General features: G+C 46.3%; 1 protein-coding gene, 1 long non-coding RNA gene, 19 other non-coding genes and 1 pseudogene across 21 annotated transcripts; 11 read left to right on the top strand and 11 right to left on the bottom strand.

The window, feature by feature from the left end:
- Positions 1–30499: 30499 nt before the first annotated feature.
- Positions 30500–36750, top strand: LOC117968784 (zinc finger protein 501-like). The gene is made up of 2 exons (XM_058998366.1): positions 30500–30723; positions 34334–36750. The coding sequence occupies exon 2, from the start codon at positions 34369–34371 to the stop codon at positions 35665–35667; it is 1299 nt and encodes a 432-aa protein (XP_058854349.1). The 5' UTR covers positions 30500–30723; positions 34334–34368; the 3' UTR covers positions 35668–36750.
- Positions 36751–39438: 2688 nt separating this feature from the next.
- On the top strand, positions 39439–41877 carry LOC131700534 (uncharacterized). The gene is made up of 6 exons (XR_009308398.1): positions 39439–39517; positions 39643–39711; positions 39803–39895; positions 40585–40744; positions 40856–40941; positions 41040–41877. It is a non-coding gene; the product is annotated as an uncharacterized LOC131700534 (long non-coding RNA).
- A 5234-nt stretch (positions 41878–47111) lies between these two features.
- trnav-cac (transfer RNA valine (anticodon CAC)) lies at positions 47112–47184 on the bottom strand. Its single transcript has one exon. It is a non-coding gene; the product is annotated as a tRNA-Val (tRNA).
- A 120-nt stretch (positions 47185–47304) lies between these two features.
- Positions 47305–47377, top strand: trnav-aac (transfer RNA valine (anticodon AAC)). Its single transcript has one exon. It is a non-coding gene; the product is annotated as a tRNA-Val (tRNA).
- An 838-nt stretch (positions 47378–48215) lies between these two features.
- Positions 48216–48355, bottom strand: LOC117968785 (U4 spliceosomal RNA). Its single transcript, XR_004662383.1, has one exon. It is a non-coding gene; the product is annotated as a U4 spliceosomal RNA (small nuclear RNA).
- Positions 48356–49485: 1130 nt separating this feature from the next.
- LOC131700631 (uncharacterized) lies at positions 49486–64402 on the bottom strand (annotated as a pseudogene).
- trnav-cac (transfer RNA valine (anticodon CAC)) lies at positions 59268–59340 on the bottom strand. Its single transcript has one exon. It is a non-coding gene; the product is annotated as a tRNA-Val (tRNA).
- Positions 59468–59540, top strand: trnav-aac (transfer RNA valine (anticodon AAC)). Its single transcript has one exon. It is a non-coding gene; the product is annotated as a tRNA-Val (tRNA).
- A 2003-nt stretch (positions 64403–66405) lies between the features above and the next one.
- On the bottom strand, positions 66406–66545 carry LOC117968775 (U4 spliceosomal RNA). Its single transcript, XR_004662380.1, has one exon. It is a non-coding gene; the product is annotated as a U4 spliceosomal RNA (small nuclear RNA).
- A 5993-nt stretch (positions 66546–72538) lies between these two features.
- Positions 72539–72611, top strand: trnav-aac (transfer RNA valine (anticodon AAC)). The gene has a single exon. It is a non-coding gene; the product is annotated as a tRNA-Val (tRNA).
- A 550-nt stretch (positions 72612–73161) lies between these two features.
- LOC117430032 (U7 small nuclear RNA) lies at positions 73162–73218 on the top strand. The gene has a single exon (XR_004548521.2). It is a non-coding gene; the product is annotated as a U7 small nuclear RNA (small nuclear RNA).
- A 4496-nt stretch (positions 73219–77714) lies between these two features.
- On the bottom strand, positions 77715–77854 carry LOC117968778 (U4 spliceosomal RNA). The gene has a single exon (XR_004548514.3). It is a non-coding gene; the product is annotated as a U4 spliceosomal RNA (small nuclear RNA).
- Positions 77855–83656: 5802 nt separating this feature from the next.
- On the bottom strand, positions 83657–83729 carry trnav-cac (transfer RNA valine (anticodon CAC)). The gene has a single exon. It is a non-coding gene; the product is annotated as a tRNA-Val (tRNA).
- A 127-nt stretch (positions 83730–83856) lies between these two features.
- trnav-aac (transfer RNA valine (anticodon AAC)) lies at positions 83857–83929 on the top strand. The gene has a single exon. It is a non-coding gene; the product is annotated as a tRNA-Val (tRNA).
- A 16361-nt stretch (positions 83930–100290) lies between these two features.
- Positions 100291–100347, top strand: LOC117968779 (U7 small nuclear RNA). The gene has a single exon (XR_004548520.3). It is a non-coding gene; the product is annotated as a U7 small nuclear RNA (small nuclear RNA).
- Positions 100348–111731: 11384 nt separating this feature from the next.
- On the bottom strand, positions 111732–111871 carry LOC131700774 (U4 spliceosomal RNA). Its single transcript, XR_009308583.1, has one exon. It is a non-coding gene; the product is annotated as a U4 spliceosomal RNA (small nuclear RNA).
- A 1190-nt stretch (positions 111872–113061) lies between these two features.
- trnav-cac (transfer RNA valine (anticodon CAC)) lies at positions 113062–113134 on the bottom strand. Its single transcript has one exon. It is a non-coding gene; the product is annotated as a tRNA-Val (tRNA).
- Positions 113135–113261: 127 nt separating this feature from the next.
- Positions 113262–113334, top strand: trnav-aac (transfer RNA valine (anticodon AAC)). The gene has a single exon. It is a non-coding gene; the product is annotated as a tRNA-Val (tRNA).
- Positions 113335–113889: 555 nt separating this feature from the next.
- On the top strand, positions 113890–113946 carry LOC131700969 (U7 small nuclear RNA). The gene has a single exon (XR_009308778.1). It is a non-coding gene; the product is annotated as a U7 small nuclear RNA (small nuclear RNA).
- Positions 113947–114185: 239 nt separating this feature from the next.
- LOC117969250 (U4 spliceosomal RNA) lies at positions 114186–114323 on the bottom strand. The gene has a single exon (XR_004662506.2). It is a non-coding gene; the product is annotated as a U4 spliceosomal RNA (small nuclear RNA).
- A 1170-nt stretch (positions 114324–115493) lies between these two features.
- trnav-cac (transfer RNA valine (anticodon CAC)) lies at positions 115494–115566 on the bottom strand. The gene has a single exon. It is a non-coding gene; the product is annotated as a tRNA-Val (tRNA).
- A 127-nt stretch (positions 115567–115693) lies between these two features.
- On the top strand, positions 115694–115766 carry trnav-aac (transfer RNA valine (anticodon AAC)). The gene has a single exon. It is a non-coding gene; the product is annotated as a tRNA-Val (tRNA).
- Positions 115767–143210: the final 27444 nt, after the last annotated feature.

Raw genomic sequence — 143210 nt, 5'->3', positions numbered from 1 at the left:
AACTGCCCTCCACGGCGTCCCTCCCCGCCAGGTGGATGGTCACCTGGCGTCGGAAGGACAGCACGTGGCGGAGGGGTTGGTCCTTGCACCCTAGGGGGATGGGGTGGATGCCCGTTTTTAACTCCCCTAGGGCCTGAAGATGGGGCTTCAGGAGGTCGTCCTTCAAAAAAGGTGGGACGTTAGAGAGGACGACCCTGCTGCCCAACCCCTCCAAGGGTTCAATGGGGACGTATATCCCCCCGACCGCGAGACCCCTCTCGATAGCTGTGTGTGTGACGATGGTCGATGGCCCGACCACCTTGGCCATGGCTTTCACCATGGCCTCTATCGAGAGGGTATCTCGGAGGAGGCACCTGACCCTGTGCCTCCTCGTCATATTTTTAAAGGGGGCTGCAGCCTCCCCTGCAGCCACCTGTGCCCATTTTTTTGGGGCCTGTGGAGCTTGCCCACTCATTGTTTAAAATTTTTTAAAAAATAAACAAACAATAAATCAAAATAAAACAAACAGAATTGCACACCCCTGCACTCCAATAGTGCAGGGGCACACAGAACACAAAGGTTTTTTTTTTTTTTTTAATAATAATTAAATAAACAAAAAATAAAACAAACAAACAAAAATTATTTATTTATTTTTAAAACAACAAAAAATAAAAATTCACACACCCACCCTGCACTCCAATAGTGCAGGGGCACACACACACACAAAAGAAAAATAAAACAAAAAACACAAAAGTTTTTTTTTTTTTTTTTTTTTTTTAAACAAACAAACGTATTTGTTTATTTTTTAAAACAAATAAACAAATACAAATCACACACCCCTGCACTCCAATAGTGCAGGGGTAAAAGGAAAATTCAAAAATAAATCGAAGTCTAAAACTAAAAAAATAGTTTTAAACTTAAAAGAAAATCAACAAATAAACAAATACAAATCACACACCCCTGCACTCCAATAGTGCAGGGGTAAAAGGAAAATTCAAAAATAAATCGAAGTCTAAAACTAAAAAAATAGTTTTAAACTTAAAAGAAAATCAAAAAACCAAACTAAGGGCAAACAAAGGAGCACATGGCCTGTGCTCCCTGCCTGCCCTTCCCCCACTCTGCACAAGGCAGGAGCAGGGGATTAAAACAAAAGGATTTTTAAAACAAAAACTAAAACAGTGTAATTATTAAAAATGATTTTAAAATAAACTAAATAAAGTGCTCTTTAATATAAAATTAAAAAGCAAAGAAAAGAAACAAGTTTAAATGAAGTAAAAATTAAAAGAACAAACCAAACAAAAGAAAAAACAAGCCAAAATGGCTGCCCTCCTACACTTGCAAACAAAGCAAGTGTAGGAGAACCAAAGAAAAAAGAAATAAAATGTGTTGTTAAAACACTAAATAAAAGTTTTTTATAAACAAAAAAGGTGCCCTGCTGCTTTAGAAAGACGATTAAATAAAAAGATTTGGAAAATAAAAAGTTGAACACACTGTTTTTTAAATTTAGAGCAGGAGCTCTCCTCACACGCGACTGCTCTCGCTCAAGGGTACAGCCTATTTAAAGCCGATAAAAAACTGCGCCGGCTGCCTATTGGCAGCTGACGCACCAGCTGCCCGAAGGCAGCCGGTGAAAAGATACAGTTTGGCACCCCCTAATCAAAAAAAAAGGGGGGTGCCAACAAAAACCGTCCGTTGATGAAGCCAGTTTTAAATTAAATATTCATAACAAAGGGGGGGGTGGTGCAGAGCACGCCACCCAGAGCCCACTGGTCGACAAAAGCCGTCATGTCGCCAGTGGACTCCGCGTCGGCGTGCTCCAACGCCACCCGGGAACGGAGGAGGGCCCTGAACATGGCCCCACAGTCAAAGAGACCCTCCCCGGTGATCTTACGCTTCCTGGTCTTGTAGATGGTGAGTTTGCCAAGAGCCAGGAGCAGATTCACCAGGAGGTCTCTCTTCCTGGTGGAGCCACGAACAGGGTGCCCGAAAATAAAAAGGGTGGGGGAAAAATGCAGCCAGAACTGCAGCAGGAGGTTTTTCAAAAACAAAAAGAAAGGCTGCAGCCTGGCGCAAAGTAAATAAATATGAAACACCCGCTGGTCCCCAGAGGCGCTGGGGACCTGGGCTGGAGGGTGCTACACGGAGCGCTCGCGTCAGGAGAGGTCCTGCGTCACTTCACCGACTCGGACCCCGCATGCCCTTTCTGCGGCGAGTCCGAGTCGGTGAAGTGACGCAGGACCTCTCCTGACGCGAGCGCTCCGTGTAGCACCCTCCAGCCCAGGTCCCCAGCGCCTCTGGGGACCAGCGGGGAGTACAAAGCCTCCCACTGGGGCCTCTCGCCCTCCGGGGGTTGGAGGGGCTCCCGCCAAGCGGTGTCTCGGCGGGAGACGAGGGCGAGGAAGTGGAGGGTGTGGAGCGCCATCGCGTACAGGGTCCTCCTCGACACGGAACGAAGGGGGGTCGAGGAGAACTGCGAGGTCCTGCTCAGGTGATTCTCGAGGGGAGGCTGAGGGGGAGCCCGATCCTTTGGTTTGATCAGCAGGACCGGAGAGCCGGGGGTAGGGAGGGACGGTGGCTCCCCGGTCCTGAGGACCCCCTCGAGATACCCGACAGAGTCTGGGTGCAAAGCTGCCTTGCACTCCCGGATCGCTCGGCGGGCCGTTCTGAGGGTCCCCCGAGTCGCCCTGGCGACCAGCGACTCGGGAGTCAGCCACGCCGAGCGTTGGTGATCCAGGAGATCCCAGACTCTGGTCACCTTGGCCGAGATCAACAGGCTCCGCACCGCGGGGGATTCCAACGCCTGCGCACCTAGATGGGGGTTGTGCAGCAGGGGCTCCAGAAGGAATTCCTCCCCCTCGGTCGGAACCGCGTCTCGGCCGATGTCGAACATGCTCCGGGTCCTGAGCAGGTCCTGGTAAAAGACCGGCAGCTCGGGGAGACGGATTCCCCGGAGATCGATCCAAAAGAGCTGCCGGTCGTAGCCCAGGTCGTGCAGCTGGCGCAACAGGAGGGACGCCAGCGTGCACCACTGCGGGGCCGGGTCAGCGTACAGGAATCTCTGCAGCGTCTGGAGGCGGAAGGTGTGCACCTGGCTCTTGATGCACACCAACCCCTGTCCTCCCTCGGCAAGAGGGAGGCTCAGAACCGCCGCAGAGACCCAGTGCTTTCCGGCCCAGAAGAAGTCCGTCAGCTTCCTCTGGACCCTGGACACAAACTCAGGGGGCGGGCTCAGGACGGTGAGTCGATGCCAAAGCATCGACGCCACCAGTTGGTTTATCACTAAAGCCCGTCCCCTGAAGGAAAGCAGTTTCAGCAAACCCGACCACGACCTCAGCCTCGCAGCCACCTTGTCCTCCAACTCCACCCAGTTGGCTGCGACCGAGGTCTCCGCGGGGCTCAGGTGGACTCCCAGGTATTTGAAGCTGTCCGCGCTCCACTGGAACTGCTGGAGCGTGGCAGGGAGGGAGTCCACCCGCCAGGGACCTACTAGTAACCCGGAGCACTTGTCCCAGTTGATCCTGGCAGAGGAAGCGGCAGAGTATACACTCTGGCAGCTCCGCATCCTCTCCAGGTCAACCGGGTCGGAGGCCACCAGAAGCACGTCGTCGGCGTATGCCGACAGGACCACCCTCGTGTCCGACGCGCCGAGCGCCAACCCCGTGAGCCTCCTGCGAAGGAGGCAGAGGAAGGGCTCGATGCACAGCGCGTACAGTTGTCCGGACAGAGGGCAGCCCTGACGCACTCCTCTCCCAAACGCGAGGGGCGCGGTCAGGGACCAGTTGACCTTCACGAGGCACTCGGCAGAGGCGTACAGCATCCGGAACAGGCCGACGAAACGCGGCCCGAATCCGAATGCCCGCACCCGGTCGAACACCTTCTCTTGGTCGAGAGACAAGAAGGCGACCGACCGACCGGTCCTCCTGCAGTAGTGCAGCAGGTCCCGAACCAGGAAGATGTTATCAAAGATCGTCCGGTTCGGGACCGTGTAGGACTGGTCGGGGTGGATCACGTCTGCCAGCACGGACTTGAGCCTCAAGGAGGCGGCCTTGGCCACGATTTTATAGTCCGTGCACAGCAGCGAGACCGGGCGCCAGTTCTTCAGGCAGCGGAGATCCCCTTTCTTGGGCAGGAGCGTGATCACCGCCCGCCTCATCGAAAGGGGCATCTCCCCGGTCTCGTAGGCTTCCGCCAGGACCCGCGCAAAGGCGGGCCCCAGCAAGTCCCAGAACTTCTTGAAGAACTCCACGGTCAGCCCGTCGATGCCCGGCGATTTGTTATAGGGCATCCGACTGAGGGCGTCGGAGAGCTCGGCCAGGGTCAGCTGGCCCTCGAACTCGTCCCTGACGCCCTGGCCGACCGTGGGAAGCCCATCCCACAGAACCCTGCACGCGTCGGAGTCGACGGGATCCGGAGAGAAGAGGTCAGAGTAAAAGGCTCTGGCCCTCTCGTTCACGCTCTCCGGATCCGTCAGAAGGGAGCCGTCGTCTGCCAGAAGGCAGGTGATGTTCCTGCGGTCTCCCTTCTTTTTCTCCAACGCGTAGAAGAAGCGTGAGCCGCGGTCCATCTCCCGGAGGAACTGGATCCACGAGCGCACAAACGCCCCCCGGGACCGCTGGAGCTGCAGGTCCCGCAGGGTGCTCTTCTTCTCTTCGTACGCGCTCTGCTCGAGTGGGTCCCCGCGAGCCAGGCGGCTCTCCAGATCGAGCAGCTCCCTTTCCAGTCGCTCGATCCGTGAGTCCCTCCGCCTGCTCGCGCCCCTCGTGTACTCCTGACAGAAGATCTTGATCTGCGCTTTCCCCACGTCCCACCACTGACGCCACGTGGGGAAGCGAGATCGTCTGCCGTGCCAGACCGTCCAAAAGTCCCGGAAAGACCGCTCAAAGCGCTCGTCCTCCAACAAGGCGTTGTTAAAGTGCCAGTAGGCGGAGGCGTGCCCGACTGGCACCAGGGCCACCGCCACGGCCACCAGGTTGTGGTCCGTGAACGGCGCCGGCCTGATGTCGGAGGAGCGAACGCAGTGAGCGTGGTTCCTGGTTACGTAAAACCTGTCGATCCGGGACTGAGACACCCGCCCCTCCCTCACCCTGGTGAAGGTGAAGGCGGGGACGTCCGGATGCTGCCAACGCCAGATGTCGACCAGAGAGAGCTGAGCGGTCAGCTCTCTCAGGGCTGCCGACGAGAGAGGGTAGTGTTCTTGGCCCCCCACCCTGTCCGCGGCCTCGAGGGTGCAGTTGAAATCACCCCCGAGGACCACGCACTCGTCGGCGCCGATGTTGTTCATGTAGGTCGACATCCGGCGAAAGAACTGGACCCTCGCCGGACCCGTGGACGGCGCGTACACGTTCACCAGGTGAACGATACTGTCGCCGTCCCGGATCCGGTGGTGTAACAGACGGCCTGGCTCGACGTCTACCACATCGAGTACCGTGGGAAGAAAGGACCCGGAGAAGAGCGTCGCCACCCCACAAGAGGTGCCGGTGAGATGGCTGAACGACACTCTCCCCCCCCACTCCAGAAGCCAGCTGGCTTCCGTCTCTGGAGTCGTGTGGGTTTCCTGCAGGAAGCACACAGAGTAACCCCCTTTTTTCAGGAAGGAGATTACCTGGGCCCTGCGGAAAGGGTCCCTACACCCGTTGACGTTCACGGTACCGATGTGATACATGATCCTCTGTCAGGAGTGGTCGGTGACGCTCACGGGAGATCCTGAGTTCTCCCGAAGCTCACCAACTGGTCGTGTAACTTTCGGGCCCGAATGTGCACGTTCGAGCCCGAAGTTTTGTTGGCGTGGCTGGCCCTGAGGAAGGACCTCACAGAGGTTAGGACCCTCTGGAAGTCCCCCCATTTGTCCAGGGCCAGCTGTACCTTGTCCCTGCGGTGGATGGTGGCCTCCAAGAACTCCAGGAGATCCGCCGCAGGGATGTCAGGGAGAGAGACGGACGGAACCTCCGAGCCCACGCTGCCCGTGGACTCGGTATCCTCCTCCCTCTCCCTCAGCTCTCCATCGCCCCCCTCGCGATGGTAAAGCACAACGCACTCACGTTGGTGGGTGAGCGCGTTGCGCCTTATCTTGAGCTTCACCGGTCCTCCCAGCGCCCCACCCCCAGGGGACGCGACGGGAGAGACTGGCAGAGGGACCCTCGCGGGGACCGTCTGCACCCTCGATTTCGGGGGCGCAGACGGTCGCTCGACATATACCGCCGAGCCGGATGGTCTGGTCCCCGCTCTGGGTCCCTCCTTTGAGGTCCGAGGCACGGTCTCAGGCCCGTCCTCTTCCCTCGAAGGAAGGGGATCCACCCTCTCGGGTCCTTCCCCTCCCTCCCCTAGAGAAAGGGGATACACCCTTTCGGGTCCTTCCCCTTCCCCCGCATCAGCCACCGGGACCGCCTCGGGCAATGTTTCCCCACCGACGGCCGCACGAGGGCCGGAGCCCTCGTCGCCGCCGGAAAGGGAAACCCGAGGCGGTTGGTCTTTCAGGGGCTCCTCCCGCGCCCCCTCGGTGACTGGAACCGGTCCCTCGGTGCTGGTTCGGGGACCGGTTTCTTGGCCTCGTTGCACTTCGGGGAGGGGATCTACCTCGAGGGCACCACCTTCTGCCCTCTCTGGTTCTTCCCCTCCCTTCCGCTCTCCGGAGACCAATGTAAACGCGGGCTCCGCAGAGCCCGCCTCTGCCTCAGGGGGTGTTTCCTCCTCCCCCTCTGCGGCAGCACGAGGGCCGAAACCCCCGTCGCCGCAAGAGAGGGAAGCCTGAGGCAGCTCTTCTTCTTGGGGGGGCTGTTCTTCCCCCCCATCCGACCCCTCGGCGGGGGTCGTTTGCATGGGCTCCGCGTTGTTTGCGGAGCCCACGCTTGCCTCGGGGGCCGGATCCGCCTCCTCCCCGGAGACGGGAGCCAGAGGCAGTTCTTTTAGTGGGAGGGGTGGTTCTTCCCCCCCCTCCGGCCCCTCGGCGGAGGTCGCCTGCATGGGCTCCGCTTTAACCACGGAGCCCACGCCTGCCTCGGAAGTTGTTTCCGCCGCCCCCTCCTCGGCAACACAGGTTTCAGGACCCGTGTCGCCTTTGGAGGAAGGCGGTGCCCGAGGCAGGTGTTCTGATGGGGGCCCCTCCTGCGCCCCCTCGGCGACCTCAGCTGCGGCCGGCCCCTCGGTGGTAGAGTCGGGGCCGGCTTCCGAGGTCTCTTTAGTGACGGGGAGGGGATCTACCCGAAGGGCTCCATCTGCCCTCGCGGGTTCCTCCCTCCCCTTTGGCCTCTCGGCGGGGGCCTCTTCCATGGGCTCCGCTGTTTCTTCCGCGGAGCCCGGGACCGCCTCGGGGGATGGATCCTTCTCCCCCTCTGTGGCATTACGAGGGCCGGGGCCCTCGTTGCCGGCAGAGGGGGGACGCCGAGGCGGTCGCTTTGGTTTTGGGGGGCCCTCTATCGCCCCCCCGGGGACCCCCACCATGAGGCCGAGACGTGTGCAGGAAGACGCGCTTGCGCCTGCCTCTTCCCCCTGAGGCTGCCGGAGGCGGTCCCCTGCCCTGCCACGGCAACGGGGAGCTCGCCTCCGGCAGCGTTTCTCTCCTCGTCCTCTGTGGGGAGGAGGTGTTTGGTTTTGCGGGCGGCTTTGCCGCCCTGCCTCGCGGGGGGTGCCGTCGAGGGAGTCCCTTTCTCTGGGACTCCCCCTGACCCACCGCCAGATGGTGCGGCGGTGGGCTTCGTCTCCCCCCGCTTGGCCTCCCCGGTGGACCTGGCCGCCACCTTCTTCTTGCGGCGGGCGACCGCGGTCCATTCGGCGGCCTTCTCCCCCCGCGCGCTTTCATGAGGCGCGGAGGGTCCGGCCACCTCGGGGGCTTTCTCTCCCTTTCCCCCCTCAGCTGTTCCTGGGAGGGGGGTGGGTGCCTTTTTGCCCCCCTCTGTGGGCCTTTTCGAGGGCCCCGGGGGCGAGGTGGACTCGGAGGGGCGCGGTGCTGGCGCGGGTGTCTTTGCGCCCTGCTGGAGCTTGGGGCACCTCTTTTTCTGGTGCCCCAGCTCCTTGCAGTGGTAGCACCGCACCTCCTCCGAGGAATAAAAGATGACATAATTGGTCCCCTCAAAGGGGACCACAAAACTGCCCTCCACTGTGTCCCTCCCCGCCAGGTGGATGGTCACCTGACGGCGGAAGGACAGGATGTGGCGGAGGGCTTGGTCTTTGCAGCCCAGGGGGAGGGGGTGGATCGTTGTTTTGATCTCCCCCAGGGCTTGCAAGTGGGGCCTGAGCAGGTCGTCCCTCAAAAAAGGTGGCACGTTTGATAGGACGACCCTTGTGCCCAGACCCGCGAGCGGTTCGACGGGGATAAAAATCCCTGCCACCGCGAGACCCCTCTCGATCGCTGTATTCGCGGCGGCCTCCGATTTTAAAAAGAAGACGGCTTTGCCGTACATCTTGGAGGCCGCCACGATGGCCGATGGCCCCACCACCTTGGCCATGGCCTTGACAAATCCCTCGATCGAGAGGGAGTCCTTCAGGAGGCACCTGACCCCGTGCCTCCTGGTAATGTTCCTGAAAGGGGCTGCAGCCTCCCCTGCAGCCACCCCCGCCCACCGATTGGTGGGCTTTGCTGTCTGCCCACTCATTATTAAATTTTTATTAGTTGTTTTTATTTATTTATTCATTACAAAACAAACAATAAATAAAAAATAAAACAAACACAAATTGCACACCCCTGCACTCCAATAGTGCAGGGGTACACAGAACACAAAGTTTTTTTTTTTTGTTTTTTTTTTAATAATTAAAGAAACAACAAAAAAAATAAAACAAACAAACAAAAATTATTTATTTATTTTTAAAACAACAAAAATAAAAATTCAGGGGCACACACACACACACAAAGAAAAATAAAACAAAAAACAAAGGTTTTTTTTTTTTTTTTTTTTTTTTTTTTTTTTTTTTTTTTTAACAAACAAACATAAGAACATAAGAACATAAGAAAGTTTACAAACGAGAGGAGGCCATTCAGCCCATCTTGCTCGTTTGGTTGTTAGTAGCTTATTGATCCCAGAATCTCATCAAGCAGCTTCTTGAAGGATCCCAGGGTGTCAGCTTCAACAACATTACTGGGGAGTTGGTTCCAGACCCTCACAATTCTCTGTGTAAAAAAGTGCCTCCTATTTTCTGTTCTGAATGCCCCTTTATCTAATCTCCATTTATGACCCCTGGTCCTTTTTTCTTTTTTCAAGTCAAAGAAGTCCCCCGGGTTGACATTGTCTATACCTTTTAGGATTTTGTATGTTTGAATCAGATCGCTGCGTAGTCTTCTTTGTTCAAGACTGAATAGATTCAATTCTTTTAGCCTGTCTGCATACGACATGCCTTTTAAACCCGGGATAATTCTGGTTGCTCTTCTTTGCACTCTTTCTAGAGCAGCAATATCCTTTTTGTAACGAGGTGACCAGAACTGAACACAATATTCTAGGTGAGGTCTTACTAATGCATTGTAGAGTTTTAACATTACTTCCCTTGATTTAAATTCAACACTTCTCACAATATATCCGAGCATCTTGTTAGCCTTTTTTATAGCTTCCCCACATTGTCTAGATGAAGACATTTCTGAGTCAACATAAACTCCTAGGTCTTTTTCATAGTTCCCTTCTTCAATTTCACTATCTCCCATATGATATTTATAATGCACATTTTTATTGCCCGCATGCAATACTTTACACTTTTCTCTATTAAATTTCATTTGCCATGTGTCTGCCCAATTTTGAATGCTGTCTAGATCATTTTGAATGACCTTTGCTGCTTCAACAGTGTCTGCCACTCCTCCTATTTTTGTGTCGTCTGCAAATTTAACGAGTTTGCTTACTATATCAGAGTCTAAATCATTAATGTAGATTAGGAATAGCAGAGGACCTAATACTGATCCCTGTGGTACACCACTGGTTACCTCACTCCATTTCGAGGTTTCTCCTCTAATCAGTACTTTCTGTTTTCTACCTGTTAACCACTCCCTAATCCATGTGCATGCATTTCCTTGAATCCCTACTGCGTTCAGTTTGAGAATTAATCTTTTATGCGGGACTTTGTCAAAAGCTTTCTGGAAATCTAAATAAACCATGTCGTATGCTTTGCAGTTATCCATTTTCAATGTTGCATCCTCAAAAAAGTCAAGTAGGTTAGTTAGACATGATCTCCCTTTCCTAAAACCATGCTGGCTGTCTCCCAGGATATTGTTACCATATAAGTAATTTTCCATTTTGGATCTTATTATAGTTTCCATAAGTTTACATATAATAGAAGTCAGGCTTATTGGTCTGTAGTTACCTGGTTCGGTTTTGTCTCCCTTTTTGTGGATTGGTATTACATTTGCTATTTTCCAGTCTGTTGGTACAACCCCTGTGTCAAGAGACTGTTGCATGATCTTGGTTAGCGGTTTGTAAATAACTTCTTTCATTTCTTTGAGTACTATTGGGAGGATCTCATCCGGCCCAGGGGATTTGTTTATTTTAAGAGCTCCTAGTCCCTTTAACACTTCTGCCTCTGTTATGCTAAAGTTATTTAAAACTGGATAGGAACAGGTCGACATGTGGGGCATGTTGTCCGTGTCCTCCTTTGTAAAAACCTGTGAAAAGTAATCATTTAATATATTTGCTATTTTTTTTTCTTCATCTATGATTTTGCCATTTGTGTCTCTTAGACATTTAACCTCCTCTTTGAATGTTCTCTTGCTGTTATAATATTGGAAAAACATTTTGGAATTGGTTTTAGCCCCCTTAGCAATATTGATTTCTATCTCTCTCTTGGCCTTTCTAACTTCCTTTTTGACTTGTGTTTGCAGTTCCAAGTACTCTTTCTGTGTGCTTTGTTTTTGGTCCCTTTTAAACGCTCTGTAAAGTGCCTTTTTTCGCTGAATATTTTTTTTAATTGATCTATTAAACCATTTTGGCCATTTTGTTTTAGATTTAGATTTGTCTACTTTTGGGATGTAATTGTTTTGTGCCTCTAGTACTACATTTTTAAAAAACAGCCACCCTTTTTCTGTGGATGTTTTCTCTATTTTACTCCAATCTACTTCTGTTAGTCTCTAAATAAACAAATACAAATCACACACCCCTGCACTCCAATAGTGCAGGGGTAAAAGAAAAATTCAAAAATAAATCAAAGTTTAAAACTAAAAAATAGCTTTAAACTTAAAAGAAAATCAAAAAACCAAACTAAGGGCAAACAAAGGAGCACATGGCCTGTGCTCCCTGCCTGCCCTTCCCCCACTCTGCACAAGGCAGGAGCAGGGGATTAAAACAAAAGGATTTTTAAAACAAAAACTAAAACAGTGTAGTGATTTAAAATAATTTTAAAATAAACTAAAGAAGGTGCTCTTTAATACAAAATTAAAAAGCAAAGAAAAGAAACAAGTTTAAATGAAATAAAAATTAAAAGAACACAACAAACAAAAGAAAAAACAAGCCAAAATGGCTGCCCTCCTACACTTGCAAACAAAGCAAGTGTAGGAGAACCAAAGAAAAAAGAAATGAAATGTGTTTTTAAAACACTAAATAAAAGTTTTAATCAACAAAAATGGTGCCCTGCTGCTTTAGACAAAAGAAAAAATAAAAAGATTTTGAAAATAAAAAGTTGAACACACTGTTTTTTAGATTTAGAGGAGGAGCTCTCCTCACACACGTCTGCTCTCGCTCAAGGGGACAGCCTATTTATTGGCCGGTAAAAACTGCGCCGGCCGCCTATTGGCAGCCGGCGCACCAGCTGCCTAATGGCAGCCGGTGAAAAAATACAGTATGGCGCCCCCTAATCAAAAGGGGGTGCCAACAAAAAACGGTAAATTAAATTTTCAAAGCAAAGGGGGGGGTGGTACAGAGCACGCCACCCAGAGCCCACTGGTCAACAAAAGACGTCATGTCGCCAGTGGACTCCGCGTAGGCGTGCTCCAGCGCCACCCGGGAACGAAGGAGGGCCCTGAACATGGCCCCACAGTCAAAGAGACCCTCCCCGGTGATCTTACGCTTCCTGGTCTTGTAGATGGTAAGTTTGCCAAGAGCCAGGAGCAGATTCACCAGGAGGTCCCTCTTCCTGGTGGAGCCACGAACAGGGTGCCCAAAAATAAAAAGGGTAGGGGAAAAATGCAGCCAGAACTGCAGCAAGAGGTTCTTTAAGAACAAAAAGAACGGCTGCAGCCTGGCGCAAAGGAAATAAATGTGGAAAACCGACTCGGACTCGCCGCAGAAAGGGCATGCGGGGTCCGAGTCGGTGAAGTGACGCAGGACCTCTCCTGACGCGAGCGCTCCGTGTAGCACCCTCCAGCCCAGGTCCCCAGCGCCTCTGGGGACCAGCGGGGAGTACAAAGCCTCCCACTGGGGCCTCTCGCCCTCCGGGGGTTGGAGGGGCTCCCGCCAAGCGGTGTCTCGGCGGGAGACGAGGGCGAGGAAGTGGAGGGTGTGGAGCGCCATCGCGTACAGGGTCCTCCTCGACACGGAACGAAGGGGGGTCAAGGAGAACTGCGAGGTCCTGCTCAGGTGATTCTCGAGGGGAGGCTGAGGGGGAGCCCGATCCTTTGGTCTGATCAGCAGGGCCGGAGAGCCGGGGGTAGGGAGGGACGATGGCTCTCCGGTCCTGAGGACCCCCTCGAGATACCCGACAGAGTCTGGGTGCAAAGCTGCTTTGCACTCCCGGATCGCTCGGCGGGCCGTTCTGAGGGTCCCCCGAGTCGCCCTGGTGACCAGCGACTCGGGAGTCAGCCACGCCGAGTGTTGGTGATCCAGGAGATCCCAGACTCTGGTCACCTTGGCCGAGATCAACAGGCTCCGCACCGCGGGGGATTCCAACGCCTGCGCACCTAGATGGGGGTTGTGCAGCAGGGGCTCCAGAAGGAATTCCTCCCCCTCGGTCGGAACCGCATCTCGGCCGATGTCAAACATGCTCCGGGTCCTGAGCAGGTCCTGGTAAAAGACCGGCAGCTCGGGGAGACGGATTCCCCGGAGATCGATCCAAAAGAGCTGCCGGTCGTAGCCCAGGTCGTGCAGCTGGCGCAACAGGAGGGACGCCAGCGTGCACCACTGCGGGGCCGGGTCTGCGTACAGGAATCTCTGCAGCGTCTGGAGGCGGAAGGTGTGCACCTGGCTCTTGATGCACACCAACCCTTGCCCTCCCTCGGCAAGAGGGAGGCTCAGAACCGCCGCAGAGACCCAGTGCTTTCCGGCCCAGAAGAAGTCCGTCAGCTTCCTCTGGACCCTGGACACAAACTCAGGGGGCGGGCTCAGGACGGTGAGTCGATGCCAAAGCATCGACGCCACCAGTTGGTTTATCACTAAAGCCCGTCCCCTGAAGGAAAGCAGTTTCAGCAAACCCGACCACGACCTCAGCCTCGCAGCCACCTTGTCCTCCAACTCCACCCAGTTGGCTGCGACCGAGGTCTCCGCGGGGCTCAGGTGGACTCCCAGGTATTTGAAGCTGTCCGCGCTCCACTGGAACTGCACTTGTCCCAGTTGATCCTGGCAGAGGAAGCGGCAGAGTATACACTCTGGCAGCTCCGCATCCTCTCCAGGTCAACCGGGTCGGAGGCCACCAGGAGCACGTCGTCGGCGTATGCCGACAGGACCACCCTCGTGTCCGGCGCGCCGAGCGCCAACCCCGTGAGCCTCCTGCGAAGGAGGCAGAGGAAGGGCTCGATGCACAGCGCGTACAGTTGTCCGGACAGAGGGCAGCCCTGACGTACTCCTCTCCTGAACGCGAGGGGCGCGGTCAGGGACCAGTTGACCTTCAACAGGCACTCGGCAGAGGCGTAGAGCATCCGGAACAGGCCGACAAAACGCGGCCCGAATCCGAACGCTCGCAGGGTTCCGAAGAGATACTCGTGATCCACCCGGTCGAACGCCTTCTCCTGATCCAGCGACAGGAAGGCGACCGACCGACCGGTCCTCCTGCAGTAGTGCAGCAGGTCCCGAACCAGGAAGATGTTATCAAAAATCGTCCGGTTCGGGACCGTGTAGGACTGGTCGGGGTGGATCACGTCTGCCAGCACGGACTTGAGCCTCAAGGAGGCGGCCTTGGCCACGATTTTATAGTCCGTGCATAGCAGCGAGACAGCGAGGCAGCGGAGATCCCCCTTCTTGGGCAGGAGCGTGATCACCGCCCGCCTCATCGAAAGGGGCATCTCCCCGGTCTCGTAGGCTTCCGCCAGGACCCGCGCAAAGGCGGGCCCCAGCAAGTCCCAAAACTTCTTGAAGAACTCCACGGTCAGCCCGTCGATGCCCGGCGATTTGTTATAGGGCATCCGACTGAGGGCGTCGGAGAGCTCGGCCAGGGTCAGCTGGCCCTCGAACTCGTCCCTGACGCCCTCGCCGACCGTGGGAAGCCCATCCCACAGAACCCTGCATGCGTCGGAGTCGACGGGATCCGGAGAGAAGAGGTCAGAGTAAAAGGCTCTGGCCCTCTCGTTCACGCTCTCCGGATCCGTCAGAAGGGAGCCGTCGTCTGCCAGAAGGCAGGTGATGTTCCTGCGGTCTCCCTTCTTTTTCTCCAATGCGTAGAAGAAGCGTGAGCCGCGGTCCATCTCCCGGAGGAACTGGATCCACGAGCGCACAAACGCCCCCCGGGACCGCTGGAGCTGCAGGTCCCGCAGGGTGCTCTTCTTCTCTTCGTACGCGCTCTGCTCGAGTGGGTCCCCGCGAGCCAGGCGGCTCTCCAGATCGAGCAGCTCCCTTTCCAGTCGCTCGATCCGTGAGTCCCTCCGCCTGCTCGCGCCCCTCGTGTACTCCTGACAGAAGATCTTGATCTGCGCTTTCCCCACGTCCCACCACTGACGCCACGTGGGGAAGCGAGATCGTCTGCCGTGCCAGACCGTCCAAAAGTCCCGGAAAGACCGCTCAAAGCGCTCGTCCTCCAACAAGGCGTTGTTAAAGTGCCAGTAGGCGGAGGCGTGCCCGACTGGCACCAGGGCCACCGCCACGGCCACCAGGTTGTGGTCCGTGAACGGCACCGGCCTGATGTCGGAGGAGCGAACGCAGTGAGCGTGGTTCCTGGTTACGTAAAACCTGTCGATCCGGGACTGAGACACCCGCCCCTCCCTCACCCTGGTGAAGGTGAAGGCGGGGACGTCCGGATGCTGCCAACGCCAGATGTCGACCAGAGAGAGCTGAGCGGTCAGCTCTCTCAGGGCTGCCGACGAGAGAGGGTAGTGTTCTTGGCCCCCCACCCTGTCCGCGGCCTCGAGGGTGCAGTTGAAATCACCCCCGAGGACCACGCACTCGTCGGCGCCGATGTTGTTCATGTAGGTCGACATCCGGCGAAAGAACTGGACCCTCGCCGGACCCGTGGACGGCGCGTACACGTTCACCAGGTGAACGATACTGTCGCCGTCCCGGATCCGGTGGTGTAACAGACGGCCTGGCTCGACGTCTACCACATCGAGTACCGTGGGAAGAAAGGACCCGGAGAAGAGCGTCGCCACCCCACAAGAGGTGCCGGTGAGATGGCTGAACGACACTCTCCCCCCCCACTCCAGAAGCCAGCTGGCTTCCGTCTCTGGAGTCGTGTGGGTTTCCTGCAGGAAGCACACAGAGTAACCCCCTTTTTTCAGGAAGGAGATTACCTGGGCCCTGCGGAAAGGGTCCCTACACCCGTTGACGTTCACGGTACCGATGTGATACATGATCCTCTGTCAGGAGTGGTCGGTGACGCTCACGGGAGATCCTGAGTTCTCCCGAAGCTCACCAACTGGTCGTGTAACTTTCGGGCCCGAATGTGCACGTTCGAGCCCGAAGTTTTGTTGGCGTGGCTGGCCCTGAGGAAGGACCTCACAGAGGTTAGGACCCTCTGGAAGTCCCCCCATTTGTCCAGGGCCAGCTGTACCTTGTCAGGGAGAGAGACGGACGGAACCTCCGAGCCCACGCTGCCCGTGGACTCGGTATCCTCCTCCCTCTCCCTCAGCTCTCCATCGCCCCCCTCGCGATGGTAAAGCACAACGCACTCACGTTGGTGGGTGAGCGCGTTGCGCCTTATCTTGAGCTTCACCGGTCCTCCCAGCGCCCCACCCCCAGGGGACGCGACGGGAGAGACTGGCGGAGGGACCCTCGCGGGGACCGTCTGCACCCTCGATTTCGGGGGCGCAGACGGTCGCTCGACATATACCGCCGAGCCGGATGGTCTGGTCCCCGCTCTGGGTCCCTCCTTTGAGGTCCGAGGCACGGTCTCAGGCCCGTCCTCTTCCCTCGAAGGAAGGGGATCCACCCTCTCGGGTCCTTCCCCTCCCTCCCCTAGAGAAAGGGGATACACCCTTTCGGGTCCTTCCCCTTCCCCCGCATCAGCCACCGGGACCGCCTCGGGCAATGTTTCCCCACCGACGGCCGCACGAGGGCCGGAGCCCTCGTCGCCGCCGGAAAGGGAAACCCGAGGCGGTTGGTCTTTCAGGGGCTCCTCCCGCGCCCCCTCGGTGACTGGAACCGGTCCCTCGGTGCTGGTTCGGGGACCGGTTTCTTGGCCTCGTTGCACTTCGGGGAGGGGATCTACCTCGAGGGCACCACCTTCTGCCCTCTCTGGTTCTTCCCCTCCCTTCCGCTCTCCGGAGACCAATGTAAACGCGGGCTCCGCAGAGCCCGCCTCTGCCTCAGGGGGTGTTTCCTCCTCCCCCTCTGCGGCAGCACGAGGGCCGAAACCCCCGTCGCCGCAAGAGAGGGAAGCCTGAGGCAGCTCTTCTTCTTGGGGGGGCTGTTCTTCCCCCCCATCCGACCCCTCGGCGGGGGTCGTTTGCATGGGCTCCGCGTTGTTTGCGGAGCCCACGCTTGCCTCGGGGGCCGGATCCGCCTCCTCCCCGGAGACGGGAGCCAGAGGCAGTTCTTTTAGTGGGAGGGGTGGTTCTTCCCCCCCCTCCGGCCCCTCGGCGGAGGTCGCCTGCATGGGCTCCGCTTTAACCACGGAGCCCACGCCTGCCTCGGAAGTTGTTTCCGCCGCCCCCTCCTCGGCAACACAGGTTTCAGGACCCGTGTCGCCTTTGGAGGAAGGCGGTGCCCGAGGCAGGTGTTCTGATGGGGGCCCCTCCTGCGCCCCCTCGGCGACCTCAGCTGCGGCCGGCCCCTCGGTGGTAGAGTCGGGGCCGGCTTCCGAGGTCTCTTTAGTGACGGGGAGGGGATCTACCCGAAGGGCTCCATCTGCCCTCGCGGGTTCCTCCCTCCCCTTTGGCCTCTCGGCGGGGGCCTCTTCCATGGGCTCCGCTGTTTCTTCCGCGGAGCCCGGGACCGCCTCGGGGGATGGATCCTTCTCCCCCTCTGTGGCATTACGAGGGCCGGGGCCCTCGTTGCCGGCAGAGGGGGGACGCCGAGGCGGTCGCTTTGGTTTTGGGGGGCCCTCTATCGCCCCCCCGGGGACCCCCACCATGAGGCCGAGACGTGTGCAGGAAGACGCGCTTGCGCCTGCCTCTTCCCCCTGAGGCTGCCGGAGGCGGTCCCCTGCCCTGCCACGGCAACGGGGAGCTCGCCTCCGGCAGCGTTTCTCTCCTCGTCCTCTGTGGGGAGGAGGTGTTTGGTTTTGCGGGCGGCTTTGCCGCCCTGCCTCGCGGGGGGTGCCGTCGAGGGAGTCCCTTTCTCTGGGACTCCCCCTGACCCACCGCCAGATGGTGCGGCGGTGGGCTTCGTCTCCCCCCGCTTGGCCTCCCCGGTGGACCTGGCCGCCACCTTCTTCTTGCGGCGGGCGACCGCGGTCCATTCGGCGGCCTTCTCCCCCCGCGCGCTTTCATGAGGCGCGGAGGGTCCGGCCACCTCGGGGGCTTTCTCTCCCTTTCCCCCCTCAGCTGTTCCTGGGAGGGGGGTGGGTGCCTTTTTGCCCCCCTCTGTGGGCCTTTTCGAGGGCCCCGGGGGCGAGGTGGACTCGGAGGGGCGCGGTGCTGGCGCGGGTGTCTTTGCGCCCTGCTGGAGCTTGGGGCACCTCTTTTTCTGGTGCCCCAGCTCCTTGCAGTGGTAGCACCGCACCTCCTCCGAGGAATAAAAGATGACATAATTGGTCCCCTCAAAGGGGACCACAAAACTGCCCTCCACTGTGTCCCTCCCCGCCAGGTGGATGGTCACCTGACGGCGGAAGGACAGGATGTGGCGGAGGGCTTGGTCTTTGCAGCCCAGGGGGAGGGGGTGGATCGTTGTTTTGATCTCCCCCAGGGCTTGCAAGTGGGGCCTGAGCAGGTCGTCCCTCAAAAAAGGTGGCACGTTTGATAGGACGACCCTTGTGCCCAGACCCGCGAGCGGTTCGACGGGGATAAAAATCCCTGCCACCGCGAGACCCCTCTCGATCGCTGTATTCGCGGCGGCCTCCGATTTTAAAAAGAAGACGGCTTTGCCGTACATCTTGGAGGCCGCCACGATGGCCGATGGCCCCACCACCTTGGCCATGGCCTTGACAAATCCCTCGATCGAGAGGGAGTCCTTCAGGAGGCACCTGACCCCGTGCCTCCTGGTAATGTTCCTGAAAGGGGCTGCAGCCTCCCCTGCAGCCACCCCCGCCCACCGATTGGTGGGCTTTGCTGTCTGCCCACTCATTATTAAATTTTTATTAGTTGTTTTTATTTATTTATTCATTACAAAACAAACAATAAATAAAAAATAAAACAAACACAAATTGCACACCCCTGCACTCCAATAGTGCAGGGGTACACAGAACACAAAGTTTTTTTTTTTTGTTTTTTTTTTAATAATTAAAGAAACAACAAAAAAAATAAAACAAACAAACAAAAATTATTTATTTATTTTTAAAACAACAAAAATAAAAATTCAGGGGCACACACACACACACAAAGAAAAATAAAACAAAAAACAAAGGTTTTTTTTTTTTTTTTTTTTTTTTTTTTTTTTTTTTTTTTTTTAACAAACAAACATAAGAACATAAGAACATAAGAAAGTTTACAAACGAGAGGAGGCCATTCAGCCCATCTTGCTCGTTTGGTTGTTAGTAGCTTATTGATCCCAGAATCTCATCAAGCAGCTTCTTGAAGGATCCCAGGGTGTCAGCTTCAACAACATTACTGGGGAGTTGGTTCCAGACCCTCACAATTCTCTGTGTAAAAAAGTGCCTCCTATTTTCTGTTCTGAATGCCCCTTTATCTAATCTCCATTTATGACCCCTGGTCCTTTTTTCTTTTTTCAAGTCAAAGAAGTCCCCCGGGTTGACATTGTCTATACCTTTTAGGATTTTGTATGTTTGAATCAGATCGCTGCGTAGTCTTCTTTGTTCAAGACTGAATAGATTCAATTCTTTTAGCCTGTCTGCATACGACATGCCTTTTAAACCCGGGATAATTCTGGTTGCTCTTCTTTGCACTCTTTCTAGAGCAGCAATATCCTTTTTGTAACGAGGTGACCAGAACTGAACACAATATTCTAGGTGAGGTCTTACTAATGCATTGTAGAGTTTTAACATTACTTCCCTTGATTTAAATTCAACACTTCTCACAATATATCCGAGCATCTTGTTAGCCTTTTTTATAGCTTCCCCACATTGTCTAGATGAAGACATTTCTGAGTCAACATAAACTCCTAGGTCTTTTTCATAGTTCCCTTCTTCAATTTCACTATCTCCCATATGATATTTATAATGCACATTTTTATTGCCCGCATGCAATACTTTACACTTTTCTCTATTAAATTTAATTTGCCATGTGTCTGCCCAATTTTGAATGCTGTCTAGATCATTTTGAATGACCTTTGCTGCTTCAACAGTGTCTGCCACTCCTCCTATTTTTGTGTCGTCTGCAAATTTAACGAGTTTGCTTACTATATCAGAGTCTAAATCATTAATGTAGATTAGGAATAGCAGAGGACCTAATACTGATCCCTGTGGTACACCACTGGTTACCTCACTCCATTTCGAGGTTTCTCCTCTAATCAGTACTTTCTGTTTTCTACCTGTTAACCACTCCCTAATCCATGTGCATGCATTTCCTTGAATCCCTACTGCGTTCAGTTTGAGAATTAATCTTTTATGCGGGACTTTGTCAAAAGCTTTCTGGAAATCTAAATAAACCATGTCGTATGCTTTGCAGTTATCCATTTTCAATGTTGCATCCTCAAAAAAGTCAAGTAGGTTAGTTAGACATGATCTCCCTTTCCTAAAACCATGCTGGCTGTCTCCCAGGATATTGTTACCATATAAGTAATTTTCCATTTTGGATCTTATTATAGTTTCCATAAGTTTACATATAATAGAAGTCAGGCTTATTGGTCTGTAGTTACCTGGTTCGGTTTTGTCTCCCTTTTTGTGGATTGGTATTACATTTGCTATTTTCCAGTCTGTTGGTACAACCCCTGTGTCAAGAGACTGTTGCATGATCTTGGTTAGCGGTTTGTAAATAACTTCTTTCATTTCTTTGAGTACTATTGGGAGGATCTCATCCGGCCCAGGGGATTTGTTTATTTTAAGAGCTCCTAGTCCCTTTAACACTTCTGCCTCTGTTATGCTAAAGTTATTTAAAACTGGATAGGAACAGGTCGACATGTGGGGCATGTTGTCCGTGTCCTCCTTTGTAAAAACCTGTGAAAAGTAATCATTTAATATATTTGCTATTTTTTTTTCTTCATCTATGATTTTGCCATTTGTGTCTCTTAGACATTTAACCTCCTCTTTGAATGTTCTCTTGCTGTTATAATATTGGAAAAACATTTTGGAATTGGTTTTAGCCCCCTTAGCAATATTGATTTCTATCTCTCTCTTGGCCTTTCTAACTTCCTTTTTGACTTGTGTTTGCAGTTCCAAGTACTCTTTCTGTGTGCTTTGTTTTTGGTCCCTTTTAAACGCTCTGTAAAGTGCCTTTTTTCGCTGAATATTTTTTTTAATTGATCTATTAAACCATTTTGGCCATTTTGTTTTAGATTTAGATTTGTCTACTTTTGGGATGTAATTGTTTTGTGCCTCTAGTACTACATTTTTAAAAAACAGCCACCCTTTTTCTGTGGATGTTTTCTCTATTTTACTCCAATCTACTTCTGTTAGTCTCTAAATAAACAAATACAAATCACACACCCCTGCACTCCAATAGTGCAGGGGTAAAAGAAAAATTCAAAAATAAATCAAAGTTTAAAACTAAAAAATAGCTTTAAACTTAAAAGAAAATCAAAAAACCAAACTAAGGGCAAACAAAGGAGCACATGGCCTGTGCTCCCTGCCTGCCCTTCCCCCACTCTGCACAAGGCAGGAGCAGGGGATTAAAACAAAAGGATTTTTAAAACAAAAACTAAAACAGTGTAGTGATTTAAAATAATTTTAAAATAAACTAAAGAAGGTGCTCTTTAATACAAAATTAAAAAGCAAAGAAAAGAAACAAGTTTAAATGAAATAAAAATTAAAAGAACACAACAAACAAAAGAAAAAACAAGCCAAAATGGCTGCCCTCCTACACTTGCAAACAAAGCAAGTGTAGGAGAACCAAAGAAAAAAGAAATGAAATGTGTTTTTAAAACACTAAATAAAAGTTTTAATCAACAAAAATGGTGCCCTGCTGCTTTAGACAAAAGAAAAAATAAAAAGATTTTGAAAATAAAAAGTTGAACACACTGTTTTTTAGATTTAGAGGAGGAGCTCTCCTCACACACGTCTGCTCTCGCTCAAGGGGACAGCCTATTTAATGGCCGGTGAAAATGACTGTGCCAGCTGCCTATTGGCAGCCGGCATACCAGCTGCCTAATGGCAGCCGGTGAAAAAATACAGTTTGGCGCCCCCTAATCAAAAGTGGGTACCAACAAAAAACTGTAAATTAAATGTTCAAAACAAAGGGGGGGGTGGTGCAGAGCACGCCACCCAGAGCCCACTGGTCGACAAAAGCCGCCATGTCGCCAGTGGACTCCGCGTCGGCGTGCTCCAACGCCACCCGGGAACGGAGGAGGGCCCTGAACATGGCCCCACAGTCAAAGAGACCCTCCCCGGTGATCTTACGCTTCCTGGTCTTGTAGATGGAGAGTTTGCCAAGAGCCAGGAGCAGATTCACCAGGAGGTCCCTCTTCCTGGTGGAGCCACGAACAGGGTGCCCGAAAATAAAAATGGTGGGGGAAAAATGCAGCCAGAACTGCAGCAGTAGGTTCCTTAGGAACAAAAAGAACGGCTGCAGCCTGGCGCAGAGGAGGTAAATGTGGAACACCGACTCGGACTCGCCGCAGAAAGGGCATGCGGGGTCCGAGTCGGTGAAGTGACGCAGGACCTCTCCTGACGCGAGCGCTCCGTGTAGCACCCTCCAGCCCAGGTCCCCAGCGCCTCTGGGGACCAGCGGGGAGTACAAAGCCTCCCACTGGGGCCTCTCGCCCTCCGGGGGTTGGAGGGGCTCCCGCCAAGCGGTGTCTCGGCGGGAGACGAGGGCGAGGAAGTGGAGGGTGTGGAGCGCCATCGCGTACAGGGTCCTCCTCGACACGGAACGAAGGGGGGTCGAGGAGAACTGCGAGATCCTGCTCAGGTGATTCTCGAGGGGAGGCTGAGGGGGAGCCCGATCCTTTGGTTTGATCAGCAGGACCGGAGAGCCGGGGGTAGGGAGGGACGATGGCTCCCCGGTCCTGAGGACCCCCTCGAGATACCCGACAGAGTCTGGGTGCAAAGCTGCCTTGCACTCCCGGATCGCTCGGCGGGCCGTTCTGAGGGTCCCCCGAGTCGCCCTGGCGACCAGCGACTCGGGAGTCAGCCACGCCGAGCGTTGGTGATCCAGGAGATCCCAGACTCTGGTCACCTTGGCCGAGATCAACAGGCTCCGCACCGCGGGGGATTCCAACGCCTGCGCACCTAGATGGGGGTTGTGCAGCAGGGGCTCCAGAAGGAATTCCTCCCCCTCGGTCGGAACCGCGTCTCGGCCGATGTCGAACATGCTCCGGGTCTTGAGCAGGTCCCTGTAAAAGACCGGCAGCTCGGGGAGACGGATCCCCGGGAGGTCGAGCCAGAACAGCTGCCGGTCGTAGCCCAAGCGGTGCAGCTGGCGCAGGAAGAGGGAGGCCAGCACGCACCACTGCGGGGCCGGGTCCGCGTACAGGAATCTCTGCAGGGTCTGGAGGCGGAAGGTGTGCACCTGAGTCCTGATGCACACCAACCCCTGTCCTCCCTCAGCCAGAGGGAGGCTCAGCACCCCCGCAGAGACCCAGTGCTTTCCGGCCCAGAAGAAGTCCGTCAGCTTCCTCTGGACCCTGGACACAAACTCAGGGGGCGGGCTCAGGACGGTGAGTCGATGCCAAAGCATCGACGCCACCAGTTGGTTTATCACTAAAGCCCGTCCCCTGAAGGAAAGCAGTTTCAGCAAACCCGACCACGACCTCAGCCTCGCAGCCACCTTGTCCTCCAACTCCACCCAGTTGGCTGCGACCGAGGTCTCCGCGGGGCTCAGGTGGACTCCCAGGTATTTGAAGCTGTCCGCGCTCCACTGGAACTGCTGGAGCGCGGCAGGGAGGGAGTCCACCCGCCAGGGACCTACTAGTAACCCGGAGCACTTGTCCCAGTTGATCCTGGCAGAGGAAGCGGCAGAGTATACACTCTGGCAGCTCCGCATCCTCTCCAGGTCAACCGGGTCGGAGGCCACCAGGAGCACGTCGTCGGCGTATGCCGACAGGACCACCCTCGTGTCCGGCGCGCCGAGCGCCAACCCCGTGAGCCTCCTGCGAAGGAGGCAGAGGAAGGGCTCGATGCACAGCGCGTACAGTTGTCCGGACAGAGGGCAGCCCTGACGTACTCCTCTCCTGAAGGCGAGGGGCGCGGTCAGGGACCAGTTCACCTTCAAAAGGCACTCGGCAGAGGCGTACAGCATTCGGAACAGGCCGACGAATCTCGGCCCGAATCCGAATGCCCGCAGGGTTCCAAAGAGATACTCGTGATCCACCCGGTCGAACGCCTTCTCTTGGTCGAGAGACAAGAAGGCGACCGACCGACCGGTCCCCCTGCAGTAGTGCAGGAGGTCCCGAACCAGGAAGATGTTGTCGAAAATCGTCCGGTTCGGGACCGTGTAGGACTGGTCGGGGTGGATCACGTCTGCCAGCACGGACTTGAGCCTCAAGGAGGCGGCCTTGGCCACGATTTTATAGTCCGTGCATAGCAGCGAGACCGGGCGCCAGTTCTTAAGGCAACGGAGATCCCTCTTCTTGGGCAGGAGCGTGATCACCGCCCGCCTCATCGAAAGGGGCATCTCCCCGGTCTCGTAGGCTTCCGCCAGGACCCGCGCAAAGGCGGGCCCCAGCAAGTCCCAAAACTTTTTGAAGAACTCCACGGTCAGCCCGTCGATGCCCGGCGATTTGTTATAGGGCATCCGACTGAGGGCATCGGAGAGCTCGGCCAGGGTCAGCTGGCCCTCGAACTCATCCCTGACGCCCTCGCCGACCGTGGGAAGCCCATCCCACAGAACCCTGCACGCGTCGGAGTCGACGGGATCCGGAGAGAAGAGGTCAGAGTAAAAGGCTCTGGCCCTCTCGTTCACGCTCTCCGGATCCGTCAGAAGGGAGCCGTCGTCTGCCAGAAGGCAGGTGATGCTCCTGCGGTCTCCCTTCTTTTTCTCCAACGCGTAGAAGAAGTGTGAGCCGCGGTCCATCTCCCGGAGGAACTGGATCCGCGAGCGCACAAACGCCCCCCGGGACCGCTGGAGCTGCAGGTCCCGCAGGGTGCTCTTCTTCTCTACGTACGCGCTCTGCTCGAGTGGGTCCCCGCGAGCCAGGCGGCTCTCCAGACCGAGCAGCTCCCTTTCCAGCCGCTCGATCCGTGAGTCCCTCCGCCTGCTCGCGCCCCTCGTGTACTCCTGACAGAAGATCTTGATCTGCGCTTTCCCCACGTCCCACCACTGACGCCACGTGGGGAAGCGAGATCGTCTGCCGTGCCAGACCGTCCAAAAGTCCCGGAAAGACCGCTCAAAGCGCTCGTCCTCCAACAAGGCGTTGTTAAAGTGCCAGTAGGCGGAGGCGTGCCCGACTGGCACCAGGGCCACCGCCACGGCCACCAGGTTGTGGTCCGTGAACGGCGCCGGCCTGATGTCGGAGGAGCGAACGCAGTGAGCGTGGTTCCTGGTGACATAGAACCTGTCGATCCGGGACTGAGACACCCGCCCCTCCCTCACCCTGGTGAAGGTGAAGGCGGGGACGTCCGGATGCTGCCAACGCCAGATGTCGACCAGAGAGAGCTGAGCGGTCAGCTCTCTCAGGGCTGCCGACGAGAGAGGGTAGTGTTCTTGACCCCCCACCCTGTCCGCGGCCTCGAGGGTGCAGTTGAAATCACCCCCGAGGACCACGCACTCGTCGGCGCCGATGTTGCTCATGTAGGTCGACATCCGGCGAAAGAACTGGACCCTCGCCGGACCCGTGGACGGCGCGTACACGTTCACCAGGTGAACGATACTGTCGCCGTCCCGGATCCGGTGGTGTAACAGACGGCCCGGCTCGACGTCTACCACATCGAGTACCGTGGGAAGAAAGGACCCGGAGAAGAGCGTCGCCACCCCACAAGAGGTGCCGGTGAGATGGCTGAACGACACTCTCCCCCCCCACTCCAGAAGCCAGTTGGTTTCCGTCTCTGGAGTCGTGTGGGTTTCCTGCAGGAAGCACACAGAGTAACCCCCTTTTTTCAAGAAGGAGATTACCTGGGCCCTGCGGAAAGGGTCCCTACACCCGTTGACGTTCACGGTACCGATGTGATACATGATCTTCTGTCAGGAGTTGTCGGTGACGCTCACGGGAGATCCTGAGTTCTCCCGAAGCTCACCAACTGGTCGTGTAACTTTCGGGCCCGAATGTGCACGTTCGAGCCCGAAGTTTTGTTGGCGTGGCTGGCCCTGAGGAAGGACCTCACAGAGGTTAGGACCCTCTGGAAGTCCCCCCATTTGTCCAGGGCCAGCTGTACCTTGTCCCTGCGGTGGATGGTGGCCTCCAAGAACTCCAGGAGATCCGCCGCAGGGATGTCAGGGAGAGAGACGGACGGAACCTCCGAGCCCACGCTGCCCGTGGACTCGGTATCCTCCTCCCTCTCCCTCAGCTCTCCATCGCCCCCCTCGCGATGGTAAAGCACAACGCACTCCCGTTGGTGGGTGAGCGCGTTGCGCCTTATTTTGAGCTTCACCGGTCCTCCCTGCGCCCCACCCCCAGGGGACGCGACGGGAGAGACCGGCGGAGGGACCCTCGCAGGGACCGTCTGCACCCTCGATTTCGGGGGCGCAGACGGACGCTCGGCGTACGCCGCCGAGCCAGATGGTTTCATCCCCGTTCTGGGTCCCTCCTTTGAGGTCCGAGGCACGGTCTCAGGCCCGTCCTCTTTCCTCGAAGGAAGGGGATCCACCCTCTCGGGTCCTTCCCCTCCCTCCCCTAGAGAAAGGGGATACACCCTTTCGGGTCCTTCCCCTTCCTCCGCATCAGTCACCGGGACCGCCTCGGACGATGTTTCCCCCCCGACGGCCGCACGAGGGCCAGAGCCCTCGTCGCCGCCGGAAAGGGAAGCCCGAGGCGGTTGTTGTTGTTTCAGGGGCTCCTCCCGCGCCCCCTCGGTGACTGGAACCGGTCCCTCGATGCTGGGTTGGGGACCGGTTTCTTGGCCCCGTTGCACTTCGGGGAGGGGATCTACCGTGAGGGCACCACCTTCTGCCCTCTCTGGTTCTTCCCCTCCCTTCCGCGCTCCGGAGACCAATGTAAGCGCGGGCTCCGCAGAGCCCGCCGCTGCCTCAGGGGGTGTTTCCTTCTCCCCCTCCGCGGCAGCACGAGGGCCGAAACCCCCGTCGCCGCAAGAGAGGGAAGCCTGAGGCAGCTCTTCTTCTTGGGGGGGCTGTTCTTCCCCCCCATCCGACCCCTCGACGGGGGTCGTTTGCATGGGCTCCGCGTTGTTTGCGGAGCCCACGCTTGCCTCGGGGGCCGGATCCGCCTCCTCCCCGGAGACGGGAGCCAGAGGCAGTTCTTTTAGTGGGAGGGGTGGTTCTTCCCCCCCCTCCGGCCCCTCGGCAGAGGTCGCCTGCATTGGCTCCGCGTTATCCGCGGAGCCCATGGCTGCCTCGGGAGCTGGTTCCGCCGCCCCCTCCTCGGTAACACAGGGTTCAGGACCCGTGTCGCCGTCGGAGGAAGGCGGTGCCCGAGGCTGCTGTTCTTTTGGGGGCCCCTCCTGCGCCCCCTCGGCGACCTCTTCTGCGGCCGGCCCCTCGATGGTAGAGTCGGGGCCGGCTTCCGAGGTCTGTTTTGTGACGGGGAGGGGATCTACCCGAAGGGCTTCATTTGCCCGCACGGGTTCCTCCCTCCCCTTTGGCCTCTCGGCGGGGGCCTCTTCCATGGGCTCCGCAGATTCTGCGGAGCCCCGGACCGCCTCAGGGGATGGATCCTTCTCCCCCTCTGTGGCATTACGAGGGCCGGGGCCGGCAGAGGGGGGACGCCGAGGCGGTCGCTTTGGTTTTGGGGGGCCCTCTTTCGCCCCCCCGGGGACCCCCACCATGAGGCCGAGACGTGTGCACTTGCGTGCACACGTAGGAAGACGCGCTTGCGCCTGCCTCTTCCCCCTGAGGCTGCCGGAGGCGGTCCCCTGCCCTGCCACGGCAACGGGGAGCTCGCCTCCGGCAGCGTTTCTCTCCTCGTCCTCTGTGGGGAGGAGGTGTTTTGTTTTGCGGGTGGCTTTGCCGCCCTGCCTTGCGGGGGGTGCCGTGGGGGGAGTCTCCTTATCAGGAACTCCCCCAGACCCACCGCCAGATGGTGCGGCGGTGGGCTTCGTCTCCCCCCGCTTGGCCTCCACGGTGGACCTGGCCGCCACCTTCATTTTGCGGCGGGCGACCAAGGTCCATTCGGCGGCCTTCTCCCCCCGCGCGCTTTCAGGAGGCGCGGAGGGTCCGGCCACCTCGGGGGCCTTCTCTCCCTTACCCCCCTCGGATGTTACTGGGAGGGGGGCGGGTGCCTTTTTGCCCCCTTCTGCGGGCCTCTTTGAGGGCCCCGGGGGCGAGGTGGACCCGGAGGGGTGCGGTGCTTGCGCGGGTGGTTTTGCGCTTTTCAGGAGCTTGGGGCACCTCTTTTTTTGGTGCCCCAGCTCCTTGCAGTGAAAACACCGCACCTCCTCCGAGGAGAAAAAGATGACATAATTGGTCCCCTCGAAGGGGACCACAAAGCTGCCCTCCACCGTCTCCCGCCCCGCCAGGTGGATGGTCACCTGGCGGCGGAAGGACAGGATGTGGCGGAGGGCCTGATCCTTGCAGCCCAGGGGGATGGGGTGGATGGCCGTTTTCAGTTCCCCCAGGGCTTGCAAGTGGGGCATAAGCAGGGCATCCTGTATGAAAGGTGGCACATTCGACAGGATGACCCTGCTGCCCAGCCCCGCGAGGGGCTCAATGGGGACGAACATGCCCCCCACGCTGAGACCCCTCTCGATCGCGGTGTTCGCGGCGGCCTCCGATTTTAGAAAAAATACGGCTTTCCCGTACATTTTGGAGGCCGCCACGATAGCAGATGGTCCCACCGCCTTCGCCATGGCCTTGACGAAGCCCTCGATCGAGAGGGAGTCTCGCAGGAGGCACCTGACCCCGTGCCTCCTGGTGATGTTCTTGAATGGGGGGGCCGCTTTGCTCGCAGCCGCCTTTGCCCATTCTTTGGGGGGCTGTGGTGTCTGCCCACTCATTTTAAATTTCTTTTTTATTTATTTATTTATTTATTTATTTATTTATTTGTTATACAAACAAACAACCCCCCCTGTACTTCAATAGCACAGGGGTACCAAACAAAAATTATATATATATATATATATATATATATATATATATATATATATATATTTTTTTTTTTTTTTTTTTTTTTTTTTTTTTTTAAATTTTAAATTTTTATTTTACTATTTTAAATAAAATAAAGAAAAACAAAATAATACTAATGCACCCACCTCTGCACTTGAATAGTGCAGAGGCAGATAGAAAAATAAAAAGAAAATAAACAAAAAATTATGTATTTATTTTTTAAAACAAAAGAAATTAAATAAAATAAACACAAACCCCTGCACTCCAAAAGCGCAGGGGCAAAGTAAAAATGAAACAAAAAGAAAAAGTGTTTTTTTTTTTTTTTTTTTTTTGTTTTTTTTTTTTTTTTGTTTTGTTTTTTTTTTGTTTTTTTTTAAATACAAACAAACGTATTTATTTATTTATTTTTTAAAATAAACAAATAAATACAAAGTCACACACCCCTGCACTACAATAGTGCAGGGGTAAAAGAAAAATTCAAAAATCAATCAAAGTTTAAAACTAAAAAATAGTTCTAAACTTAAAAGAAAACCAAAAACTAAACTAAGGGCAAACAAAGGAGCACATGGCCTGTGCTCCCTGCCTGCCCTTCCCCCACTCTGCACAAGGCAGAAGCAGGGGATTAAAACAAAAGTATTTTTAAAACAAAAACTAAAACAGTGTAGTGATTAAAAATGATTTTAAAATAAACTAAAGAAGGTGCTCTTTAATACAAAATTAAAAAGCAAAGAAAAGAAACAAGTTTAAATGAAATAAAAATTAAAAGAACACAACAAACAAAAGAAAAAACAAGCCAAAATGGCTGCCCTCCTACACTTGCAAACAAAGCAAGTGTAGGAGAACCAAAGAAAAAAGAAATGAAATGTGTTTTTAAAACACTAAATAAAAGTTTTAATCAACAAAAATGGTGCCCTGCTGCTTTAGACAAAAGAAAAAATAAAAAGATTTTGAAAATAAAAAGTTGAACACACTGTTTTTTAGATTTAGAGGAGGAGCTCTCCTCACACACGTCTGCTCTCGCTCAAGGGGACAGCAGCAGTGTCCCCCATCTAGAGTCCAGAGCCCTAACCACACTGCTGCCCATTTAATTTTTTAACCTGCTCTGTTACTGCACTGGGTAGTTATTCATATAATAAAAAGCATTGCATTCAAAGAGCTTTAGTTTTCTAATGCCTCTGTTTTTTCTAGTGGAATGGCCCACTTTGTAATTGCAATAAGACACCTCAGGACATCTTCTCAAAGCTTTTACGCCAGTCTTAAATTAACTCCTGTTTTTTGAAAGAGGTAAACCACCTGTTCATTTTACAAAACTGCCAAACAACTGATGACTTCTGCTGCTGTGGAGGGGTGTCTGTTGCCTGGTTTAGTTCTCAGCACAGTCTGAGGAAGATTCTAAATCTGTGCCACTGAACAGCAGGGAGGAACACTGTCCCGTACAAAGAATAGGATAAACTAATACAGTTTTAAGAGAAACTAAATAAAAGCATGTGGTAGAAATAGCAGAGGTTACTGCCTGAAAGTTTACTCGTAAAAAATGCCCTTTTTGCCACCCTGTGCTGTATTTACCAAAAACAAATTCACCCACACGGAACCTTCCAAGACTAGCGAAAAGAAAGCTATGAAACTGTGCCCATGTGTACGCCATTTTGGATCTGTTTGTGACAACGGCGCTCAACTTGAGTTAACCTAATATACTTCTAAAAAAAACATTATCATGGGTATACCGTTAGTGTTTGAACATCTCCTTCTGAAGATGAGGAGGGGAAATAGCGATACCAGTACACAAAACACAGACATCTGCGAAAAACTCAATCCATCGGCCCTCCTGCTGTTACAGCGTCCCGTTTGATAAAGGGATATACCAACTCCGGCATGGGGGAGGAGGCTACCTGAATTCAAATTGTATTAATTGGAAAACGAAAAACATCTCGTTTACGATGTTACAATTGAAAGTCTTATTTATTTTTAATTAAAAAGGTCTTCGATATCATATGCGATCCATATTAAATGAATTGCCAAACCGCACTGAACAGTTTGTGTTTTGCGATTGGTATATTCCTCGTTGCACAGTGTCTGTGGAAGGCAGACACGTTCAGACGCTGAGGGAGAGGAGATAGCAGGTAAGTGAGTCTTTAGCTGTGAAATATGTTTTAAACCTATAGAAAGCTATTGTATTGTATTACTTTGAAAGGGCTGGGTTGTTGTGGAGTAGGAGCGCATTGTTTTATGTGTGTGTGTGTTTGTATTTGTGAAGCAGCGTGGCTGTGCCAACGCGCTTGTTTTTATTCACCCAGTTGCAGTCTCGTGCCACGGTCCCAGTGCTGGCAGATTGGCAGTTTTCCTGCCAAATTGCATTGTTTTTAAATCCTGAGACAGGTTGGAAGTTAGAGTCTAGCAATCGGAATTCTGGAGCAGAGATCGAGAATTTTTAAAAATATATTTTTATATATTTTCAGTGTCAAATAATTATTATTTCAGTGACTGCAGAGTACGTTCAAGTGTACGGTAATGATTGTAGGAGCGCTTTCCAAAACGTGAATACTGTGCAGATCTCATTACCTGGAACTGGCTTTCTATCCTTTTTTAATGTGTTTTGAAATCATTTTTAAATATGCTTTAAATAAAGTGTATCTTTGTTGCCTTTAGTAGTTTTATTGTGCTGGTGTAATTTGAAAACACTGAGGGAGACCTCAATTTCAGCTCGTGCTGTGGAACTTCAGTGTTTTGTTTTTTTAATATTGCTTTGCGAAAGAAACCGGTTTAATAATAATAATAATAATAATAATAATAATAATAATAATCATCATCTTTATTTTTATGTAGCGCATTTCATAGTGGACCACCATCACAAAGCGCTTTACAGAGATAGGCTGTGAATTGTGCATTATGCAGAGTCACTTATAATAGGACATTGATTTAACATCTCATCCACAGAATGGAGCACAAGGAGGTTAAGTGACTTGTTCAGGGTCACACAGTGAGTCAGTGGCTGAGGTGGGATTTGAGCCGGTGACCTTCTGGTTCCAAGCCCTGGACTTTAACCACTGGACCACACTGCCTCATTCAACTTTTTTAGCACAAGAATGCGTGTTACAATACAATTAATCTCCGTTATTTTCATAGATTAAAAAGGGCTATTCACTTGCTTTTAAATTCATTTTTCAGTAGATCTCTTTTCCATGACTCATTTGCGACTGTTTCTTAAATCAACAATACTATACTAGTTATTGCTCTGCACACAGAGGTGCATCAAATCAATACTATGCAAGTTATTGCTCTGCACACAGAGGTACCTCAAATCAATACTATGCAAGTTATTACTCTGCACACAGAGGTACCTCAAATCAATACTATGCAAGTTATTGCTCTGCACACAGAGGTACCTCAAATCAATACTATGCAAGTTATTGCTCTGCACACAGAGGTACCTCAAATCAATACTATGCAAGTTATTGCTCTGCACACAGAGGTACCTCAAATCAATACTATGCAAGTTATTGCTCTGCACACAGAGGTACCTCAAATCAATACTATGCAAGTTATTGCTCTACACACAGAGGTGCATCAAATCAATACTATGCAAGTTATTGCTCTGCACTCAGAGGTGCATCAAATCAATACTATGCAAGTTATTGCTCTACACACAGAGATGCATCAAATCAATACTATGCAAGTTATTGCTGTACACACAGAGGTGCATCAAATCAATACTATGCAAGTTATTGCTCTACACACAGAGGTGCCTCAAATCAATACTATGCAAGTTATTGCTCTGCACACAGAGGTGCCTCAAATCAATACTATGCAAGTTATTGCTCTGCACACAGAGGTACCTCAAATCAGTACTATGCAAGTTATTTATTTATTTATTTATTTATTCGCAGACACCCTTATCCAGGATGACATTACAATTGTTACAAAGTATCACATTGCACAGCATCATATTACAGAATATCACATTACAGATAAGAGCAGTTATTGTGAGTTTTTTTTTTTTTTTTTTGTTCTCGGGAGATTCGGCAATCTCAAGTAAGTAATCTCAAGTTTTTAAACCCAAAAACAAATTAACAAAATATTAACTGTAGTGAAATATTCATAGGATAAACATCATGGATGACTCCCCAGTAAAAATGCATTTCACTAAAGGCCAATAAAAATAATTTATTTTGAGGTGCAACATTTCAGTATCATAGGTTTCGGTTTTTAAAACTGTATATACCAAGATTTTAAAGTGCAGCATTACCGGAGAGCAGACTAAATTGCTTTACATAACCAAGCTTACTGTGCCAAAATTATTTTTTTTTGTTTACTGAGTGTTGATGAGTTGACAGATCTATCTGATGGCGAACTTCTTCACATTACGCACCCGTCAAACAAGGTGGTGTAAAATGATCACGTTATGTCTGTCAAACCTCAAACAAGTACAATGCTCACTGGAGCGAAAGGGTTAAAAGCAGCAAGAGATGGTGCCTCCCTCCAAACCGCGTCAGATCATTCCACAACTGTGGGGCTCTGAACTGAACGCTCTGCCACCTGTCTTCATTCTCTGTGTGCATGGAATACTTGTCATGTGTAAGGAAATAAATGGGAGTTACTGTTTACATTTCCATATGAGAAGAGTTGTCAGCCTGATGTGTAAATGTAGACAATAACTCCTGTTTCTTTAACCCTTTGCGGTCCATTGTCGGACTGGGTCCGACATTGCAATTATTCCTCACAGGTCCTTTGTCGGACTGGGTCCGACATCATTATAGCAACGCAATAAACGGGTGTTTAGTCGTTTTTTCTCCGGAAAAAGCCGAGAAAACCATTCAATTGCCGAGTGGTAGCGCCAGGAGCCGAGACAAGTCGGGGGGAAAAAAAAAAAAAAAAAAAAAAAAAGGCGTATTTCATGAATAGTCATACATGGTATCAGGTATCAGATAATGGGCGTCCATAGTAAACAAGCTGGCTAAGTGCGTCAGCGCACTGAGACTATCATGGACATTTGCAGAGCTTTTTTCAGATGTTATAGTAATAAAATAATGACTTGGATTGCATTATTGAGGAGTTTGGTGATAAAACGAGTGATCTGGAGATGATCGATCGGTATGTACGACTATTATTATTATTATTATTTATTTCTTACACAGCTGAACGCTATAGCAAACAAAAGGCTGGGGCGGGGCTGGAGATGCCTAGTGTGTGCTTTGTTGATATGCAGGGCCATTTAAACCCGTTTGACTGTGAAAAAAAATACTTTTAAACAGCGCGTATAAAATTAACTGCGCGTGTGAAAATTAATTAAACCTGGCGTGCCTGACGCGCGATTAATAAATGGACCGCAAAGGGTTAAATGTCCGATATGCACATTTTCAATGCTCCGCTCCATTTCTGATGGCAAAATGAAATCTTAATTGGCATGGAACGACCACCTTGAAGTAGAAGCACACAAGTGACACAAATGACAGGCTTGCTGTTGATTGAAACACTTTCGCCTCTGTGTTTTGGGAGGGGAAATGTCTTCACACAAGGGGTGGTTGATATGATGTCATTGAACACGCACTGCAGTTCATGGGCTATGCACGTGCATACAGGGCCAAAACCAGCCTAGGTCTGTGTAAATGAGGGGCTCAAATTATAAGAATCTTTGAATCTGATTGAACCTAAGCCAGTTCAGGTCTGAGTTGTAAGTGTAAACACACCAATAGAGAACAGATGATAATACTTAATTTCATTTTCTGTTTTCAGGACTGCCTTATCTTGGTGAAATCCAAGGATCAAAGATGGAGTCTGTTTATATTAAACAGGAGGAGGTTCTGGAATTGGTACCTATCTGCATTAAACAGGAGATGCCTGAACTGGAGCCTGTCCACATCAAAGAGGAAGAGACTGAACTGGAGCTTGTCCACATCAAAGAGGAAGAGACTGAACTGGAGCCTGTCCACATTAAAGAGGAAGAGACTGAACTGGAGCTTGTCCACATCAAAGAGGAAGAGACTGAACTGGAGCTTGTCCACATCAAAGAGGAAGAGACTGAACTGGAGCTTGTCCACATCAAAGAGGAAGAGACTGAACTGGAGCTTGTCCACATCAAAGAGGAAGAGACTGAACTGGAGCTTGTCCACATCAAAGAGGAAGAGACTGAACTGGAGCTTGTCCACATCAAAGAGGAAGAGACTGAACTGGAGCTTGTCCACATCAAAGAGGAAGAGACTGAACTGGAGCTTGTCCACATCAAAGAGGAAGAGACTGAACTGGAGCCTGTCCACATGAAAGAAGAAGAGACTGAACTGGAGCCTGTCCACATTAAAGAGGAGTCTATTGACTTGTTTAAGGATTCAGAAAACATATCCCGGCCAAGGATATCGCATCAATGTAATGAATGTGGGAAGAGCTTCAGTCAGTCAGGACACCTAAAAAAACACCAGCGAATTCACACTGGAGAAAAGCCATATCACTGTTCTGAATGTGGGAGAAGCTTCATTGAGTCAGGAAACCTAAAAAGACACCAGCAAATTCACACTGGGGAGAAGCCTTATCACTGTACTGAATGTGAGGAGAGCTTCAGTCAGTTAGGAATTCTAAAAAGACACCAACGAGTTCACACTGGAGAGAAACCGTATCACTGTTCTGAATGTGGGGAGAGCTTCAGTCGGTTAGGTAACGTAAAAACACACCAGCGAATTCACACTGGAGAGAAGCCGTATCATTGTACAGAATGTGGGGCGAGCTTCAGTCGGTTAGGAAGTCTAAAAAGACACCAGCAAACTCACGCTGGAGAGAAGCTGTATCATTGTACAAAATGTGGGGAGCGCTTCAGTCGGTTAGGAATTCTAAAAACACACCAGCGAATTCACACTAGAGAGAAGCTGTATAATTGTACAGAATGTGGGAAGGGCTTCAGTCGGTTAGGAATTCTAAAAACACACCAGCGAATTCACACTGGAGAGAAGCAGTATCACTGTTCTGAATGTGGGGAGCGCTTCATTTGGTTTGGAAGCCTAAAAATACACCAGCAAATTCATACTGGAGTCAGCATCCCTCCCTCCCAGTCCCTTACCTCTCCATCCTACTTGTTTTAGTGATTGGAGAGCTGACTGATTCCTTCTCTCTCTCTCTCTGAGTTCCTGTATGTTTTCCAGTAGCTCTGTGTGTATATATATATATATATATATATATATATATATATATATATATATATATAAAAGGCACATTATTATGTTTCCATTACCTCTGTATGTAAAAGGTTTGTCATTGTTTAAACTGTCAATGATTCCTGAGAGAAATATCAGCAGTGGAACTGAACAAACCCAAGAGGGACATTGAAAAACACAAGCTTGTCAAAGGGGGAGAGGCTGCTGCAGGTTTGATAATATTGGCTTCATGAAATGAGAAATGGAATTCCCTCTGTAAGCCCTGGAGTGTGGGGTCACTCTTCTCTTCTGCCTGCTTGTTCTCAGTGTGTGAGTTCAGCTGCATTTCTAGTGTCCTGAGCTGGGCTTTGAACCCACTGGGGACACAGCTGAGAACAAACCAGACCCATGACTCAGGAATTTTGTTTTAGATAAAATAACAAGATGAGAAATCTTATACACATAACTCTATTTTATTTTTTTTCTATGAGTTTATTAATACTTAGAATCTCTTTGCATTCATTGTGTTGCAATTTAGGTATTTTCAGTTTGCGTATTAAAATGCACAGCTAAGTCTGTTAGAAATAGACTACAGCTATGACCAAAAGTTCTGCATCCCCCTATAGAATGAACTAATTTGCTTCATAAAGTCGAATGAAACCTGGTCAATAATGCTTCCTTAACATATTGAATTCCACTTGTGACATTTTGAAATCCAACATGAAACAATGTACTAATAACATGTCTTCTGGTAGACTTCTGCAGTATAATTTTGTACTTTCTTTGATTACATGGTGTTAAGTAAAATGTATAAATTATGTTCGTATAGTTTTGTTTTTTAAATTGTCTCAATCTGAAAATTCTCAGTGATGCTAAACTTTTGGCCGAGCTGTACATATAAATCACCACTGCCATTAAAATAGAATGTTATAAGAAAGTGTGAAGTGTAGTTCATGCTATTAAAAGAGAACACCTTTACACATTTCACTATTCAGAAGCCACTAATAAACTTTGCATTGATTTTACACTGAACTGTTATGAAGTGTTTTATCTTTATTGCTAGAAGAAGAGAAGTCTATTAATCCAAACAGCATGCAGATTTATTTAGATTGGTTCAGGAGCAATGGATCCTCAAACAGGTTTGGACTGTACAGGTATGTCATGCAAGTGGAAATGACAAAAACAACAAACAAAACTCATCATTATTTTAAAACATTAATGTCAAAGAAAATGAATGTCAGAACATTTTTAGAAAAAAAAAAAAAAACATTTAAAAATGTATTACAAAACATAGAACATATTGAAATTACATTTTAATAGCATACGGTTCAAAATAGAAACATTAAGGATTTCATAATTCGGTGCAGACATTGTTATACAGAAGTACAATGTCCTTCCCATTAAACATTACTGAGTAAACATGTTTTATGCAGATAGAGACACAGCTGCTTTGATAATTCTGTTAAGCAAGGTGTTGCATTAACTGAAGTGCATCGTATTGTTACATCTTTAATATGCAGTACCATTGGGAATGTTTCTTTAGTTGTGCGCCTGTCCTTCTGGTCCTGTTTCTGTTCATAAAACTGAACTGGTTGTGTTCAGGTCCTAAGGAGAGAAATCCAGCATTGGTTAGGCTGTTAAAGGCAGATTTGCTTCAGTGCAGCACATACAGTTGTGATGATAAACATCAAGGATCTCACAAAATGAGATTATTGCACTTAAGGGACTGCAAAGTTTGCTATCATTTCTCTTTTCATTATGTGTGTATATATATATATATATATATATATATATATATATATATATATATATATATATATATACACAGTTAATTTTGTTCCATATTTTAAATACACTGCACAGCTCTGGCCAAAGGTTTTGCATCACCCTATAGAATTATTTAATTTTACTTCATAATGTTAACATATTTAATTACATACCGCTTTGTTGTTTTTTATATACTTAACAAAAAACTGACAAAAATTGAAAAATGACATTTTGAAATCTAACATGAAACACTGCTACTGTTATTGCTTCCGGTAGACTTTTGCGATCTCATTTTGTAGTTTCTTTGATTTGATGTTAAATAAAAGATCTGAATTATGTTTACATAGTTTTTTTAAAAAACAATTATGTCTCAGACTTTTAGCCATATCTGTATACAAGTCACTATAACCATGTCCTTCCCTAAAGGGAACTAGCAGTAGAATTGAGGTTGTTCAGCACAAAGAATATCAAGGTGACGGAACAAGCCTGATTGCTGCTACAGAAGCTGCATTATGTGCATCATTATTAGGGCAGCAGTGGTTAGGGCTCAGGGCTCTGGACTCTTGACCGGAGGCTCGTGGGTTCAATTCCAGGTGGAGGACACTGCTGTTGTACCCTTGAGCAATAAATATTAGTAATAATTATACTAAACTTTACCAAATGCGTTAGGAATATCCACCATACATTTGTTCATTCTTTTTACATATCAGCTAATTGCATTCCGCATTTACAGAAAATGACATGATTATCGTGAACATTTCATAAAATAAAAAATAAAAAATACTACTGACTCACACTGCTTTCACTTTTTACTATTGACTTCTCGTCCATAACTTGTGTCACAATGTGTGGTGACGTTTGTTTTGTTGACTCAGTTGCCATGGGAACCTTTAAAGCTCCACGACAAACTTTACTCAAATGTACATCTGTACAGTCCACACCCCCTCAGGCATGTGCTGTCTATTCATGACAACAGACTACTGAACCAATTAGTTGGCATTTTCCCAAATAAACCCATTTGTGTTCAAACCTATGAGAGGTGGAATGTAACAAAAATGTTAACTGCAAAAGCCAGAGCATCAAACATCAACGACAAAGTTCAACATTTGAATTGAAATAACAGCTTCTCAAACAGACAAAGCTCAACACTCGAAGTCAATATGCCGGATTGAAAATGCTCCACACGCTAACTCAATTAATTATACAGAAAATAATTCATGTAATTAAGCTCAATAATTGAAATGGGAAATGAAAATCTTAAATAAATTAATTACAATTCAAATTTCCAACACACCATCTGATTTGTGTTTAGTCTGTTCTAAATCAATACTGTGCGTTGTATTTCAGGTTAAGCACTGTACTTTCCATTTGCCACTTGGTGATTTCCTTCCCCGGGGACTGCCCCTGTCATGGCAAATCTGACATGCTAAAGAGATGCTTTGCACTGTTTCTAAAATCAAGTGGCCTCAAATAAACGGTACATTTTAATGTCTGCTTAGCCTACCTATAAGTCTGGGAAAATTGTAAAAATGGGCAATTGACTTGTGGATGTTAACATCAGAACTCGAGTTGCCATTATCGTCCCCTCCAACTGGCGCAGGCAACGAATCTGAATGGATTCCCTGCATGATATAAATGTGTTTCTTTATTTAGATTGCGCTGCTTCTTTTTATTATTCACTGGTGTCTGTTTACTACATGCCTCCATAGTTGAGCCTTTAATCAGACAGTCCTGTAGTTAAATTCAAAAGTATTATTATTATTATTATTATTATTATTATTATTATTATTATTATTATTATTATTATTATTATTTAATGTACTGATTGAAAATTAGGGGACTAACATGAAACAGGTGCGTGCATCAATTGCAGCTAATTAGCTCACATTAGCACCTGAACCTCTTTATAAACCCATTCCGCACTAAGGAACACCAAACTCAACTACTGGCTGGTTTTATTTTTCTTTAGCACAAAGAAGTTCACGGTTGGGGTTGGCTTGGAGTTAATGATGCCGTGTTGTCTTAGATTTGGGTAATTGTTGATCTTTTCTCTACTTTAGAAAGGTTCATTTTATTGTGTTTTCTCACTTTTGTCAATGCAGAATAACATTGCTGTTGGCAGTGTTATTATTATTATTATTATTATTTATTTCTTAGCAGACGCCCTTATCCAGGGCGACTTACAATCGCAAGCCACCGAAGTCTGGACGCAGAACCCCCCTCTAGGTACGATAACGGTAGCTTCAGCAGAGCTGTCCTGTCTGCTTCCTGTTTATTTGCCGGTTGTGTGTTTTTCAAGTATCGCTGCCTTCTGCAGGCTCGGTGACGACAGAATGTCAAGGGAGTGTGATGATGATGATGATGCTGGAGAAGTCTCTTGTTGGAAAGTATTTTCGTATCAATGTGATTGGTGAGTGATCATTTTTCTTGAATGGAAAGCTTTTGATGTACAGCCTGTTGATTCGTAATTTAATAACCTAAATTAAGTACATAGCACTTGCGCTGTATGGCATCAACCAGGCTTCGTTTTTGCGAAATGCAGGGTAGGAAAGGCTCTTGCGTTAGCTTTAAAAGCATATTGCTGATCACACTAAATACTAAACCTATGCTGCTACAACCTTCACAAGATTTGTTGACCGCAAGTGCCCAGAAATATAAATCATTTACCCTAAATGTACCCAGAAATAGAAATTATTTACCCTAAACGTACTGTTCCGAATGGCCGTCCTACTTCTACTAATCAAAGTCGTTCTTACAAAATTGCAAGACGTAGATGGGGGTGTTCACTTTGTTCTCTCTCTACCTTGCTTGATGACGTGTACAGTTGGCCTTTTAAGAAACTGAATTTTTCTTTCCTTAGACAATAAGGGGGCATTTGTGTCCCTCTCTAAGACATTGAGTGTGGATATAGATTAACTGTTGACTTCTTGGGAAATGCCAAGTTCCTTGCTTCTGTGCTGAGCTGCTTTGCTCAGAACACAGTAAGTCTTAATTTTATTTCTTGTAAACTTGATCCCTGACATCTGCTATGACAAATCCTTTAGACTGGGGATGCTTTGTGTTCAAACTCCCTATTCTAATGAGATTTTCTCCTGCTAGGCAACTGCTGCTGACAATAGCATCTGGAAAATTGTTTTACATATCCCAGAAAATAAAGAAGGCTATGATTGTTCCGGCCATGACAAATGACTATGGCATAAACACTACACCAACTCTGGTTAGAGCTGCATACAATTCCACAAAAAGTCAACCTCAGGTGGTAAGTAGTCTAGGCTTCATTGTTGTTGTTTAGTACAGTATATCCAAACTATAAGAAGGTAGACTACAGTCTTGCTTTCGTTTTAGTAAAAGTCCCCCTCCCCTCCAACAGATCCAAACTGTACCAATGGTTGTGCTAAGGTCAACCACCTAGATGGATGGTCATGATGGTGGACACTGCAGTTACATGTCCTACTGGTGAGGAAGCTTATGGAGGGTAACGGTGCTCAAGAACTGTTTTAGGTTAAAGTCTGATTTTTTTTAACCAAGTCTATGGTGTCCCTTTCCTTTGTCAGATGGAACAGCCTTCACAGAAGAGATTACATGGAATGTTCCCCGTGTTCTACTTCCTTGTTTCTACACCACAAATTACTACCCTTGATGTTCAAATGGGAGTTGGTGGTCGTAGATAGATAAAGTAGATAGATATATTGTCAAACAGATGTAAATATTAGCATTAAAACACTTTCAGATAACTGTTTTGAATTAGAGTTTACAAAGAGTATTAACTTTGGTTTTGTTAAATAAAATTATTGTAGACATTGCATATAGATAAATAAAGCCTTGTAGCTTATTTAATATTAGAGTTTGAAAGAAAATAATACTTAGTACAGATGAACTCTTTATCTTAGCTTTATGATTCAAGTCTTTCCAGTAACAAATGCACACCCACACACATGTGTTTTAAGCAAAAGAATCAAAAATAATTACTTTGAAATACCTCTTAAAACTGTAGTACTGTATCACTACTGAAAATGTAATTTTATACAGCAATACAAATTTGAAATAAAATATATGTGAATAATGTAGAATTATAATACTCACCATCAGTGGGAAAAATGACAGGTCCTCTAGTGGACAGGGCCTTGCAGTTTGGAGTGAGTTCAGTCAAGGCAAGACGGAGGCAGCTGCACAGATGATGTCAAAACGGAGCAATTACGATATTTAATGTTGTTCAATGTTGAGAACGCAGACTCACACACGTATGTCGAGCCAAACATAGTCAAGATGTTAAATGCCACCTTCCTCAAGTGTGGATACTTGGAGTCCAGCACAAGGGTTGTCCAGAAAGTTTCACATGTAGTTTCAGTGTGCCGCATCTTAAGCACTTCACCAGATTGTAAATCAATAAGCTCCAGCTGTAGTTTTGCTTTTTCAACATCCTGAAAGGATGCTTTTGCTTGATTGCACCAAGTGCCATTTGCTTGTACCACAAATGCGTTATTTACAAACAGGAAGACGTCTTTAACACTTTCAAATTCTTGGACCCTGTGCTGGAAGTTTTGAAGAAGCCTGTCCAGAGATGACGTCATCTGATTCACGTCTGCAGTGTCCCGGCAGCTTATCAGCGTTGGGAAATGCAGCATCCCCCCAGTTTTTCCAAATCACTTTTGAAGAGACTCTGTTTGTTTTTAAATGAAGCGACACTGCTATGAAGATCTACTACTTTGCGATTTCGCCCCTGCAGCTTTAAGTTGAAATCATTTAAGTGGCAAGTCAAATCAACAAGGAATGCCAGGATGCGCATGCTTGCGGCATCTCTCAAAAATACATATAGAACATAAGAACATAAGAAAGTTTACAAATGAGAGGAGGCCATTCAGCCCATCTTGCTCGTTTGGTTGTTAGTAGCTTATTGATCCCAGAATCTCATCAAGCAGCTTCTAGAAGACGAATTTTAATGAGTTCCTGTGTGTTTATTTTGTATATTTTAAATTTGTGTAGAATCTGCTCCTCTTAAACCCCTGCCGTCATTTTTGCTGTGTGATGACTCGTGGACAGGGTGCTGTTCTGCTTAGCAACAGGAAGCCCCGTCTGGTTAGCGCCACGGCCAATGGCGTTCTAGGTGGGACTATATAGGCAGGGATTTGAGACGGGAAGGAGACACATGGAGGCAGGAAACAGAAGACTGGACAGGACAACAGGAGTGCATGCAGGCAGAAGCGCGTAGCCTTGGAGGAATCATCTTGGGAAATCGACGGTTTGATGGATTATTTTTCTTCTGGCTGGAACACTGCTGAGGGAACTGGACAGAATTTCAATCACTGGATCCAACGGGTTTGGAAAAACTATTTTTTATTCTTAAATTTTTGTGCGGGACAGTATAGGACGGAAGGCTGTATTTGTGGCTGTTATTATATGTGATAACCAACATAACTATTTAAAAAAGGGGATTCACATTCATGTTTTTTGTTTTATTGTTGATTTAATTTGGACACTTTAATTTTTGTTGGTTACTTTTCTTTTTTTGGTTCACTGGCGTTTGTTACTGGACTGTTTTCTGGAACCAGATACGGGTATTTGGTTGGTGTCCCAGCTTCGAGACACCCAGCTTTCTTCCCCACAGATCTAGGAAAGGGGTTATATTTTGAGTTATATCCGCACTGAAAGAAATAAGAAGAGAGGATTATTTTGTGCTACTATTTATACAGACGGACAAAGACCTAGTTTATTTTTATATTGCAAAAAAAGGAGACTACTTACCTACGCTGGCTGGCCCCGTACCAACCTTTGGGTGTATTCGAGGCCTACGGTGTGCTACTTACTTCACCCCCAGGTCTTCCAGCCCAGCTTCTAGGGTGGGCGTGGTGGCAGTGCACAGAGGATCGGGCAAGGTCAGAGGGCGTGGCAGGAACATGGGAGAGAAACTCGAAGTGAAAGACTGGCCGTAGGGAAGTGACCAGAGCTTCTGGGTGGAAGTTGTGATTTACTTACCTGTGTTTAGTTCTTGACGCTTCACCCTGCTTCACTCCTCTTTCCCAGGTCCGACGGGGACAGTGGTGGACGGTGGACGGAAGGACGGGATGAGCGCCAGGGAGTGTGGAAAGTGGGAAACGCGAAGTGAAAGGCTGGCCGAAGGGAAGTGACCAGAACTTCGGAGGATGGGGGGCAGTTTACTTACCTGTGGTACAGTCCCTGACGGCCCCTTTTTCTTTACCCTGCTTTCTGGTCGCAGGTTCTTCGGGTTGGTGGTTGATCGGCCGGGAGAGGTCTAGCGGAGAGTGGCTGTCCTATCAGCAACGAGGAGTCCGATCATGGACCAAGCGAGTCGGAGGGGGAGACCCCGGGAGCGTGGGATTTACCCCCGGACTATTTCTTTCTGTTTTGTCTCATTTTGTTGTTATGTCCGTGACTATTGTGTTTTATGTGGACCTTGTTTTTATTTTTCTCGGAGACAGTGACCGACAGGAGGGGATTGCCTCAGTGTGATGTGGATTTTTGCTTTTTCTGTTTTTTTTGGCATTCCCTGGTGTGGTCTTTTTTTGGTACCCTGTCGAGAACAATAAAAATTGTTTTACCTGATACTGTTCCATTGTGTGTGTGTGGGGGAACCTGGGGATCAAAGAACATGAAAGGGAGAGTATAAATACCATTCGGTTACTAAGGTCCTTGCCTTATCAAAAACAAGTGGCGTAGTCGTCGGCTACATAGGTATTATCATCAGGGTAATCTCAGGTCACCCCACCCGTGACACCAGCTTCAACAACATGTTAATAAACATGTTAATAGTACACAAAGAAACACAAAACGCATGGAGAGTGCTGAAGAGGACTTGAAATACATATTACTTAGTCGTTTGGTTCTAGTTTTGTAAAATGAACAGGTGGTTTTAAAAACAGGCATTAATTAAGGACTGGGTAAAAGCTTTGAAAAGATAGCACTCATAAGAACATAAGAAAGTTTACAAACGAAAGGAGGCCATTCAGCCCATCTTGCTCGTTTGGTTGTTAGTAGTTTATTGATCCCAGAATCTCATCAAGCAGCTTCTTGAAGGATCCCAGGGTTTCAGCTTCAACAACATTACTGGGGAGTTGGTTCCATACCCTCACAATTCTCTGTGTAAAAAAAGTGCCTCCTATTTTCTGTTCTGAATGCCCCTTTATCTAATCTCCATTTGTGACCCCTGGTCCTTGTGTCTTTTTTCAGGTCAAAAAATTCCCCTGGGTCGACATTGTTTATACCTTTTTGGATTTTAAATGTTTGAATCCAATCACTGCATAGTCTTCTTTGTTCAAGACTGAATAGATTCAACTCTTTTAACCTGTCTGCATACGACATGCCTTTTAAACCCGGGATAATTCTGGTTGCTCTTCTTTGCACTCTTTCTAGAGCAGCAATATCCTTTTTGTAATGAGGTGACCAGAACTGAACACAATATTCTAGGTTAGGTCTTACTAATGCATTGTAAAGTTTTAACATTACTTCCCTTGATTTAAATTCAACACTTCTCACAAGCGTCTTGTTGGCCCTTTTTATAGCTTCCCCACATTGTCTAGATGAAGTCATTTCTGAGTCAACATAAACTCCTAGGTCTTTTTCATAGATCCCTTCTTCAATTTCAGTATCTCTCATATGATATTTATAATGCACATTTTTATTGCCTGCATGCAATACTTTACACTTTTCTCTATTAAATTTCATTTGCCATGTGTCTGCCCAGTTCTGAATGCTGTCTAGATCATTTTGAATGACCTTTGCTGCTTCAACAGTGTTTGCAAATTTAACAAGTTTGCTAACTATACCAGAATCTAAATCATTAATGTAGATTAGGAATAGCAGAGGACCTAATACTGATCCCTGTGGTACAACACTGGTTACCTCGCACCATTTTGAGGTTTCTCTTCTAATCAGTACTTTCTGTTTTCTACATGTTAACCACTCCCTAATCCATGTGCATGCATTTCATTGAATTCCTACTGTGTTCAGTTTGAGAATTCATCTTTTATGTGGTACTTTGTCAAAAGTTTTCTGGATATCTAAATAAACCATGTCGTATGCTTTGCAATTATCCATTGTCGATGTTGCAGCCTCAAAAAAATAAAGCAGGTTAGTTAGACAAAATCTCCCTTTCCTAAAACCATGCTGACTGTCTCCCAGGATATTGTTACCATATAGGTAATTTTCCATTTTGGATCTTATTATAATTTCCATAAATTTACATATAATAGAAGTCAGGCTTATTGGTTTGTAGTTACCTGGATCAGTTTTCTCTCCCTTTTTGTGGATCGGTATTACGTTTGCAATTTTCCAGTCTGTCGGTACAACCCCTGTGTCAAGAGACTGTTGCATGATCTTGGTTAGCGGTTTGTAAATAACTTCTTTCATTTCTTTGAGTACTATTGGGCGGATCTCATCCGTCCCATGGGATTCGTTTATTTTAAGAGCTCCTAGTGCCTTTAACACTTCTGTCTCTGTTATGCTAAAGTTATTTAAAACTGGACAGGAACAGGGCGACATGTGGGGCATGTTGTCCGTGTCCTCCTTTGTAAAAAACTGTGAAAACGTCATTGCTTTGGTGCACATAGGAGTGCTGGGATAGCAAGATGCAAATCTCTCTGTCTCGCTCTCTTGCATCTAACATAAGCAAAGATTATTTTTTTATAATGGTCACTAGTTACAAGTTTCCCCATCCGTCAATGTGGGGTTTCATTTTTCAATCCTTTTATTTGACAAATACCTCCACAAGTAAATAAACAAATGATCATACAGGGAGTTGAACCCGGGTCATCTGGGTGGATAAACAGGAATCCTAACCACTAGATCATAAGGGAAAACACTGCTTCTTGTTTGCTACCCGAAGCCAGCAGAGAGATGTGCAGGTAATTTTTTTTACAATGCTGCCATCGAAAGGGCAAAACAATGAATTGAACCTGGATTGCTCATTTTAGACCGCTCCAAATGATTTGTTTAATGCAGCGTATTTTTCTTTTGCGATGTTTTGATTACTCCCCCCGTGACTTTCATTCTGATTTGGGCACCCCCTTTCGTGCACGGATTTGAAAAGCATAAAATTTAACTGCAATACTTGTACCACTGATTCTGTAGGTATAAAAATAAACCTGACATATGTCGAAACTCGGGATATAACCCGGGATATTTAGATATTCAACTCACTTAGATGATCGCCCACCTGAGCTTTTTTGGCATGAAGGACATATTTGATCAAACTCTTCTTTGTTCTACGAGAACCAGCAATACAATAACAGAAGATGAAATGCTTGACATGGTAGAGGGGCACTTCTTTTATCTCTGCGATCTACACAGCACATACTCTGTAAGAGTTTTAATGAACATTTTGTGAGACCAGATAGTCGTCTTGTTCTGTACAGACCTGCGAATTCATGGAATTTGAAAACATTCCGCATTTTAACATGCATTTTAAGAAGAGTCAGAGTATCAAAATGTCGTCTCTGTGAGTCAAGCAGCAGTCGAAGCCAAAACGTTGCAGAGTGCATTCTCACTCCGTTTAATATACAGTCAGACTTGAATTGACAACGCACCATGAACAATATTTACATCGTTCTGGTCTGGGTGGCTGTTTACCTCGGGAGATTAAATACAAACAGTGAAAAAAACATGCCGTGCTGTGTTTCCACCCTGTTTCGAACCAGTGACCTTTCGCGTGTGAGGCAAACGTGATAACCACTACACTATGGAAACATGTTGCTTAATAAACGATCCGTGTGTTGCGCATACAGTGCCGATTACCCATTTTGGATCCTGCAGTGCAAGGCAGTCTTCACTTAAAGCCCAGCTGAATGTAACAATGCACAAGTGAAAGTTTCCATAGTGTAGTGGTTATCACGTTCGGCTAACAACCGAAAAGTCCCAGGTTCGAAAACGGGTGGAAACATGTGCTTGTTCATTTTTTTTGCTGCGGTCTCCGCTCTCTGTGAGTCCAGCAGCAGACTGTGTCAAAAAGTTGCACTGAGAATTGATTTTTTTATTTTATTTTATTAATGGGTATTTAATTTGAGAAACAGCTGTATCAGAGTGGCGCAGCGGAAGCGTGCTGAGCCTTATAACCCAGAGGTCGACGGAGCGAAACCGTCTTCTGTTAGCCTTTTTTTCTTCTGTTGGCAAAGTAGTTGTTTTTAAAAGATGAACTCTAGTCAAAAGACATTGTATTATTTTTGCAACTACAGTCTGAATACTAAAATTGCCTTTGAAGAGAAGTTACATAATGTGCATGATATATTTGGGAGAAAGGAAAGCAATAGAACGGAGAGTTCCCATGACCTCCATGCATGGCTGTTTTCATTATATATTCATGTGCGTAAATTGTTTAGTAGGTTAACTCCCCAACCCCAAAACATTTCTTTTTCGTGTGTCACCACAACTTTAATGCTACTGCAAAAAAGCCAGATATCTATTAACATGGCTGGGGAGGCAAATTGATGTTTAGCTCTTTTAGTACTTGTCTAGAAGTTTTTCTCCGCTTCGAAAGCTCCGTGTTTTGTAAAATGAAAGATGATGCGTTGTTAGCTTGCACGTTCCGAATGCCTGCCAACTGCATAGTAATATAATTGACACAACAGGAGAAACGGACCCTAACCTTGTAAATACACTTGTATGTTATAAAGAGAAAAAAGATCAACTCAAATGTTGTGCCCAATCAGTAGAATACAAAACCAAACCCAGAATGTCAAAGCGTCAACATTTGTTCTGTTCTTTCAACTACATGATAGCAGACTCTGTGAGACTGTCAAAAATTGCCAGCGGCGACTATATTTCAAGTCACCACGGCGGGGTATTGGTTAAAGTTTTCAACTAGCAATAATCACGCCTCGGACAAACCTCATGGGCTATGATACTGCCACTGCGCAAAGCTACAGAACGATAGGTTGCGGATGCAACCCCGGTTCCCTGAAAGAGAAAATAACCATCAAGGTATGGGATATTGCCGTCAGGCAGTAGCGATTGGCTGAGCTTTTATAGCAAAGCTGCCGATAGGCCTCTGCGCGAGCTGCCACGTAAGCCCGCCCCCTTGGGAGCTTACTATACGCAGCGCGCAGAGACTCACTTCCTCTTTTGCTCTTCAGGCCGTGAAGGCTTCTGAAGCGACCACGCGGCTTGATGGTTATTTTCTCTTTCAGGGAACCGGGGTTGCATCCGCAACCTATCGTTCCCTTTCAAGTCGAAAATAACCATCAAGGTATGGGAACAGTGTACCCAAGCCGTCGCGAGGGAGGATTCTCGGCAGTAGGACAGACTTACGTCATAACGCAACTGCGTAGGCAGTACATCTAGGCATATGCGGAGCTGCGCCTCAGCGTCTATGCTCGTAATGACACCTGTCTTAAAGGTGGAACAGTCAACACCATGCTAACAACCACTCTATACGTCCGCATCCTGAGGCGTCATAGAGTGCAAAACAGATGCTCCAAAAAGTGGAGCAGAGGAATCCAGTACATTTAACCTGTAAAACCTCATGAAAGTATGCGGCGTAGCCCAACTGGCTGCCGCGCAAATATCAGACACCGGCACCCCTTGAAAGAGGGCCCAGGATGTCGCCATACCCCTGGTAGAATGCGCCTTCAACTGCCCTGGTGGTGGAAGGCCTGCAGATTCATACGCTAATCTAATAGCATCCACTATCCAGTGGGAAAGGCGCTGTTTAGACAGCGGCTGACCCAAAGATCTAGAACCATGGCATATGAACAACTGTTCTGTCTGCCTCACAGTCCTTGTACGGTCCATATAACGCCTCAATGCCCTCACGGGGCAGAGCCTGTGTAACCGCTCTTCCTCTGGGGAAGAAAAAGGAGGAGGATGGAACGCCATCAACTCGACTGACTGGTTCATGTGGAACGGGGATATAACCTTTGGTAAAAAGGCCGGATTAGGGCGCATGGAGATCTTAGAACCGTCTCCTGCAAAACGAGTACAAGAAGGATGCACTGAAAGTGCATGTAACTCGCTCACGCGTTTTGCTGATACCACAGCCAGCAAAAAAGCAGTCTTAATAGATATGAGCTTCATATCCACGCTGTGGAGAGGCTCAAACGGTGCCTTGGTAAGGGCTTCTAGCACCACATCAAGGCTCCACGACGGTAAACTGGTCGTTCTTGGAGGCCGCAAGCGTCTTGCGCCTTTCAGAAACTGAGATGCCAAAAAATGGCAACCAGGTGATAAACCGTCAATGCGTACATGACAAGCCGAAATGGCGGCTAAATACACTTTAAGTGTAGAAGGAGATTTCCCTTCATCCAGCAGTTTCTGCAGAAACTGCAATATTACTGCCATAGGACAGGAGACTGGGTCATGGCTCTCAGCCAGACACCAACTCTGAAACAACTGCCACTTATACGCATACTGCGACCTAGTAGAGGGCGCTCTCGCACTCTGGATGGTCGATATAACTGCAGTCGAAAGCCCTAAGGCTGACAGGCGCTCCCGCTCAGGGGCCAAGCCCACAACTGCATGAGTTTGGGGTTCGGATGCCAAAGCTCTCCTTGAGCTTGGGACAACAAGTCCGCTCGCAGAGGGAGCTCCCTCGGGCGACCGTGCAGTAATTGCACTAGACTCGGGATCCATATTCTCCGAGGCCACCGATCAGAATCACTGTCGCTCGCTCTACCCTGACCTTCTCCAAGAAGGCGGGGAGCATCGGAATCGGTGGAAAGGCATACAGGAGCCCTGGCGGCCATTTGTGAGCCAGTGCATCCACCCCCAGGGGGCTGTCGAGGTCCTTCACCGAGAACCATAGGGGACAGTGCGTGGTCTCTCGCGAAGCGAAGAGATCGACCTGCGCTGTGCCGAACCATTCCCAGATGCGCTCCACCACTTGAGGGTGGAGACGCCATTCGCCCACAAGAGGACCTCCTCTGGACAGGAGATCCGCTGCGTAATTGACTCTGCCCGGCAGATGAACTGCACGCAGAGAGGCTAAACGCGGTTGAGCCCAGAGCAACAGCCGCGTTACCATCTGGTGAAGACTGGGGGACCGCAATCCGCCCTGGCGATTGATATACGCCACTACTGTGGTGTTGTCTGACCGCACTAACACGTGCTTGTCTAGAAGCACTGGCAAGAAGTGCCGGAGGGCGAGGTCCACCGCTCTGAGCTCCAGAGCGTTGATGTTGGCTGACCTCCAGGGTCCTGACCACACTCCACGGGTCCCTGTCCCGTTCCAGACTGCTCCCCAACCGTGGTTGGAAGCGTCGGTCGTGATGACCTGCCTTCTGAAAATGGGACCCAAGCGTACGCCTTGGCGGAGGTTTGACGGAACTCTCCACCAGCGTAGCGCTTCCCAGCAGGCTTGGGATACCCTTAGCCTGCGGTGTTTGTCTCTCCGCGGATGCAACGCGAAGGCATTGAACCAGGCCTGCAGAGGTCTCTGGTGTAGTAAGCCCAAAGGAAGGGCTTGTGAGGCGGCAGCCATCAACCCCAGCATGCGCTGACACAGCTCCATGCTGACTGTTTGTCTCAACCTGAATAGGGCAAGACACCGCTCTATTGAGGCAACTCTTTGTGTCGACAGGGTCGCTTCCATGGACACTGAGTCCAGATGTAGACCCAAGAATTCGGTCTGTTGGCTCGGCACTAGGCGGCTCTTTTCTGAATTGATCTTCAGACCTAGCCGCCGAAGATGGTCTGTAACCATCACTGTGTGCTGTGCCACCTGCTCCTTCGACTGCGCACAGACGAGCCAGTCGTCCAGATAATTCAGCAGTCGGACACCTTGAGCCCGCAAGGGAGCTAGAATGGCATCCATACATTTCGAAAAGGTTCGAGGAGCTAGTGACAGGCCGAATGGAAGGACACAAAACTCGTATACCCTGCTCTGGAATGCGAAACGCAGATACTTCCTGTGACCCGGGCAGATGGGAACGTGAAAGTACGCATCTGTCAGGTCCACGGTGGTGAACCAGTCGCCGTGTCGGACTGACTGGATGATGTGCCTGTGCGTAAGCATCCTGAACGATAACACCCGCAGGTATTTGTTCAGTACTCGCAGATCTAAAATAGGACGGAGCCCGCCGTCCTTCTTGGGCACCAGGAAGTATTTGGAATAGAACCCCTGGTCGATCAGAGCAGGGTCTACTTGTTGAATGGCACGCTTGCTGAGCAATGCTTGTATTTCCACATTCAGAGCTGAGGACTGAACCGAGTCCTTCACTGCAGTTACGACCACTCCCCGAAAGGGGGGAGGTTTTAACTGGAACTGAAGGGTGTACCCGGTGGATATAGTTTTGTGCACCCAGATGTCGTTGGTGCATTGTTGCCAGAACTGGAGCTGGGAGACAGTGTAGGGGAGGGTTAACAGCTGCCTGGTGTTCTCAGGGCTGTTTGGGCTGGGCTCGTTCGCGAGGGGCCTGGCCAGAGCCCCGAGGGCGTGGCTTGGCACCACCTCTAGGGCGCCACCCTCCGCGCTGCGGTCTTGAAAAAGGAGGTTGACCGCGCGCTGCTGTGCTTGAGGGAGAGGTCTTAGTACCCCCTGGCCGTGGCTGGTGCTGCGGTGGTGCCCTGCGCCACTGATGTTCCTGAGGCCGCTTCGGCTGGAACGACGGTTTTGGCCACATTTTCGCCATTTGCTGTGACGCCTCCCGCGCCTTGGCGGAGCGTTGCAGCATCTCCTCCACCGCTGGACCAAATGTGTGTCCCGGTGTGATTGGGGCATCCAGCAACGGGGCCTTATCAGGTTCCTGCACTCTCGCCTGCGAGAGCCAGAGCTGCCTTCTGGCCACCACCAGAGACGCGATGCTCCTGCCGTGAGCCCGCGCGTTGAGCTGGGCCAGCTTCACCAGCAGTTGACTGACGGTCCCCAACTCGCTTCTGAGGGCCGCCGAAGGGCACTCAGGCAGGTCTTTGATTAATGCCGCTTGGTAGACCGTCAGCAAGCTGGCCACATTAGAGAGCTTGACCGCCTCTGTGGCCGCAGCGTACCCCTTCTTGAGGTGTACCTCAGTGGTCCTGCACTGCTTATTGGGGCATGCAGGATCTTTCGTCAGCCCCGATAATGTTGGCGTCTTCACCAACGCGGCGAACGCAGCGTCCACAGGTGGGAAGGACGCCAACCCAGCCTCACTTGCCCCTTGCATGTTAAAGGCCGAGGCCTTGCGAGAAGTCGCCGGGGCAGAGGCCGGAGCCCCCCAAGTGGACTGTACCTCCTTAATAAAGTCTGGGAATGCCGGAAGCATCCTGGACTGACTGGACTGGGCTGAAGGCGACTCAAACAAGGAGCGCCGAGGTGGTTCCGCCATCGGCCACTCGACGCCCAAGTGGCGGGTTGCTCTGTCCACCACAGACCACGTAGGGTCATTGGTGTCCAGCACGTGGAGCTCGTCCTCAGAGTGCTGGGAGGCTACCTCAGCCTCTGTACTGTCCCCCTCTAGGATGTCAGATGCGTCTCTAGACAGCGCATCGATATCCCACTCCCCTTGAGACTGCACTGGAGGAGCGACGACCGGTGCAGGTTGTGGAGGGGCCACTGGCTGACTAGCAATGGGCCCAGTCGGTTGTCCTGGGACTGGAGGCACCACATTTGCTAAGGACATGAGGATGGACTGCTGCCCCATCATAACCTCCATGAATTGAGACATTTTGGAGGTTAGCTCTGCCACCCCCGACCTGTCTCTGTATCGCCTGTCCCGACGAGGGGAACGAGAGCGTGCTCTCCGTCGAGGCGATCTGGAGTGCGACCTAGACTCCCGACGGGGGCGTACCCTACGAGGGGAGGGGCTGCGCTCCCGAGCGCGTCTGGTGGGGGACCTCTGACCAGCCGTTAGCTGGGAGGACGGGCTCCTGGAGAGCTGCAGCCGCCCTGGCGGCGTCGCCGTAGATGACGGCGGGGCAGAAATGGTGTGGGATGATCCAGTGGAAGGAGAGCGCCCACCCACTGCTTTCTTCGCCCTTTGGCGGAGGGTGCGTGTCTGGAAACCAGCACAAAGATGGCAAAAAGCCCTATCCGCCAACGCGGATGCGGCGTGCTCTGGCCCCAGACACGCCACACAGTCCTCATGGGGATCGCTCGCTGGCAATTTTGCCTGGCAGGTGACGCAACGGTGGAACCCGGACATGGTTGCCGAAGCGTGGACGTGCACTGATGGTAAAGGCGTCGATGCGCCAAGCGTCGAGCGCCGAAGCGTCGAGCGTTGAGGTGTGTGCACCGAGCGTCAAGGCGTCGAAGCGCCGAGCGTCAAGGTGCGTGCACCGAGCGAGCGCCGAAGTGCGTGCACCGAGCGTCGAGGTGCGTGCACCGACAAGGCGTCGAAGCGCCGAGCGTCGAGGTGCGTGCACCGAGCGTCGAGCGTCGAGGTGCGTGCACCGAGCGTCGAGCTTCGAGCGTCGAGCGTCGAGGTGCGTGCATCGACGCGTCGAAGCGTCGAAGCGCCGAAGCGCCGAGCGTCGAGGTGCGTGCACCGAGCGTCAAGGCGTCGATGCGCCGAGCGTCGAGCGCCGAAGCGTCGAGCGTCGAGGTGCGTGCACCGAGCGTCGAGCGTCGAGGTGCGTGCACCGAGCGTCGAGGCGCCGACGCGCCGAGCGTCGAGCGCCGAAGCGTCGAGCGTCGAGGTGCGTGCACCGAGCGTCGAGCGCCGAAGCGTCGAGCGTCGAGGTGCGTGCACCGAGCGTCGAGCGCCGAAGCGTCGAGCGTCGAGGTGCGTGCACCGAGCGTCGATGCGCCGAAGTCCCCAAGCGCAGACGCGCTAGCACCAAGCGCTGATGCGCTGCACAAAGCGCCGAAGCGCTGCACCAAGTGGCAAAGTGCCGACACCAAGCGCCTAAGCGCAGCACGCCGGAGCGTGAGTACCGAGCGTAGAACGCTAGCACAGACGCCTAAGCGTCAGCTGACCCGCAGAGCGGAGACGCTATGTGCTGGTACAGTGTCTGATGCTGTGCACTACTTACCTGCTGGTGCTGGGGATTGAGGCTTAGTGGTCGTCTTCCTCCGTGTAGTGAATGGGATTTTTTTTTTTTTTTTTTTTTTTTGCTGCAGCAGTACTGCTGGTGGTGATTAAGTGACTGGGACACAGTATATGTGGGCACAGTACAACTACCACGCGTTTTTTTTTTTTTTTTTTTCACCGCAGGCAGTACGTGGGAGACAGCAGAGCAGGCTCCACACACACGCGGTCTAGCCAAGGCAAGACCGGGGCTGCAGACACGCGCGCGGCCAAGGCCAACGCAACGTGCATCACAAATATATAAAAATACACACAGAAAAATATATATTTTAATACAACCCAAAACACAACACAATAATCAAAATTAATTAATAAAGGAAAGACGGGAGACCACGAGACAACGCGATGCAAGCAAAGCGTGAAGGAAATATATAAAATATATAAAAATATACACAATATATAAAATCCTTAAATAATAATAACGACTCCGAAGAGTGTAACTGAAATAAACTCTGAGAAGGGGCAAAAACCAGCTTCTCAAGCTTTAAGCTTATTGAGTACAATCAGCTACGGGCTCTAATACCTACCGCTACCAATGCTGAAGACAAAAGAGGAAGTGAGTCTCTGCGCGCTGCGTATATCGGCAGCTTTGCTATAAAAGCTCAGCCAATCGCTACTGCCTGACGGCAATATCCCATACCTTGATGGTTATTTTCGACTTGAAAGGGAACTTGGGATAACTAAATGCTACCCCCTACAGCAAAGACATTTGACTTGCCGGTGGGCAAGTTTCTGCTATATAATACAGTACAGTTAAATGATCCCTCAAACGTAGAGGTTTATATTATCGACACTGCAGCCTCACAATGCAACAGAGTCCATTTTTTTATTCCGATTATATATGAACTGAAGTATAGACCGTCATTGCTTTGGTGCACATAATAGTTGTCACGAATTCTGAGGGTTCAGATTTCTTTACGTACTCTTTTTATTTTGCTCAGCATACACTCTTATCTCATGGGAGACGTGAGGAGGACAGAGATGGTACTACTCCTTTTGGGGTATTTTTATTATGCTCTTGACCCGCAATATATCCAGATGACTAACTTAGTACCCTAGAAATTGACAGACTCATGTATTTAAAGATTTTTACGAATCAGAGTTTGATTAGTAGTCGTTCGGTTTATTAACGGTTAAATATTGGATAGAATAGCTACAGGCTACTTCGTATCCCCAGCTGACAGACGCACCAGTCAGTCCATATATATATGTGTATTCAAGGCCGACAAGCAGGCCAAGAACACGTCACCTAATGTACCCAATGGTCTATTTCAGCACATTCAACAAAACTCTCTCTTATTTCTAAAACATAGAGCGAGTCCCTTATAGCAATACATGCAATACCTGTGAGATAAAATAATAATTGATTAATGCTTACCCTTTAATATAAATCGTAAAGGAATATGACTGTCTTCACCAGGCAAATGAAACTGAGTTCAATCAGCTCAATTGTGTAGGTCTGCAGAAGATGGACCACATTACCCTGTCTGGGATGAGTGTGGTACTCCATTGTAATTACTTAGGAGTTATATAGGTTTTTCGTCTCATTGGAATACATGGGATGCCTCAATTAAATCCAGTCATTAATCTGTTGAGACAGCTCCTATTCCTTATACAAATAATAGTTTTGTGTTTCTTTTAACCTCATACTGTGTTTCATCATGTTTTTAATGAGTCAGTTTTGATTCCATATACCATTGTCTAACAGGGTATTTGACTAAAGATTGTCTCATACAATATTCAAGTCAATTATTTTCACTAAGTTTAAGTGGTAATAGTTTTCATTACATTTTTTTATCCCTTAAAAGATGCACTAACCAGGCTCTGACCTGTACCTGACTCTGAGAATGTGTTTTTACAAGCAATTCCCACAGTCTCTTGTTTTTTCCAAGGCCAGAGTCTGTGCAAACACTTTTTTTTAGATATATGACCTATCAATGTCTGTTAAGCCATAATTTTTGCATATTATTTCAAGATATATTCTTATCTGTGCTAAACCACTAATTCCATAAACCTTAACACTCCAAATCTATAAGACTTGCAGCTTTGTTAGAGTGTAATGTAATAAGACCCCTCCTTTCTCTACAGCCCGTACTTCTTGATAAGGAGAGAGGCCCCTTTTTCAATGCAGCAGTTTCAAAGAACCACATTATAATGACTCCATCTACCATCATTAGACAATAGTATAGTGGATTAACAACAAGGCACATTATAGTATATCATTACAAACTAACACAAGAACATAACACAACACCTTTTATATTCTATAATTCAATGGATGTCATAATGTCTAGAGGTCTTGTTGTTCAATAGAAGGAGAAAGAAACTGTACCACTTTCCCATTTAATGAAATCGAATACTGCTCAGTTTCAAATATCACGCTGTCTAAAAAAGGGGTTGATCATTTATTTTATTAATTTATAATACCTTTGTGTCTAATTTCTATTCTTTGACCATTATAAACTATAAACAGTGTCAATTAGCACTGAACCTTTTTTTACTATGAATTAATTGACTTCAGTTTAACAGTTGCTCCTAGAATTTATAATATCACTTTATTTCTTTGGTGAATCCCTCTAAGGTTTAAATCCAAATACAGGCCAGTATAAATGCATTCAACTCTTATATATTTTATAATGACTGAACTAGTTTTGACCCTGTTCTTTGTTCATGCAAAAGTCAGACAAAACAGGTTTTTTTCTTAAGACCTTGGCTGCTAAGTTTTAATGTTAATTTATGTGTTGCAAAGAATTCCTTTCTTATCTTGTTTTTGGAAACATAAATTTGTAGGTGTGATTAACGTCCACTTTCTAGCCGAAATTGTGCATTCTTATCAAGTGTCATGCTTTCTGAAGATACACAAGCAGTAAATCGTTAGAAATTCCCAGATCTCTAAGTATTTATAGGATGCTGTGTGTTACATAGGAGGCTGTGTGGTACAGTGGTTAAAGAAAAGGGCTTGTAACCAGAAGGTCTCCAGTTCAAATCGCATCTCAGCCACTGACTCATTGTGTGATCTTGAGCAAGTCACTTAACCTCCTTGTGCTCCGTCTTTCGGGTGAGACATAGTTGTAAGTGACTCTGCAGCTGATGCATAGTTCACACACCCTAGTCTCTGTAAGTAACCTTGGATAAAGGCGTCTGCTAAATAAAATAAATAAACTAAATGTCTTATCTAAACAAGAGTGGACTGACCTATTTCATGGAGCAAGAGAGCCATCTACTAGCGGTACAAGAATACTCTCTCTTTATCCCTCCTTCAAAAAACCTCTAACACTTCATTTTTATATCAAAGTACATTCCATATTTGAAATCGCCTAGTCCATGTCCAGCATATCCACACGTTCCCAGCAGGAATCAGCTTCTGTACTAGGTTTCGCTCTAGTTGTTTCCACAAGAAGTCCCTTGATCCAATGTTTCTCCAGCACAGGTGTGGATTTCCATGGTCTGACTTTATTCCTATAAGATACTTGGACACGTTTAGCTGTACATATTATTTCTATATATTTCCTTTTGTTCACACCGGGTCATTTTGCAAGGTATGCGCTACATCCAGAATACTAAAGGAGGTCAAAACTCACTGTGATTCATATATTTGGGCACTCAGTTGTTGCCTTGCCCTACATCATCAGTTGACAGACTTAACATAACTGAAACTGAATCAGTTGATGAACCGTGCACTGTAGCTTACTGAGATCCTCAATGCAAAGGAGTCCAATGTAATACTACACGGAATAACTAGTTCAGCGTCACCTGTGACAGAGTGATGGGATAGCAAGATGCAAATCTATCTGTCTCGCTCTCTTGCATCTAACATAAGCAAAGATTATTATTTTTATTTTTTTTATAATGGTCACTAGTTATAAGTTTCCCCATCCTTCAATGTGGGATTTCATTTTTCAATCCTTTTATCTGACAATTACCTCCACAAGTAAATAAATGAATTCTCATACAGGGAGTTGAACCCGGGTCACCTGGGTGAAAAAACAGGAATCCTAACCACTAGATCATATGAGAAAACACAGCTTCTTGTTTGCTACCCGAAACCAGCAGAGAAATGTGCAGGTCATTTTTTACAATGCTGCCATCGAAAGGGCAAAACAATGAATTGAACCTGGATTGCTCATTTTAGACAGGTCCAAATGATTTGTTTAATGCAGTGTATTTTTCTTTTGCAATGTTTTGATTACTCCCGCCGCCCTGTGACTTTCATTCTGATTTGGGCACTCCCTTTCGTGCACAGATTTGAAAAGCATAAAATTTAACTGCAATACTTGTACCACTGATTCTGTAGGTATAAAAATAAACCTGACATGTGTCGAAACTCGGGATATAACCCGGGAAATTTAGATATTCAACCTAACGATCGCCCACCTGAGCTTTTTTGGAATGAAGGACATATTTGATCAAACTCTTCTTTGTTCTACGAGAACCAAAAATACAATAACAGAAGATGAAATGCTTGACATGGTAGAGGGGCACTTCTTTTAACTCTGCGATCTATGCAGCACATACTCTGTAAGAGTTTTAATTAACATTTTGTGGACCAGATAGTCGTCTTGTTCTGTACAGACCTGCGAAGTCATGGAATTTGAAAACATTTCGCATTTTAACATGCATTTTAAGAAGAAGAGTCAGAGTATCAACATTGTCGTTTCTGTGAGTCAAGCAGCAGTCGAAGCCAAAACGTTGCAGAGTGCATTCTCACTCCGTTTAATATACAGTCAGACTTGCATTGACAATGCACCATGCACACTACAAATACATCGTTCTGGTCTGGGTGGCTGTTTACCTGGGGAGATTAATTACATACAGTGAAAAAAATATGCCATGCTGTGTTTCCACCCGGTTTCGAACCGGGGACCTTTCGCATGTGAGGCGAACGTGATAACCACTACACTATGGAAACATGTTGCTTAATAAACGATTCGTGTGTTGCGCTCTAAGCATACAGTGCCGATTACCCATTTTGGATCCTGCAGTGCAAGGCAGGCTTCACTTAAAGCCCAGCTGAATGTAACAATGTACATGTGAAAGTTTCCATAGTGTAGTGGTTATCACGTTCGCCTAACACGCGAAAGGTCCCCGGTTCAAAACCGGGTGGAAACATGTGCGTGTTCATTTTTTTGTTGCGGTCTCCGCTCTCTGTGAGTCCAGCAGGAGACTGCGTCAAAAAGTTGCACTGAGAATTGATTTATTTATTTTATTTTATTAATGGGTATTTCATTTGAGAAACAGCTGTATCAGAGTGGCGCAGCGGAAGCGTGCTGAGCCTTATAACCCAGAGGTCGACGGAGCGAAACCGTCTTCTATGAGCCTTTTTTTTCTTCTGTTGGCGAAGTAGTTGTTTTTAAAAGATGAACTCTGGTCAAAAGACATTGTATTATTTTTGCAACTACAGTCTGAATACTACAATTGCCTTTGAAGAGAAGTTACATAATGTGCATGATATATTTGGGAGAAAAGAACACAATAGAACGGAGAGTGCCCATGACCTCCATGCATGGCTGTTTTCATTATATATTCATGTGCGTAAATTGTTTAGTAGGTTAACTCCCCAACCCCAAAAACAGATTTCCATGTTTCTTTCTCGTGTGTCACCACAACTTTAATGCTACTGCAAAAAAGCCAGATATCTATTAACATGGCTGGGGAGGCAAAGTGATGTTTAGCTCATTTAGTATTTGTCTAGAAAGTTTTCTCCGCGTCAAAAGCCCCATGTTTTGTAAAATGAAAGATGATGCGTTGTTCTCTTTGAAGTACGAAATATTAACCATCGCTAATGGGTTATTCCCCTTTAAGAACCCAAGAACTGAAAAGCATTATACCAACAAAATCTCGCCAGAGTGCATGACGCAATATGAGTTGCCCCGACAAAAGCACATTGCAGCCTTTTGCAAATTCTCTTTTTCCTTTTTCACTAAGAGTGAAAGCATGTGAGCTAAGTATTTCTTATTACTTAGTAGTATTGCCTTGTTTAACCTGTTTTTGCAGTATTCTGTCTCTAACAGTGTTTTTACTCACGGTCGCTACCGTTGTTTAAAATATTATATTATTGCCGAGTTTTTGATCTAGTCAGCCCGACCTGGCAGTGCGCCAGCGGGAGCCTGCGACTTGCGTTCGCCCTCCCTCCGGGTCTATTTCACTATTACGGCAGATAACTCTCATCTGGACAGGGCTCTGTTCCAGAAAAAAAAAAAAAAAAAAAGTTCTATCCCCGTGATAGTTTTGTTGTTGTATTATTATTTTGTGTATTCAGTGTTGTTTACATTACTGTATACTGCTTCCCTTGTTTTTTTCTTACAGAAAACGGGATTCAGTTCTGTGGGCTCACAGGACACTGTATTACGGCTGTAGTACAGAGGTTATTTTCAGGCTTGAGAATAACCTGTAACTACTGTTACCCAGTCTTCTTGACTGTACAGTTAGCTAGCGGGAATCTCTTCGTGAGATCTCCTGCTTTTTTTAAGATTGCTGGCTGTTGTTGTGCATTAGCACAAGTTTAGCGTTTTCTCTTCTTGTACCTTGGTACCAGAGCTGACGCAACCTTTGAAGTATAGTACTGTTACACGGTCTTCTTCACTGTACGGTTAGCTGGCGTGCATCTCTTTGTGAGATCTCCTGCTTTTGTAGGATTGCTGGCTGCTGCTGTTGTGCATTAGCATAGGTTTGCGTTTTTTCTTCTTTGTACCTCAGTACCAGAGTTGACACAGCCTTTCACTTATTAATTCTCTATTGAGACACAGTACCGCGTCTCAGTACCGCGTTTTTCATTCGCTCGGTATTGACGCTACCGCGTTTGCATATGCTTCGGTACGGACGTTACCGCATTAGCATATGCTTCGGTACTGACGGTAGGTATTTGTATTTGGTACCCAGACTGGTTCATACCAGGTCTGTTGATACCAACGGTACCCAGAACTGACGTTCGGTACCAGGCTTTTATTGGTACCCAGACTAGTTTTACTAAGTCTGTTGGTACCAACTCCCTCAGTACCTAGAACAAACGCTCAGTACCAGGTTCGGTACCAAGCTAACTGTTGGGTGTACTTTACATTGGGTACCCACACTAGTTTACTAAGCCTGTTGGTACCTACACTATGTTTCACAGTTGTATTGACTGTGGCGCCAAGCTGCCAGTGGCTGATGGCCACGAAAGATGTGTGCGCTGCTTAGGTCATTAGCACGCAGAGCGAGCTCTGGCAGACCCTGCCTTTTGTGTGCAGTGCGCTGTTTTCAGCAAGCGATCACTACGGTCCAGGCTTATGCGCCAGTCCAGTGATGTCTCCATTACCCCGGCGCAGTTACCTCCTGCAGAGGCAGCTGGTAGTAGTAGGGGGCGCTTTAGGGAGCGCAGTTCTGGAGAGCACTGCTCCATGGAGCGCCATTCCAGCCATTCCAGGGAGTTTAGCCAGAGGCCTCTCTCCGCTGAGCACGGTGCCAGGGCACGGGGTTCCAAGGAGTCCCTCTTCCTCTCCTGCTTCTCCTTCCCCAAGGGGTAAGAAAAGGAGGCACAGGTCCCGATCATCGGACCGCTGGCGGTATATGTGTGAGATGTTCCAGCAACAGCAGTCAACTCTGACCCAGTTGTTGCAGGTGTGGTCTCTGCCAGTGCAGGCACCTGCTGTGGTGCAAGCGCCTGTTGCTCCACCTTCACAAGCGGCTTCTCTCTCCCCCCGTCCGCCACCGGAACTGGCAGAGGTTGAGTTGGGGGGGGGGGGGGGGGGGGAATGGAGGACACTCTCTCTGTCCTCGCTTCAGAAGGAGCTGAGGAGCGTGAGGTGTTCTTTTCAGAGGATCCAGTGTTGGACTCACTGCCTCTGATTCCCTTGCCTAGGGAGCTCATACCCCTGATGCGTCGAGCCAATGACGCACTTAGGGTGCCATGGCCGAGTGCGACAGTTGAGAGGTGCTCTGTTTATGATGAGCGTAAGGAGCTACCCTCTGAGGCCCCGCCCATCCACCCGGATTTTTGGTGGGAACTGACCTCATCGTGGCAGCACCCGGCCACAGCCCCTGCGGTCCCTAGGTCAGGTACGACCTATAGGGTTCACAAGGGGGATAAAATGGGTCTGGTCTAGTTTCCCCCTGGCGGGTCCACTATTCCAGCTTTGGCGCAACCAGCGAACCTTGCGCTGCTGTCCAAAGATGCGGCTTGCCCAAACAAGCAATGTCGGGTCACAGAGGTCCTTCTAAAGAAGGCTTACTCCGCTAATGCCTTTGTTGCCCGGTTGGGCAACTACAATACCTGTTTGGTGGCTTACCAGAGCCACATCTGAGGCTCCGCTGCTGAGGGGGGACTGACCCTCGATCAGACAGAGGAGCTGCGGCTGATCTCCCAAATGTTGCTACGACTAGCACAGCTTCTGAGTCAAGCAACAGGGTGCAGTATGGCAGCATTGGTGGCTGAGCGCCGTCAGCTGTGGCTCTCTCAAGCCAGGCTGACAGAGAATAACAAGGCTGCTTTGCTGGACGCGCCCATCACGCCAGGGCATACATTCGGCCCTGCAGTGGACGATTTGTTGCTTCGATCCAAAGCGGCAAGGGAAGCGACAAAGGCATTTAGTGACCTTGCCCCTAAGCCGGCACCACCACTTAAGAAGCAGTGGTATCAGAGGCCACCGCCTCCTGCAAAAGCAGGCTATTCGCATCTTACCACCCTCCAACATGGTCGGGGGTTCTACTCCAAATACTTTCTGGTGTCCAAACGGGACGGCGGCCTCAGACCGATCCTCGATCTCAGACAGGTCAACCTGTATCTGAGCCGCAGGCGGTTCAAGATGTTGACCTTGCGACAGCTGTCGCAGTCCATCAGGCCGGGCGACTGGTTCACGACAGTGGACTTGCAGGACGCCTACTTCCACATTCCCATAAAACCAGGGCACCAGAAGTATTTTCGGTTTGCCTTTTAAGGGAAAGGCTACGAGTTCCGTGTACTGCCGTTCGGCCTATCCCTAGCGCCACGGGTTCTCACGAAATGCATGGATGCTATCCTGGCCACTTTGAGACTCAACGGTATCAGAGTTCTAAACTACCTGGACGACTGGCTCATTTGTGCGGAGTCGCCAGGTCAAGCGCTGCAACACACGGAACTTGTCACCGATCACCTATCCAGACTAGGTCTGAAGGTGAATCATGCGAAAAGTCAACTGACGCCAGCTCAAGTAGGGTTTGAGTCTGGACGCCCGATCCATGTCAGCAGTGCTGTTGGACGACAGGGTGTCAAGCATATCAGCCTGCCTAGACCTATTCCAGTTAGGCAGAGCTTTACCAGTGGTGACATTCCAGAAACTTCTGGGCCTGATGGCAGCAGCTTCTCAATCCCTTCCCCTGGGTCTCCTGCATATGCGGCCCCTTCAGGCCTGGTTCACAGGATGGTCCCTCACCCAATGCTGAACCGCAACAGTTTGGTGACAGTGTCCAGATATTGTCTCCGAACTCTCTCTTGGTGGAAACAACCGGCCCACCTACGCCTAGGCATCAGGCTGGGAGCGGTCACAAGAAGAGAAGTCGTTACCACCGACGCCTCCAACCATGGTTGGGGTGGGGTGTGGAACGGTCGGGGTGCACAAGGGGTTTGGCGGCCTCCGTGGCTGGGCCGACACATAAATCTTCTAGAACTGCAAGCAGTGTTTCTCACTCTTCAGTTCTTTCTAGAGGAAATCAGGGGGAGACACGTGCTTGTCCGGACGGACAACACGACAGTGGTGGCTTACATCAACCACCAGGGTGGTACAAGATCACCAAGTCTCAACAAGGTGGTCAACAGGCTTCTGGTCTGGGCACACACCCATCTCCTCTCACTCCGAGCGGTACACCTACCTGGAGTGGTGAACATTGCCGCAGACCTCCTCTCGAGGCAGGTTCAGGGCGGCGCAGATTGGAGACTCCATCCCGAGGTTGTCAGCCTCATATGGAAACGGTTTGGGAGAGCGGAGATCGACCTTTTTGCCTCCTAGGAGTCGACGCATTGCACCCTGTGGTTCTCCATAATGAGAGACGAAGGGTGTCTAGGGGTCGACGCATTGGTTCACCAATGGCCAGCGCGCCCACTGTATGCGTTTCCGCCGATAGCTTTGCTACCTCTGTGTCTGGAGAAGATCAGACAGGACAGGGCCACGGTCCTACTAGTAGCACCTCACTGGCCCAAGAGAGCCTGGTTTGCCTCACTGATACAGCTCCTGTGCAGACAGCCTTGGCAGTTGCCCAGTCGCCGCGACCTGCTCAGCCAGGCACAGGGTGCTCTGTGGCAACGACCCATTGAGCCTACAGCTCTGGGTTTGGCCCCTGAGCGGCTCCATTTGAGCCATCTGGGTTTTTCTAATAGGGTGATTGACACCCTACAAAATGCTAAGGCTGCCTCCACTTGTTCCCAGTATGGATACAAGTGGGGCGTTTTTCAGACATGGTGTCTGTCGAAGGGAGAGGATCCCACAATGTGTCCAATGGCAGTGATCTTGCAGTTTTTGCAAGACCTGCTGGACGATGGGAAGAGCCCTTCTACCCTAAAAGTCTACCTGGAAGCTATTTCAGCTTGCCATGTAAAGATAGACTCAGTCTCCCCAGGAGCACATTTCCTGGTGGGACAGTTTTTGAAGGGGGCTAGGAGACTCCGTCCTCCATGGAAGGACATTGTTCCTCACTGGCGGTTGAATGTCGTGCTGAATGCACTAACGAAACCTCCTTTTGAGCCCATGCATTCCGCAGAGCTAAAGCTTTTGTCTTTTAAGACAGCTTTTTTGGTGGCAGTCACTTCTGCTAAGCGAGTAAGTGAGCTGCAGGCACTGTTTATATTTTGCGAAGCCTGTTTATATTTTGCGAAAGGCCGGTCACGGGTGACACTCCGGACCAACCCTGCGTTTTTGCCGAAGACTATTTCGGCTTTCCATGTCAATCAGTCGGTGGAGTTGGAGGCTTTTCACCCTCCTCCTTTTCAGTCCGACAGAGACAGAATGCTCCACACGCTATGCCCTGTCAGAGCGCTGGCGTATTATGTGGAGAGGACAAGAATTTGGCGCCAGTTGGAGCAACTCTTTGTTTGCTACAGTTCTCAGTCCCAAGGTTAGGCTCTGTCTAAACAGCGCCTGTCTAGGTGGCTAACGGAGACCGTGAAGATTGCGTATCAACTTGCAAAGTTGCCCCCACCTGAGAAGATCAGTGGCCATTCCACTAGAGGGCAGGCCACTTCTTGGGCAATGTTCCAGGGTGCATCTGTCATGGACATATGCAATGCAGCGGTGTGGGCGACCCCCCACACGTTCACGAGGTTCTACAGGATGAACATCGTGGATCCGCTGTGTCCTGGTTTTGGATCAAGAGTGTTGGGGGCTGCCTCGTGGTCGTCCCCTCAACTACAGATTGATCGGTGAGTAACTTGTCACCTTGGACTGCTAGCGCGGTTAGCTCATAAGAATCTTGCGCCTGTCCTCACGACAGATTGGGTATACTTACCCATTAGTGATGGTTAATATTTCGTACTTGAAAGAGAACGTTAGGTTATTATCATAACCCTGGTTCTCTGAAATAGAAATATTAACAATCAGTCTTCGCGGTCGCTGCATAGCCGCGAGATTCAAAAGTAAAAAGAGAATTTGCAAATGGCTGCAATGTGCTTTTGTCGGGGCAACTCACATTGCGTCATGCACTCTCGCGAGAGTTTGCTGGCATAATGCTTTTCAGTTCTTGGGTTCTTAAAGGGGAATAACCCATTAGTGATGGGTGATTTTTCTATTTCAGAGAATCAGGGTTATGACAGGGTTATGATAATAGCTTGCACATTCCGAATGAGTGCCAACTGCATAGTAATATAATTGACACAACAGGAGAAACAGCCCCTAACCTTGTAAATACACTTGTATGTTATAAAGAGAAAAAAGATCAACTCAACTGTTGTGCCCAATCAGTAGTATACAAACCAAACCCAGAATGTCAAAGTGTCAACATTTGTTCTTTTCTTTCAACTACATGATAGCAGACTCTGTGAGACTGTCAAAAATTGCCAGCGACGACTATATTTCAAGTCATCACGACAGGGTATTGGTTAAAGTTTTCAACTAGCAATAATCACGCCTCGGACAAACCTCATGGGCTATGATACTGCCACTGCGCAAAGCTATAGAACTTGGGATAACTAAATGCTACCTCCTACAGCAAAGACATTTGACTTGCCGGTGGGCAAGTTTCTGCTCTATAATACAGTACAGTTAAATGAACTCTCAAACGTAGAAGTTTATATTATCGACACTGCAGCCTCACAATGCAACAGAGTCCATTTTTTTATTCCGATTATATATGAACTGAAGTATAGACCGTCATTGCTTTGGTGCACATAGGAGTGATGGGATACCAAGATGCAAATCTATCTGTCTCGCTCTCTTGCATCTAACATAAGCAAACGTTATTTTTTTTAGAATGGTCACTAGTTATATGTTTCCCCATCCTACAATGTGGGGTTTCATTTTTCAATCCTTTTATCTGACAATTCACTGGGCGTGAGCTGGGGTGAAGGATAAGGCAGAAGAAGCAGCAAGGAGCAGTTAGTAGGACAGAATGTGGTCACTGACTGAGGGCGACGATGCCGCACATCCCAGGGGCAGAGGACCCAGCAACCGAAACGGGATAGAAAAGATGGTCACTGACTGAGGGCGACGATGCCGACACATCTCAGGGGCGAAAGGACCCAGCGACCGAAGACAGGATAGAAAAGAGGTCACTGACTGAGGGCGACGATGCCGCACATCCCAGGGGCAGAAGACACAACAACTGAAAACACATATGAGGGTTATGACTTGGAAAGCCGCCCCTCGAGAGGAGATGAGAGAGGTACCTAGCATCTGAGGCTTCTGTAAGGGGCGCTCGTAAAACCCCTGATTGGCTGAGACGTCACGCTGCCTGGGACCTGAAAATAAGGACAAAGCATAGAGGTTAGTATAGGACTCAGCACGAATGACCACGTCCTGAAGAGAGGCTGAATAGAACAGAGCCTCGAGTGAGATAAGATGAGCGCAGGAGCTGCGACAGGACAGAGTTTGGTCGGGGGTCCGCTCTGACTCACATGGTGAGAACCCCCCTGAAGGTAAGGGAGGCGGATGCCTAGCCCTGAGGTCGGGGAAGTGAGACTCACTTGCCCCCCAAAGGATGGACCCCCGGCACCTCACGAAAACTCCCACACCGTGAGACAAACAAAAGATAGCAAATGCCAACGCATAACATAAACAAAAGACCAGAAGGACGAACAGGACAAACAGAGGGAGATTAGTAATTGTTGGTAGGATGTGACTATGTGTATACCTGCCGCTCGGTGGAGAGGAAAATAACCCTTGAGGCTGATTAGGGGAAAACCTCTGGTGGCTCTGGTGGACAGGTAGCCCCCACTCCGGGCATGCTAGTGATTTTAAAATGGGCTGCAACTATATGAGAGGAGAATGAATGAATGAAAGAATCCACTGCAGAAGAGGGCCAGCTCCCCACATTCATGTTCTGACTAATATTGATGTTGGCCCTTGCAGCAGAGGGGGCTGTGCCTACAGAATGATTTGGGGGGTGGGGTGGGAGGCGTGCTCTGGAGGCAAAGTAGGTTGAGATCCAGTGACAAGTGATCAGAGGAGTGGGCTAGAGTAGAGGAGGGAGGCTTGCTCTGGAGCGTGGAGAGGTGGGTTGAGAACCAGCGATGAGAGATGATAGGAGCGAGAGGAATCAATGAACTGAGGGTCTAGGGGACGGGGGGGGTTAAGGTTTCTTGCTGGGGAGATACCTTGATGTTGAAAAGAAGGGAAGATAGGGGATTCTACTTGACAGCTGAATGAACTAACCATGCTGAAATTGATCCATCTTGGAGGTACGGCCGAATGATGAAGTAAATTAGAAGCAGAAGAAACTTCGAGTTCTGAGGAGACTGAAGAAGGCTGAGATGCAGAGAGATACCTTGACGTTGAAAAGAATGGGCAGATAGGGGACTCTGCTTGACCGCTGAATGAAGTGACCACGCTGAAATGGATCCGTCTTGGAGGTACACAACTGAATGATGGAGTAAAATTAGAAGTAGAAGAAACTATGGATTCTGAGCTCCTGAGAAGACAGAAGAGGGCTCAGATGCAGATGCTCTCTATAGGTAGATCCTTGTATGGGGCGAAGTGGCATTTCCGAAGAGTAGAACGAGCAAACAGAGAATGTTCATTGATGTAGACAGGCGGGAAGGTGAGGCAGAAGGGAAGGCTCTTAAGAATCTCACGGAGGGTCAGGCTAACTGCTGGTATGGAGAAAATGGGGTGGGGGGGGGGAGAATCCCTACCATGGATGATGAAAGCCAGGATCTGGTTTTGTTTGAAGGAATAGGATGAATCCGATTCTGGGCACAGAAGGCTGAACACACTGATCAAGCTGTAGAATATGAAGCTTCCGAAGAAGGGCGAGGGCTGCAGACATGAAATGCGGAGCAGATTGAAGCAGGTTACTGAGAGTAGGATTCAGTCAAATAGCAGCTGATGAAGCTGGGGAGTCTAGAGGGGGGGGGCAGCAGACCAGCTGACGGAACTTGGATACCGAAAGTAGAGGCCGAAGGGGAGCTGGAACTGAGGGTTGAGGTAGCGGCTGGAACTGAACGAACATTGTAAATTGACTGCTGGGGAAGCTCAGCACCCTTTGTGCTCCATTTTCTGGAAACAAGGGAAGAGAGGAGATGTCGACCATCCTATGTGTTAGTTAATACAGGATCGATCAGCGGTCTGCTACTGTCCTGTCTGCTTGAAATGGAAAAGGTGAACTCACGTTCAGAGATTGGGTTTCACAACTCCAGTCATTCTCCTAGTAGTGGAACTCCTTAACTCATAATCAAGACAGATTTCCAGTCTCATACCACGTCTCTCACCATGCATTAATGCTGTAATATTTGAGAGGATGTGAGGACATCTGAATAGATTGCTGAGAAGGTCAAGCACCTCGTATTTTGATTAGATGGGGATTAGCATTAGCCTTGATTGTGGAGTGCTGCCGTGATCTGCATATTGGAGGAAAGCGGAAGCGTTGGAAGCTCTGGAGTAGTGCAGGTACAGATTTAAACTGTAAACTAAAGCAACTTTGCAAGCTATAATAGTGAGTAGATCTGAAGAGGAAGCAGAGATCTGCTGCAGTGAGGAGTAATTAACAGAGAGGACGGGATCTGCTGAACAGTGCAGAGATCTAAAGAAGTAATGATGAAGCGCTGTCAATGATGAGCAGTGGTCTGCTGTAGAAAGAGAGATCTGCTGAAGCAGTGATCTGTAATGGTGAACGGTGGACTGCCATCGGTAGTGTGGTGGTCTGCTGTAGAGCACAGAGATCTGCTGAATGCGGTGGATATTGGTCTTTGAGTGAAAAGTGATTTAGATAAAGCCAGAGATGAAGAATGCATAGAGCTGAGGCCGCTGTAGAACCTGAGAGGATGAAGAATGCGTTGCTCTGAGGCTATTGCAAAATTTATTGATTTGGTCGGGAGCAGTCTGAGTGTATTGTCTAATCGCAGGGTAGGAGGACACTTGACTGAAATGATGATAGTTGTAGGACGTGGTTTCCGTTTCTGACTGGCAGCTCACGTTGCTGAAATGGTAACTTGAAGGTTGAATAAAGTGCCTTGGTGAAATTTGTCGGTTTGAAGGAGAGAAGCCAGATGAGGAAGAACGAATCCGGGAACAGGAAGAGGTCACTGGGATGGAAGCCTGGTGCAGGGAAGCTGGAAGTTAATGTGACGGGAGATTCGGAGCATCTCAGAACGCCGACAAGTGCGTGGCTTCATGACCATGTCCTCAAAGGGCGGTGGGGGGGGGGGGGGGGGGGGGGGCAGGTAGAGTTGAAATTGAAGAATGTCAGTTGATATAGATAGACAAAGGATGAGGCAGGAGGGGAATTCCCGAGAATCCCTCACAGTGATAACTGCGAGAATAGATAGAAAAGCTGTAGTGTCCGAGCTTCGCAGCGATACCAAACTGGTTTAATACATATAGAGAGAGAACTTATGGTATTATACTGCCATCCAGAGGTTATGATTGGAATTAAACCATTGACTTGAGTGAAGTAGGGTAGAATCTATTAAGTTATTACGATTAAATCCTTGTCTATGTAGAACAACATTTGCTTTAGATTTGAATAATAAATATTCTAGACATGTTTTAGGACAGTTAGTCATGAATATAGATAAGTTAATGAAGTATTTAGATGTCATGGTTCGGCGCGTTGAATTCGTCTCCGCCAGTTGTGAAAGAGCAGCAACAGGAAGCCGGAAGATTGCAGTACCGAGGCACAGAGCACGCAGAGCCTGATGAAGCTGCCTGGTCACCATAGCAACTTAGCACTCCCCGCAGTCACTCAATGAGGGCGTTGCCGTGGTAACCATGGTCTGTGAGGCGCCGGTGGAAAAGTTACAGTACAAAGCATGTTGTGACCAGTCAAGTCACGAGCCGCCACTGGTTGAAATGGAGCTTATAATGGGTTGGATATGTCTTTAAAAGGTTGAACGTAGCTGATGGAGGTCCAGGACAGGATCTTCTGATGGAACGGTAATTGTGCTGGCTCTGTGGGAGCGGGGGAGGGGCGTCTGATTGCATTGGAAATTAAATAGAGCTAAAGGAAGGCAATCGCAGACAACGGAAATGTCGATGTCTTGTCGAAGGAGCTTGAAAGTTTAACGGAGGACCAGACTTTCTGAAAAAGTTGCAGACAAGTTGAGTAATGAAGCTGCGCCCCGGACGGCTCTGATGCTGAGGTGGAGACCGGGTGGAACAGGAAAGAGTAACGTTGGAGCTCTTGAAGTCGAAAAGAGAAGCTGAATGAAAAGAAAGATCACCTGAGCAGGTAGGACAATTACTGATAATATCTTGGCAGCGATGTGCAGAGAAATGACCTGCAGTGAGCGAGACAACGAAGTTTAGATATTAGCGGTGAAGCACGAAACAACGGCGTCTGAGCGTTTGCTACTAAAACGAAACACTAGACAGAAAAGGTGCAGGTGATCAGGTCTTAAATAGTAAATACATGCTAATTAACGGGAGATTAGAAAATTAAAAGATTAGAAGATTAGAGGCCCCCAGCTCCACGTCCCCTGAACCTGGCAAGCTAACATTTACCTCCACAAGTAAATAAATGAATTCTCATACAGGGAGTTGAACCCTGGTTACCTGGGTGAAAAAACGGGAATCGTAACCACTAGATCATATGGGAAATCACTGCTTCTTGTTTGCTACCCGAAGCCAGCAGAGAAATGTGCAGGTCATTTTTTTACACTGCTGCCATCGAAAGGGCAAAACAATGAATTGAACCTGGATTGCTCATTTTAGAGCGCTCCAAATGATTTGTTTAATGCAGTGTATTTTACTTTTGCGATGTTTTGATTACTCCCCCCGTGACTTTCATTCTGATTTGGGCACCCCCTTTCGTGCACGGATTTGAAAAGTAGAAACTTTATCTGCAATATTTGTACCTGTGATTCTGTAAGTATAAAAATAAACCTGACATCTGTCGAAACTCGGGATATAACCCGGGAAATTTAGATATTCAACCTAACGATCGCCCTCCTGAGCTTTTTCGGCATGAATGACATAGTTGATCAAACTCTTATTTGTTCTACGAGAACCAGCAACATTTTGGAGACCAGATAGTCGTCTTGTTCTGTACAGACCTGCGAATTCATGGAATTTGAAAACATTCCGCATTTTAACATGCATTTTAAGAAGAAGAGTCAGAGTATCAACATTGTCGTTTCTGTGAGTCAAGCAGCAGTCAAAGCCAAAACGTTGCAGAGTGCATTCTCACTCCGTTTAATATACAGTCAGACTTGCATTGACAATGCACCATGCACACTACAAATACATCGTTCTGGTCTGGGTGGCTGTTTACCTGGGGAGATTAAATACATACAGTGAAAAAAATATGCCGTGCTGTGTTTCCACCCGGTTTCGAACCGGGGACCAGCGTGTGAGACAAACGTGATCACCACTACACTATGGAAAACATGTTGCTTAATAAACGATTCGTGTGTTGCGCTCTAAGCATACAGTGCCGATTACCCATTTTGGATCCTGCAGTGCAAGGCAGTCTTCACTTAAAGCCCAGCTGAATGTAACAATGTACATGTGAAAGTTTCCATAGTGTAGTGGTTATCACGTTTGCCTAACACGCGAAAGGTCCCCGGTTCGAAACCGGGTGGAAACATGTGCTTGTTCATTTTTTTGTTGCGGTCTCCGCTCTCTGTGAGTCCAGCAGCAGACTGCGTCAAAAAGTTGCACTGAGAATTGATTTATTTATTTTATTTTATTAATGGGTATTTCATTTGAGAAACAGCTGTATCAGAGTGGCGCAGCGGAAGCGTGCTGAGCCTTATAACCCAGAGGTCGACGGAGCGAAACCGTCTTCTGTTAGCCTTTTTTTCTTCTGTTGGCAAAGTAGTTGTTTTTAAAAGATGAACTCTAGTCAAAAGACATTGTATTATTTTTGCAACTACAGTCTGAATACTAGAATTGCCTTTGAAGATAAGTTACATTATGTGCATGATATATTTGGGAGAAAGGAAAGCAATAGAACAGAGAGTTCCCATGACCTCCATGCATGGCTGTTTTCATTATATATTCATGTGCGTAAATTGTTTGGTAGGTTAACTCCCCAACCCCAAAACAGATTTCCATGTTTCTTTTTCGTGTGTCACCACAACTTTAATGCTACTGCAAAAAAGCCAGATATCTATTAACATGGCTGGGGAGCAAATTGATGTTTAGCTCTTTTAGTATTTGTATAGAAGGTTTTCTCTGCGTCGAAAGCCCCGTGTGTTATGTTCACTAATGTTTCAATAATGAAATCTAATGGTTATTAATGAACAGCTAGCTGGTGCTAGTCCTTTATTGACATGCTTTTTTAAGTTCCTATCAAAAATTTCCTGTATCCTGGAAAACTACCTCATAACTTACTCTCAAATCTAGTACTGACACCTTGTGGTCATGATATGCAACTGCATATCATTACATCCATTTTTCTTTGAGGTATAAACAACTTATTAAATTCTTAACAATGAGACTAATAGTAACACAACTTAATGCATTCATCTTAAATCAGTTACATTTGTGTTCAATGCTTTTAACTCAAAGTAACATTTTACTTGCATGACATTTGTGCCAAATACTTTTAAATTAAAGATTCAGTCTTTCAGGTTTTTTAATTGTACGTGAGGATCTCCTCAAAACAGGTAAGTCAGTCTGTTTGTTTGATGAAGAAGTATCTTCTGTGAGCACAGGTGAAGATTCACCTGTAGGGTGGTTGTCATCTGGTTGTTCATGTTCTTCTTCTTGAAATGTTTCTTGAGTTCTCAGAAGGCTGCGGCGATTTCTTCTGAGGATTTGTCCATCTTCAGTCCTTACAGTGTATGACCTTGGGCTTATTTCCTGCAGGACTGTTGCTTTTCTGTTCCATGCATTTGGATCTTCAATTCTCACAACATCATATCTTGACAGTGGTTTCAAGCTTTTTGTTGCTTTATCATAATTTTGTTTCTGTTTCCACTTCAACAACTCTTGCTTTTGCTTCAGCTCTTTATTCTGCTTCTCCTTCGAACAGTAGCGTAGTGTGGTACATAGTTTACGACCCATTAAGAGTTCAGCTGGAGATGAACCACACTCCAGGGGTGAAGCTCGGTAGCTCAGCAGAGCCAAGTAGGGATCCGATTTGCTGTCTGTTGCCTTTCTTAGCAGTTGTTTGAGAATGTGGACTCCTTTCTCTGCTTTGCCATTTGACTGAGCATACAGTGGGCTTGATGTGATATGCTGAAAGTCATAATGTTCAGCAAATTGTTTGAATTCCTTGCAGTTGTATGATGGACTATTGTCACTTACCACAACTTGAGGTATTCTATGCAAAGATGGACTTGATGTGTGTAATCACACAGTTTGCTGATGTGCTGGAGAGTAATGCCATCTCAGGATAGTTGGAAAATTAATCTATCACTAGAAGGTAATCTTTGCCATTCAAATGAAATAAATCAGTTCCAACTTTTTGCCATGGTACTGTTGGAAGGTCAGCAACCATCATAGGCTCTCTCGCTTGCTTGTTGTGATATTTTAGACAAGTCTCACATTTCCCTATCATCCTTTCAATGTCCAGACTCATTCCAGGCCAGTAGATTGCATCTCTAGCTCTTCTCTTGGATTTTTCAATTCCAGGATGTCCTTCGTGAATTCTCTTGAGCATGTCTTGACGCATATTCTGTGGTATCACTATTCTGTCTTTTCTGAGCAGTAGTCCATTTACAACACTCAGCTCTGACTTGATCTGGTAGTACTGTGCACACGAGCCTTTGGACCAGCCTTGATGAAGATTTGCAATTACTGTCTGCAGCATTGTGTCTTTTGCTGTCTCTTCTGCAATCTGCTTTGATTTCAGGTCTGACACTGGTAGTCCAGCAGCCACCATATTCACATGAACATCCACATCTTTTTCAGTCGAACTCACATCACCTACTGTGTTTGCTATGGGTGCTCGGGACAGGGCATCTGCTAGCACTATGTACTTGCCAGGTGTGTAGATTAGATCAAAGTCATAGCGTTGCAGTTTCATCATCAAGCGCTGAATTCGAGGAGACATTTCGTTCAAGTTTTTCTTTATTATTGCAATTAGCGGTTTGTGATCTGTCTCCGCTGTGAAAGCTGGTAAGCCATACACATAGCAGTGGAACTTTTCACATCCAAACACTAGGCCTAGACATTCTTTTTCTATCTGGGCGTAGCGACAGTCTGACTCTGTCATGGACCTTGAGGCGTATGCTACTGGCCTCCAGTCATCATCTTCAGTAGCTTGAAGCAATACTGCACCTAAACCATCTTTGGATGTATCTGTGGATATTTTTACTTTTCTGCCTGCATCGAAAAAAGTAAGTACTGGTTCTGTTGTCAATGTTATTTTTAACTGCTGCCATTCTTTCTCATGTTTAGCAGTCCATTGAAACTAATTTTTTAGATGTAACAATTCTCTGAGGCATGCTGTCTTTGAAGATAGATTCGGAATGGATTTTCCAATGAAGTTTATCATACCCATTATGCGTAGTACGCCTTTCTTGTCGGTGGGTCTGGGCATGTTGAGAATGGCTTGTACTTTGGTTTCATCTGGTTTTATTCCTTTTCCAGACAACTGATCTCCCAGGAATGTGATTTCCTTTACGCCAAACTGACACTTGGCTTTGTTCAGTTTCAGTCCATTCCTCTGGATGCTCTGCAGTACTTTTGTTAGCCTTTCATTATGCTCTTGTAGCGTGGACCCCCACACTATGACATCATCGACATACACCCTCACTCCTTCCAAGCCTTCAATGATGTGTTCCATCGCACGATGAAAGATTTCAGAGGCTGACACAATACCAAAAGGTAACCTCAGGAAAGTGTATCTGCCGAAAGGTGTGTTGAAAGTACAGTATTTTGTGCTGTCCCCATCCAATTTCAATTGCCAAAAACCCTGTGAGGCATCTAACTTTGTAAAGACTTTTGCACCTGACATCTCACTTGTGATTTCTTCATGTTTAGGGATCTGATAGTGTTCTCTTTTTATGTTTGCATTTAAATCCTTAGGATCCATGCATACTCTCAGTTCACCATTTTTGTGAACTAGATTCAAGTCCTCACAAGCTTTGTCACCTAATAGTGAATCATGTCCATCAGGAACCACAACAAACATGAGGTGGTGTACTTTGCCTTTAACCTTCACTTTTAGTCTGCATGTACATTTGGTGTCAATGTTCTGTCCATTGTATGCTTTCAGTAAGACTGCCTTTTTGTGAATGACTGGCTTTTCTTTCATTGCACTGATGTCACTCACACTAATTAAGTTTGTTTTTGCGCCAGTGTCCATTTTGAGTGGAATTAACACTCCATTGATCTGCAGCGGTACAATCCATTTGTCCTCCATAACTGTATTAACATGTGTCTGTTCAGTGCTTTGCATTACTGAAGGCTGTGCATTGTCTGGTAGAGTGTCACATGTTACCATACCCACAAAAAACGTGTCACTCAAATCTGTATCATCGACTACATGCACAGTCTGCCCTTTCTTATGTTTGCCTTTTGAAAAGCATTGTTTGGCAAAGTGATTTTTTCCTTTGCACCTTGTGCATTGCTTACCAAAAGCTGGGCATTGCCTTGGCTGATGCTGTGATCCACATCGTTTGCAGTTAAACGTGCTTTTCTCAGTCTGTTTGGTGTTGCTTAATTGCCGACGTGTTCTGTCTGGGCCTGACACAGCGCCGACCACTGCACTGTCACTCATTACTGTGGCACTCGTGTTTCCACTGAAAGTCTTAGCGTGCTGCTGAGCTAGCTCACTGGCATGGCATATTTTGACAGCACCTTCTAAGGTAAGTTCAGTTTCTCTGAGAAGCCGTTCTCTGACTTTCTTTTCATAAACACCAAAAACAATCTGATCACGAATCATTGATGATTGCAAATCTGAAAAATTACAACTTCGAGCCTTTAGCTTAAGATCATTTAAGAAGCTATCAAATGTTTCTCCTTGTTGCTGCATTTGAGAGCGGAACACATACCTCTTGTAGGTTTCGTTTTTTGGGGGCGAGCAGTACTCATCGAATTTCTTGATAACCTCATTGAGTGTGTTTCTGTTGTCCTCATTTGCAAATACAAACGTATTATACACTTCGATGGCTTGTGAACCTGCTATAGTTAGCAGCAACGCTATTTTTCTCGCGTCAGGTTTCGACTCCAATCCAATAGCCGAAATGTACAGCATAAAATGCTGCTTGAAAGCTCTTCAATTACTGTTGACATTTCCCGTAAGTTTCAATCCTTCAGGCGGCTTCAAAGTATCCATGACCAATGTATAAAAACTACTTCTGGTACCATGTTATGTTCACTAATGTTTCAATAATGAAATCTAATGGTTATTAATGAACAGCTAGCTTGTGCTAGTCCTTTATTGACATGCTTTTTTTAAGTTCCTATCAAAAACTTCCTGTATCCTGGAAAACTACCTCATAACTTACTCTCAAATCTAGTACTGACACCTTGTGGTCATGATATGCAACTGCATATCATTACACCGTGTTTTGTAAAATGAAAGATGATGCGTTGTTAGGTTGCACATTCCGAATGCGTGCTAACTGCATAGTAATATAATTGACACAACAGGAGAAACGGCCCCTAACCTTGCAAATACACTATGAGAAAAAAGATCAACTCAAATATTGTGCCCAATCAGTAGAATACAAAACCAAACCCAGAATGTCAAAGCGTCAACATTTGTTCTGTTCTTTCAACTACATGATAGCAGACTCTGTGAGACTGTCAAAAATTGCCAGCGGCGACTATATTTCAAGTCACCACGGCGGGGTATTGGTTAAAGTTTTCAACTAGCAATAATCACGTCTCGGACAAACCTCATGGGCTATGATACTGCCACTGCGCAAAGCTACAGAACTTGGGATAACTAAATGCTACCCCCTACAGCAAAGACATTTGACTTACCGGTGGGCAAGTTTCTGCTCTATAATACAGTACAGTTAAATGAACCCTCAAACGTAGAGGTTTATATTAGCGACACTGCAGCCTCACAATGCAACAGAGTCCATTTTTTAATTCCGTATAGACCGTCATTGCTTTGGTGCACATAGGAGTGATGGGATAGCAAGATGCAAATCTATCTGTCTCGCTCTCTTGCATCTAACATAAGCAAACATTATTTTTTTTATAATGGTCACTAGTTATAAGTTTCCCCATCCTACAATGTGGGGTTTCATTTTTCAATCCTTTTATCTGACAATTCACTGGGAGTGAGCTGGGGTGAAGGATAAGGCAGAAGAAGCAGCAAGGAGCAGTTAGTAGGACAGAATGTGGTCACTGACTGAGGGCGACGATGCCGCACATCCCAGGGGCAGAGGACCCAGCAACCGAAACGGGATAGAAAAGATGGTCACTGACTGAGGGCGACGATGCCGACACATCTCAGGGGCGAAAGGACCCAGCGACCGAAGACCGGATAGAAAAGAGGTCACTGACTGAGGGCGACGATGCCGCACATCCCAGGGGCAGAAGACACAAAAACTGAAAACACATATGAGGGTTATGACTTGGAAAGCCACCCCTCGAGAGGAGATGAGAGAGGTACCAGCATCTGAGGCTTCTGTAAGGGGCGCTCGTAAAACCCCTGATTGGCTGAGACGTCACGCTGCCTGGGATCTGAAAATAAGGACAAAGCATAGAGGTTAGTATAGGACTCAGCACGAATGACCACGTCCTGAAGAGAGGCTGAATAGAACAGAGCCTCGAGTGAGATAAGATGAGCGCAGGAGCTGCGACAGGACAGAGTTTGGTCGGGGGTCCGCTCTGACTCACATGGTGAGAACCCCCCTGAAGGTAAGGGAGGCGGATGCCTAGCCCTGAGGTCGGGGAAGTGAGACTCACTTGCCCCCCAAAGGATGGACCCCCGGCACCTCACGAAAACTCCCACACCATGAGACAAACAAAAGATAGCACATGCCAACGCATAACATAAACAAAAGACCAGAAGGACGAACAGGACAAACAGAGGGAGATTAGTAATTGTTAGTAGGATGTGACTATGTGTATACCTGCCGCTCGGTGGAGAGGAAAAAAACCCTTGAGGCCGATTAGGGGAAAACCTCTGGTGGCTCTGGTGGACAGGTAGCCCCCACTCCGGGCATGCTAGCGATTTTAAAATGGGCTGCAACTTTATGAGAGGAGAATGAATGAATGAAAGAATCCACTGCAGGGCCAACTCCCCACATTCATGATCTGACTGTGATTGATGTTGGCCCTTGCAGCAGAGGGGGCTGTGCCTATAGAAATAGATCCAAGGAGTGGGGTAGAGTAGAGGAGGGAGGCTTGCTCTGGAGTGTGGAGAGGTGGGTTGAGAACCAGTGATGAGTGATGATAGGAGCGAGAGGAATCAATTAACTGAGGGTCCTTTGGGGGGTAGAGGAAGGAGGCTTGCTCTGGAGCGTGGAGAGGTGGGTTGAGAACCAGCGATGAGAGATGATAGGAGCGAGAGGAATCAATGAACTGAGGGTCTAGGGGACAGGGGGGGTTAAGGTTTCTTGCTGGGGAGATACCTTGATGTTGAAAAGAAGGGAAGATAGGGGATTCTACTTGACAGCTGAATGAACTAACCATGCTGAAATTGATCCATCTTGGAGGTACGGCCGAATGATGAAGTAAATTAGAAGCAGAAGAAACTTCGAGTTCTGAGGAGACTGAAGAAGGCTGAGATGCAGAGAGATACCTTGACGTTGAAAAGAATGGGCAGATAGAGTACTCTGCTTGACCGCTGAATGAAGTGACCACGCTGAAATGGATCTGTCTTGGAGGTACACAACTGAATGATGGAGTAAAATTAGAAGTAGAAGAAACTATGGATTCCGAGCTCCTGAGAAGACAGAAGAGGGCTCAGATGCAGATGCTCTCTATAGGTAGATCCTTGTATGGGGCGAAGTGGCGTTTCCGAAGAGTAGAATGAGCAAACAGAGAATGTTCATTGATGTAGACAGGCGGGAAGGTGAGGCAGAAGGGAAGGCTCTTAAGAATCTCACGGAGGGTCAGGCTAACTGCTGGTATGGAGAAAATGGGGTGGGGGGGGGGAGAGAATCCCTACCATAGATGATGAAAGCCAGGATCTGGTTTTGTTTGAAGGAATAGGATGAATCCGATTCTGGGCACAGAAGGCTGAACACACTGATCAAGCTGTAGAATATGAAGCTTCCGAAGAAGGGCGAGGGCTGCAGACATGAAATGCGGAGCAGATTGAAGCAGGTTACTGAGAGTAGGATTCAGTCAAATAGCAGCTGATGAAGCTGGGGAGTCTAGAGGGGGGGGGGGGCAGCAGACCAGCTGACGGAACTTGGATACCGAAAGTAGAGGCCGAAGGGGAGCTGGAACTGAGGGTTGAGGTAGCGGCTGGAACTGAACGAACATTGTAAATTGACTGCTGGGGAAGCTCAGCACCCTTTGTGCTCCATTTTCTGGAAACAAGGGAAGAGAGGAGATGTCGACCATCCTATGTGTTAGTTAATACAGGATCGATCAGCGGTCTGCTACTGTCCTGTCTGCTTGAAATGGAAAAGGTGAACTCACGTTCAGAGATTGGGTTTCACAACTCCAGTCATTCTCCTAGTAGTGGAACTCCTTAACTCATAATCAAGACAGATTTCCAGTCTCATACCACGTCTCTCACCATGCATTAATGCTGTAATATTTGAGAGGATGTGAGGACATCTGAATAGATTGCTGAGAAGGTCGAGCACCACGTATTTTGATTAGATGGGGATTAGCATTAGCCTTGATTGTGGAGTGCTGCCGTGATCTGCATATTGGAGGAAAGCGGAAGCGTTGGAAGCTCTGGAGTAGTGCAGGTACAGATTTAAACTGTAAACTAAAGCAACTTTGCAAGCTATAATAGTGAGTAGATCTGAAGAGGAAGCAGAGATCTGCTGCAGTGAGGAGTAATTAACAGAGAGGACGGGATCTGCTGAACAGTGCAGAGATCTAAAGAAGTAATGATGAAGCGCTGTCAATGATGAGCAGTGGTCTGCTGTAGAAAGAGAGATCTGCTGAAGCAGTGATCTGTAATGGTGAACGGTGGACTGCCATCGGTAGTGTGGTGGTCTGCTGTAGAGCACAGAGATCTGCTGAATGCGGTGGATATTGGTCTTTGAGTGAAAAGTGATTTAGATAAAGCCAGAGATGAAGAATGCATAGAGCTGAGGCCACTGTAGAACCTGAGAGGATGAAGAATGCGTTGCTCTGAGGCTATTGCAAAATTTATTGATTTGGTCGGGAGCAGTCTGAGTGTATTGTCTAATCGCAGGCTAGGAGGACACTTGACTGAAATGATGATAGTTGTAGGACGTGGTTTCCGTTTCTGACTGGCAGCTCACGTTGCTGAAATGGTAACTTGAAGGTTGAATAAAGTGCCTTGGTGAAATTTGTCGGTTTGAAGGAGAGAAGCCAGATGAGGAAGCACGAATCCGGGAACAGGAAGAGGTCACTGGGATGGAAGCCTGGTGCAGGGAAGCTGGAAGTTAATGTGACGGGAGATTCGGAGCATCTCAGAACGCCGACAAGTGCGTGGCTTCATGACCATGTCCTCAAAGGGCGGTGGGGGGGGGCAGGTAGAGTTGAAATTGAAGAATGTCAGTTGATATAGATAGACAAAGGATGAGGCAGGAGGGGAATTCCCGAGAATCCCTCACAGTGATAACTGCGAGAATAGATAGAAAAGCTGTAGTGTCCGAGCTTCGCAGTGATACCAAACTGGTTTAATACATATAGAGAGAGAACTTATGGTATTATACTGCCATCCAGAGGTTATGATTGGAATTAAACCATTGACTTGAGTGAAGTAGGGTAGAATCTATTAAGTTATTACGATTAAATCCTTGTCTGTGTAGAACAACATTTGCTTTAGATTTGAATAATAAATATTCTAGACATGTTTTAGGACAGTTAGTCATGAATATAGATAAGTTAATGAAGTATTTAGATGTCATGGTTCGGCGCGTTGAATTCGTCTCCGCCAGTTGTGAAAGAGCAGCAACAGGAAGCCGGAAGATTGCAGTACCGAGGCACAGAGCACGCAGAGCCTGATGAAGCTGCCTGGTCACCATAGCAACTTAGCACTCCCCGCAGTCACTCAATGAGGGCGTTGCCGTGGTAACCATGGTCTGTGAGGCGCCGGTGGAAAAGTTACAGTACAAAGCATGTTGTGACCAGTCAAGTCACGAGCCGCCACTGGTTGAAATGGAGCTTATAATGGGTTGGATATGTCTTTAAAAGGTTGAACGTAGCTGATGGAGGTCCAGGGCAGGATCTTCTGATGGAACGGTAATTGTGCTGGCTCTGTGGGAGCGGGGGAGGGGCGTCTGATTGCATTGGAAATTAAATAGAGCTAAAGGAAGGCAATCGCAGACAACGGAAATGTCGATGTCTTGTCGAAGGAGCTTGAAAGTTTAACGGAGGACCAGACTTTCTGAAAAAGTTGCAGACAAGTTGAGTAATGAAGCTGCGCCCCGGACGGCTCTGATGCTGAGGTGGAGACCGGGTGGAACAGGAAAGAGTAACGTTGGAGCTCTTGAAGTCGAAAAGAGAAGCTGAATGAAAAGAAAGATCACCTGAGCAGGTAGGACAATTACTGATAATATCTTGGCAGCGATGTGCAGAGAAATGACCTGCAGTGAGCGAGACAACGAAGTTTAGATATTAGCGGTGAAGCACGAAACAACGGCGTCTGAGCGTTTGCTACTAAAACGAAACACTAGACAGAAAAGGTGCAGGAGATCAGGTCTTAAATAGTAAATACATGCTAATTAACGGGAGATTAGAAAATTAAAAGATTAGAAGATTAGAGGCCCCCAGCTCCACGTCCCCTGAACCTGGCAAGCTAACATTTACCTCCACAAGTAAATAAATGAATTCTCATACAGGGAGTTGAACCCTGGTCACCTGGGTGAAAAAACGGGAATCGTAACCACTAGATCATATGGGAAATCACTGCTTCTTGTTTGCTACCCGAAGCCGGCAGAGAAATGTGCAGGTCATTTTTTTACACTGCTGCCATCGAAAGGACAAAACCATGAATTGAACGTGGATTGCTCATTTTAGACCGCTCCAAATGATTTGTTTAATGCAGTGTATTTTTCTTTTGCGATGTTTTGATTACTCCCCCTGTGACTTTCATTCTGATTTGGGCACCCCCTTTCGTGCACGGATTTGAAAAGCATAAACTTTAACTGCAATATTTGTACCTGTGATTCTGTAGGTATAAAAATAAACTGACATCTGTCCAAACTCGGGATATAACCCGGGAAAATTAGATATTCAACCTAATGATCGCCCACCTGAGCTTTCTCGGCATGAATGACATAGTTGATCAAACTCTTCTTTGTTCTACGAGAACCAGCAACATTTTGTGAGACCAGATAGTCATCTTGTTCTGTACAGACCTGCGAATTCATGGAATTTGAAAACATTCCGTATTTTAACATGCATTTTAAGAAGAAGAGTCAGAGTATCAACATTGTCGTTTCTGTGAGTCAAGCAGCAGTCGAAGCCAAAACGTTGCAGAGTGCATTCTCACGCCGTTTAATATACAGTCAGACTTGCATTGACAATGCACCATGCACACTATATACATCGTTCTGGTCTGGGTGGCTGTTTACCTGGGGAGAATAAATACATACAGTGAAAAAATATGCCGTGCTGTGTTTCCACCTGGTTTCGAAACGGGGACCTTTCGCGTGTGAGGCGAACGTGATAACCACTACACTACAGAAACATGTGCCTTAATGAATGATTCGTGTGTTGCGCTCTAAGCATACAGTGCCGATTACCCATTTTGGATCCTGCAGTGCAAGGCAGTCTTCAATTAAAGCCCAGCTGAATGTAACAATATACAAGTGAAAGTTTCCATAGTGTAGTGATTATCACGTTCGCCTAACACGCGAAAGGTCCCCGGTTCGAAACCGCGTGGAAACATGTGCTTGTTCATTTTTTTGTTGCGGTCTCCGCTCTCTGTGAGTCCAGCAGCAGACTGCGTCAAAAAGCTGCACTGAGAATTGATTTGTTTATTTTATTTTATTAATGGGTATTTCATTTGAGAAACAGCTGTATCAGAGTGGCGCAGCGGAAGTGTTCTGAGCCTTATAACCCAGAGGTCGACGGAGCGAAACCGTCTTCTGTTAGCCTTTTTTTCTTCTGTTGGCAAAGTAGTTGTTTTTAAAAGATGAACTCTAGTCAAAAGACATTGTATTATTTTTCCAACTACAGTCTGAATACTAAAATTGCCTTTGAAGAGAAGTTACATAATGTGCATGATATATTTGGCAGTGTCATGAAATCCGCGTGTTCAGATTCCTTACGTACTCTTTTGAATTGATCAGCACACACTTTTATCTCAGAGACGTCATGAGGACAGAGATGTTATTACTCCTAGTGGGATATAGTTCGTGCTCTGGACCCGCAGTATATCCAGATGACTAATATAGAACTCAAGAAATTGACAGACTCATGTATTTAAAGTTTTTTACGAATCGGAGTATGATCAGTATTCGTTCGATTTATTAACGGTTAAATATTGGATAGAGTAGCTACAGGCTACGTCGTATCCCCAGCTGAAAGACACACTGGGCAGTCCAGTGTCTTAACAGATATCAACGTTAACACTTTAATACATGTATATATGTGTTAATCAAGGCCGACAAGCAGGCCAAGAACACGTCACCTAAAGTACCCAATGGTCTATTTCAGCACATTCAACAAAACTCTCTCTTATTTCTAAAACATAGCGTGAGTCCCTTATAGCAATACATGCAATACATGTGAGGTAAAATAATAATAATTGCTTAATGCTTACCCTTTAATATTAATCGTAAAAGGATATGGCTGTCTTCACCAGGCAAATGAAACTGAATTCAATCAGCTCAATTGTGTCGGTTTGCAAAAGATGGACCACCTTGCCCTGTCTGGGATGAGTGTGGTACTCCATTGAAATTACTCTGGAGTTTTATAGGTTTTTCGTCTCATTGGAATACATGGGACGCCTCAATTAAATCCAATCATTAATCAGGTGGGACAGTTCTTATCCATTTTACAAATAATAGTTTTCAAAAGATCCGGACTAACTTTTCAGAATTAATAGGTGTCATGTACTCAATAAATTCAATATCTCATTTCTTGTCTAACTCCAAACCTATGATCTCATTTCTTTGCTTTTGTAACAGGGCGAGCAGCCCTGTACATTGTTTATTTATTTTTAGATCGGGGTCTCCCCCTCTGCCCCTGTGCAGTGTATTTATTTTGTATTATTTTTATTGTATTATATTTATGACGGCGTAGCGCCGTGTTATTGTTTTGTTTATTTTTGAAACGTGTCCTGGCAGAGGCGAGATCGGTGCTCGTCCTCTGCCAGGAGTAATAATTAAAACTCGTGCAGAAGGTGGCCATCTCCCGAATGAATTAAGTGATTTAATTTGTGGCTAATCGGGAGATGGTCACCTGTTATAAAAAGCCTGCAGCTCTCTAGTTCAGGGTGGGTGTTGTAGGTGCGGAGAGAGCGAGACGGAGATTAAAAGCGAAACTAAAAGAAATTAACATAGGAACAGTGAAGGCAATCTGCCCAGCCTGACCTGTGTTTGATTTATTTTGTGTTCGTGATTTGTTTTTGTTTAACCTTTTATTTTGCTTTTTGTTTAAATATTTATTTTTTGTTTGCTTTAAATAAAACAGCGCCCGCGCCACTGCACCATACCTTTTTGTTTTTGGTTGTCCCTTCTTCTGCCATGACGTCAGACCCGCAGCCATTCCTGCCACAGCTTTCCTCCGAGCCCCTCCTTTATCTGAAAAGTTAAGTGAACCAAGGTTCCCAGGATCTTGGTTTATAATATAATATAAAAACACTACTGCATGCAAAACACTAATTTGTATATGTGTTATATATGAGAGATGTTCTTAATATGTGACATCATCTTCTAAGTGATTATATTATGCTAAATTAAAGGTATGTGTTTCTTTTAACTTCATATTGTTTCATCATTTTGTTAATGAGTCAGTTTTGATTCCATATACCATTGTCTAACAGAGTATTTGACAAAAGTTTGTCTCATACAATATTCAAGTCATTTAGTTTCACTAAGTTTAAGTGGTAATAGTTTTCATTACAATTATTTATCCATTAAGAGATGCACTGACCAGGCTCTGACCTGTACCTCTCTGGGAATATGTTACTGCTAGCAGTTTCCACAGTCTCTTGTTTTTTTCCAAGGTCAGAGTCTGTGCAAACACTTTATTAGATATATGACCTGTCCATTAAGCCATGATTTGTGCATATTATTTCAAGACATTTACTTATCAGTACTAAACCACTAACTCCATAAACCTTAACACTACAAGTCTATGAGATTTGCAATTTTGCTGAAGTGGAATGTAAGATGACCCCCTCCTTTCTCTACAGCCCATATGAGGCCCTTTTTCACTGCAGCAGTTTCAAATAACCACATTATAAGGATTCCATCTACCATCATTAGACAATAGTATGATTTCCATTACACGAGAGTAGATGTTAAAACTTCATGCTGATTTGAACTCGGCTCTCGCCAAGATAAGCACCAACTAAGACGTAGCTTTACAGTAAACTAATGTGATCCATATGTGTCTCCATCCATTTACGTTTCCTTCCATATGATGATGTAGATATCCTTCTGTCTGGTGTTAATGGCTGAAGTGTAATGCTGGCTCCAGGGATCAGCTTATTTTGCCTCCCTGGCGCATCAGCACACACAACGGCTGCGATGCTGGCTCCGGGGATCAACCACAGTGCGGCCTCCCCAGCGCATCAGCATGACAACCGTCTGGACTGAGCTAAGTAGGGTACATCTCTGGGGTTTTCAAGTGGGCACCTTCCATCCTCAGTGTTTCGTCGACTAGCCCACGACACCTCAAGAGGGCTCGACGGTGATTCTGGTGTCCCAGCATCACCCCCCTCCATCCCCCACTCAACTCAGCCCAGCTTACTAACCTGTACATCAGCGTTTATTTCTTTCTATTGTGCTTGAGATCACCAGCCAGAATCTTTCCATCTCAACCACAGCCAGTTGCTGCTCCTCTCTGCTGCTTCAGATAAGTTCTTCACTGTGCGACGCAACTCTTGGCCACTGAATCCGACGTCTCTGAGAAACCGGGTTGTAGAGTGTGCCACAAATGCTCGACAACCCACTTCCACTGGGTAAACCCGGACTCTCCATCCTCGCTGTTCCGCTTCAGTGGCTAGTTGAGCATACCGCAGTTTCTTCCTCTCATACGCCTCATCTACAGCATCCTCCCATGGCACTGTTAGCTCTACCAGGTGAACAAGGCGTGCTGATCCAGACCACAAGACAATATCTTGTCGAAGGTTAGTGGTGGCAATCTCAGGTGGAAAAATAAGCCGTTGACCAACATCTGCCAGCATTTTCCAGTCTCTAGCAGCTTCCAGTTGTCCTGGGCGAGGATTGGTTTTAACACCTTTTCTTGGTGGTTGCTCTCCTGGGCGGAGGAATGTTGTCTTTTGTGTGTAATGTTTTGATGGAACAGGTGGCAACTTATTGGTCATGTTACTCTTGTCTTCCAATGCTAAGGCCAAACATCGCAGCACCTGGTCATGGCGCCAAGTAAACCGTCCTTGGCTAAGAGCCACCTTACATCCTGTCAAAATGTGCCTTAATGTTGCAGGTGATGAACACAAAGGACATGAGGGATCCTCTCCTACCCAGAGGTTTAGGTTCTGTGGTGATGGGAGAACATCATATGTTGACCTGATGAGGAAAATGATCCTGCTCTGTTCCATTGACCATAGGTCTTGCCAGCCAATCTTGCGTTGTTCCACACTCTCCCATCTCATCCATTCTCCCTGCTTGGCCTGGGAAATGGCCTTTATACACCTCATCCTCTCCTCCTGCTTTTGCACCTCATTGACTACCAGCTTCCTCCTTTGAGCTGGGGCTGCCTTGTGCCATGTATGAGGAGCTGAATTGAAACCAAGACCCCCTCTTCCATGCTGAACTTGCCCCATGATATCACCAATTCGAAGGGCAGCCTTTGCATCTTCCACAGCTTTCTTTGCCGCCCACTTTCTTCCAGTTTTCAACACAGGTGCTGCCTCCCTTACGCATTTGTCGCGTGACTCTACTAATGTCATTTCCAGTCTGACCTTGGCGCACTTAAACTCCTCGGTTAGAGCAGAGACTGGTAGCTGCAGTATTCCTTTACCATAAAGTCCCACTCTGCTGAGGCAGCGTGGAACTCCCAACCATTTCCTGATGTATGAACTGATTAAAGCTTCCAGCTTCTCTACTGTTGTCAAAGAAACCTCGTACACAGTCAGTGGCCACAGCAACCTCGGCAGTAGACCAAACTGAAAGCACCAGAGTTTTAGTTTACCTGGTAGAGCGCAGCTGTCTATGCTCTTCAACCCTTCCACTGCTTGTTGTCTAACTTCTCCCACACGAACTGTGTCCTTTAGATCCCCGTCGTACCATCTCCCAAGACTCTTCACTGGCTTCTCAGACACTGTTGGTATTGCCTCACCATTAATGAAGAATGTTTTATCTACTACTTTGCCTTTAATTATAGAGATTTTCCTTGATTTAGTGGGCTTGAATTGCATTCGTGCCCATTCAATGTTATTGGTTAATTTGCCCAATAATCGATTAGTGCAGGCTACTGTTGTAGTCATGGTTGTCATGTCATCCATGTATGCTCGAATTGGTGGTAGTCGCATTCCAGAAGCCAAGCGCTCTCCTCCTACTACCCATTTTGATGCCCTAATGACTACTTCCATTGCCATGGTAAAAGCCAGTGGAGAAATGGTGCATCCTGCCATTATTCCAACCTCTAGGCATTGCCATGTTGTGCTGAATTCTGAAGTTGAAAAACTGAATTGCAAATCTCCAAAGTAGGCTTTCACTAAATTTGTTATTGTCATCGGTACACTGAAAAAATCAAATGCTGCCCAAAGTAGTTCATGTGGCACTGAACCATATGCATTAGCCAAATCCAGGAATATCACATGGAGCTCCTTCCTCTCCTTTTTAGCTGATTGAATTTGTTGCCAGATCACATTGTTCTAAGTTCTAAGCAACCTGGGAAACCTGGAATGCCTGCTTTTTGTATTGAAGTGTCAATGAAGCAGTTCTTTAATAGGTAAGCTGACAATCTCTGAGCAATAATGCTGAAGAAAATCTTGCCTTCTATGTTTAATAGGGAAATGGGAAGAAACTGACTGATAGAATCTTTTTCTTTAGGTATAAAGACTCCACCTGCTCGGCGCCATGCTCTTGGTACAACCTGTTTTTCCCATGCCACTTTCATCAATTTCCACAGAATTCATATAACTCCTGAAGCACTCTTGTACACTCTGTACGGAACTCCATTAGGCCCTGGAGATGATGAAGCCCTTGCTTTTTTCACAGCTTGCTCTACTTCTTTCCACTTAGGTGCACAGTCCTCCATTTGGTATTCTGGTGGATTGATAGGTGGGATGTCTGAAGGAACTGACATAGGCTCCTGCCTTTTTGAATCTGTATGTGTTTCCTCCAAATATCTCTCCAGCTCAACCTTAGATGCTTTTAGTGTGCCATTCTTCTCACTGGTGAATAACTTCTTTACAAATTTGAATGGGTCTTTATAAAAGTTAGCTCACGCACGCTCCTTCTTTTTGTAGCGTTTCCGTAGGCGCTCAGCTCTGCGCAATGTTGCAAGCTTATCTTTTATGACCCTTTGTAAGAAATTGAGTCCCTCCTTCTGACTTTGTTCTGCTCTTTTCAATTGGTTCCTCAGCTGTCTCCTTTCTCTAACTAAGCGTTCAATCTCCTGCTGCCGTCTAGACTTTCCAGGAATAGTTTGTACTTTTTCCTTCCTTTTTTCAACTCCAAACCTTTCACTTCCATATGCGTAGATGATGTCCCCAAATTTATCCAGCTTCTTTTCAACTGTTCCACTTAATCTTTCCAATGCAACGCAGAGATCTGTGTTTACTGTGTCCCATGCAGTTTTCTCACAAGCTCTTGGCCATTTAACTCCAGGCTTGTGCCCGTTGAGGTTCTTTTCTCTCTTATGCTGGTTTGTCTGATTGGGTTCACAAGGATCATTAGGTTCATCACTAACTGTGTCTATGCAAGTCCTCCTCATGTCTATGACAGGGGTGCTGATATCCTGCGAACTGTGGTTTGCTTCCTGTCGCTGGATTTCATTCGACTGACTTGACTGACTTCGTAAGAAGTACTGATCAATGAGAGGCCCTTGTCCCTTCTCCCTCAAGCATTTCATTCTCCCTTGATGAATCTTCAAACCCCTGACTTGTCGCCTTGCTCCAGCCGCAGACACAAACCTGGAGTTCCATGTCTTTGTTAACTGCATAACAAAGAACTGCAACTGTATAGTGGATTAATAACAAGGTACATTATAGTATACTATTACAAACTTAACACAAAAACATAACACAACACCTTTTAACTTCTATAATTCAATGGATATCATAATGTCTAGAGGTCTTGTTGTTCAATAGAAGGATAAATAAACTGTATCATTCTCCCATTTAATTAAATCGAATACTGCTCCAGGTTTTAATCTTCTTATCACTACAGCAAAGTCGTGAACAAGCAATAATACTTGTCAGTTTTAAATAATATGTTTTCTCATTATAGCAAATACTTCAAACATATTATTAATCTTATGAAATAACTGTTATGACCTATAAACAGTGTCAATTAGCACTGAACCTGTTTCATTATAAGATAATCTTTCAATTAATTTACCTCTGTTTATCAATTGCTATAATATTATTTTGGTGAATCCCTCTTAAGATTTAAATCCAAATATAGGCCAGTATAACTGCATTCAACTAGGCTTGACCCTTCTCTTTGTTCATACAAAATCCAGCTGAGACAGGATTTTTTTCTCAAGACCTCTGGCTTGTTAGTTAATCTTTTGGTCATAAAGAGTCTCTTCTTATCTTGTGTTTTTAGGACATAGATTTGTAGATTAACGTTCACTTTTAGCCGGAATGGTGCTTTTTATCAAGCGTCATGCTTTCTGAAGATAAGATATACTAGTGGTAAATCGTTACTAAGTATTTAATTAAATGTCAAATCCATAACGAGTGGACTGACCTATTTCATGGAGCAAGAGAGCCATCCATTGGTGGTACAAGGATACTCTTTCTTTATTCCTCTTCTAACACTTAATTTTTTATATTACAATACATTCCATATTTGAAATTGCCTCGTCCATGTCCTGCATATCCCCACGTTTCCAGCAGGATTCAACTTCTGTGCCGGGTTCAGCTCTGGTTGGTTCCGCGAAAACGACAACAGGCCCCTTTATCCAAAGTTTAGCATCACAGGTGTGAGACGCCATCTTCCTCACTTCGTACCTACAAGATACTTGGACACGTTTAGCTGGGACACATTCTACACATTCCAATTTACCTAGATGTGCCCATTTCACTAAATAATCTCCTTCACAATTTATGCATTCAATCCTCTTAATATCCTTTGGATCTACATTTAGATGAGAGAAAGAAATTCCTTCAGAATCATTACATTCAAACAAGATTCTACAGTGTTTAGCTAAATGACTACCAGCTGGACAAAGTTTAGGCCCAGTCACTGATGACTTGCTTTGGCACATATTACATGCACATATAACAAGAGGATTATGTTTCAATTTGTGTGTCAGGGTTAATTCTGCACCATGTACAATAGTTCTGGATCTGTACACATTTCCTTCTGTTCGCACAAAGTCACTTTGCGAGAATACAGAGGTAGGCCAAAACTCACTGTTATTCATATTTTCTGATATCCAATTACTGTTCTTTTCCACATCATCAGTAGCAAACTTAACATAACTGAATCTGATTCATTTGATGAACCATTTACTGTAGCTTACTGAGATCCTCCATGCAATGGAGTCTAATGTTTTACTATATGGAATAACTAGTTCAGCGTCACCTGCGACATTTCCCCCTCTTGGTTCCTCAGATGAATCAGATTCAAACCAAGACTCTGAGTCCTCATAAAGGCCACAAATAGAGGAAAGCTGAGGTGCAGTATAACAGTATTGTTTACATGAGTTATAAAAGTCCTCATTAGTTTACTTACATTTTTCAAATATTAACACGTTTCCAAAATCCTCACTGCTTTATGAAATGGATATTTATCATTCCCCACATACAGGAGTTACACAAATATATTTCTTTCTATACCATAAGGTCTGCTGGAAAGGTATTTAAAGATTATCCTGTATAAATGAATCCCCATTAATTACTATGACATAAAGAACATGTTCAGCAAATTTCAATGCCCATGCTATGGGTCCTTGTTTATTTATTTTATTATTTTATAATTTTATTCTTTAATTTTATTTGTATTTTTATTACTATTATTATTATCTGGGAAAGCAGCTTGTAACAGAGAAAAAACGCTTGCTTCTCGATCAATGACCTGTCTCACCTTTCGGTTATTTATTCGCAAGGTCTCTATTGAAATATGAGTGCAAGTTTTTATTTTGTCTTATTACAAGCAGATATATCTGTTATAATTAATATATCTCCCAGACTTGAATAAACTTCAAAGTGTCTTAAAATGTTAAAATGTTCTCAAAATGATGTTACAAAACCTATAGGTCTTAACAAAGTATACATAATTACTAAAACCAAGACAGGCTCAACTATCGTTGAAGTTATTTTCATTTCAAACTTATAACATTCTATTACTTACAGCATCATACCCTATTAGCTGCTTCCACTGTACCTGTACCTAAGGAGTTAATCTGGCTTCCAGCTGGCTTGCTTATCAGTGTTGCTATGGTTTCCAAGCAAGCTTTTACTCCCTCCTTTCAATCCTGGCCACAGATTCAAAAAAGTTAGTACATATACATTTGAAACACATAGACTAAATTCCTCATCTCCTTCATTTGTCAAGATGCCTGGAATACATCAAAACTGAATTTAAGAAAGTGTTAAAAGGAAAAATATTGATTGTACTCTCCACTTTTCTTTCTTTCTTTTTTAAATAGTTTAGCAATAGAGAAGCTGATTGCTGTATTCCCAGAGGACAGTGTATATTAACACACTTTCTCAATAAACAATCATAAGCATTGTTGTACTTTCCAAATTGCTCTCTTAAATTTCTGTTATTTTCCTTTGCATGGTTTTTGCTTTACTTATCAAGACAATAATTCTGGTACATTCCTTTTATGAAAGCAGAATATAAAAGTTTCAGTTTTATTTTAATGATAGCCAAATGTATCCATTAAAATAATTACATGTATAGTATAAAAGGTTTTACTTTTATTACTATTCAAATGCATTATTACTCATTTTGATTTCAAATTTTATTAATTTTTTCCAATTCATGTAATAAAATAAAACCATGTCAGGCTTCACTTATAACCATTACAGAATTACTAGTAAACTGCAATAACAATTTATTTGTTTATTTATTTTATTTGTTAACAGAATTTCATTTATTTAAATTATACTCTAGTTGAATAGTATAATGCATTCTTTCTTTACCTAAATTATTTTAGCCAAATTAATAATGTCTTTTAATTTTTCATGCAATTTATAATCCAAACATTTATTTTTGATTCTTAAAAAACAGTTACTTCATTCATGAAAATATTTTCAATATAATATTTCCAGGAACAGTTCTTAATCTGTTCCATTTGCACAGTGACTTTGTCAAATAGAAGTCTCTCTCTCTTACCTCTGCCTGCCTGCATGTAACACTAAAGTACTGGCAAAGAAAACATTCTATCTGCTGTTCTCATATTACCTCAGTAGTTGTCAGCTGTTTTTTTATGTTTTTGGTATCTCCTACTTTTAAGGAGTGGTTCCACAAAATCCATCATTACTTTTTACCAAGGGCTATCCCCTTTCAAGCTGAGAATAGGTTCCACTGTCCTTCTATTGTTTTGATTGTGTTGTCGACAGGGCAAACATTTTCTGCAAACCTCCACAGTTTCAGCATATAATTCAGGACACCAATATTCACATAACTGACTTAAGATTCCCCTGCGTGCGCTATAATTCAACTACTTCCTGGGTGAGCTGTCAGTAATATGATCTTTCAGCTTGCTTCAGGTGACACTATCTTTTAGCTTGTTTCAAACAGTTTGTATAAGATCCCCTGTTCCAGCTGGCATCTGTCTCCATCAGACGGATATTCAGACAACAGTTGGCTATCAGCAAGCAAACTAATCAGCCTTGCTGCTGATGCTAGGAAAGTCCAATTTTAATAAACTTGTGCTGCTTCTTATATCAATTTATCAGCATGATTATTTCCAATTATTGTTACTTCCTTCCCCATCTGGTGACCTGCTGTATGCTGTACACTGATTCTATTACTTCTTAATTTGTCAATTTCTCTCCATATATCAGCATGTGTTACAGGACTACCCTTATGGTCAGAAAAACCATTTGCTTTCCAAGCTAGAGAATAAATGTTGAATGCCTGGGCGCAGTAGTGAGAGTCTGTTATTAATAATATGCTCTCTCTAGGCGTCCCCAGATTGTGAGCCATTTCAAGTCCCTTCAATAGGGCTTTCACTTCTGCTAATTGAGCAGATCGACCTGATACCACTGCGGAGTGGTATAATATTTCCTCATAAATTCCATTTTGTTCGAGTTGGTCTGTGAGCTCTCTCTCCTTGCAGGTTACCGCCCCTCTGGGTGAACTAAACATTCCTTACTTGCATTACAAGATAGGCTGTATCAATGCTGTTAGCACTGCTTTAATTAATTTGACTAAATTCAGCATTCCCTTCTGTAGGACTACATGAATCATAGCAAATGAAATGCATGTAACAAACTGGTTGCAGTTACATCCATTCCTCACTTCTAACTTTACATTTATTTTTTTTTCTAATCCAATCGTAATTTTCTTTCTGAATTCTTAACCCGCCTGCATCAGACAGGGCTCTAGACACGCCTCCTCCATCATAGCTTCACACAGCCAATGGATTATACATAGGTGATCTAATGTATTCAGCGCTCTGAGTTATTCAGAGGTAGTTCCTTTCTGTGCTTGTAATCTACTCCCTTTAGGACCTGATAGCAAGTCACATGAATTAGTGGGTGGAGCCGGTGCTCTCCTCTCACTCTCTGCTAGTTGCAGCTTACCTACACAGACTGAGTTTACTCTTGCAGTTTTTTTTTATCAGATTTATTCTTTTAATTGCTTAATTTATTTTTCTTTTTTTTTCTTTGGACCTATTAAGGCAAGTAACAGCTTTCTTCCACATTGTTGTCCATTGCAAGGAGTTCCTGAGCCGTTCTCCTTTTATAGACGCTACCACTTAATCTAAGCTATTATATATCTATAATAGCATGTTCTTTTTAACCTCTTTTATTTGCTAGACTTTATTACCGGAAGGTTTGTGCATGGTTAACGTCACCGCGTTTGGGGAGGCGTAGCATGACGTCGGGTTTCCGGATTTTAAATGCCCATACGCAATTCACCTTACAAAATTACGTTATGGAATTAAAATGTTTGAACGGTTTTAATATTCGTTTTAAAACGTTAAACTATTTTAATTGTACATAGGTCGATATAAAAATAAAAAATTAAAATAAAAAAACAATTTCTTGATTAGTCATACGGAGTATTTATCTGCGGGCCCCACGTGCAGGGCGCCAAATGTCACGAAATCCGCGTGTTCAGATTCCTATACATACTCTTTTGAATTGCTCAGCACACACTCTTATCTCAGGGGAGACGTTAGGAGGACAGAGATGTTATTACTCCTAGTGGGATATAGTTCGTGCTCTGGACCCGCAGTATATCCAGATGACTAATATAGAACTCAAGAAATTGACAGACTCATGTATTTAAAGTTTTTTACGAATCGGAGTATGATCAGTACTCGTTCGGTTTATTAACGGTTAAATATTGGATAGAGTAGCTACAGGCTACGTCGTATCCCCAGCTGAAAGACACACTGGGCAGTCCAGTGTCTTAACAGATATCAACGTTAACACTTTAACCCTTTGCGGTCCATTGTCGGACTGGGTCCGACATTGCAATTATTCCTCACAGGTCCTTTGTCGGACTGGGTCCGACATCATTATAGCAACGCAATAAACGGGTGTTTAGTCGTTTTTTCTCCGGAAAAAGCCGAGAAAACCATTCAATTGCCGAGTGGTAGCGACAGGAGCCGAGACAAGTCGGAAAAAAAAAAAAAAAAAAAAAAAAAGGCGTATTTCATGAATAGTCATACATGGTATCAGGTATCAGATAATGGGCGTCCATAATAAACAAGCTGGCTAAGTGCGTCAGCGCACTGAGACTATCATGGACATTTGCAGAGCTTTTTTCAGATGTTATAGTAATAAAATAATGACTTTGATCGCATTATTGAGGAGTTTGGTGATAAAACGAGTGATCTGGAGATGATCGATCGGTATGTACGACTATTATTATTATTATTATTTATTTCTTACACAGCTGAACGCTATAGCAAACAAAAGGCTGGGGAGGGGCTGGAGATGCCTAGTGTGTGCTTTGTTGATATGCAGGGCCATTTAAACCCGTTTGACTGTGAAAAAAAATACTTTTAAACAGCGCGTATAAAATTAACTGCGCGTGTGAAAATTAATTATTCCTGGCGTGCCTGACGCGCGATTAATAAATGGACCGCAAAGGGTTAATACATGTATATATGTGTTAATCAAGGCCGACAAGCAGGCCAAGAACACGTCACCTAAAGTACCCAATGGTCTATTTCAGCACATTCAACAAAACTCTCTCTTATTTCTAAAACATAGCGTGAGTCCCTTATAGCAATACATGCAATACATGTGAGGTAAAATAATAATAATTGCTTAATGCTTACCCTTTAATATTAATCGTAAAAGGATATGGCTGTCTTCACCAGGCAAATGAAACTGAATTCAATCAGCTCAATTGTGTCGGTTTGCAAAAGATGGACCACCTTGCCCTGTCTGGGATGAGTGTGGTACTCCATTGAAATTACTCTGGAGTTTTATAGGTTTTTCGTCTCATTGGAATACATGGGACGCCTCAATTAAATCCAATCATTAATCAGGTGGGACAGTTCTTATCCATTTTACAAATAATAGTTTTCAAAAGATCCGGACTAACTTTTCAGAATTAATAGGTGTCATGTACTCAATAAATTCAATATCTCATTTCTTGTCTAACTCCAAACCTATGATCTCATTTCTTTGCTTTTGTAACAGGGCGAGCAGCCCTGTACATTGTTTATTTATTTTTAGATCGGGGTCTCCCCCTCTGCCCCTGTGCAGTGTATTTATTTTGTATTATTTTTATTGTATTATATTTATGACGGCGTAGCGCCGTGTTATTGTTTTGTTTATTTTTGAAACGTGTCCTGGCAGAGGCGAGATCGGTGCTCGTCCTCTGCCAGGAGTAATAATTAAAACTCGTGCAGAAGGTGGCCATCTCCCGAATGAATTAAGTGATTTAATTTGTGGCTAATCGGGAGATGGTCACCTGTTATAAAAAGCCTGCAGCTCTCTAGTTCAGGGTGGGTGTTGTAGGTGCGGAGAGAGCGAGACGGAGATTAAAAGCGAAACTAAAAGAAATTAACATAGGAACAGTGAAGGCAATCTGCCCAGCCTGACCTGTGTTTGATTTATTTTGTGTTCGTGATTTGTTTTTGTTTAACCTTTTATTTTGCTTTTTGTTTAAATATTTATTTTTTGTTTGCTTTAAATAAAACAGCGCCCGCGCCACTGCACCATACCTTTTTGTTTTTGGTTGTCCCTTCTTCTGCCATGACGTCAGACCCGCAGCCATTCCTGCCACAGCTTTCCTCCGAGCCCCTCCTTTATCTGAAAAGTTAAGTGAACCAAGGTTCCCAGGATCTTGGTTTATAATATAATATAAAAACACTACTGCATGCAAAACACTAATTTGTATATGTGTTATATATGAGAGATGTTCTTAATATGTGACATCATCTTCTAAGTGATTATATTATGCTAAATTAAAGGTATGTGTTTCTTTTAACTTCATATTGTTTCATCATTTTGTTAATGAGTCAGTTTTGATTCCATATACCATTGTCTAACAGAGTATTTGACAAAAGTTTGTCTCATACAATATTCAAGTCATTTAGTTTCACTAAGTTTAAGTGGTAATAGTTTTCATTACAATTATTTATCCATTAAGAGATGCACTGACCAGGCTCTGACCTGTACCTCTCTGGGAATATGTTACTGCTAGCAGTTTCCACAGTCTCTTGTTTTTTTCCAAGGTCAGAGTCTGTGCAAACACTTTATTAGATATATGACCTGTCCATTAAGCCATGATTTGTGCATATTATTTCAAGACATTTACTTATCAGTACTAAACCACTAACTCCATAAACCTTAACACTACAAGTCTATGAGATTTGCAATTTTGCTGAAGTGGAATGTAAGATGACCCCCTCCTTTCTCTACAGCCCATATGAGGCCCTTTTTCACTGCAGCAGTTTCAAATAACCACATTATAAGGATTCCATCTACCATCATTAGACAATAGTATAGTGGATTAATAACAAGGTACATTATATTATATTATTACAAACTTAACACAAAAACATAACACAACACCTTTTAACTTCTATAATTCAATGGATATCATAATGTCTAGAGGTCTTGTTGTTCAATAGAAGGATAAATAAACTGTATCATTCTCCCATTTAATTAAATCAAATACTGCTCCAGGTTTTAATCTTCTTATCACTACAGCAAAGTCGTGAACAAGCAATGATACTTGTTAGTTTTAAATAATATGTTTTCTCATTATTGCAAATACTTAAAACATATTATTAATCTAATGAAATAACTGTTATGAATTATAAACAGTGTCAATTAGCACTGAACCTGTTTCATTATAAGATAATCTTTCAATTAATTTACCTCTGTTTATCAATTGCTATAATATTATTTTGGTGAATCCCTCTTAAGATTTAAATCCAAATATAGGCCATTATAACTGCATTCAACTAGGCTTGACCCTTCTCTTTGTTCATACAAAATCCAGCCGAGACAGGACTTTTTTCTCAAGACCTCTGGCTTGTTAGTTAATCTTTTGGTCATAAAGAGTCTCTTCTTATCTTGTGTTTTTAGGACATAGATTTGTAGATTAACGTTCACTTTTAGCCGGAATGGTGCTTTTTATCAAGCGTCATGCTTTCTGAAGATAAGATATACTAGTGGTAAATCGTTACTAAGTATTTAATTAAATGTCAAATCCATAACGAGTGGACTGACCTATTTCATGGAGCAAGAGAGCCATCCATTGGTGGTACAAGGATACTCTTTCTTTATCCCTCTTCTAACACTTAATTTTTTATATTACAATACATTCCATATTTGAAATTGCCTCGTCCATGTCCTGCATATCCCCACATTTCCAGCAGGATTCAACTTCTGTGCCGGGTTCAGCTCTGGTTGGTTCCGCGAAAACGACAACAGGCCCCTTTATCCAAAGTTTAGCATCACAGGTGTGAGACGCCATCTTCCTCACTTCGTACCTACAAGATACTTGGACACGTTTAGCTGGGACACATTCTACACATTCCAATTTACCTAGATGTGCCCATTTCGCTAAATTATCTCCTTCACAATTTATGCATTCAATCCTCTTAATATCCTTTGGATCTACATTTAGATGAGAGAAAGAAATTCCTTCAGAATCATTACATTCAAACAAGATTCTACAGTGTTTAGCTAAATGACTACCGGCTGGACAAAGTTTAGGCCCAGTCACTGATGACTTGCTTTGGCACATATTACATGCACACACAACAAGAGGATTATGTTTCAATTTGTGTGTCAGGGTTAATTCTGCACCATGTACAATAGTGTACACATTTCCTTCTGTTCGCACAAAGTCACTTTGCGAGGTACGCCCTCCATCCAGAATACAGAGGTAGGCCAAAACTCACTGTTATTCATATTTTCTGATATCCAATTACTGTTCTTTTCCACATCATCAGTAGCAAACTTAACATAACTGAATCTGTTTCATTTGATGACCCATTTACTGTAGCTTACTGAGATCCTCCATGCAATGGAGTCTAATGTTTTACTATATGGAATAACTAGTTCAGCGTCACCTGCGACAGCAGAAAGGAAAGCAATAGAACGGAGCGTTCCCATGACCTCCATGCATGGCTGTTTTCATTATATATTCATGTGCGTAAATTGTTTAGTTGGTTAACTCCCCAACCCAAAAACAGATTTCCATGTTTCTTTTTCGTGTGTCACCACAACTTTAATGCTACTGCAAAAAAGCCAGATATCTAATAACATGGCTGGGGAGGCAAATTGATGTTTAGCTCTTTTAGTATTTGTCTAGAAGGTTTTCTCCGCGTCGAAAGCCCCGTGTTTTGTAAAATGAAAGATGATGCGTTGTTAGCTTGCACGTTCCGAATGCCTGCAAACTGCATAGTAATATAATTGACACAACAGGAGAAACAGCCCCTAACCTTGTAAATACACTTGTATGTTATTGTGACAGAGATCGAATGAGTCTTAGTGTTAGATCTCCCTCTCGACCTGTGAGAGCACGGTATACGAGGAACAGAGTACCCTTAATGAAATGGCACGACAATTTATTCCGTAGGGTAGATGGAAGTCGGTCAGTTCGGAAGGGGGCGGAGCCATGGCACCCGAGCTCAGTGACCCAGACGGTAAGCGGAGGAGCGGATGCGCTCGTTAACCTCGGGGTCATGGGCGAGGGTATAAATAGGGGGCATGGCTTGAGTGATCTGTTCCTTTGCATATGGTTAAGTTAAATAACCGAGAAGGAGCCCGTACTGTGAGGAAACCGTGAGTGTTCTGTGTCTGTGTATTAACACTGTGTGTCTTGTGTGTTATTTGTCACAGAAGATTACTGAGCACGATCCGGAGCTGCAGCCGCAGGCCAGCGAAAAACCCGGACTTCACCACTCACCTTTCACTACCAACTGTCTTTGTGTTTGCACCTTTTAGCACTTGAATCACGCACTGTCTTTTGTGTTCGTGTTTAGTGTGGGTGTCGGAACGGGACTTTGGGGTTGCGGGTCAAACCCGCGGGATTATAAATTAGAAGTGATACACGCCGCTGTATCACTTCCAGCACTATTATTATTTACAGGTTTTGCCTTGAGGCTCTGGACATTTACTAAAATAAATAAACACCCTTGCACCTGTACCAACGTCTGTCTGTGTGATTCTTCTGCACTGCACTCACCTGCACGTCATTACCACTTTGTCACACGTGGTCGTCAGAAGTAGGAGATGGACTACGCAACACTGTCGGCGCTGCTGGAGCAGCTGGACAGCAGACGGGAGGGGGAGGAAAGACGGAGAGAGGAGAGGTACACCGCGCTGATCGAGAGGGTCGGGCTGGCAATACCTCCCACAGCATCAGCGGAGCGCGGCTTCATAGCGCCCAAAGCCAGGACGCATAAAATGACGGTGGATGATGATCCAGAGGCATACCTGGTGGCATTTGAGCGGCTGGCTACCACCGCGTCATGGCCCCGACAGTTCTGGGCAAGCCAGCTGGGACCCTGCCTGATTGGGGAAGCGCAGGCAGCATACCAGGCAATGGGGGATGACGACGCCGCTCAATATGACCTGGTAAAGCTGGCTATTCTCCGCCGTCTGAATATTACGGAGGAAACGCACCGAGTGAGGTTCAGGGAGTACAGGAGGTCCCCGAACGTACGCCCCAGGGTGGTCGCGCAGAAGCTCTGTGACCACATGATACACTGGCTCACCCCGGCGCTAAAAACAACTGCCCAGATGGGGGAGGCCATCGTTATTGAGCAGTTTTGTCATGTGGTCGGCGCCGAGACCCAAGGATGGATACGGCGCCACAACCCCGACACCTTGGAACAGGCAGTCAAGCTCGCTGAGGACTTCGAGGACTCCCTGGTATCCGCCCAGACCGGGCTACTCACCCCACCTCAACGGAGCGGCCGAGCCCCACCTCCTCTCTCTGCTCCATCAGCCCCACCACCAGGACCGGTTCAACGACCTCCAAGAGCACCAACCCCAATGGGCGACCTTGCCTCCTCTTCATGGAGACCAAGGTTGGCCCCCAGCTGGGGTAGAGGTGCTGCCCCTGCCCCGTTGCCATACCAGCAGCGGGACAGACCATTTAATACTGTGCCCTCCTTTCCCCCTACCTGTTTTAGGTGCCGCCAGCCGGGACATCAGGCTAGGTCATGCCCATCTGCGATGGAGTGTGACGTGGCCGTCTGTAATCTGGCATCTGAAGCGGGTAAGCGAGGGAAAAATGGTCGGGAGGGGCCTTGTATTGTTAAGGTGATTTTTGGAAATGTGAAGACCCATGCATTAGTGGACACAGGGTGTGGTCAGACCTTAATTAGAGCATCTCTCTTGGGCGGTATGGTGTGGCAGCCACAAGGTCAGGTGGCGATCTCCTGTATCCATGGAGACACGGCAACATACCCCACAGTAAAAGCATATTTATCGGTCGGTCCGATGAAACGTTCCCTGGTAGTTGGGGTAGCGGAAAGGTCACCACATCCCATTATTCTGGGTCGGGACTGGCCCAACTATAAAGATTTATTGAAATTAAGGGCAGTCCCAGCCATACACGCAAATGTGGCAGAAAAAGTAGAAGGGGAAATAATTGGTAATGTCTTTCCCTTTCAAGCGGAAATGTTCTCTTCCCTGTTCCGGCCGAAAAAAACAAACAAAGAGAGAAGGCTGCGGAAATGGGAGGGAGCGTTAATGAGACAAGGCTGGGGGCTGGTGGGAGCCTGTTATAACGGTGAAAAACGTCAGTCAAAGGGGGTCGGAACGCAGTGTGACCGAGAGGGCGAGGTTACTGGGCCATCAAAGGCAGATGTTACTCCCGCCCCGCTCAATATACCGGACATGTGGCACTCGAATGTGAACCTAGTGTGGGAGCAGGACAATGACCCATCACTGGTGCACATTCGGGGACAGGTCCGGTCCATTGAAGGTAAGGATGTTGAAGGCGCTGGGGCACTAGTATTTCCACACTTCATTATCAAGGGGCAATTACTATATAGGGTAAACCTGGCCGCGGGCACAGGACATCCTGTAACACAATTATTGGTTCCCCCGTCTTGTCGGCTGGAGGTCATGAGGCTGGCGCATGATATCCCTTTTGCGGGGCACCTCGGAGTTGACAAGACAAGGGAACGGATATTGGCTCGATTCTTTTGGCCAGGTGTTTATAAAGAAGTGTCGAAATATGTAGCCACATGCCCAGACTGCCAGAGAGTAGCGCCGGGTCGAGTGCGCCCCGCCCCTTTGGTCCCACTGCCGATTATTTCTACCCCCTTTGAACGCATCGCAGTGGACATAGTCGGCCCTTTGCTACCTTCTGACTCCGGGTATACGCATATATTAGTGGTGGTAGATTACGCAACGCGATACCCAGAGGCAGTTCCATTGAGGTCCACTAGTGCTGCTGCGATAGCCAAAGAACTAGTGCAGATTATGGCAAGAGTAGGGATCCCCAACGAGATATTGACTGATCATGGAACTAATTTCTTGTCAAACACGCTACAGCAGGTATATAAATTACTAAAAATACGTCCCATCAGAACGTCGGTTTACCATCCACAGACGGACGGTTTGGTGGAACGTTTTAATCAGACTCTAAAGGCGATGCTGAGACGATTTGTGAATCAGGAGCAAAAACATTGGGCATCGCTTCTCCCCTACCTCCTTTTTGCAGTGAGAGAGGTGCCGCAGAGTTCGACAGGGTTCTCCCCCTTCGAGCTCTTGTACGGCCGACAGCCTCGCGGCATCCTCGATCTGTTGAGAGAGGGGTGGGAGGAGCACAAAGGCTCGTCCAAAAATGTAGTGCAGCATGTGCTCCTACTGAGAGATCGCCTAGATTTGGTCGGTCGTTTGGCCCAAGACAATCTCAGATCGGCTCAGCATCGACAACAGCAGCATTACAATCAAAATGCATTAATCCGAACCTTTCGACCTGGAGACAAGGTAATGCTGCTACTTCCCTCAGCGGAATCCAAACTATGTGCTAAATGGCAAGGGCCATATGAGGTGATTCGGGCTATAGGAAAGGTGAATTACGAAATTAAACAGCCCGATCGCCGTAACAAAAAAGAAATTTATCACATAAATTTATTACTGGCAGGCAAGAGAGGTGTTATTTATAGCCCCAGGCAATATAGAGGATGATTTAGGGCCCGAGCTAGAACCCTCTAGCACAAAGAACATTTCGATGGGGGAACAGTTACTTCCTGATCAGCAACGTGAACTACGTAGGTTAATTGAGGAATTTAGCGATGTTTTTTCTAACACGCCCGGTAGAACTAACCTCGCTGAATATGACATTATCTCTCCCCCAGGTGTCACAGTGCGAGAGAGACCTTACCGGGTCCCGGAAAGTCGACGGAGTGGCGTTCGCAAAGAGGTATGGGACATGCTCGAACTTGGGGTGATTGAGCCTTCCAGGAGCGAGTGGTGCAGTCCAATTGTGATAGTGGCCAAAAAGGACGGCACCAACCGCTTCTGCGTTGATTTCCGCAAGGTAAACGCTATTGCCAAGTTTGATGCGTATCCCATGCCTCGGGTCGACGAACTCCTAGATAGACTGGGGACAGCGAGGTTCATCTCCACTCTGGATCTGACGAAAGGATATTGGCAGATCCCGTTAACTCGTAGGTCTAGAGAGAAAACCGCATTTTCGACACCAGAGGGGCTGTTTCATTTTACAACCATGCCGTTTGGGTTACATGGTGCGCCTGCTGCCTTCCAGAGACTGATGGACCAGGTTTTACACCCACATCGTGAATATGCGGCAGCTTATATTGATGATGTGGTCATTTACAGCTCCACCTGGCGAGAGCATTTGGCTAGGATCACAGCCGTCCTTCAGTCTCTAAGGGCAGCCCGGCTGACAGCTAACTTGCGAAAATGTGCGTTTGCCAAAAGAGAAACACAATATTTGGGATTTGTAATGGGGAATGGCATGGTGAAACCCGTTGTCTCCAAGGTCCAGGCCTTGGTAGACGCTGCAATCCCCAAAACCAAGGCTCAAGTGCGGTCGCTACTGGGGTTAGCCGGTTATTACCGTCGCTTTATCCCCGAGTATGCCACAGTGGTTAATCCCTTAGTTGACCTCACCAAAAAGAGCGCACCAAATTTAATTAAATGGTCAGAAGAATGTCAGGGGGCGTTTAATACTGTTAAGCAGAGACTTTGCCAGGCCCCTGCTCTCATCACTCCAGACTTCACTAAGAGATTCATCCTCCACACCGATGCTTCGGATGTCGGTTTGGGTGCAGTCCTGTCTCAAATGGTAGGCGGAGTAGAACACCCTGTTCTGTACATAAGTAAAAAAATGCTCCCTCGGGAGCGCAACTACTCCGTCGTCGAAAAAGAGTGTTTGGCCATGAAATGGGCTACTCACTCTTTAAGATACTACCTGCTGGGACACTCATTTGATCTTGTCACTGACCACGCCCCACTCAAGTGGTTAAGCACAATGAAGGACAGCAATGCCCGGATAACTCGGTGGTATCTGGCATTGCAGCCCTTCATGTACCATATGGTACACCGTGCAGGGAAAGACCACCAAAATGCGGATTATTTTTCCCGGGAGGGGGGAGTAATGAGAAAGGTAGGTTTAGCCGAGTGTTCCTTCGGCTCCACTCTGAGCGGTGGGATATGTGACAGAGATCGAATGAGTCTTAGTGTTAGATCTCCCTCTCGACCTGTGAGAGCACGGTATACGAGGAACAGAGTACCCTTAATGAAATGGCACGACAATTTATTCCGTAGGGTAGATGGAAGTCGGTCAGTTCGGAAGGGGGCGGAGCCATGGCACCCGAGCTCAGTGACCCAGATGGTAAGCGGCGTGGCATCCGAGGACTGGAGGAGCGGATGCGCTCGTTAACCTCGGGGTCATGGGCGAGGGTATAAATAGGGGGCATGGCTTGAGTGATCTGTTCCTTTGCATATGGTTAAGTTAAATAACCGAGAAGGAGCCCGTACTGTGAGGAAACCGTGAGTGTTCTGTGTCTGTGTATTAACACTGTGTGTCTTGTGTGTTATTTGTCACAGAAGATTACTGAGCACGATCCGGAGCTGCAGCCGCAGGCCAGCGAAAAACCCGGACTTCACCACTCACCTTTCACTACCAACTGTCTTTGTGTTTGCACCTTTTAGCACTTGAATCACGCACTGTCTTTTGTGTTCGTGTTTAGTGTGGGTGTCGGAACGGGACTTTGGGGTTGCGGGTCAAACCCGCGGGATTATAAATTAGAAGTGATACACGCCGCTGTATCACTTCCAGCACTATTATTATTTACAGGTTTTGCCTTGAGGCTCTGGACATTTACTAAAATAAATAAACACCCTTGCACCTGTACCAACGTCTGTCTGTGTGATTCTTCTGCACTGCACTCACCTGCACGTCATTACCACTTTGTCACACGTGGTCGTCAGAAGTAGGAGATGGACTACGCAACACTGTCGGCGCTGCTGGAGCAGCTGGACAGCAGACGGGAGGGGGAGGAAAGACGGAGAGAGGAGAGGTACACCGCGCTGATCGAGAGGGTCGGGCTGGCAATACCTCCCACAGCATCAGCGGAGCGCGGCTTCATAGCGCCCAAAGCCAGGACGCATAAAATGACGGTGGATGATGATCCAGAGGCATACCTGGTGGCATTTGAGCGGCTGGCTACCACCGCGTCATGGCCCCGACAGTTCTGGGCAAGCCAGCTGGGACCCTGCCTGATTGGGGAAGCGCAGGCAGCATACCAGGCAATGGGGGATGACGACGCCGCTCAATATGACCTGGTAAAGCTGGCTATTCTCCGCCGTCTGAATATTACGGAGGAAACGCACCGAGTGAGGTTCAGGGAGTACAGGAGGTCCCCGAACGTACGCCCCAGGGTGGTCGCGCAGAAGCTCTGTGACCACATGATACACTGGCTCACCCCGGCGCTAAAAACAACTGCCCAGATGGGGGAGGCCATCGTTATTGAGCAGTTTTGTCATGTGGTCGGCGCCGAGACCCAAGGATGGATACGGCGCCACAACCCCGACACCTTGGAACAGGCAGTCAAGCTCGCTGAGGACTTCGAGGACTCCCTGGTATCCGCCCAGACCGGGCTACTCACCCCACCTCAACGGAGCGGCCGAGCCCCACCTCCTCTCTCTGCTCCATCAGCCCCACCACCAGGACCGGTTCAACGACCTCCAAGAGCACCAACCCCAATGGGCGACCTTGCCTCCTCTTCATGGAGACCAAGGTTGGCCCCCAGCTGGGGTAGAGGTGCTGCCCCTGCCCCGTTGCCATACCAGCAGCGGGACAGACCATTTAATACTGTGCCCTCCTTTCCCCCTACCTGTTTTAGGTGCCGCCAGCCGGGACATCAGGCTAGGTCATGCCCATCTGCGATGGAGTGTGACGTGGCCGTCTGTAATCTGGCATCTGAAGCGGGTAAGCGAGGGAAAAATGGTCGGGAGGGGCCTTGTATTGTTAAGGTGATTTTTGGAAATGTGAAGACCCATGCATTAGTGGACACAGGGTGTGGTCAGACCTTAATTAGAGCATCTCTCTTGGGCGGTATGGTGTGGCAGCCACAAGGTCAGGTGGCGATCTCCTGTATCCATGGAGACACGGCAACATACCCCACAGTAAAAGCATATTTATCGGTCGGTCCGATGAAACGTTCCCTGGTAGTTGGGGTAGCGGAAAGGTCACCACATCCCATTATTCTGGGTCGGGACTGGCCCAACTATAAAGATTTATTGAAATTAAGGGCAGTCCCGGCCATACACGCAAATGTGGCAGAAAAAGTAGAAGGGGAAATAATTGGTAATGTCTTTCCCTTTCAAGCGGAAATGTTCTCTTCCCTGTTCCGGCCGAAAAAAACAAACAAAGAGAGAAGGCTGCGGAAATGGGAGGGAGCGTTAATGAGACAAGGCTGGGGGCTGGTGGGAGCCTGTTATAACGGTGAAAAACGTCAGTCAAAGGGGGTCGGAACGCAGTGTGACCGAGAGGGCGAGGTTACTGGGCCATCAAAGGCAGATGTTACTCCCGCCCCGCTCAATATACCGGACATGTGGCACTCGAATGTGAACCTAGTGTGGGAGCAGGACAATGACCCATCACTGGTGCACATTCGGGGACAGGTCCGGTCCATTGAAGGTAAGGATGTTGAAGGCGCTGGGGCACTAGTATTTCCACACTTCATTATCAAGGGGCAATTACTATATAGGGTAAACCTGGCCGCGGGCACAGGACATCCTGTAACACAATTATTGGTTCCCCCGTCTTGTCGGCTGGAGGTCATGAGGCTGGCGCATGATATCCCTTTTGCGGGGCACCTCGGAGTTGACAAGACAAGGGAACGGATATTGGCTCGATTCTTTTGGCCAGGTGTTTATAAAGAAGTGTCGAAATATGTAGCCACATGCCCAGACTGCCAGAGAGTAGCGCCGGGTCGAGTGCGCCCCGCCCCTTTGGTCCCACTGCCGATTATTTCTACCCCCTTTGAACGCATCGCAGTGGACATAGTCGGCCCTTTGCTACCTTCTGACTCCGGGTATACGCATATATTAGTGGTGGTAGATTACGCAACGCGATACCCAGAGGCAGTTCCATTGAGGTCCACTAGTGCTGCTGCGATAGCCAAAGAACTAGTGCAGATTATGGCAAGAGTAGGGATCCCCAACGAGATATTGACTGATCATGGAACTAATTTCTTGTCAAACACGCTACAGCAGGTATATAAATTACTAAAAATACGTCCCATCAGAACGTCGGTTTACCATCCACAGACGGACGGTTTGGTGGAACGTTTTAATCAGACTCTAAAGGCGATGCTGAGACGATTTGTGAATCAGGAGCAAAAACATTGGGCATCGCTTCTCCCCTACCTCCTTTTTGCAGTGAGAGAGGTGCCGCAGAGTTCGACAGGGTTCTCCCCCTTCGAGCTCTTGTACGGCCGACAGCCTCGCGGCATCCTCGATCTGTTGAGAGAGGGGTGGGAGGAGCACAAAGGCTCGTCCAAAAATGTAGTGCAGCATGTGCTCCTACTGAGAGATCGCCTAGATTTGGTCGGTCGTTTGGCCCAAGACAATCTCAGATCGGCTCAGCATCGACAACAGCAGCATTACAATCAAAATGCATTAATCCGAACCTTTCGACCTGGAGACAAGGTAATGCTGCTACTTCCCTCAGCGGAATCCAAACTATGTGCTAAATGGCAAGGGCCATATGAGGTGATTCGGGCTATAGGAAAGGTGAATTACGAAATTAAACAGCCCGATCGCCGTAACAAAAAAGAAATTTATCACATAAATTTATTACTGGCAGGCAAGAGAGGTGTTATTTATAGCCCCAGGCAATATAGAGGATGATTTAGGGCCCGAGCTAGAACCCTCTAGCACAAAGAACATTTCGATGGGGGAACAGTTACTTCCTGATCAGCAACGTGAACTACGTAGGTTAATTGAGGAATTTAGCGATGTTTTTTCTAACACGCCCGGTAGAACTAACCTCGCTGAATATGACATTATCTCTCCCCCAGGTGTCACAGTGCGAGAGAGACCTTACCGGGTCCCGGAAAGTCGACGGAGTGGCGTTCGCAAAGAGGTATGGGACATGCTCGAACTTGGGGTGATTGAGCCTTCCAGGAGCGAGTGGTGCAGTCCAATTGTGATAGTGGCCAAAAAGGACGGCACCAACCGCTTCTGCGTTGATTTCCGCAAGGTAAACGCTATTGCCAAGTTTGATGCGTATCCCATGCCTCGGGTCGACGAACTCCTAGATAGACTGGGGACAGCGAGGTTCATCTCCACTCTGGATCTGACGAAAGGATATTGGCAGATCCCGTTAACTCGTAGGTCTAGAGAGAAAACCGCATTTTCGACACCAGAGGGGCTGTTTCATTTTACAACCATGCCGTTTGGGTTACATGGTGCGCCTGCTGCCTTCCAGAGACTGATGGACCAGGTTTTACACCCACATCGTGAATATGCGGCAGCTTATATTGATGATGTGGTCATTTACAGCTCCACCTGGCGAGAGCATTTGGCTAGGATCACAGCCGTCCTTCAGTCTCTAAGGGCAGCCCGGCTGACAGCTAACTTGCGAAAATGTGCGTTTGCCAAAAGAGAAACACAATATTTGGGATTTGTAATGGGGAATGGCATGGTGAAACCCGTTGTCTCCAAGGTCCAGGCCTTGGTAGACGCTGCAATCCCCAAAACCAAGGCTCAAGTGCGGTCGCTACTGGGGTTAGCCGGTTATTACCGTCGCTTTATCCCCGAGTATGCCACAGTGGTTAATCCCTTAGTTGACCTCACCAAAAAGAGCGCACCAAATTTAATTAAATGGTCAGAAGAATGTCAGGGGGCGTTTAATACTGTTAAGCAGAGACTTTGCCAGGCCCCTGCTCTCATCACTCCAGACTTCACTAAGAGATTCATCCTCCACACCGATGCTTCGGATGTCGGTTTGGGTGCAGTCCTGTCTCAAATGGTAGGCGGAGTAGAACACCCTGTTCTGTACATAAGTAAAAAAATGCTCCCTCGGGAGCGCAACTACTCCGTCGTCGAAAAAGAGTGTTTGGCCATGAAATGGGCTACTCACTCTTTAAGATACTACCTGCTGGGACACTCATTTGATCTTGTCACTGACCACGCCCCACTCAAGTGGTTAAGCACAATGAAGGACAGCAATGCCCGGATAACTCGGTGGTATCTGGCATTGCAGCCCTTCATGTACCATATGGTACACCGTGCAGGGAAAGACCACCAAAATGCGGATTATTTTTCCCGGGAGGGGGGAGTAATGGGAAAGGTAGGTTTAGCCGAGTGTTCCTTCGGCTCCACTCTGAGCGGTGGGATATGTGACAGAGATCGAATGAGTCTTAGTGTTAGATCTCCCTCTCGACCTGTGAGAGCACGGTATACGAGGAACAGAGTACCCTTAATGAAATGGCACGACAATTTATTCCGTAGGGTAGATGGAAGTCGGTCAGTTCGGAAGGGGGCGGAGCCATGGCACCCGAGCTCAGTGACCCAGATGGTAAGCGGCGTGGCATCCGAGGACTGGAGGAGCGGATGCGCTCGTTAACCTCGGGGTCATGGGCGAGGGTATAAATAGGGGGCATGGCTTGAGTGATCTGTTCCTTTGCATATGGTTAAGTTAAATAACCGAGAAGGAGCCCGTACTGTGAGGAAACCGTGAGTGTTCTGTGTCTGTGTATTAACACTGTGTGTCTTGTGTGTTATTTGTCACAGAAGATTACTGAGCACGATCCGGAGCTGCAGCCGCAGGCCAGCGAAAAACCCGGACTTCACCACTCACCTTTCACTACCAACTGTCTTTGTGTTTGCACCTTTTAGCACTTGAATCACGCACTGTCTTTTGTGTTCGTGTTTAGTGTGGGTGTCGGAACGGGACTTTGGGGTTGCGGGTCAAACCCGCGGGATTATAAATTAGAAGTGATACACGCCGCTGTATCACTTCCAGCACTATTATTATTTACAGGTTTTGCCTTGAGGCTCTGGACATTTACTAAAATAAATAAACACCCTTGCACCTGTACCAACGTCTGTCTGTGTGATTCTTCTGCACTGCACTCACCTGCACGTCATTACCACTTTGCCACAGTTATAAAGAGAAAAAAGATCAACTCAAATGTTGTGCCCAATCAGTAGAATACAAAAACAAACCCAGAATGTCAAAGCGTCAACATTTGTTCTGTTCTTTCAACTACATGATAGCAGACTCTGTGAGACTGTCAAAAATTGCCAGAGGCGACTATATTTCAAGTCACCACGGCGGGGTATTGGTTAAAGTTTTCAACTAGCAATAATCACGCCTCGGACAAACCTCATGGGCTATGATACTGCCACTGCGCAAAGCTACAGAACTTGGGATAACTAAATGCTACCCCCTACAGCAAAGACATTTGACTTGCCGGTGGGCAAGTTACTGCGATATAATACAGTACAGTTAAATGATCCCTCAAACGTAGAGGTTTATGTTATCGACACTGCAGCTTCACAATGCAACAGAGTCCACTTTTTTATTCCGATTATATATGAACTGAAGTGTAGACCGTCATTGCTTTGGTGCACATAGGAGTGATGGGATACCAAGATGCAAATCTATCTGTCTCGCTCTCTTGCATCTAACATAAGCAAACGTTATTTATTTTTTTTATATAATGGTCACTAGTTATAAGTCTCCCCATCCTACAATGTGGGGTTTCATTTTTCAATCCTTTTATCTGACAATTACCTCCACAAGTAAATAAATGAATTCGCATACAGGGAGTTGAACCCTGGTCACCTGGGTGAAAAAACGGGAATCGTAACCACTAGATCATATGGGAAATCGCTGCTTCTTGTTTGCTACCCGAAGCCAGCAGAGAAATGTGCAGGTCATTTTTTTACACTGCTGCCATCGAAAGGGCAAAACAATGAATCGAACCTGGATTGCTCATTTTAGACCGCTCCAAATGATTTGTTTAATGCAGTGTATTTTTCTTTTGCGATGTTTTGATTACTCCCCCCGTGACTTTCATTCTGATTTGGGCACCCCCTTTCGTGCACGGATTTGAAAAGCATAAACTTTAACTGCAATATTTGTACCTGTGATTCTGTAGGTATATGAATAAACTGACATCTGTCGAAACTCGGGATATAACCCGGGAAATTTAGATATTCAACCTAACGATCGCCCTCCTGAGCTTTGTCGGCATGAATGACATAGTTGATCAAACTCTTCTTTGTTCTACGAGAACCAGCAACATTTTGTGAGACCAGATAGTCGTGTTGTTCTGTACAGACCTGCGAATTCATGGAATTTGAAAACATTCCGCATTTTAACATGCATTTTAAGAAGAAGAGTCAGAGTATCAACATTGTCGTTTCTGTGAGTCAAGCAGCAGTCGAAGCCAAAACGTTGCAGAGTGCATTCTCACTCCGTTTAATATACAGTCAGACTTGCATTGACAATGCACCATGCACACTACAAATACATCGTTCTGGTCTGGGTGGCTGTTTACCTGGGGAGAATAAATACATACAGTGAAAAAAATATGCCGTGCTGTGTTTCCACCCGGTTTCGAACCGGGGACCTTTCGCGTGTGAGGCGAACGTGATAACCACTACACTATGGAAACATGTTGCTTAACAAACGATCCGTGTGTTGCGCTCTAAGCATACAGTGCCGATTACCCATTTTGGATCCTGCAGTGCAAGGCAGTCTTCACTTAAAGCCCAGCTGAATGTAACAATGTACATGTGAAAGTTTCCATAGTGTAGTGGTTATCACGTTCGCCTAACACGCGAAAGGTCCCCGGTTCGGAACCGGGTGGAAACATGTGCTTGTTCGTTTTTTTGTTGCGGTCTTCTCCGCTCTCTGTGAGTCCAGCAGCAGACTGCGTCAAAAAGTTGCACTGAGAATTGATTGATTTATTTTATTTTATTAATGGGTGTTTCATTCGAGAAGCAGCTGTATCAGAGTGGCGCAGCGGAAGCGTGCTGAGCCTTATAACCCAGAGGTCGACGGAGCGAAACCGTCTTCTGTTAGCCTTTTTTTTCTTCTGTTGGCAAAGTAGTTGTTTTTAAAAGATGAACTCTAGTCAAAAGATATTGTATTATTTTTGCAACTACAGTCTGAATACTAAAATTGCCTTTGAAGAGAAGTTACATAATGTGCATGATATATCTGGGAGAAAGGAAAGCAATAGAACGGAGAGTTCCCATGACCTCCATGCATGGCTGTTTTCATGATATATTCATGTGCGTAAATTGTTTGGTAGGTTAACTCCCCAACCCCAAAACAGATTTCCATGTTTCTTTTTCGTGTGTCACCACAACTTTAATGCTACTGCAAAAAAGCCAGATATCTATTAACATGGCTGGGGAGGCAAATTGATGTTTAGCTCTTTTAGTATTTGTCTAGAAGGTTTTCTCCGTGTCGAATGCCCCGTGTTTTGTAAAATGAAAGATGACGCGTTGTTAGCGTGCGCGTTCCGAATGCCTGCCAGCTGCATAGTAATATAATTGACACAACAGGAGAAACGGCCCCTAACCTTGTAAATACACTTGTATGTTATAAAGAGTAAAAAGATCAACTCAAATGTTGTGCCCAATCAGTAGAATACAAAACCAAACCCAGAATGTCAAAGCGTCAACATTTGTTCTGTTCTTTCAACTACATGATAGCAGACTCTGAGACTGTGAAAAAGTGCCAGCGGCGACCATATTTCAAGTCACCACGGCGGGGTATTGGTTAAAGTTTTCAACTAGCAATAATCACGCCTCAGTCAAACCTCATGGGCTATGATACTGCCACTGCGCAAAACTACAGAACTTGGGATAAGTAAATGCTACCCCCTACAGCAAAGACATTTGACTTGCCGGTGGGCAAGTTTCTGCTATATAATACAGTAGAGTTAAATGAACCCTCAAACGTAGAGGTTTATATTATCGACACTGCAACCTCACAATGCAACAGAGTCCATTTTTTTATTCCGATTATATATGAACTGAAGTATAGACCGTCATTGCTTTGGTGCACATAGGAGTGATGGGATAGCAAGATGCAAATCTATCTGTCTCGCTCTCTTGCATCTAACATAAGCAAACATTATTTTTTTTATAATGGTCACTAGTTATAAGTTTCCCCATCCTACAATGTGGGGTTTCATTTTTCAATCCTTTTATAAGACAATTACCTCCACAAGTAAATAAATGAATTCTCATACAGGGAGTTGAACCCTGGTCACCTGGGTGAAAAAACGGGAATCGTAACCACTAGATCATATGGGAAATCGCTGCTTCTTGTTTGCTACCCGAAGCCAGCAGAGAAATGTGCAGGTCATTTTTTTACACTGCTGCCATCGAAAGGGCAAAACAATGAATTGAACCTGGATTGCTCATTTTAGACCGCTCCAAATGATTTGTTTAATGCAGTGTATTTTTCTTTTGCGATGTTTTGATTACTCCCCCCGTGACTTTCATTCTGATTTGGGCACCCCCTTTCGTGCACGGATTTGAAAAGCATAAACTTTAACTGCAATATTTGTACCTGTGATTCTGTAGGTATAAAAATAAACCTGACATCTTTCGAAACTCGGGATATAAGCCGGGAAATTTAGATATTCAGCCTAACGATCTCCCTCCTGAGCTTTTTCTGCATGAATGACATAGTTGATCAAACTCTTCTTTGTTCTACGAGAACCAGCAACATTTTGTGAGACTAGATAGTCGTCTTGTTCTGTACAGACCTGCGAAATCATGGAATATGAAAACATTCCGCATTTTAACGTGCATTTTAAGAAGGAGAGTCAGAGTATCAACATTGTTGTTTCTGTGAGTCTAGCCAAAACGTTGCAGAGTGCATTCTCACTCTGTTTAATATACAGTCAGACTTGCATTGACAATGCACCATGCACACTATATACATCGTTCTGGTCTGGATGGCTGTTTACCTGGGGAGAATAAATACATACAGTGAAAAAATGTGCCGTGTTGTGTTTACACCCGGTTTCGAACCGGAGACCTTTCGCGTGTGAGGCGAACGTGATAACCACTACACTATGGAAACATGTTGCTTAATAAACGATCCGTGTGTTGCGCTCTAAGCATACAGTGCCGATTACCCATTTTGGATCCTGCAGTGCAAGGCAGTCTTCACTTAAAACCCAGCTAAATGTAACAATGTACATGTGAATGTTTCCATAGTGTAGTGGTTATCACGTTCGCCTAACACGCGAAAGGTCCCCGGTTCGAAAGCGGGTGGAAACATGTGCTTGTTCATTTTTTTGTTGCGGTCTCCGCTCTCTGTGAGTCCAGCAGCAGACTGCGTCAAAAAGTTGCACTGAGAATTGATTGATTTATTTTATTTTATTAATGGGTGTTTCATTCGAGAAGCAGCTGTATCAGAGTGGCGCAGCGGAAGCGTGCTGAGCCTTATAACCCAGAGGTCGACGGAGCGAAACCGTCTTCTGTTAGCCTTTTTTTTCTTCTGTTGGCAAAGTAGTTGTTTTTAAAAGATGAACTCTAGTCAAAAGACATTATATTATTTTTGCAACTACAGTCTGAATACTAAAATTGCCTTTGAAGAGAAGTTACATAATGTGCATGATATATTTGGGAGAAAGGAAAGCAATAGAACGGAGAGTTCCCATGACCTCCATGCATGGCTGTTTTCATTATATATTCATGTGCGTAAATTGTTTGGTTGGTTAAAGTTTTCAACAAGCAATAATCACGCCTCGGTTATATAAATTTTATTATAAAAAATTCAAATCTGACCCCTTTATTTTTAAATAAAATTGTTATCAGGCCTTCCCTCATAGATTTCCCTAACCTTTTCAATTCAAGACACTCCTTAAGCATTTCCATTAAATCATCTTAAATTTCTTCCCAGAAGGTTTGATAAAATTCAATGGGAAGTCCATCTAGACCTGGAGCCTTTCCTTTTCCAAACGAAAAAACCACTTGCTTCACTTCTTCATTCCCCAGTGCATGTATTAAATCTCTATTATCTTCCTCATTTATTTCACACTCAAGTTCCCTCAAAAACAAATCCTGCACATCTCTTTCTGTTTCTCTTTTTATATATAACTCTTCATAAAACCTTTTTGCATCATTTAACATATCTTTACTTTCTGTTACCATCCCCCCTCACCATCCTTTAAACCTTGCACCACACTTTTTTTCCTTACCAATTCTCGAAAGAAGAAACGACTACACGTTTCATCATTCTCTAGATGTTTCACTCTGGCTCTAAAACGCATTTTCTTTTCCATTTCTCCAAATAAATCAAAAAGTCTGTGTTTAACCTCTTTAATTTCCTTGCTAAAATCAAAACCTTTACTTTGTAATCTTACTAAATCCTGTAATCTCTGTTGCAATCTCAAATGTTTAATTTTAGTCTGTTGTGCTCTTTTCCTCCCCAGTGATATAAAATAACCCTTAGTTCGGCCCTTTATCATCTCCCACCACTCCCTTATAGAATCAAAACACACCTTTAGCTCTCTCCATTCCAAATACCTTTTCTTATAAGCTTTAATTAATTTTTCATCTTCTAACAAATTGCAATTTAATTTCCACACTCCCCTTCCGTACTCAATTTTTTCAATTAATTCTACTGATATGTTTAACATTCTATGATCTGAAAAAAAAACGGATTCTAACCGAAAATTCTTAATACTTATAGAGCAGGGTACAAAACAAAAATCTATCCTTGAAACAGTAGACTGTGTACTATTAGACCACGTATACCCTGGGTCTGAAGGACAAAAGCATTTTGCAACATCTTTTAGTCTTGCATCATTTATCATCAATTTCAAAAGATTTCCCGATTTGTCTATTTTACCTTTTTTCTGATCTTCAATTAATATACCACAATTAAAATCCCCCATTATAAGCAATACTCTATTAGTAACTAAAAAACTCTTAATTGCTCAAATAATTGAACTCTCTCTTCTCTCAATTGAGACCCATATACATTTATTACACGAAGTTCTGTCTCTCTATGTTTAACGTCTACAATTAGTAAACGCCCAGGGAATACATCATGTACCTGACTTATCGTAATGTTTGGATTTTTAAACATAACCCCCAACCCTGCAGCTCTCTCTATATTTGACCCCGACCATACTGAATCTCCCACCTCCCATTCTTGTTTCAAATTAAAATAATTATCACAGTATGAAATACCACACTCTTGCAGACAAAGAATATCTGCTTCAATTGTTTTCAAATACCCAAGTACACTTTTACGTTTGATCAAACCCTGAAACCCTCTCACATTCACAGAGGCAATATTTATTAACATAACCATCAACCAAAAAGAAAACAAATATGTATCCTTCTTTCCCATTATTGTTGTACCTCAGTCACATCTTTCTTTTTTTCTCTTTTTTTATCCTTTTTTCCCTTTTTCATCTTCCAGTCTAGTTCCGATCTACCTACCCCATCAACCCCAAAAACCTTCTTCCCCAAGTTTATAAGCATCGGAGAACGCACCATTCTTTCCCGAACTTTCCTCTTAATTACTTTCTATACTCGACATCTGCACCTCCGCTGTAACTGCAGTGTTGTCCAAATCCACTGCTTTGTCCTCCACCGACTTCATGATTGCTGACACAATCGAAAAAGACGCCATGTCTTTCTCTTCCAAAAAGGCTGCCCCTTCAAAATCAGCTCTGACCACATCCTCTCCCCTGCTGGAAGAGGCAGGGCTGTCGACGTACTTTCCGCCCTCATCCCCACCTTCAGCTTCAGGCATACCACCCGAGCCCATCCCAGAGCCTTCCCCACAAAAAACAGACACTTCTCCGACTTTCTTTTTCATTATGTCCACCTCATTATCCTGTTCGGGTTTACGTTTCATACTCTTTCGTCTTTCTCTTGAAGTAGCTGTCCCCTCCTCCTCGCACTCAAACTCACTCGAGCTCTCGTCCGACGAAGAAGAGTACTCCTCCAAACTTTCCTCTTCATTTCCGATTTGAGCCTCATGATTTCCCCTGCTCTCCTCATTGGATTCTTTCTCCACCACCGTTGGTCTCAGCACTAGCTTCCTTTTCAACACATTTGTGTATAGGTCTGGGGAGGTTTTAAAAACGTGACCTTCTTTCCCACACAAGTTACATTTCTTTTCCTCCCCACACATGGAGCTAATGTGTGGCCCACCACAATTTTTACACTTTGTAATTTTACACGCCGCCGCTAAATGTCCCCATCCACCGCAATTACGGCACAGTCTTGGCATTCCATAATACATCACAAACCCTCGAGCAGTTCCCAAAGTAAAATTACTCGGCAAATGCCGTACGCCATCAATCCTGTTTGGGTCTTCATAAAGCTGAATGAGCCACTGTCTAGCTCCGTTCCACACCCCGTCAGCGTCTTTTACTTTCCGACTGCCAGATTTAACCTTGCAATGTCTGTGCAGCCAGGTCTCAATATCGTAGTCAGTTACAGTCTCTCTGTAGAATTGAATTGTGACTACTTTTATTTCTCTGTCAGACAGAGGTTCAACTAAAAACTGACTCAACGGTGGTTCTTTTTTCTTTTTGTTATACAGCTCCAAAACATCATTTCATTACTCCAGTACTCACAAAGCTGACTTCGAAGCACACAGCTGTTCCGGGACACTTGATTAGGCAATTCAGCTCCTCCGGTTTTACTTCCAACAGCTTCTGAATGATCTGCCGACTGAAATCCAGTCTCGACAGGGATACTTCCTTCTCATCTCTCCAGGTAAACCGAATGACGTTGTGTCTGCGCACTCCTGTTCTTGCTGCCATCTTTCCAACTCCCGTATCAGGACTCTCCAATCCGGCAGAGGTTCCTTAGGAAGCTGAAAAAATGCTTGGTAGTATTGCTTTCTGCTTCTCCCGCACTCGTTACAATAATCACGCCTCAGTTATATAAAGTTTATTATAAAAATTCAAATCATATTACAGTCAACAACAAAACAAATAAACCCAGTCATCACAAAATATTCATAACAAACAATAATCTTCAACAATATTCTCTTTCAAGTATCTTCAGTATATCACACTACTTACAAAAAAAAATCACTGAATGAATTAATTTTCCATTTTTTAAAGGCTGTAGATTTCCCAATGGCATTAATATCTAAACATACATCATCTCTAATCTTTACAATTACAATTTTACAAAATTCATTCACATTCGTCTTATTTTTCGATTTGTACATTTCTTGATTTCTCACAATCCACAATGCTTCTTTTACACAGTTTATAATTATCCATCCTTTTTCATTATCATTTGTTTGAATCCCTTTTTGTGGTCCATACAATATCAAATTAACACTCATGTCTTTATCTCTAATAAATTTTGGTGACCATTTATTTACCCTTCCCCAACATTGTTGTGCAAAAACACATTCATAAAACACATGCTGAAGTGTTTCTATGGCCATGCACTCTGTCCTAACACATGTATTTGTATTTGACATTTGTCTTCTATATAGCAGTTCTTTACATGGCAGCCTTGCCTGCGCTGTTAACCATGCAATATCTTTATGTCGATTATTTAATCCTGAATAGTTAACATTTTCCCATGTTATTTGTGATCTCTCATCACTCAAAAGACCTATTCTGCATAGCTTTCCACCAGACTCCTTTTTTCATTAATTCTTTTGCTATCCACTTGGCTTCTGCCTCTTTACATAAATTATTTTGCACAATAAAATTCATTGTCTTTCTATACACAAATGGCATCTTCTCACCATAGGGCACTGTATATGTTAATTTTACTAAGCCCATTTTTCTTAAAAACTGTCCAAAATAAAACCTAGCAAAGAAACTATATTTCTTGTTCATTTCAAGAACTGCTTTAATCGTGTCACAAACAAAGTGAGCCCATAAATAATAAATTACATTTGGAAAACCTTTCCCCCCCTGATTTCTTCGTAACATTGTAACGGTCACCCTACACAGTTGATAGGCAACTGTACTGTCCTCCCTTAGGAGATACTACTGGCCAAATAATTAAAACTAAATAAGTCAGTAAGGGTGACTGACAGTAAAACAGGGTCGTCACAATGCGTCAATTTAACTACACAACACTGGTTTATTCCAAGGAACACAAAGCTTGACAAAAAGAATAAGACTAAACAATGACAGAAGAAAACAACTCAATTAGGGACAGAGTGACAAGGAAGAGAATATAGTGCAAACAAACCCAGGAAAACAGATTATAAATGAAGATACACAGCACAGCTTAAGAATATAACCACAACAATTTAACAATTACTGACACAGAGGATGATTAATATACGGAATGAATAAACAATGCAACACAAAATATAAATCAACAAAATAGTAATGAAGTCCCAAAAAGTAACAAAAGAAAAAAAACAAAACACGATGACACAGTCAATGGAAAGAGCTCACCAAACCGGTATGGAAGTCCAGTTAATTACTTGGGATGAATGTGAACGATGATGTAGAGGTCTTCAGGAGATGAAAAACATTGAGAGCGATGAAATGGATGTTTGATGAAAACTGAGGTTGCAAACAGTCCAGAACAGATGCACAAAAACATACAACCACACACTCCAGCAACAAACACAAAAGAAACTACCCCACCTAATTAAGCAAAAAACAGTAACTAGACAATAAACTAAAGCAGCAGACAAAAAGAAAAACAAAGGCTAAAGAATAATATCTAGCTAACAGTATAAAGATTAGGTTTTCAAAAGGTAGACAGACTCTCACCACAAGGTGCTAGCTACAGGAAAAACACCCTCTCAACCCCCCACAATTAGAGAAATAAGAGACAGGTGAAGATTGACTGTGTGAGAGGATTGGTGGATGAAATTTTGAATGGACCAATGGGGTGAAAGAAAGAAAGAAATGGATACTGGGAAATGTAGTTTTTTTTAGGTTGGCCTGGCCAGGCTACTGCCTTTACTTAAAGAGACAGGTGAGTGAAAATTACACCCACATATGTAGCAACAGTGCTACATAATCCCCCCCCCCCACACCGGAGGTGCAAGGGATGAACGCCGTAATAACGTTTAAGATTCACTACATTCATGGTGTCCTTTTTTATATTATCGGACTCTCCCCATTGTATACGATAATTGTTAGGGCCTAACTTCTTGGTTATAAGCGCGGGCCCTACCCACTTAGGTGCAAGCTTAGCGGAAAACTTACCAGAGGCATCAGATATGGGATGTGATCTGATCCAGACCAGCTCACCTTCTGCATACTGACAGGGTACTCTCCGAGCATTGTAATTCCGAGCTTGATGCTGTTGGGCTTTAGAGACACGATTACTTACTTCTCTCGCCATTTCCTGCTGGCGATCCAGGAGTTGGTAGGGATCCGTGGAAGGGGCAGGAGAAACCGCAATGAGACGGTCCAAGGGGCCTTTGAGGTTTCGCCCCAGAGCTAATTTGGCTGGTGTGAACCCTGTGGTATCATGTTTGGCCGTATTGATTGCAAACCGGAACTCGGGTAGCCATTGATCCCACAGCTGATGGTTGTTTCCGACAAAAGAAGCAATCATAGTTTTAAGAGTGCGGTTGACTCGTTCCGTTAGATTGGTTTGTGGGTGGTAACTGGTGGTAAGTTTCTGTATCACCCCCCAGGTTTTGCAAACCTCAGAGAGTAGCTGACTGGTAAATTGAGGACCACGGTCTGACAAAAGATGTTGCGGCGTTCCCCATCTTGTAAAAATGTCCTGAATTAAGATACTCACAATTTTGGGAGTTTTACTATCCTTTAAGGAGAACAGTTCAACCCATTTGGTGTAATAGTCGACAATGACAAGGAGGTAAGAGTTACCTTTTTTACTCCTTGGGAAAGGACCCATTAAATCCAGACCTAGCATCTCTCCAGGCTCCTTCACAGTCGTGGATTGAAGGAAACCGGCTGGCTTTTTGTTCGAAGGTTTGTAGGTCTGGCAGATTTGACACTCTCTCACATGGCTCCATGTGTCCTTTCGTACAGTGGGCCACCAGGCAACCTCCAGGATGCGCCGTAAGGTCTTCATTCTACCAAGGTGCCCTCCAAGGGGGTTGTTATGGTAATACTGACGGAAGGAAGTAGTTAGCTTTTCAGGTATAATCAACTGAAATCTATACCCCTCATTAGCAATCGGCACCCGACGATACAGTAGTCCTTGCTGTAATACAAAGGAAATACGATCATCATTGGCAGTGGTGTTATCAAGATCTTTAATGATTTTGGCGATAGCAGGGTCTTTGGACTGTGCGGCCGCAATCTGGTCCAAAGTGGTCGGAAGGTCCCCACTACTCGCAAAGGCTTTGCTTACACAGATTGCAGTAGATGAGGTTAAAGATGTTATTACAGGAGCCCTGGAGAGTGCATCCGGCACGATGTTCAAACTACCTTTCCTGTAGAGAACATTAAAAGTAAACTGCTGCAGACGGAGAGTCCAACGGGTCAGTCGGGAGGAAATCTTGGGATTCTTGAAAGCCCAGGACAGTGCCGCGTGATCAGTGACCACCTCAAACTCTACTCCCTCCAAATAATGCCGCCATTTCTCCACTGACCATACAACAGCGAGACACTCCTTTTCAGAGGTGGAGTAGTTTCTCTCAGCTGAGTTGAGTAACTTGGAAGCAAAGGCAATCACTTTTTCTTCATCTTGGTGAGATTGGGTCAGCACAGCTCCAAGTCCTACATCACTTGCATCAGTGTAGACTCTGAAGGTCCTGTTGACATCCGGGTGAGCCAGGACCTGCGGACTGACCAAAGCTTCCTTTAGCAGTTCAAAACTTTGCTGACACTCGGCATCCCATTTCCATGGGACATTTTTCATTTTAAGGTGATTAAGAGGAGCAGTAGTGTCGGCAAACTTGGGAATATACTTATGGTACCAACCCGCTAACCCCAGGAACCGTTGCACCTCTTTCAAGTTAGTAGGTACTGGATAATTCTGTATGGCTTTTAGCTTCAGGGGATCAGCCGCTATACCCTCTGCCGACACTACATGTCCTAAAAAGTGAAGGGAAGGTTTAAAGAAATTACATTTTTTTAAATTCAGCGTTAGGTGGGCTTGATGGAGCTTCTGAAAAACAGCTTCGAGGTCTTTAAGGTGTTGTTCCGCCGTTGGTGAATACACAATGATGTCATCAATGTATACAAAACACACCTTCCCTCGTAGGTCTCCCAACACACGTTCCATAAGCCGTTGAAAAGTAGCAGCTGCGTTTTTCAGTCCAAATGGCATTACGTTAAACTGGTAAAGTCCAAAAGGTGTGGAAAAAGCAGTCTTAGCACAGCTGTTTTTATCCAGGGCCACTTGCCAATACCCCGAGCGTAAGTCCATTGAACTGAACACCGATGCACCATTCAAGGATTCCAGTATGTCATGTATGAGTGGCATAGGATAGGCATCGAAGATGGTCTTGGCATTCAATTTCCTATAATCGACACAGAACCGATATCCACCATCTTTTTTCTCAGTTAAAACCACCGGGGATGACCAAGGAGAGATAGATGGCTCGACCACTCCATCCCGAAGCATATCGTCCAGGTGTTCCTTTATGAGAGCTTTCCTCAAGGGAGACACCCTAGACGCATATCCTCGGACGGGAATCTCATCATCCGTGGTTATGGTGTGTCGAATCACCTTCGTTATTCCCAGTTGGTCTGTACAGACTGATGGCCACTTCTGCTGGAGCCTTGCCAGTTGCAATTGACACCACTCCTGGCTGTCAGATGATATAATCACGGTCCCGGTTGCAGTTTGGAGTGACTCGGTATTACCGATAGAAGGCAACTGAAGACTAACAGGGAAATACAAACTCATGTTAGGTGTGTGTTCAGACCATGAAATTTGTAACTCTGATACCTGTCGAAAAGGATGGTAAGTGAAACCATGGAGTCGTTTTACACCGTACTTTTTGTTAGGGATGTCGATTTGAGTGCAAGTCTTTTCCATAAAATCCAAGCCTAGGATTATAGGGAAAGCTAAGTGAGAGTCTGCAAGGATGTAAGTATCCAAGAACCAGATCTCATCATGGAAGAAGTAAGTCAGTTGTATCCTTCCCAGGGCTCTGTGTGACTGTCCATCTGCCAATGAGAACTTCTGGTTATGAGCGGAGTCCAGTACTTCTCCTGGTCGAGAAATCTTCCTCCACAGGCTCTCCTGCATGAGTGTAAAAGTACATCCCGTATCCAGAAGGGCAGGCCCATGGAACCCTCGAGTCTCAATGTTCACCACCAGAAGAGACAGTTTTGGGAGCGGCTGCACTTTTATCTTCTCCTCTGGATTCACCACACTGACTTCAGCAGGCTTCTTGGAGGCCATACGGTTACCTTTCTTGCCTAGGGATGCTTGGTTGGAGTTGGCTTTGGCCCAGTATTCTTTTTGGGCAGAGTTGTCACGCTCCACCTGGGTACCCACCCGTACCAGATCTGCCACCGTCCTCACAGTTCCTCTCAGACAGCTGGCGAGTTTGGGATTACTGTTGTTAAGTATCCGTCGCACTACCTCCACCTCTTCCAAATCCGGCTTCCAGCGCAGGCACAGTGCACGATAGTCATAGGCAAAATCTCTTATTTGCTCGTTGGGCAACTGCACCCTGGATCGGAGCCACTCCTCGATCTCCGCCTGGAAGTCTGAAGGCAGAAAGGCTTGACGGAACACATCCTTGAATACCTGCCAAGTTTGAATGCCGTGGCGCTCCGCCACCCACCAGCTCTTTGCCGAACCCTTCAGGGTGGTTGAGAGTGTAGCAAGGATCTCACTGTCGGACATTGGCCGTAGAGCAAGGAACTCGTCACACTTATCCACAAACTCGATGGCATCAGTGTTGGGTTCCTCCCCAAACTCCGGGAAGTTGATTTTAATTGGCAGCTTCGCTTGAGGAAGATTACCTCTGGAACCAGTTGACGCCCTCTCAAATGAGAACTGTGGTGGTACTGATAGGCTTCCAGAGGTGGTAGATGGGAAAACTAGAGGCAGACGAGGTGTGCTGGTCTTTTTTAGGAGCTTCTTAAGCTCCTCTGCCCAGAGTGCATCACGGCGTTTAAAACAATTGACTGTGGCTTTTTCCAATTCGTCAATTCCTTCATCCGTAAATGTACTTATCTCATTAAATCTTCTTTCGATATATCCTCTCAGGACCTCTTCCCTGTTAAAAGTGCTCTCCTGACTGTGGGTGAAGTCACTCTCCAGTTGCTCCACTCGCTGGGTGAGTTGCTGGATCTGCTCACACATTTGCTCAATAGCACCCCTGTCAGTCAGATTCCCTTCATCATCATCGCCCCTGATAAGTGCTGACTCTTCATGACTAATATATAGGTCACTTAAACGGGAAGTTAACTCATTGATAGGCTCTCTTATGGTAACATGGGGTCTCTCAACAAACTCAGAAAAGCTAAGGGTATCCAAAGAGTGATTCTCTTTGTCAGACATTGTGCACCTTTAAATTTTAACCAGATAATTTGGGGAGTAAATTTATTAGGACACTAAAGAGTCCCCGTACGGGCCACCAATCTGTAACGGTCACCCTACACAGTTGATAGGCAACTGTACTGTCCTCCCTTAGGAGATACTACTGGCCAAATAATTAAAACTAAATAAGTCAGTAAGGGTGACTGACAGTAAAACAGGGTCGTCACAATGCGTCAATTTAACTACACAACACTGGTTTATTCCAAGGAACACAAAGCTTGACAAAAAGAATAAGACTAAACAATGACAGAAGAAAACAACTCAATTAGGGACAGAGTGACAAGGAAGAGAATATAGTGCAAACAAACCCAGGAAAACAGATTATAAATGAAGATACACAGCACAGCTTAAGAATATAACCACAACAATTTAACAATTACTGACACAGAGGATGATTAATATACGGAATGAATAAACAATGCAACACAAAATATAAATCAACAAAATAGTAATGAAGTCCCAAAAAGTAACAAAAGAAAAAAAACAAAACACGATGACACAGTCAATGGAAAGAGCTCACCAAACCGGTATGGAAGTCCAGTTAATTACTTGGGATGAATGTGAACGATGATGTAGAGGTCTTCAGGAGATGAAAAACATTGAGAGCGATGAAATGGATGTTTGATGAAAACTGAGGTTGCAAACAGTCCAGAACAGATGCACAAAAACATACAACCACACACTCCAGCAACAAACACAAAAGAAACTACCCCACCTAATTAAGCAAAAAACAGTAACTAGACAATAAACTAAAGCAGCAGACAAAAAGAAAAACAAAGGCTAAAGAATAATATCTAGCTAACAGTATAAAGATTAGGTTTTCAAAAGGTAGACAGACTCTCACCACAAGGTGCTAGCTACAGGAAAAACACCCTCTCAACCCCCCACAATTAGAGAAATAAGAGACAGGTGAAGATTGACTGTGTGAGAGGATTGGTGGATGAAATTTTGAATGGACCAATGGGGTGAAAGAAAGAAAGAAATGGATACTGGGAAATGTAGTTTTTTTTAGGTTGGCCTGGCCAGGCTACTGCCTTTACTTAAAGAGACAGGTGAGTGAAAATTACACCCACATATGTAGCAACAGTGCTACATAATCCCCCCCCCCCCCACACCGGAGGTGCAAGGGATGAACGCCGTAATAGCGTTTAAGATTCACTACATTCATGGTGTCCTTTTTTATATTATCGGACTCTCCCCATTGTATACGATAATTGTTAGGGCCTAACTTCTTGGTTATAAGCGCGGGCCCTACCCACTTAGGTGCAAGCTTAGCGGAAAACTTACCAGAGGCATCAGATATGGGATGTGATCTGATCCAGACCAGCTCACCTTCTGCATACTGACAGGGTACTCTCCGAGCATTGTAATTCCGAGCTTGATGCTGTTGGGCTTTAGAGACACGATTCCTTACTTCTCTCGCCATTTCCTGCTGGCGATCCAGGAGTTGGTAGGGATCCGTGGAAGGGGCAGGAGAAACCGCAATGAGACGGTCCAAGGGGCCTTTGAGGTTTCGCCCCAGAGCTAATTTGGCTGGTGTGAACCCTGTGGTATCATGTTTGGCCGTATTGATTGCAAACCGGAACTCGGGTAGCCATTGATCCCACAGCTGATGGTTGTTTCCGACAAAAGAAGCAATCATAGTTTTAAGAGTGCGGTTGACTCGTTCCGTTAGATTGGTTTGTGGGTGGTAACTGGTGGTAAGTTTCTGTATCACCCCCCAGGTTTTGCAAACCTCAGAGAGTAGCTGACTGGTAAATTGAGGACCACGGTCTGACAAAAGATGTTGCGGCGTTCCCCATCTTGTAAAAATGTCCTGAATTAAGATACTCACAATTTTGGGAGTTTTACTATCCTTTAAGGAGAACAGTTCAACCCATTTGGTGTAATAGTCGACAATGACAAGGAGGTAAGAGTTACCTTTTTTACTCCTTGGGAAAGGACCCATTAAATCCAGACCTAGCATCTCTCCAGGCTCCTTCACAGTCGTGGATTGAAGGAAACCGGCTGGCTTTTTGTTCGAAGGTTTGTAGGTCTGGCAGATTTGACACTCTCTCACATGGCTCCATGTGTCCTTTCGTACAGTGGGCCACCAGGCAACCTCCAGGATGCGCCGTAAGGTCTTCATTCTACCAAGGTGCCCTCCAAGGGGGTTGTTATGGTAATACTGACGGAAGGAAGTAGTTAGCTTTTCAGGTATAATCAACTGAAATCTATACCCCTCATTAGCAATCGGCACCCGACGATACAGTAGTCCTTGCTGTAATACAAAGGAAATACGATCATCATTGGCAGTGGTGTTATCAAGATCTTTAATGATTTTGGCGATAGCAGGGTCTTTGGACTGTGCGGCCGCAATCTGGTCCAAAGTGGTCGGAAGGTCCCCACTACTCGCAAAGGCTTTGCTTACACAGATTGCAGTAGATGAGGTTAAAGATGTTATTACAGGAGCCCTGGAGAGTGCATCCGGCACGATGTTCAAACTACCTTTCCTGTAGAGAACATTAAAAGTAAACTGCTGCAGACGGAGAGTCCAACGGGTCAGTCGGGAGGAAATCTTGGGATTCTTGAAAGCCCAGGACAGTGCCGCGTGATCAGTGACCACCTCAAACTCTACTCCCTCCAAATAATGCCGCCATTTCTCCACTGACCATACAACAGCGAGACACTCCTTTTCAGAGGTGGAGTAGTTTCTCTCAGCTGAGTTGAGTAACTTGGAAGCAAAGGCAATCACTTTTTCTTCATCTTGGTGAGATTGGGTCAGCACAGCTCCAAGTCCTACATCACTTGCTTTTCCACACCTTTTGGACTTTACCAGTTTAACGTAATGCCATTTGGACTGAAAAACGCAGCTGCTACTTTTCAACGGCTTATGGAACGTGTGTTGGGAGACCTACGAGGGAAGGTGTGTTTTGTATACATTGATGACATCATTGTGTATTCACCAACGGCGGAACAACACCTTAAAGACCTCGAAGCTGTTTTTCAGAAGCTCCATCAAGCCCACCTAACGCTGAATTTAAAAAAATGTAATTTCTTTAAACCTTCCCTTCACTTTTTAGGACATGTAGTGTCAGCGGAGGGTATAGCGGCTGATCCCCTGAAGCTAAAAGCCATACAGAATTATCCAGTACCTACTAACTTGAAAGAGGTGCAACGGTTCCTGGGGTTAGCGGGTTGGTACCATAAGTATATTCCCAAGTTTGCCGACACTACTGCTCCTCTTAATCACCTTAAAATGAAAAATGTCCCATGGAAATGGGATGCCGAGTGTCAGCAAAGTTTTGAACTGCTAAAGGAAGCGTTGGTCAGTCCGCAGGTCCTGGCTCACCCGGATGTCAACAGGACCTTCAGAGTCTACACTGATGCAAGTGATGTAGGACTTGGAGCTGTGCTGACCCAATCTCACCAAGATGAAGAAAAAGTGATTGCCTTTGCTTCCAAGTTACTCAACTCAGCTGAGAGAAACTACTCCACCTCTGAAAAGGAGTGTCTCGCTGTTGTATGGTCAGTGGAGAAATGGCGGCATTATTTGGAGGGAGTAGAGTTTGAGGTGGTCACTGATCACGCGGCACTGTCCTGGGCTTTCAAGAATCCCAAGATTTCCTCCCGACTGACCCGTTGGACTCTCCGTCTGCAGCAGTTTACTTTTAATGTTCTCTACAGGAAAGGTAGTTTGAACATCGTGCCGGATGCACTCTCCAGGGCTCCTGTAATAACATCTTTAACCTCATCTACTGCAATCTGTGTAAGCAAAGCCTTTGCGAGTAGTGGGGACCTTCCGACCACTTTGGACCAGATTGCGGCCGCACAGTCCAAAGACCCTGCTATCGCCAAAATCATTAAAGATCTTGATAACACCACTGCCAATGATGATCGTATTTCCTTTGTATTACAGCAAGGACTACTGTATCGTCGGGTGCCGATTGCTAATGAGGGGTATAGATTTCAGTTGATTATACCTGAAAAGCTAACTACTTCCTTCCGTCAGTATTACCATAACAACCCCCTTGGAGGGCACCTTGGTAGAATGAAGACCTTACGGCGCATCCTGGAGGTTGCCTGGTGGCCCACTGTACGAAAGGACACATGGAGCCATGTGAGAGAGTGTCAAATCTGCCAGACCTACAAACCTTCGAACAAAAAGCCAGCCGGTTTCCTTCAATCCACGACTGTGAAGGAGCCTGGAGAGATGCTAGGTCTGGATTTAATGGGTCCTTTCCCAAGGAGTAAAAAAGGTAACTCTTACCTCCTTGTCATTGTCGACTATTACACCAAATGGGTTGAACTGTTCTCCTTAAAGGATAGTAAAACTCCCAAAATTGTGAGTATCTTAATTCAGGACATTTTTACAAGATGGGGAACGCCGCAACATCTTTTGTCAGACCGTGGTCCTCAATTTACCAGTCAGCTACTCTCTGAGGTTTGCAAAACCTGGGGGGTGATACAGAAACTTACCACCAGTTACCACCCACAAACCAATCTAACGGAACGAGTCAACCGCACTCTTAAAACTATGATTGCTTCTTTTGTCGGAAACAACCATCAGCTGTGGGATCAATGGCTACCCGAGTTCCGGTTTGCAATCAATACGGCCAAACATGATACCACAGGGTTCACACCAGCCAAATTAGCTCTGGGGCGAAACCTCAAAGGCCGTCTCATTGCGGTTTCTCCTGCCCCTTCCACGGATCCCTACCAACTCCTGGATCGCCAGCAGGAAATGGCGAGAGAAGTAAGGAATCGTGTCTCTAAAGCCCAACAGCATCAAGCTCGGAATTACAATGCTCGGAGAGTACCCTGTCAGTATGCAGAAGGTGAGCTGGTCTGGATCAGATCACATCCCATATCTGATGCCTCTGGTAAGTTTTCCGCTAAGCTTGCACCTAAGTGGGTAGGGCCCGCGCTTATAACCAAGAAGTTAGGCCCTAACAATTATCGTATACAATGGGGAGAGTCCGATAATATAAAAAAGGACACCATGAATGTAGTGAATCTTAAACGCTATTACGGCGTTCATCCCTTGCACCTCCGGTGTGGGGGGGGGGGGGGATTATGTAGCACTGTTGCTACATATGTGGGTGTAATTTTCACTCACCTGTCTCTTTAAGTAAAGGCAGTAGCCTGGCCAGGCCAACCTAAAAAAAACTACATTTCCCAGTATCCATTTCTTTCTTTCTTTCACCCCATTGGTCCATTCAAAATTTCATCCACCAATCCTCTCACACAGTCAATCTTCACCTGTCTCTTATTTCTCTAATTGTGGGGGGTTGAGAGGGTGTTTTTCCTGTAGCTAGCACCTTGTGGTGAGAGTCTGTCTACCTTTTGAAAACCTAATCTTTATACTGTTAGCTAGATATTATTCTTTAGCCTTTGTTTTTCTTTTTGTCTGCTGCTTTAGTTTATTGTCTAGTTACTGTTTTTTGCTTAATTAGGTGGGGTAGTTTCTTTTGTGTTTGTTGCTGGAGTGTGTGGTTGTATGTTTTTGTGCATCTGTTCTGGACTGTTTGCAACCTCAGTTTTCATCAAACATCCATTTCATCGCTCTCAATGTTTTTCATCTCCTGAAGACCTCTACATCATCGTTCACATTCATCCCAAGTAATTAACTGGACTTCCATACCGGTTTGGTGAGCTCTTTCCATTGACTGTGTCATCGTGTTTTGTTTTTTTTCTTTTGTTACTTTTTGGGACTTCATTACTATTTTGTTGATTTATATTTTGTGTTGCATTGTTTATTCATTCCGTATATTAATCATCCTCTGTGTCAGTAATTGTTAAATTGTTGTGGTTATATTCTTAAGCTGTGCTGTGTATCTTCATTTATAATCTGTTTTCCTGGGTTTGTTTGCACTATATTCTCTTCCTTGTCACTCTGTCCCTAATTGAGTTGTTTTCTTCTGTCATTGTTTAGTCTTATTCTTTTTGTCAAGCTTTGTGTTCCTTGGAATAAACCAGTGTTGTGTAGTTAAATTGACGCATTGTGACGACCCTGTTTTACTGTCAGTCACCCTTACTGACTTATTTAGTTTTAATTATTTGGCCAGTAGTATCTCCTAAGGGAGGACAGTACAGTTGCCTATCAACTGTGTAGGGTGACCGTTACAGATTGGTGGCCCGTACGGGGACTCTTTAGTGTCCTAATAAATTTACTCCCCAAATTATCTGGTTAAAATTTAAAGGTGCACAATGTCTGACAAAGAGAATCACTCTTTGGATACCCTTAGCTTTTCTGAGTTTGTTGAGAGACCCCATGTTACCATAAGAGAGCCTATCAATGAGTTAACTTCCCGTTTAAGTGACCTATATATTAGTCATGAAGAGTCAGCACTTATCAGGGGCGATGATGATGAAGGGAATCTGACTGACAGGGGTGCTATTGAGCAAATGTGTGAGCAGATCCAGCAACTCACCCAGCGAGTGGAGCAACTGGAGAGTGACTTCACCCACAGTCAGGAGAGCACTTTTAACAGGGAAGAGGTCCTGAGAGGATATATCGAAAGAAGATTTAATGAGATAAGTACATTTACGGATGAAGGAATTGACGAATTGGAAAAAGCCACAGTCAATTGTTTTAAACGCCGTGATGCACTCTGGGCAGAGGAACTTAAGAAGCTCCTAAAAAAGACCAGCACACCTCGTCTGCCTCTAGTTTTCCCATCTACCACCTCTGGAAGCCTATCAGTACCACCACAGTTCTCATTTGAGAGGGCGTCAACTGGTTCCAGAGGTAATCTTCCTCAAGCGAAGCTGCCAATTAAAATCAACTTCCCGGAGTTTGGGGAGGAACCCAACACTGATGCCATCGAGTTTGTGGATAAGTGTGACGAGTTCCTTGCTCTACGGCCAATGTCCGACAGTGAGATCCTTGCTACACTCTCAACCACCCTGAAGGGTTCGGCAAAGAGCTGGTGGGTGGCGGAGCGCCACGGCATTCAAACTTGGCAGGTATTCAAGGATGTGTTCCGTCAAGCCTTTCTGCATTCAGACTTCCAGGCGGAGATCGAGGAGCGGCTCCGATCCAGGGTGCAGTTGCCCAACGAGCAAATAAGAGATTTTGCCTATGACTATCGTGCACTGTGCCTGCGCTGGAAGCCGGATTTGGAAGAGGTGGAGGTAGTGCGACGGATACTTAACAACAGTAATCCCAAACTCGCCAGCTGTCTGAGAGGAACTGTGAGGACGGTGGCAGATCTGGTACGGGTGGGTACCCAGGTGGAGCGTGACAACTCTGCCCAAAAAGAATACTGGGCCAAAGCCAACTCCAACCAAGCATCCCTAGGCAAGAAAGGTAACCGTATGGCCTCCAAGAAGCCTGCTGAAGTCAGTGTGGTGAATCCAGAGGAGAAGATAAAAGTGCAGCCGCTCCCAAAACTGTCTCTTCTGGTGGTGAACATTGAGACTCGAGGGTTCCATGGGCCTGCCCTTCTGGATACGGGATGTACTTTTACACTCATGCAGGAGAGCCTGTGGAGGAAGATTTCTCGACCAGGAGAAGTACTGGACTCCGCTCATAACCAGAAGTTCTCATTGGCAGATGGACAGTCACACAGAGCCCTGGGAAGGATACAACTGACTTACTTCTTCCATGATGAGATCTGGTTCTTGGATACTTACATCCTTGCAGACTCTCACTTAGCTTTCCCTATAATCCTAGGCTTGGATTTTATGGAAAAGACTTGCACTCAAATCGACATCCCTAACAAAAAGTACGGTGTAAAACGACTCCATGGTTTCACTTACCATCCTTTTCGACAGGTATCAGAGTTACAAATTTCATGGTCTGAACACACACCTAACATGAGTTTGTATTTCCCTGTTAGTCTTCAGTTGCCTTCTATCGGTAATACCGAGTCACTCCAAACTGCAACCGGGACCGTGATTATATCATCTGACAGCCAGGAGTGGTGTCAATTGCAACTGGCAAGGCTCCAGCAGAAGTGGCCATCAGTCTGTACAGACCAACTGGGAATAACGAAGGTGATTCGACACACCATAACCACGGATGATGAGATTCCCGTCCGAGGATATGCGTCTAGGGTGTCTCCCTTGAGGAAAGCTCTCATAAAGGAACACCTGGACGATATGCTTCGGGATGGAGTGGTCGAGCCATCTATCTCTCCTTGGTCATCCCCGGTGGTTTTAACTGAGAAAAAAGATGGTGGATATCGGTTCTGTGTCGATTATAGGAAATTGAATGCCAAGACCATCTTCGATGCCTATCCTATGCCACTCATACATGACATACTGGAATCCTTGAATGGTGCATCGGTGTTCAGTTCAATGGACTTACGCTCGGGGTATTGGCAAGTGGCCCTGGATAAAAACAGCTGTGCTAAGACTGCTTTTTCCACACCTTTTGGACTTTACCAGTTTAACGTAATGCCATTTGGACTGAAAAACGCAGCTGCTACTTTTCAACGGCTTATGGAACGTGTGTTGGGAGACCTACGAGGGAAGGTGTGTTTTGTATACATTGATGACATCATTGTGTATTCACCAACGGCGGAACAACACCTTAAAGACCTCGAAGCTGTTTTTCAGAAGCTCCATCAAGCCCACCTAACGCTGAATTTAAAAAAATGTAATTTCTTTAAACCTTCCCTTCACTTTTTAGGACATGTAGTGTCGGCAGAGGGTATAGCGGCTGATCCCCTGAAGCTAAAAGCCATACAGAATTATCCAGTACCTACTAACTTGAAAGAGGTGCAACGGTTCCTGGGGTTAGCGGGTTGGTACCATAAGTATATTCCCAAGTTTGCCGACACTACTGCTCCTCTTAATCACCTTAAAATGAAAAATGTCCCATGGAAATGGGATGCCGAGTGTCAGCAAAGTTTTGAACTGCTAAAGGAAGCTTTGGTCAGTCCGCAGGTCCTGGCTCACCCGGATGTCAACAGGACCTTCAGAGTCTACACTGATGCAAGTGATGTAGGACTTGGAGCTGTGCTGACCCAATCTCACCAAGATGAAGAAAAAGTGATTGCCTTTGCTTCCAAGTTACTCAACTCAGCTGAGAGAAACTACTCCACCTCTGAAAAGGAGTGTCTCGCTGTTGTATGGTCAGTGGAGAAATGGCGGCATTATTTGGAGGGAGTAGAGTTTGAGGTGGTCACTGATCACGCGGCACTGTCCTGGGCTTTCAAGAATCCCAAGATTTCCTCCCGACTGACCCGTTGGACTCTCCGTCTGCAGCAGTTTACTTTTAATGTTCTCTACAGGAAAGGTAGTTTGAACATCGTGCCGGATGCACTCTCCAGGGCTCCTGTAATAACATCTTTAACCTCATCTACTGCAATCTGTGTAAGCAAAGCCTTTGCGAGTAGTGGGGACCTTCCGACCACTTTGGACCAGATTGTGGCCGCACAGTCCAAAGACCCTGCTATCGCCAAAATCATTAAAGATCTTGATAACACCACTGCCAATGATGATCGTATTTCCTTTGTATTACAGCAAGGACTACTGTATCGTCGGGTGCCGATTGCTAATGAGGGGTATAGATTTCAGTTGATTATACCTGAAAAGCTAACTACTTCCTTCCATCAGTATTACCATAACAACCCCCTTGGAGGGCACCTTGGTAGAATGAAGACCTTACGGCGCATCCTGGAGGTTGCCTGGTGGCCCACTGTACGAAAGGACACATGGAGCCATGTGAGAGAGTGTCAAATCTGCCAGACCTACAAACCTTCAAACAAAAAGCCAGCCGGTTTCCTTCAATCCACGACTGTGAAGGAGCCTGGAGAGATGCTAGGTCTGGATTTAATGGGTCCTTTCCCAAGGAGTAAAAAAGGTAACTCTTACCTCCTTGTCATTGTCGACTATTACACCAAATGGGTTGAACTGTTCTCCTTAAAGGATAGTAAAACTCCCAAAATTGTGAGTATCTTAATTCAGGACATTTTTACAAGATGGGGAACGCCGCAACATCTTTTGTCAGACCGTGGTCCTCAATTTACCAGTCAGCTACTCTCTGAGGTTTGCAAAACCTGGGGGGTGATACAGAAACTTACCACCAGTCACCACCCACAAACCAATCTAACGGAACGAGTCAACCGCACTCTTAAAACTATGATTGCTTCTTTTGTCGGAAACAACCATCAGCTGTGGGATCAATGGCTACCCGAGTTCCGGTTTGCAATCAATACGGCCAAACATGATACCACAGGGTTCACACCAGCCAAATTAGCTCTGGGGCGAAACCTCAAAGGCCCCTTGGACCGTCTCATTGCGGTTTCTCCTGCCCCTTCCACGGATCCCTACCAACTCCTGGATCGCCAGCAGGAAATGGCGAGAGAAGTAAGGAATCGTGTCTCTAAAGCCCAACAGCATCAAGCTCGGAATTACAATGCTCGGAGAGTACCCTGTCAGTATGCAGAAGGTGAGCTGGTCTGGATCAGATCACATCCCATATCTGATGCCTCTGGTAAGTTTTCCGCTAAGCTTGCACCTAAGTGGGTAGGGCCCGCGCTTATAACCAAGAAGTTAGGCCCTAACAATTATCGTATACAATGGGGAGAGTCCGATAATATAAAAAAGGACACCATGAATGTAGTGAATCTTAAACGCTATTACGGCGTTCATCCCTTGCACCTCCGGTGTGGGGGGGGGGGGGGATTATGTAGCACTGTTGCTACATATGTGGGTGTAATTTTCACTCACCTGTCTCTTTAAGTAAAGGCAGTAGCCTGGCCAGGCCAACCTAAAAAAAACTACATTTCCCAGTATCCATTTCTTTCTTTCTTTCACCCCATTGGTCCATTCAAAATTTCATCCACCAATCCTCTCACACAGTCAATCTTCACCTGTCTCTTATTTCTCTAATTGTGGGGGGTTGAGAGGGTGTTTTTCCTGTAGCTAGCACCTTGTGGTGAGAGTCTGTCTACCTTTTGAAAACCTAATCTTTATACTGTTAGCTAGATATTATTCTTTAGCCTTTGTTTTTCTTTTTGTCTGCTGCTTTAGTTTATTGTCTAGTTACTGTTTTTTGCTTAATTAGGTGGGGTAGTTTCTTTTGTGTTTGTTGCTGGAGTGTGTGGTTGTATGTTTTTGTGCATCTGTTCTGGACTGTTTGCAACCTCAGTTTTCATCAAACATCCATTTCATCGCTCTCAATGTTTTTCATCTCCTGAAGACCTCTACATCATCGTTCACATTCATCCCAAGTAATTAACTGGACTTCCATACCGGTTTGGTGAGCTCTTTCCATTGACTGTGTCATTGTGTTTTGTTTTTTTTCTTTTGTTACTTTTTGGGACTTCATTACTATTTTGTTGATTTATATTTTGTGTTGCATTGTTTATTCATTCCGTATATTAATCATCCTCTGTGTCAGTAATTGTTAAATTGTTGTGGTTATATTCTTAAGCTGTGCTGTGTATCTTCATTTATAATCTGTTTTCCTGGGTTTGTTTGCACTATATTCTCTTCCTTGTCACTCTGTCCCTAATTGAGTTGTTTTCTTCTGTCATTGTTTAGTCTTATTCTTTTTGTCAAGCTTTGTGTTCCTTGGAATAAACCAGTGTTGTGTAGTTAAATTGACGCATTGTGACGACCCTGTTTTACTGTCAGTCACCCTTACTGACTTATTTAGTTTTAATTATTTGGCCAGTAGTATCTCCTAAGGGAGGACAGTACAGTTGCCTATCAACTGTGTAGGGTGACCGTTACAACATTACCGTTTCTCTTTTCACTTTCTCAAATCCCCCTCCCCCAAAAAACTTAAACAGGTGTCTAGATATTGTTCTACCTGACGCAAAGTCAGGTGGAAACACCCTTGCTACATATAACAGGGTAGGCATCAAAATAATTTTTATAATTAATAATTTCCCTTCTAATGTCAATTTTCTTGACTTCCAATACTCTATTTTTTTCTTAAATTTCCCTGAAACTTCCACCCAGTTCCTTATACCATTAATATCTTTATCAAACATAACACCCAAAACCTTTAGCCCCTCCTCTTCCACCGTTAATTCTTTCTTAATTTTGTCTTTCTCTTTCCAATCCCCTATACACATGGCATGACTCTTTTCTATATTAATTTTTGAACCGGAAGCTCTCTCGAATAACCTCATTATATCCAAAGCTTTACTAACAGAGTAATCATCTCTGCAAATCAGAGATACATCATCCATATAAGCTAGTACCTTTACTTCCTGCTGCCCTGAACCTGGGATTATTACCCCTGTTATTTGCTTTGATCTCCTTATCTTTGTCAGCACAGGTTCTAATGCAAAAATGTATAACAGAGGCGACAAAGGACACCCCTGTCTTACGCCTGAGTTCACCTGGAACGACTGTGACAACATCCCATTAACCACCACCCTTCCTTTGACCTCTTGAAAAAACATTTTAAACCAGCCTATAAAAATTGGATTAAAACCCATATGTTCAAAAACTTGATATAAATACTCCTGGTCTACCCTGTCATATGCTTTCTCTTGATCGATATTAATTAAACACACAGGATGCCCTCTCTCTTTTGAGTATAAACACGTATCTCTTATCAAATTCAAATGATCTACTACCGTTCTTCCCGGGACACCACATACTTGATCCGGATTAATTAATTCCCCGGTTACCTGTTGCAGTCTGCCCATTACTATTTTGGATAACATTTTGTAATCACAATTCAACAGGGTAATTGGCCTCCAATTTCTCAAATCATTTCTGTCCCCTTCATTTTTAAATAAAATTGTTATCAGGCCTTCCCTCATAGATTTCCCTAACCTTTTCAATTCAAGACACTCCTTAAGCATTTCCATTAAATCATCTTTAATTTTTTCACAGAAGGTTTGATACAATTCAATGGGAAGTCCATCTAGACCTGGAGCCTTTCCTTTTCCAAACGAAAAAACCACTTGCTTCACTTCTTCATTCCCCAGTGCATGTATTAAATCTCTATTATCTTCCTCATTTATTTCACACTCAAGTTCCCTCAAAAACAAATCCTGCACATCTCTTTCTGTTTCTCTTTTTATATATAACTCTTCATAAAACCTTTTTGCAACATTTAACATGTCTTTACTTTCTGTTACCATCCCCCCTCACCATCCTTTAAACCTTGCACCACACTTTTTTTCCTTACCAATTCTCGAAAGAAGAAACGACTACACGTTTCATCATTCTCTAGATGTTTCACTCTGGCTCTAAAACGCATTTTCTTTTCCATTTCTCCAAATAAATCAAAAAGTCTGTGTTTAACCTCTTTAATTTCCTTGCTAAAATCAAAACCTTTACTTTGTAATCTTACTAAATCCTGTAATCTCTGTTGCAATCTCAAATGTTTAATTTTAGTCTGTTGTGCTCTTTTCCTCCCCAGTGATATAAAATAACCCTTAGTTCGGCCCTTTATCATCTCCCACCACTCCCTTATCGAATCAAAACACACCTTTAGCTCTCTCCATTCCAAATACCTTTTCTTATAAGCTTTAATTAATTTTTCATCTTCTAACAAATTGCAATTTAATTTCCACACTCCCCTTCCATACTCAATTTTTTCAATTAATTCTACTGATATGTTTAACATTCTATGATCTGAAAAAAAACGGATTCTAACCGAAAATTCTTAATATTTATAGAGCAGGGTACAAAACAAAAATCTATCCTTGAAACATTAGACTGTGTACTATTAGACCACGTATACCATGGGTCTGAAGGACAAAAGCATTTTGCAACATCTTTTAGTCTTGCATCATTTATCATCAATTTCAATGATTGATCGATTTCAATTTCTATACTCGACATCTGCACCTCCGCTGTAACTGCAGTGTTGTCCAAATCCACTGCTTTGTCCTCCACCGACTTCATGATTGCTGACACAATCAAAAAAGACGCCATGTCTTTCTCTTCCAAAAAGGCTGCCCCTTCAAAATCAGCTCTGACCACATCCTCTCCCCTGCTGGAAGAGGCAGGGCTGTCGACGTACTTTCCGCCCTCATCCCCACCTTCAGCTTCAGGCATACCACCCAAGCCCATCCCAGAGCCTTCCCCACAAAAAACAGACACTTCTCCGACTTTCTTTTTCATTCTGTCCACCTCATTATCCTGTTCGGGTTTACGTTTCATACTCTTTCGTCTTTCTCTTGAAGTAGCTGTCCCCTCCTCCTCGCACTCAAACTCACTCGAGCTCTCGTCTGACGAAGAAGAGTACTCCTCCAAACTTTCCTCTTCATTTCCGATTTGAGCCTCATGATTTCCCCTGCTCTCCTCATTGGATTCTTTCTCCACCACCGTTGGTCTCAGCACTAGCTTCCTTTTCAACACATTTGTGTATAGGTCTGGGCAGGTTTTAAAAACGTGACCTTCTTTCCCACACAAGTTACATTTCTTTTCCTCCCCACACATGGACCTAATGTGTGGCTGTCACAAAGACAGCCGGAGTGGGTGGCGTCAGACCAGATGCAGGAAATAACCAGACAGAGATGTGGTTTGGTGAAGCTGGGCGCGTGATCACGCTCAGGATTTAATCAACAGAACAGAAAATAAAAGGGTTTTAAACACAAAAACACTGGACACGGCACTACACGCCAAAATAAATAGACAAACAATACGAACTAACACTTAACAAACGGTGCACGGAGACAAACAAACACGGTGAGTACCAACACTTATATTTACGATCTTATTTTACGTTTCTCCTTCTCTCTCTCACCCGTTCTCCACTCTCGAACACCCAACCCCGACTGAAAGAAATGTGCATCTATATATACTGTTGTGCTGGGATTCAATTACTAATTAATTATTCACTTGAATCCCAGCACGTGAATTAATTCTGTGCAACCCCGTGCTCACATATTACATTTAACCAGCACGTGAAGTGATTTGTGCTCTCCTCGTGCCTAAATATAAATCTACACTTTTTAAATACACGTGAAACACAGACCCGTTTATATCCCGTGTACCAATGACTATACACCAACATTAACACACGCAACATACAACACATAACACACAAATGCACACAGGGGCGGGGCGCATTGCCACATATACCCCCCCTTGTGCGCAGCACACATGGCCTCAACGGCCACCTCCCCCCTTAAAAATCCAGCAGTCCAGGACAAAGTCTCGGGCTGGGAAGGGAGGCTTCAGTGGGCCCATGGCTGGAAATGCTGTCAGCTCCCCTGCCGGTAGTGGCACGGCTGACAGCATGCTGGTCCCGTCCTGCAGCGAAAAATCTGCGGGGGCAGGTGGTCCCCCGACCTCCCCCTTCTTCGTAGCCGGCAGCTCCCTCCTGTGGGGCTCCGGCCACAAGAACTCCTGCAGCGAAACTGCTGCTGGGGAAAGTGGTCTCCAGACCTCGTCCCCCTTCTTCGTGGCTGGCAGCTCCCCTTTCTGGGGCTCCGGCCACCATACTCCCTGTGGAGGTACGGGCAGCAGAGGCAGCTCCAGCTCCTCTGCTCCGGGAGGTGGCGGAAGCAGAGGCAGCTCCAGCTCCTCTGCCCCTGGTGGTGGTGGAGGCAGAGGCAGCTCCAGCTCCTCTGCTCCTGGCGGTGGTGGAGGCAGAGGCAGCTCCAGCTCCTCTGCTCCTGGCGGTGGTGGAGGCAGAGGCAGCTCCAGCTCCTCTGATCCTGGCGGTGGTGGAGGCAGAGGCAGCTCCAGCTCCTCTGCTCCTGGCGGCGCTGGCTCCCTCCGCTGTGGCGGCTGGGCTGGTGCGCGCCGTGCTGCCCTCATCAGCATGAATAGAGGCTGCTGGGGAACACCAGGCTCCTACCCCTCTCCCCCCAAAAAATTTTCAGGGGGTTGAGCCTGTAACTCCTCCCCTTCCGGCTCTTGGGGCTGAACCAGCAGGCATTTTCCCTCTGCTGGTGGCTTGGGTCCCAGGGCTGTGGAAGCCCCGACTTGCCTCCCTTTGGGCTGTGGATGCACCGACTCCTCCCTTTTGGGCTGTGGACCCCCCGACTCCTCCCTGTTGGGCTGTGGACGCCCCGACTCCTCCCTGTTGGGCTGTGGATGCCCCGACTCCTCCCTGTTGGGCTGTGGACGCCCCGACTCCTCCCTGTTGGGCTGTGGACGTTCGGGCTCCCCCCACTCAGGCGTAGGACGTTCGGGCTCCTCCCACTCAGGCGTAGGACGTTTGGGCTCCTCCCACTCAGGCGTAGGACGTTCGGGCTCCTCCCACTCAGGCGTAGGACATTCGGGCTCCTCCCACTTGGGCTGTGGAGGCAAAACCAGCAGGCATTCACCCTCTGCTGATGGGGATGGGGACAGCAGGTACTCACCCTCTGCTGGTGGAGATGGGACAGCAGGTACTCCTCTGCTGGTGGTCCTGCTACCTGGGCTGCTGTTCCGTTTATGGTTGCCTCCAGGTAGCTAAGGACAAACTCCACACCTTCCTCCAAGGTGTTTGGGGTGTGTTCCTCCTGATATGCCTCCCATCTCTCACTGTCCATCATCCACAGGGCCCGGACGACTATGGGTAGAGCCTCCAGCCCAGCATTCTCCAGGAACCAGCCCCGCAGTTTGATGGCGTCTTCTGCCATTGACTTTTTTTTTCCCCCAAAACAATATTTGTAATCCTTTATTTTTTTTATTTATTTATTTATTATTTTTTTAATCCAGACCCCTCCTGGTCTGACGCTTGGAGGCGCGGCTATCCCACGAAGACACCACGTGTCACAAAGACGGCCAGAGTGGGTTGCGTCAGACCAGAAAGGAATTCAAACAAAGACAGTGGTTGTGATGAGCTGAGTGCAATGGCTGCACTCAGCGTTTATTAACAAATAAAAGGGTTGTAAACAGCACAAAACAGGACACGGCACTTGCGCCAAAATAAACAGACATACAAAACGACTAAATGCTAAACAGACGGTGCAGGACAGACAGACGAACAAACACGGTGAGTGAAAACACGTTAACTATTACTTTTACTATTATTATTATTTTACTTCACCTCCGTCTCCAATCCCGTTCTCCACTCTCGAACACCCAACCCCGACTGAAAGAAATGTGCATCTATATATACTGTTGTGCTGGGATTCAATTACTAATTAATTATTCACTTGAATCCCAGCACGTGAATTAATTCTGTGCAACCCCGTGCTCACATATTACATTTAACCAGCACGTGAAGTGATTTGTGCTCTCCTCGTGCCTAAATATAAATCTACACTTTTTAAATACACGTGAAACACAGACCCGTTTATATCCCGTGTACCAATGACTATACACCAACATTAACACACGCAACATACAACACATAACACACAAAAGCACACAGGGGCGGGGCGCATTGCCACAGTGGCCCACCACAATTTTTACACTTTGTAATTTTAC

Source organism: Acipenser ruthenus, chromosome 24 (genome assembly GCF_902713425.1).
Source record: "Acipenser ruthenus chromosome 24, fAciRut3.2 maternal haplotype, whole genome shotgun sequence".
NCBI lineage: Eukaryota > Metazoa > Chordata > Actinopteri > Acipenseriformes > Acipenseridae > Acipenser > Acipenser ruthenus.
The sequence above is the reverse complement of the archived record's forward strand: the minus strand, read 5'-3'. Positions and strand labels throughout refer to the sequence as shown.

Bases quoted from the DNA above. Each gene is read 5' to 3' on its own strand.
- LOC117968784 (XM_058998366.1), top strand. From the start codon at position 34,369: ATGGAGTCTGTTTATATTAAACAGGAGGAGGTTCTGGAATTGGTACCT.